Source organism: Schistocerca piceifrons, chromosome 1, assembly GCF_021461385.2.
Source record: "Schistocerca piceifrons isolate TAMUIC-IGC-003096 chromosome 1, iqSchPice1.1, whole genome shotgun sequence".
Classification (NCBI taxonomy): Eukaryota; Metazoa; Arthropoda; class Insecta; order Orthoptera; family Acrididae; genus Schistocerca; species Schistocerca piceifrons.
The window spans coordinates 574,335,070-574,479,248 of NC_060138.1; positions in this window are offsets into that span (position 1 = coordinate 574,335,070).

The window sequence follows — 144,179 nt, forward strand, 5'->3', positions numbered from 1 at the left end:
GGAAAGAGAGGGAGAGAGAGGGGGCAGAAAGAGATGGCGGGAGAGAGGGGGAAGGGGGGGGGGGGGGAGGAGATGGACATGTATTAGAAACACATGCTTTCTCTTTCCTTTATTTTCCATTTAACCAGACTGAGCCACAGCAGTGCATGTATGGGGAACAGCTAGTAATGTATAGATGTATGTTATAAAAGGGGAAATGGTGTTAGCAAAAAACTTGAAAAGATTGACTTCAAATTTTTCTACAAAACTTTGACAGTGATGGGAAGGATCTTGGGTAAGAAGTACCTAATTTCAGGGTGTGATGATAGGTAATCACAGCCCTGACAAGTTACTCCAGTTCAGAGAGTTATTGGGCGATGAAGGGGCTGTCCTTTGTAGCTGGATTTTGGGGTTGATGCAAGGACTGGCAGTGTGTGGGGAAGTGGCAGACTAGGTCTGTCGGATAATGTCTGTCTGTGAATGGCTTTGTGAGACCTACAGCTTACCAGGCAAAGGAGTTTTTGTCACTGCAGGTACACTGTCCCCAGATGGTCAGGCTGTATGGAAGGTGTAGTGTCCTGCAGTCAGCAGGAAAGAAATAACAATCAAGTTTGAACACACTTTATTTCGCTAAAGCACTTTCTTTGTATGCACTAATTTCCAACTGCAAAAACTACAAGGAACACAACAATTCTTGTGGTGACAAAAACCAGAGAAGAGTACAAGACAATGAAAAGAAATAATAACCAAAATACTACTCTACACAATTACAAAGTGGCATTACACACAACAAGATACAATATGTATTGAAGGCTATGGTGAGTGTCTACTAGGCTAGAGCCAGCGCTGTCCTTGCTGTAGGTACACACTGCTGGTCTGACTCTGCTGGCGTGCTTATAACACCAATTCAGCGGAGTGCTACATGAAGTCACATTAGTTCCAATTGGTGGATCTCTGTCACAAGGCTTTTCACAAAGCAGTGCCATGTTTATGTGGAAAGTCTGTTGATGTTTACATCCAATGGCCATGTTTTGATATGAACTCTTGAAGGGAGTTGGCATGTAACGTTCCAGACTTATGCTTACCACCCCTGCATTGTGTATTACTAGATCAATACTCTTATATCTCCAGCTATAATTAAATTCAATTACTTTTCAATAATAGGAAAAAGGCTTTTAGAAGAATAATAGCAATACCAAACAATAGTAGTTACAATATCCTTTGTACAATAAACAATCAAAATTTAAAAACAAAGATGATGTGACTTACCATACGAAAGCGCTGGCAGGTCGATAGAAACACAAACAGAACAGACACATATATACACACAAAATTCAAGCTTTCGCAACAAACTGTTGCCTCATCAGGAAAGAGGGAAGGAGAGGGAAAGACGAAAGGAAGTGGGTTTTAAGGGAGGGGGTAAGGAGTCATTCCAATCCTGGGAGTGGAAAGACTTACCTTAGGGGGAAAAAAGGACGGGTATACACTCGCACACACACACATATCCATCCACACATATACAGACACAAGCAGACATATTTAAAGACAAATAAATATGTCTGCTTGTGTCTGTATATGTGTGGATGGATATGTGTGTGTGTGTGTGTGTGTGTGTGTGTGTGTGTGTGTGTGTGCGCGCGAGTGTATACCCGTCCTTTTTTCCCCCTAAGGTAAGTCTTTTCTTTCCACTCCCGGGATTGGAATGACTCCTTACCCTCTCCCTTAAAACCCACATCCTTTTGTCTTTCCCTCTCCTTCCCTCTTTCCTGATGAGACAACAGTTTGTTGCGAAAGCTTGAATTTTGTGTGTATGTTTGTGTGTCTGTCGACCTGCCAGCACTTTCATTTGGTAAGTCACATCATCTTTGTTTTTATATATATATGCCACGACATCTTGGTAGATGATTGTTGCAGTGTGTGTGTGTGTGTGTGTTTTTATGGATTGCATTTTTTCATATGACTTGTCAAGCCAATGGCAGCACGACATCTCTTGCCACAATTGTCACAAGTGTATCTGGCTGCTGAGGCAGGAGCAGTGGTAGCATTGTGAAGCTTTTTCTGCCTTAATCTGTCTAACAAGCCTTCATCATGCTTCAACATTCCAGATGATATATCATCACGTCACTCTGGTCTCATGCTAGCCCATGCCTCCCATCTGTTTGTGTCGATTCCAAAACTCTCCATATCTCGTTTACAGGAGTCCTTGAACCTCAATACAGGATGTCCTATGGGTCCTTTGGCTATAGAGATCTCTCCAAGTATTACCTCATGTGGTAATCTGTCAGGATCCATACAGTGGATGTGTCCCAGCCAGCAGAGTCATCTCTGCTTCAAGATAGCTGAAATACCGTTGCAGTTAGTTTTAGATAGCACAGCTTCGTTGGTCACTCGGTCCTTCCATGTTACTCCAAGGATGGATCTCAGGCACTGCATGTGGAAATCATTAAGGCGACGTTCTTGTTTGGCATAGGTAGTCCATGTTTCCAATGCATACAAAAGGATGCTGAGGACGCAAGTTTGATATACAAGAATTTTGGTGGTCAAAGAGAGTTTGTTATTTTCCAAACACAAGTAGAAAGTTTGCCAAAAGTTGTCGCAGCTCTTCCAATGTGAGCATCAATTTCCTTGTCAACAGACATGTTTGATTCTATAGTAGATCCAAGATAGCAGAAGTTACCTACGACTTGCAGAGTAGTGCCATCTAGTGTGATATTCAGCTTTGTATTAGCACCCTGAACCATATTTACGGTCTTACTGCTGTTTACACTCATCGAGATAGGTGGCACGCATGACATGAGTAAATCTTGATACTAGCTCTTGCAGCTCTTCTGCGGAGGAGGGGGGGGGGGGGGGGGGGAAATTCGCAAAACCACAAACATCCATAGGAGTTGGGGCATCCTGGTCAATATCCATAGGGGCATCTGGTGTAGAGGCAGCAGCTGAGGCAGAGGCAGAAGTGGAGGTCCAATCACAGGGCAGTCGGCGTCAGGCACTGGCAGCTAACCCAGGGCATCGTGGTGCACCCAGCGCACCTGTGGATGAGAGAAGATCCACACCCAGACCTCCTGCCTGATATAGAAGGAGTGCACTGGAGTACGGGCAGGAGGGTGAGAAGTCTCAGGTACAAGGACAGATAGGGGAGAGTGGAATGGTCAACTGTGAAGTACCTCCATTGGACTTTTATCGGCTTGGGGGCAGTGTGGAATGTAGCCAAAAAAGAAGGATAGCCTCCCCCTGATTGTGATGGCATAGCAGCTTACTGAGCTCCCATTGGCAGCACAGAATTGCTTAAATTCATTTGAAGTAATTTGTGGACTGTTATCCATAACCATCATTTTGGGGAGGCCCTTGACAGCAAAGAGGTGCAGGAGAATTTTGATAGTCTCAGCAGAAGTGGTATTCATCATCCGGGATATGTAAGGGTATCACAACCCAGAGTTGATCAGGATGAGCCATTGGGAACCATGAAACGGCTCTGTGAAATCCAAGTGGAGACATTCCCATGGAGCAGCCGCATCTGGCCACAAAAAATACTGGCACAGGGGTGCTGCTTGATGTGATTGGCATGTGGTGCAGGCCAACATGAGAAAGGCAATGTCTTTATCCAATCCACGTCAATAAAGCTGTTGGTGGGCCAGCTGTCTGGTGAGGATGATTCCCCAATGGCTACCATTGAGGAGATCGAGAACATGGCACGCAATGCATGTGGGATGACTGACCCAGGGAATGTCTGAATCACTGCGCAAAAGGATGGCACCACTGCAGAAAAAGAGACTGTGCTGCGCTGTGTACTTGTCCATCAATGGAATGTGAGGCTTCTATGTCCTATCGTGATGAGACTTTGTGTCTGCATGAAGCTTGGCATCTATGCGATCTTTCTGCAAAGCCTGACACACAACACCAATACGGCCCGTTCAGGTGCAAGCCTTGAACCTTGCTTGCCAGTGGGGGCACTCTGATCATTGGTGAATCTAGAAACAGTCTGGACATGATGTAAAATGTGTGAAAGACTTCTTGACATGGATTGGACCAACAGACCAGCAAGACTCCCGCTTGTCACTAGGCAACTGGCAAGCCACAAAAACAGCCAGATTAAGACATGGCAGTTGTAGCTGGTGAGACTTAAAAAAATGTATGAATGATTAACAGACAGGTGTTGACAGACAGGTCCTGTAACTTGAAAAGATCAGCCTGAAAACCCTCATCTGGTGTGTGAAACACCACCATATCACAGATCGACAAAGAGGCATAAGACTGCCTGCAGGCAACGTTAGCGCACCAGAATTTGCAATCATGGGAGAGACCCTGGAGCATTGTAACCCATCCCAATGTTTCTGACTTGGGGACTTTCGACAAGAAAAGAATATATGACGGGGAGAGGTGACATGTATTTATGCATCAAAGTACTCAAAAAGGCAGCCCTTAATATGGGCAAACGAGGGGTCTTGAAGTGACTGCTCAGGGTTCAATTGTTGAATTAAATGATACGCATTGGACCAACTGTTGCTACAAGAAAGCCCAACTTCAATTTTTGTCATGGATCCCATGTGCCAGTAAATGTCGTTCCAATCATTCAACATAATTTGACCATGGGTCAACAGACCTATCAAAAGCCAGAAAGGTCAGTGGAGCTATGTGCAAAGTGTCAAGTTTACCCATGATGGCAACAATTCTATGAGCTACATATTGCAATGCTGGGGAATGAGAGCAATGTTCTGATTGTGTGAGCACTGCCTGAATCTGCTGTAGAGTTTATGTCAAGGGCTGAAGAATGTCCTGTAAGGAAAATGAAAATCCCATCATCACTGCCAATAACTGTAGTGTCCTGCAGTCAGCAGGAAAGAATTAATGATCACACTTTTGAACACACTTTATTTAACTAAAATGCCTTCTTGGCATGCACTAATTTCCAAAGGCAAGAACAACAAGAAACACAACAATTCTTGCGGTGACAAAAACCAGAGAAGAGTACAAGACAATGAAAAGAAATAATAACCAAAATACTACACTACACAATTACAAAGTGGCGTTATGCCCAACAAGTTACAACTTTGTACTGAAGGCTATGGTGACAGTCTACTAGGCTAGAGCCAGTGTAGGTATTGGTCGGAGCTGTCCTAGCTGTAGGTACACACTGCTGGTCTGACTACCGATGTGCTTAAAACACCAGTTTGGCAGAGTGCTACTATGAAGTCCCATTAGTTCCAATTGATGGAGCTCTGTCACATGGCTTTTCAGAAAGTAGTGCCATGTTTATGTGGAAACTCTGTTGATGTTTACATCCATTGGCAATGTTTTGATCTGAGCTCTTGAAGGGAGGTCAGCAGTCTACCTTGCTTGTCTGCTGTGCGGGCCCTCTAACTGATAAGGGGCCGCTATGACAGGATGTGAGTTTTTGGTGTGGGAGGGGTGGCAGCTGTTGAAATGTAGGTACTGTTGGTGGTTGGTGGGTTTAATACAGACAGAGATGTGGCTGAAGCCATCAAAAGGAGAAGGTCAATGTCCAGGAAGGTAGTACCCTGGGTTGAGGAGGACCAGGTGAAGCATATGGGAGAGTAAGTGTTGAGATCGTTAAAGAATGAGGATTGGGTGTCTGGTCTTGAGTCAAGATCATGAAGATGTTATCCATGAACCTGAACCAGACCAGGGGTTTCAGGTTTTGGAAGACTAGGAAGGTTTCCTTAGGCCAAAATTCTTTTAGCTGGGGCACAATTAACATCTATAATGGTACTTCTTGGATTGACAGTATGTATAAGTTGAATGTGTGAGGTTATTAAGGGTGAGAGGGAAAACTGATTAAGGGAAGAGGTTTGGACAAGGGCCTAAAACTTTGAGCAGGGTTTGAGGTTATGTTGGACTTCGGGGATGGGATCACTCTGGCATGGTCTATAGATAGAGGAGATGATTTGGACACAATAATTTAGTTTAGTTTCTGTTTATCATGTATTTTTGTGAGGAAGTATATTATACTTGTGTACTTTATGGTGTAGACTAGTGTTTACTAACTTATTCTTAAGGATTTTTTGTGTAACAGCTATGTCTGAAGAGCTATGCTACATGACTTTGTTTAAATCTTGTATTTGTGTATGACTACCAACCAGTTGTCCACTATCACGAATGACCACTGCTTAACTGTGGCCAAGAGCAAAGTGGACCACCCTGTGGCACAACATGTGCTGAACATCATATGCTTGATGTCAGTGGGTGCTTCACATGCTGGGCTATCTGGATCCTTCCCTCCATCACCAGTTCTTCTGAACCACACCGGTAAGATATACGCTTACAACACATTCTCCACTTCCACAATTCTCCTAGCTTCAACCTACAGTAACCCTGTGTACCTCCACCCTCTGCCCAACTACTTCCTCACCCTCTGTCCCATCATCTTCCCCCTATTCTTGTCCCATCACCCTCACTATGTGCCGCCATTTGCCAGTGCATATGAGTGTAAGATGTGCTGGCTTGTGTGAATGTGAGTGCATTTCTTTTCTGAAGAAGGCTTTGACTGAAAGCTAAATGTGTAACAGTCTTTTTGCTGTGCCTGTCTACAACTCAACGTGTCTTCTGTATGTTGTGTAGTAATCTATCCTTTTTCTAGAATTGGTCATAAACACAGACATAGGCTATTATTTTTTAAACAACAATGTACATCTTCTCTGTTAAAAGTATATAATTTGCTGTTTTTTCTTCCTCACAGTCAGTTCTAACAGAAAATCTGTATTTCAGGAGAGTTGCCTTATGTTCATGATCAGAATACTACAATGCAGTCTTGAATCACCCAAAACTTTATAATGGTAGCCATTCACAGATTTAAACTATGTGCAGTAATGTCATTGAAGCTACTATCCTCACAGTATCAATCCAGATGGGTATGTCTCTCTCATACCCCACATATCAATGATCCCAACCAATTTATTCATTCATTTTAAGTGACTTCAATTTCCAATCAATGTTTTGTTGGCAATAGCCAAGTTTCAAGGTAGATATTTAAATACATTGGGACTGATTCATTATTTGAGTGCTTTTTGCATGGTTAATTGTATATGTTACCTTTTCATGAATTGGTAGTTCAGAAAACCAGTTCATATTCTTACCACACCACAAAAAAGTACTGTGAAAAAGAAATTAAAGAAAAACTTAAAAGCAATAAAAATTAAAAATTAAAACAATGGAGTCTTTTTCATTTATATTCTATATAATTTTGAGGTCACACTGTGAATCTCAAATTTGCATCCTGGCACAATTTCCAGGGTTACCTCAGATTAGAATATATAGGCAAAGTCACATACATCTTAAGCAACTGTGAAGCATTGCAAAGTTCACTAGAATAGTACACAGTTAACTTTCTATGAGTTGTTTTGCATCTGTTAATGTGTACCTGGACTTTTTCTACATAACTCAGGACTCGTCCTTATTATAGGATCTGTGAACATGCTGAATGAATGGATACAGCAACTAAAAACAGGTATCATCAAAACAGGCTACAGTATTAGTTCTGCCAGATGTTTCAACCTGTTCCTTTATATTTTGCCTCATTCTGCAACACTGAAGGCTCTCAACATAATGTGATCTTCAGAATGTAATTTATGTTGTCATTAAATAGTAAAATTACATTACATACACATTCAGGAATTGTACTAACCTCTGGCATTATTTGTGAAATGATTACAATCAGACGTGTTTCAAATGTATCATCAAGAGTAATTTTGCCTCCTCTGGCAAAAAGATATATGCCACCTATTTGTTCATCAAAATATTTTTCATTTGTATTTTCCTCAGGACAGAGTCTTACATACAATTTCTTCACTCCTGTTATCTTCCTATACTTGTCCAGAGCCACTGGTAGGACTTCAGATATTAATGTCCGATCTTTTTTTCTAACCATTATTTCCACATCTATTTCCAGCATCTGTATATTGAAACTCATAAAATTCTTCCATAAATAATCATAAAAATGCATTTAAACGTAATATTTGCTAAAACATAATATCATGGAGATAAATGAGAATTGCATAGTAGTATATACATCACTGTTAGGGCCTATATGTAAATTTACAAAGCCCATGTATATATATTACGCTGAAAGTAAAATTATCTTGCTGCCCACCACAGAATCACAAAAAAACAACAAAAATTAAGACAAATACAGTAAATGAGTAAAAGGGCAAGGTAGATTTCCAGAGTGTCTAAAGCAAGCAAGAGTTCTCATTTTGCTGAAAAAAGAGAATACGTAAGATATTGGAAGTTCTTACAGATAAGCACCTATAGTGTTAACATTTAGAAATATTAAAACTGATTGTGAAAGACAGATAATATTATTTAAATATAATGCCACTGATAGTAACAAGGAGGTGAACTATTCCTGCATCAGTTATGTATTGCATGCACCCCATTTTTTAAATTTTTTATTTTTATTTATTTATTTTAGCTGTTAATAATTGTACATATTTTTAGAACTATCTGCATGGGGTTATGAATCTGCATGGGTTAGGAGAAATTGTTTTATACTTATTAGTCTGTTTTAAAAATATGTTATGTTAATAAGTTTTTTATTTAAATAATTATTTTGTGCATTCTAGTCTTGTGTGTATCAAATTTTTCCATCATTTTCAAACATTTTGATGACTTACAACAGAGAAATGTGGTAGTGTCAGGATAAATTCAGCTTCTCTTCACATGAGTCCACCGGTACATTTGTTTCTCCTATGACCTCTCATGAAAAGACATCAAAGGTAAAAATGACAGAGAAACAAGCTCACGTGGGGACTTACCACCAACTGTTCTTACCATAAAACTTTCGCAAGTGGTACAGAAAAAGTGGAAAATAGCACGGTACCCTCCACTGCATACCATACATGAAAGTGGGTTAATATTGCATTGTCATCGAGTTCTAAACTACGCTGAAAGTTCCATGTCTCTAACTCATTGGTAATGATAGTAGTGAACAACATAACCTCCACCACACAGCAGACAAGAAAATGAGTTAATACTACATTGTCATCCAGTACTGAGCTATGTTGAGAGTTTTAAGTTTATAGCTCATTGGGAAATGATAGTGGTAAACAATGTACTCTCTGCCATATTGTCACAGAAGAAGCTGAGTAGCACAGTCACTGTAATGTAGTGGTTATGATACTAGATTGTTGCATGGCACATTGCGGGTTCAAAACTCACCTGAACTGTAAAATTTTAATTTCTATATTTAGTTTGAGTACATTCTAGAAGTATCCACAAACATCAAGAATCATTGTACTGGAATGTGCTGTAACTGTATACATACCATATGTGTCCTCGCCAGAGGCAGTTCGCTCTGTGCTCTTATATGTGCAAGTGCTGAATAAACCTTCATTAACTGAAGTTAGTGTTCGTCATTCATCTGATTACACTTTCTTCTACGTGACATTATTCTGGTGGAGACACTGGGTGTTGGAACTTGTGATAGCACACATTATTGACGACACAGTGGCTCCCATCAGGCTACAACAGAGACGCTGTTTACATGGTGAGAAACCCGAGTTCGAGCCATATTCAACAGATCACAATCTATCGGAGACAGAAGAAGAGGACATTACGATGACACCAACTGTATGCCACCACATGAGACATCCTTCCGGGTTCTCTGGTGATGATGGCTATGATCCAAACAAGTGGCTGAAGGTATATGAATGTATAACCAAATTGAACAAATGGGATGACACCGTGTGTTTGGCTAATGTATTTTTCTACTTGTAGGGCCTTGCCAAGCAATGGTATGAGAACAATGAGGAGAAATTCACAAGCTGGGAAGTATTCCAGGTGGAACTACTCAAGTATTTCAATGACACACAATGACAAAAGTGAAAGGTTGAAGATAAATTTAAGTGCAGGGCACAGCTTCCAGAAGAAATGACAGCATCTTACATTCAAGATGTCTTTGAGCTGTGTAAAATAGTGGATTCTAGAAAGGAGGAGGAAGATAAGGTTGCACATCTCATGAAGTGTGTTGCTGAGGACATGTACCAAGCCCTACTCCTGAAGAACGTTTCGATAGCAGACGATTTCATAAAATGGTGCCAGTATATTGAGACAATGTATCAAAAAAAGAATTACACGCAAGAAGTTTGAACGACTTCCAAACATTGTATCGATGTCTGTGATGGAGGAAGAAACTGATTTCACAAGTGTTCTTCATCAGATAGTGAGAGAGGAATTTCAGAAGGCACTTGGATTGCACAGCGACCAAAAACTGAGACACTTCAAGAGGTCATAAGGGAGGAAGTGGAACAGACATTGAACCCAATCTCTCATCCTTCATTTCCCTTTAAAATGGTAAAAAAGCAGAGACCCAGGTGAAGCTACATTCCTACAATGCTGCATGAGGAACCTGTTTGGGCACCAAGGAAGACTGATGTCTGGAGGACCAAGGACAACTAACCAGTATGATTCCACTGTGGATGACCGGGACATGTGGTGCACTATTGTTGAGAAACACTGTGGATATATGACGATGCCCATGCCAGAAGAGAGCAGACCCATCTTAGCCGGCACCAACTATGGGATGACAAAGATGAACAAGAAGATATGGATATAGGTTGACGCAGGTCACCATCACCGCAAGCTAGCCACAGGAGAGGACACTCCCCAATATGTCGATAAAGGTGTCCATCGCTGTTTAGAAGTTCCAGTCGATCGCCTAACCATCACATCCTGGAAAACTAAAGGGTGTGATCTTCCTTGGAGGTGATGCCGCCAAAGAGAAAAATCCTCCACCGTCAATCACTACAAAAATGATAGGAAACTATGTTGATATCCTCATGGATGACCAGCCCAAGCTCTTGTGGACTCTGGAACATCATATTCAGTCATTTTGGAGGAGAAGTACCATCACCAGTAGCAGAAAACTGTATTTGTCAACAACAAAACATCTCTGCTAAGAGTGGCTAATGGGAAATATGTCAAACCTGCAGGAAGGTGTGTCATTCGTGTGGTTACTAGTGGCCATACACAGCCCTTAGAATTCATCATCTTACAAGAGTATAGTCATGATGTTATTCTCAAATGAGACTTTTTGATAGCTTCTCAGGCAATTATAGAATGTGGTAGCTCAAAGATTGTGCTAGACAGGATGAGATACTGTGGACAGGAAGATGCGTATCTGAGTGTGTGGAGACAATGTGTGCTGGATGAAGTGATCATCCTGCAGTCAGCACTAGAAAGGTAACTGTCATGTGTCATACCATGCATCAACCCATGGATCTTGTAGTGGGATGTAAGAGATGCATACCACTAAAGAATAACTTGGTCATTCCAGCCTCAGTTGTCTCGTTTAAGAATGGATTTGATGAATTGTGGACAGTTAACTGTCACCGAGAACCGCAAATCCTTCCAAGATGCACGTGTGTAGCAAATGCTGAGCCATTAATTGCAGAACAACTGAGCGTCATAGAAACCTCCCATGCTGAGTCTCTTAGTGAAATCAGTGCTATCACTATGAGACGAGGTCATCTAGCTCAACTATCACCAAATCTCACTAAGGGGCAATAGAAGAAGCTACTTGCCATTCTTCAAGAGTTCTCTCAATGCTTCAATCCACAGGTGAAGAGCAAATAGACAAATCAATGGTGAAGCACTGCATTAGCACTAGAGACCATTGTAATGGTACTTTGACTTCCGCAAAGTTATAATTTACGATCGCGCAGGCAGAAGAACGCTGCGCCAGCGACCGATTTTATAAATAATTTTGTTCTTTTTTTTTACTTTTGCGTAGGTTTTTTGTTTTTTAAGAACTGATGGATGTCTCTCTCTCTCTCTTGTCTTGATACGAAAGACGTGTATTTTTTCCGCGATGTGTTGAATGTGCTTTTGGTGAAAATTAAAATTACATTACAAAGCGATGTTGTTTCAATAGCTAATGAGGAGAAGATAAATAAAAAGGTATCACTACAATTGGCGTCCTGGTGACAGGACTTGCAATCTTCGGATTTGATACAAGTGCAGTTTGGATTTGATACAAGTGCAGTTTGAATTTGATACAAGTGCAGTTATTATAAATTTTGTACATTTTATCTAATTTTAACCACTTAATAGCATCAGAAAATGAATTTGGACTAAGTCTCATTCATTTCAATTGTAATGTTACGTGCATGAAATTTACAACAATATTGTTTTCCCTGTTATTAATTTGTGTTAATTTTCATTTTCATGCTGAGGAAATTAATTTGGTAAAAAAAAGGGAAAAGGATAACGTTCCATAAAATAATTTGCACGGACGCGAAAGAAAAATTTTGGATTGAAAGCTGTATATTTGACGCTACATTTGCAACATAAGACTGAAAAAAATTGGTGAGTACAGAAATTTATATTTTTTCCAGTTTCAAGCAGCCATCTGTACTTCCTTTATTCCGATCCATTTATTTCGAAATTATTTTTTCAAATTGTAGTTAAAATTGATTTACTACTATTATTGCAAATGGTAAGTGAAGAGCATATTCACAGTCATTTATTTGTGAGAGGGAAATTTCAGTACTAGTTTAATAATTCAATTTCTAATTAGAAATCATATAGAAATATCCATTTCCATAAGAGAAATTTCAGATTTCAACATATCAACGTATCCGATTGTTTTCATCCGCTCTTTTGATGGTATTTTCCCGATACATTGGTTAGAAGCCGATAAAATTCGATATGTTACAAATTTGTTACGTGGAAGAGCAGCTAAGTGGGGAGCAGCAATTAAAAGACGATGTTTAACATTTGAACAGTTTGAACAAGCATTTCTTGAGGAATTCTGGTCGATCACAGAACAGCAAAGTTTAAAACGAGAAGTATACAATCCAGGAATTTACAACCCGAAGAAAGAGACTTTTTACGACAATACTTTGAACGCTACCTAGACAAAACATTATATTGGACAAAACCAGCAGATTTACCAGATGTAATTAGAACACTTAAAAGCCACTTACCATTTCCTTACCGTGATAAATTAATAGGAGTGTCCGAGGACAACATAAAGAATTTTTTCAGTTATGTTGATGAGATAGATGTTGTTTACAGAGATGAGATCAGGAATTTCAATCAATTGTATCCGATCCATCCAAGCAATTCGCGTACGCACAACAGAAATGACAGAGGCTATTCGAATCCGCCTCCGACACCACAACAAAACACTCAAAGAAACAATTCACACTACACTGGGACAAATCCATTCAATATTAGGAGAAACAACTCGCAGCATTGGCAAGGAAACAGTAATTATTACTATAATGGTTATCCGAACAGTAATTACAATCAGAACAATAACAGTTATATTCAAAATAACAACAACAGAAGAAGGAACCGAAATTATAGAGATCAAAGAAGAGAGGATAACAGGTACCATCCAGGATATTTTCAGAGAAACAACATCCAACAACATCCAAACATGTATTGCAGGAATAACAGTAATGACAATACCAGTTAGTCATGGGCGAAATAATGTATGGGGAAATCACAATGGACAACCGCCACGACACATGCAATAGAGCAACCCTCAATTTGTACCTAACGGAACTCCCAATGCGACGCGGGGTAATGTCAACAACCAAACAGCTGATACTTGGGTGACGCGCGACAGAAATGTAAATATTATTGAGTTGGGCAATGAACCCAACCCGCAGCAACAACCGAATTTGCCGGAAAACGAACGACGAACGAGCTAAGCGCTCGAGTTACGGTCAATAGGGGGCAGAGCGCAACGGAACCGACGATTTGTTTTCTCCGATATGATGACAGTAAGAAAATAGAAAAAGAATTATATCAGGATGTAGATTTTAATAGTACCAGTAAAACAAATAAGATTATTCAGGCTATAACACGAGTTATGATTGGTAGTTATGAAGTGGAAGTAATGTTAGATACAGGAGCAGCAGCAAGTGTCATTTCAATGTCCTTATATAATGAACTCAAACAAATAATGAACATACAAACATTGCCAGTACAGAATTGTCACATTATAAGTGCCACTGGTAACAAATCAAAGAATGTGAAATTTCAAGTGCTAATTAACTTCACATTTTCAAATATACCATTACACCATCAACCAATAGGCCAGCAATGGAATGCCAAATAATTCACAATGAGGTAGAGAAAATGATGAAGAATGACATCATTCAGCCTTCGCAGAGCCCATGGTCATCACCAGTGGTTCTTGACAGGAAGAAGGATGGCAGTTGACGCTTTTGTGTTGATTACAGGAACCTTAATAAGATAACTAAAAAGGATGTTTACCTTCTTCCATGAATTGACGATACACTAGATTGTCTGAATGGGCTACATTTTTCTCAACCATGGACATATACTCAGGATACTGGCCAAATGAAGTAGATGAGGCTGATCATGAGAAAACTGCATTCATTACCCCTGAGGGCCTGTATGAGTTTAAGGTAATGCCATTTGGTTTGTGTAATGCACCAGCAACTTTTGAATGGATGATGGATAATCTTCTAAGTCACCTGAAGTGGACGATGTGTCTTTGTCATTTAGATGACATTACAGTGTTCTCAGAGACATTTGCTGAATACATAAAAATACTGAGGGGCCATTCTTAAGGGTCTCCAACAAGGTGGACTGAAACTTAATCCAAAAAAGTGTCTCTTTGGAGCAAAAGAAATCAAAATACTTGGACACCTTGTATCAAACAAAGGTGTGCGACCAGACCCAGAAAAGGTGAGATCTATAATGGAATTTCCAGTTCCTAAAAGTATCAGAGATGCGAGAAGCTTCCTTGGATTATGTTCTTATTACCATTGTTTTATCAAAGACTTTTGTATCAAAGCCAGGCCACTCCAAGAGTTGTTAGAAGCTGATGCTAAATTTACCTGGGGTGGTGCTCAACAAGATTCTTTTGATGTGCTGCAAAAAGCTCTGGCGACTGACCCTGTACTTGATCTGTATGATGAGAGAACACCTGCAGAACTACACACAGATGCCAGTGAGAACGGGATCGGTGCTGTTCTGGTGCAAATTTCAGACAGAAAAGAGAAGGTTATAGCTTATTCTTCTATGACACTTACAAAAACTGAGAGAAACTACTCAACTACAGAAAGAGAATGTCTGGCTGTGATCTGGGCCATGTACAAATTTCCACAGTATCTCTATGGAAGGCCATTCACAGTTGTCACAGACCATCATTCACTTTGTCGGTTGACAGGTCTTAAGGATTCTACATTACGACTCACCAGGTGGGCACTACATCTTCAAGAGTATGACATTACCATAGTGTACAAAAGTGGAAGAAAACACCAAGCTGGCGACTGTCTCTCAAGAAACCCTGTGCAAGACCATCAAGACTTTGATGAAGATAGTGACTGCCTCACTGAACTCCAGGATCTCTCTGCTGAGCAGAAGAAGGACACCAAGATATCTCAAATTATGCTTGCCTTAAATCGGTCAGAGGATGTGAAAAGACAATTTAAGGTAGTTAATGGATTGCTTTGCAAGAAAAGATTTGATCCATTTGGAAAGAGATGGCTACCAGTGATTCCAAAACACATGCACTTAGATGTTCAACAGAAATTCCATGACATACCTGAGGCCGGATCCACAAGAGATTTTTCTGGCCAGGTTCATTTAGGAGTGTCTGTCACTATGTGTCATACTGTCGAGAGTGCCAGAGGAGAAAGGCAGTTCATCAGAAACCATCCAGCTGACTCATACCAACTGCACCAGCCAAAACACCTTTCCAGCTATAATGATACAGCCTTCTCCAAAATTCATATGAAGTGACTGATACCACCTTCTTTTTATATGCATCTGAATAGTTATTGGACAATTCAGTGCTTCCCATGGCCTTGTTCACACACATGGCTCTGAGCACTATGGGACTCAACTTCTGAGGTCATTAGTCCCCTAGAACTTAGAACTAGTTAAACCTAACTAACCTAAGGACATCACACACATCCATGCCCGAGGCAGGATTCGAACCTGTGACCGTAGCAGTACTGCAGCGCCTAGAACCGCACGGCCACTTCGGCCAGCCATGGCCTTGTATGTGTGTCTTTATATATATCATTCTGTCCTATTTGATAGAAAACTTGATATTCATTGTGAAGGTGTACAGAATGTCATCATTATCAAGAGATTGTTGTCATTAACAACATTACGTACAAATGCTGGATTGAATGTATAATAAAGAAATTGAATGGATAAATATTTGGTGGAAAATATTAAAATGCTGTGGAAGTGTTGGCATAGGTGGCCAGTGCCTCTAATTACCATAATTACAATCAAGTAACAAGTTAACACAAAGAACCTCATTATCTTGAGAAACAGCTTGAAAGTTATTAGCAACTGATGTATTTTCATTTGTCATCTATTCTTATATCCTGTTCTGTAATTAATATTCTTTGTAATTACATTTCTAATTAACTCTCCAATTGTTGACATTCCAAGGTTTTCCAATTGCAGAAATTAAGGCCTTATTTGTACGTTCCACTTATTTAATCAGATAAAGCATGAGCTCTGTGTTATGGTTCAAATGGCTCTGAGCACTATGGGACTTAACATCTATGGTCATCAGTCCCCTAGAACTTAGAACTACTTAAACCTAATTAACCTAAGGACATCACACAACACCCAGTCATCACGAGGCAGAGAAAATCCCTGACCCCGCCGGGAATCGAACCCAGGAACTCGGGCGCGGGAAGCGAGAATGCTACCGCACGACCATGAGCTGCGGACAGCTCTGTACTACCATTACATGTTAGGAACCAAATCCAAACTGTAATTAATTACATAACTAAACTAATACAAGAGACATTATTGTAATTAAAGTTCAGAATGATTTTCTTATGGAAAACTAAAGATATTACTAGACAAGATTGCTATTCAAATATTGTATTTTATACCTTATTCAGCTGTAACATCAGTTTCATTATGTTTTGTAAATTTTAATTGTAACACTGAAATTATACAAAATTAATGATTGAATATTTTTGAGCAATTGTTAAAATTCTATATATCGGAAAGCAGTAAGGCTGCAAGTTTGTTGTTGAATAGTTGTGGAGTTGTTGCTGTTGAGTCTGCTTGAGAGTCTGTTTGTCAAAGAGATCAGAGATGTCTGTGAAGTGCTTTGTTTAAACATGTCAAGAATGCAGTTCTGTTGTCAATAAATAATGAGAAGTTTCAAATTTATGTTCTTTCATCAAAATGAACTCCAGGAAAAAGTTAAGTAATTTTAAGTAACAATCAAGAAGAACTGGAGCATCGTTACACAGTGTATTGAGATTGACCTCCTTGGATGATTTCCAATGTCTGCTAGTGGCAATAGATGGATTATTGTTTGCACTGATTATCGGATGTGCTATGCCATTACAAAATCTGTGAAAACAGCCGAAGCATTCGAGGTAGCCAAATTCATCATAGAAGACATTGTATTAAAACACGGTACCCCAAGGTAATTAATTATGGCTCAAGGGAAAGTTTTTCAACCGAATCTTGTGATAGAGATAAACCATCAGTGTAACATTACTCATCACATGACAACTGCCTATTTCCTGCAAACTAACGGGCTTTCTGAACGCCTTAATAAGACCTCGGCCGACATGCTATCAATGTTCGTCAATGCTGAGCAGAGCAACTGGGATGAGGTGCTACCTTTCATGACATTTTCCTACACCACCACCAAACAAGACACCCACTGGATTTACACCATTTTTTGTGGTGCCTGGGCATGAGGTGACGACGATGATGGACACTGTGTTTCTGTTACATCCTGATGATGTGGACAATGACTACATCGGCCAGGTGTTAACCAGACCTGAGGAAGCTCAGCAATTAACTTGACTCCAAATGCTGCAGGCTCAAGAAAACTATCACTGAAGCTATGACGTTAGCCACCGACCTGTTGTCTACCAGCCTGGTGACCTTGTCTGGGTCTTCACTCCTGTTCAGAAGGTTGGTCTCTCTGAGAAGGTCCTCAGGCGCTACTTTGGACCTTATAAGATTGTAAGATAGTTGTCTGATGTTACTTATGAAGTTGAAGATTTCGACCGCAACACAAGATGACAAAAGATCAGAGATACGGTCCATGTCCTTCGAATGAAGGATCCTGCAACCCAGGGTAAATTCGAAGCTCCTGCGACAGGCAACAGGCGGAAAGGTGATGAAGAGTGTAGTGGCAAGGGAAATTCTAAGATCACCACCAGGGTGAACATTAGTCATCGGGAGTCAGAGTATGCAGGAGCAATGACTCGTTCACGGACTAGGAGGACATAACACTGAAACACTGTTCTCTTAAGGAGGGAGCAATGTTGCAGAAGAAGCTGAGTAGCACAGTCACTGTAATTTAGTGGTATGATACTAGACTGTTTCATGGAGGGTCGTGAGTTCAAAACTCACCTGAACTGTAAAATTTTAATTTCTATATTCAGTTCGAGTAAATTCTAGAAGTATCCACAAGAGTCAAGAATCATTGTACTGGAATGTTCTGTAACTGTGTATATACCCTATGTGTTTTGGCTGGAGGCAGTTTGCTCTGTGCTCTTGTATGTGCAAGAGCTGAATAAAACTTCGTTAAGTGAAGTTAGTGTTTGCCATTCATCTAACTATACCTTCTTCTATGTGGCAATATACCAGACAAGGAACTAAGTTAAAATTGCATCATCATCCATTTCTGAGCTACATGAAAAGTTTCAAGTCTCTGGCTCATCATGTAGGTGGTTTAAAATCAACTGCAAAATTTGTAACAAACAATGAGACGAGCAAGTGACCCAGTAAAAATGTGTTAAAAAATAAAAAATAGTAAAGTGTCCCTACAGTACTGTTTTGAAAAGTAGTGTTGTGGAATCTTGATAACTCTTACAGTGTCACAAGCATATTTTCCTTAACTGTCCAAAACATTTTACACTCTAGAATAAAATACTTAAACAAACAATATAGAATCACAACAATAACTGGAAAAGCTAATATTTAACTAAATTCAATCTCAAGAACATTACCTGCATTTTAAGAAGTTATTTACAAACAATAATATACCTACCCAGTTCCTCATAATCCCATACATGATATCAGTTTGCATAACCTTACAAATTTGTCTTCACACCACAAAATTAGCTTATAGTCTCATATGTCGTTACAACACAAGATTTTGTATGAATCTAAGTGTTCTCACAGCATATTAATTGATCCATAAAACTACGGGATATGCCTGTAATCAAACTTTGTCTGCAGCTAATATTTTGGCTATAGACGATTCAACCACCTTCAGAGAGAGGCAATAAGACTGACAGTTAAACATGGCCATCTGCCTCATGTACCAGTTGGTGAGCCAACTGCGTGAGAGAACATCACAAATTTTAGTGAAAGGAATACCACATCCACAACAGAGATGCTACTGTGTCACCCTCTGTCAAGGATGTTGTGTGACAAGCTCTAGCCAGTGCTGGATTCCACATTTTATCAAATGTATTTCAATGACTTTGCTGAAAACTGAAGCCCAGAATAATTAAACAGATGTTAAAATATGGATTTATTTTTATCCATAGCATTGTCTGCCTGTATACTCATACAGCCAAGACAAGTTCACAAGGCTGAAACAGGCAAGTATAGCATCGAAGTTCCAAGTAACATTTTTGAACTATAGATATTTTCAGTATACAACAGACCACATTGATAGGTATCCTTCACAGAGCTAGCATGTGTGGCTATCTTTGGTGTTGGTAGAAAAATAACCTTGAAATTATATTCAGAGAAGATACAACATCCTTTTGAAGAAAGATTTCCTATGAGTGGTAGGAAGGCCATGGACTTGGAACTTTCCTCTTCAACTTCATGAAGTGGGACATTCATCTTTTGTTTGAACTGCAAAGCCTTGCAGTTCTTCTGTAGTGGGTATCCATTATCTTCAAAATATTTTTACACATATTTGGATTCTTCCTGGAGATCATACATGCTCCATGTATAAGTGTATTCAGGACACCACTGGTCTACGCAGAATGACGATAACTGTGTTCTCTCAGATACAAATCTTTATGCACTTGCTTTTGGAAGACACATGTCCCAGGGTGTCATCAGTTTTATGACTAAGATATCAAATAAAGGGATGCATTCATCCCATTTTCATGACCCATGTTAAACTAAATGTTCCTATCAATGGAATTGAGATGATCCAAAAGTTTATGAAGTTTTTACTTGCCATGAGGCCACACTACAAGAGTTTCACTCATGAGACTCAGCATTTGATTTGCTTAAAACTAGCAATTTTACTCTAAACATAAAGTCAAGGTTATTTTTCTGTCAACACCAGATACAGCCACACTCATTGGTTTGGTGAAGGATGACTTGACTCTGTAGAAGATGGGAATGTGTAAGATTACTTATTAGTGTGATTTGTTGTATATCAAAAATACTTTATGTACAGTTCAAGAATGTTAGACAGAACACTGATGCTACACCTACCTAGTACAGTTTGATAAACCTGCTGTGGCTGAGTACTGGAAACAGGCTAGTCACACTATATACTATGAAAATTTCCGGATTTTAACATCTGTTCCGTGGTTTTGGGACTCTGACTTTGTGTCCTGAAATATGTTTGAAAAATGTTTTAAATCATCAAGAGGACGGTTTTTGTCTTGACAAAATGTGGACTCTGGCACTGGCATAACTCCAGTGATACTGTCTACATGTCAACTAGAACATGTGTCACAAAGTCCTCGACAGAGTGCATCATCTCTGTCACAGGTATGGTATTTCTTCCACTATGATTAGACATGTGTTCATATACGCTTGGCTCACCCTGCTGGTACATAAGAAGGGCAGGACCACTTCATTGTCCCACTCCTCAAGAGGTGGCACTGCCTTGGATAATCTCAAGGAAGTCTCAAGTTGAAAAAGCTTCTACATCATTGCTGTATTAGTCAGCATCACTATCGCCCTGTGTTGTCTCGGTATTCGTCATTTCCACTGTTGCTGTGAACCATCACTATATTCATCACCATTGACTACACCATTGTCATGTTCCATCTTCATTATCATCACCCTTGTCCTTCACCACCATCACCTATGCCATTGTTCAGACAGCCACCTTTGTTATCCTGCCGTCAATGCCATCATCTGCATCATTGCCTGTACTGCTCTACAACTTAGTACCATCATACCATTTTTTTATCTTACTGCTGGTTACCTTCATAGTCATTGATGGATAATACTGCCACCACCACAGTAACAATCGTATATTCACACTAAACCTCACTCTTACTACTACACACTCCTTTACCCCTTATTCAGTGTCCCCCATCAGTTCTCCCCACATTTCCTGTATACTGTGACATTAGGGCATCTCCTTCAGTTTTTCCAACATCTCTTTGATTTTTAGTTTCTACAGCCCCACTCGCTGCAATAACTCAACTTCCATTACACAGGCAGCACCAGCCGGCAATAGCAACAAACTCGTCTCCACTGGCTTCAGTTATGCTATTTACATGTGATGCAATGTTAACAATTTTTTGGAAATTTGTGGTAAGTACCTATGGGACCAAACTGCTGAGGTCATAAGTCTCTAGGCTTGCACACTACTTAATCTAACTTAAACTAACTTATACCAAGGGAAGCACCCACATCCAAGTGTGAGGGAGGCCTCAAACTTCCGACGGGGCAGTCACACGAACCGTTACAAGGCACCCTAGACCACATGGCTACTCAGGCAGCAATGTTAACATTATCAGCTTCTATTAGACTCTACAAGCATTGTAATCTCACCAGCAGAACTATGATCCAGATTTAAAAAATCCCATTGTAATAAAACCCAAGCCAGCAACCAGCCAACATCCTCCAAAACCTCATACTAAAAGCTCCCCAAAAATGACACTGTACTGGTACACAACCAAATTCTGTAAAAAACAAATCATGGAATCCTTACATTCTTTTGCCATTATTTAATGTGCCCATCCATCTAATCAATACACCATTCCACCATAACAACTCCCTTCCTCCAACTCATACTACAAACAATTTAGCCATTTTGTTACTACTAGAATATTTAAGCTTTTGATTAACTCTGTATAATCTAGTCAGCATAACATATTCTCAAAACCACTCCCACTTCCTATTCTCCCATATGAATTTCCTTGTACTTTCACTGTACCTTCTGCAGCAAAATCTTTTCCAGTAACCATAGGCCTCACTACCTTCACATGTCAACTTAAACACACCACACCTACATCAAAATCAGCTCCTTATTCACACACCTACCTACCCTTTTCATAATACTCTCCTGCCACCCTCTTTACCTGGAACTAGTCATCAAACTTTCAGAAGATAGTACCACCATCAAAAATGCATCAGCACGAAGAGGATTACTCTTGAAGCCCTCATCATCACAAAACTATCACAGTTTCAGTTTTATTAACCTTCTACTATTTTTAATGTTGTATCACCACATTTTTGTGTTTAAAGCCTGTATACTGAAGAGTGGACACACTGCTGCTGCCAGCCCAATCCCAGAAGGAAGGAGAGGATGGGGGATGAAATGAGCATAACAACTAAATAAACATTAAAATTAAAAAACACTGTTTCACCACTAGTCTTCCCAGCATACTCTTAACACAGCTGAATGGTTTTCAGCCACAAATTAGCTTGATTCAAAGTTTAGTTAGGGCGAATTCCCACAATTTTAAGGAACATGTTTTTTTTTTACATGGAAAAAGACATTCTAGCATAGGCGCACAACGAGGACAAACCTACTTGTCTAAAATAAATACCACATCTTAATAATAAACAGCAGTAATATCTTATTTTGATTGAGATATTAAGATAAATATATCTATAAACCTGATAACAGCTGAGAGAGCAGTGTACTGACCCCTGGCCTGTCCACATCGCACCTGAATGCCACCAGTGCAAGGGATGAGAGAGTGTAGCTGCTGCCATGGAAATAAAGGATACCAGTCGCTGTACCAGTTGCCAGATACATAGTAATTTAGTTTACATCTACATCCACACTCCGCAACCCACCTGACAGTGTGTGGCGGAGGGTACTTTGAGTACCTCTATCGGTTCTCCTTTCTATTCCAGTCTCGTATTGTTCATGGAAAGTAAGATTGTTGGTATACCTCTGTGTGGGCTCTAATCTCTCTGATTTTATCCACATGGTCTCTTCACGAAATATATGTAAGAGGGAGCAATATACTGCTTGTCTCCTCAGTGAAGATATGTTCTCGAATCTTCAACAAAAGCCCGTACCGATCTACTGAGCATCTCTCTTGCAGAGTCTTCCACTGGAGTTTATCTAACATCTCTGTAACACTTTCACAATTTCTAAATGATCCTGTACTGAAGTGCGCTGCTCTCCATTGGATCTTCTCTATCTCTTCTATCAACCCAATCTGGTACAGATCCCACCGGTGAGCAGTATTGAAGCAGTGGGTGAACAAGCGTACTGTAACCTACTTCCTTTGTTTTCGGACTGCATTTCCGCAAGATTCTTCAAATGAATCTCAGTCTGGCATCTGCTTTACCGATGATTAATTTTATATGGTCATTCCATTTTAAATCACTCCTAATGCCTACTCCCATATAATTTATGGAATTAACTGCTTCCAGTTGCTGACCTGCTATATTGTAGCTAAATGATAAAGGATCTTTCTTTCTATGTATTCACAGCACATTACTCTTGTCTACATTGAGATTCAATTGCCATTCCCCGCACCATGCGTCAATTCGTTGCAGATCCTCCTGCATTTCAGTACAATTTTCCATTGTTACAAGCTCTCCATATACTACAGCATCATCCACGAAAAGCCTCAGTGAACTTCCAATGTTATCCACAAGGTCATTTATATATATTGTGAATAGCAACGGTCCTACGATACTCCCCTGAGGCACACCTGAAATCACTCTTACTTCGGAAGACTTCTCTCCATTGAGAATGACATGCTACGTCCTGTTATCTAGGAACTCTTCAACCCAATCACACAATTGGTCTGATAGTCCATATGCTCTTACTTTGTTCATTAAACAACTGTGGGGAACTGTATCAAACGCCTTGTGGAAGTCAAGAAACACGGCACCTACCTGTGTCTACGGCCCTCCGAGTCTCGTGGACAAATAGTGCAATTTGGGTTTCACATGATCGTCTTTTTCAACATCTGTGCTAATTTCTACAGAGTAGAGTTCTAGTCTCCAAAAAAGTCATTATACTCGAACATAATGCGTGTTCCAAAATTCAACAACTGATCGACGTTAGAGATATAGGTCTATAGTTCTGCACATCTGTTCGACGTCCCTTCTTGGAAACGGGGATGACCTGTGCCATTTCCCAATCTTTTGGGATGCTACACTCTTCTAGAGACCTACGGTACACCACTGCAAGAAGGGGGGCAAGTTCCTTCTCGTACTCTATGTAAAATCGAACTGGTATCCCATCACGTCCAGTGGCCTTTCCTCTTTTGGGCAATTTTAATTGTTTTTCTATCCCTCTGTCATCTATTTCAATACCTACCATTTTGTCATCTGTGCGAAAATCTAGAGAAGGAACTACAGTGCAGTCTCCCTCTGTGAAACAGCTTTGGAAAAAGACATTTAGTATTTCGGCCTTTAGTCTGTCATCCTCTGTTTCAGTACCATTTTGGTCACAGAGTGTCAGGACATTTTGTTTTGATCCACCTACCACTTTGACATAAGACCAAAATTTCTTAGGATTTTCTGCCGAGTCAGTACATAGAACTTTACTTTCGAATTTGTTGAACGCCTCTTGCATAGCCCTCCTCATACTACATTTTGCTTCATGTAGTTTTTGTTTGTCTGCAAGGCTTTTGGTATGTTTATGTTTGCTGTAAAGTTCCCTTTGCTTCCATAGGAATTTTCTAACTCAGTTGTTGTATCGTGGTGGCTCTTTTCCATGTCTTATGATCTTGCTTGGCACATACTCATCTATTGCATATTGTACGATGGTTTTGAACTTCGTCCATTGATCCTCAACACTATCTGCACTTGAGATAAAACTTTTGTGTTGAGCCATCAATTACTCTGAAATCTGCTTTTTGTCACTTTTGCTAAACAGAAAATCTTCCTATCTTTTTTAATATTTGTATTTACAGCTGAAATCACTAATGCTGTAACCGCTTTATGATTGCTGCTTCCCTGTTCTTTGTTACCTGTTTCAAATAGTTCAGGTCTGATTGTCACCAGAAGGTCTAATATGTTATCGCCATGGGTCAGTTCTCTGTTTAACTGCTCAAGATAGTTTTCAAATAATGCAATTTTTTAAAATTCCACTGGATTCTTTGTCCCTGCCACCTGTTATAAATGTTTGAGTCTCCCACTCTATATCTAGTAAATTAAAATCTTCACCCAAAACTCTAACATGTTTGGGAAATCTACTCAAAATATTTTCCAAATTTTCCTTCAGGTGTTCTGCCGCAACAGCTGCTGAGACAGGTAGCCTATAGAGACATCCAATTACCATGTTTGAGCTTGCTTTAACCGTGGTCTTCACCCAATTATTTCACATTTCAGATCTCCGTCAATTTCCTTTGATACTATTGCACTTTTTATCACTATAAACACGCCTCCCCCCTTCACTGTCCAGTCTCTCTCTGCAGTATACATTCCAATGTGAGTTTAGAATTTCATTACTGTTAGCATCTGGTTTCGGCCAACTTTCTGACCTAGTACTATGTGGGCATTGTGACCATTTATTAATGAGAGCAGTTCTGGGACCTTTCTATAGACGCTCCTGCAGTTTACTATTACCACATTAATATTGTCATTCCCTGTTGCATTTTGCCTACTGCTAACTTGTTGTGTCTCAGGAGGTGTCCTGTCGAGCCTAGGGAGGGAATTCTCTAACCTAAAAAATCCATAAGTACACTCCACATGTACTCCGCTACCCTTGTAGCCACTTCCTGCATGTAGTGCCAGTCTGCGCTATTCAGGGGGATGCTAAATTTCTCCACCCGATAGCAGAGGTCAAGAAATTTGCACCCCAGATCTCCGCAGAATCATCTGAGCCTCTGGTTTAAGCCTTCCACTTGGTTCCAAACCAGAGGACCACGATCGGTTCTGGGAAAGACACTACAAATAGTTAGCTCAGATTCCACCCCGAAAGTGAGGATTTACACCTTCAACAACTCCGCCAACCACCCATATGAACTGAGGATGACCTTTGAACCCAGATGGCAGGAGTCATTGGTGCCAATATGAGCAAAAATTTGCAGTCGGGTGCACCCAGTGCTCTCTATCGCCACTGGCAGGCCCTCCTCCATATCTCAGATGAGACCCCATGGCAAACAGACAGAGTGAACACTGGCCTTCTTCCCTGACCTTGCTGCTATTTCCCTAAGGGGCTCCATCACCTGCCTAACATTGGAGCTCCCAATCACTAATAAACCCCTCCCCCATGTGCCTGCTCAGACCTTGCTGAAGGAGTGGCATGACATGTCCACTCACAGGCAGAGTGGGCTATGCCACACGGCCAGCCTCCATATTGACCCTCCGCCTCGTGCGAAGCAAACACCATTGAACCTGCCACTCCCCTTGGGGAGAGGGTGGCCCAACCATGCTCATAACACGTGAAGATGTCTCGACAGTAGGGTCCATGGGTGAAGCATGTAACACCTGGGGTGTACCACTGATGCACCAGACTCCCCACTGCTGCTACACTCTGAAGCAGCAGTCTGAAGACGGCTGACCACGGCCATCAGCACGTTCGGCTGTTTGTGAACAGTGGCCAGCTCCTCTTGTGTCCGTACACAGCAGTCACACATCCTATTCATCCTAAGAAATCAACAATTTACTGTAATCAACTTTTAACTAGACTGCTAATTCACTAAATGCAGCTGATAGCTGACTAAACTGTGGTTACTAGACACTTCTTGTTGGAAACAATGAAAATAAGCACTAACTGTCTCTGGACTGTATTCAAAACAAACACAAAATGTATGGAAGACTATTACTAGTACTCGATAATTGAAGCTTCCTAAAAGCAAAAACACACAGAAAAAGAAGTGACAAGTAAGAAAAACACAGTTAATACTTAAATTTACGTAGCTTGCTGCACAGGAGAAATGAAGCAGATGGCAGGTTCTGTTTCTCATATATATCTGTACGAAAGTGAATTGTACTTGTGCATTTTATGGTGCAGATTAGTGCAAAAAGTAACTGTTGACATACCTATTTTCAGTAGAGAAATTTATTTCTGTTTTAAGAACTAGCAGATCATTCAATTTTAGTCTGTAGTGAGAACTTTGCACAGCAGATTTTTATGTTTGTTTATTCTCTCATTTATATTTTGGGTACATTCCAATCTCAGTAGCACCACAGTTGGGTAATTTTCTCTGCTGCAGGGGCCTGTTTTTACTTCCTCAGTTACTCCTTACTGCTTTGTTTGTATTTTTGAGACCCTATTCAGTTTTTTTGTACACAGTGTGGTATTGACAGGGGCTGTGCTTGCTTTGAGTTGACACAAGGAGAATTGGCTGCTTTGGCCACAGTCGACAGGCTTTTTTTCTGGCTACTGCTCGATGCAGTGGGCACATCAAGGTGCTGGTGACAGGACCTTACACATCCTTGGTGGTGTTGGAATCTCCTGGTGACCAGGTTGTCACTGCATCTTGTGATACACAACATCTGACCAGTTCGTCATCATCCGTGTCACTGGGCGGAAGATGAAAGATGGACTGGGCTACACTGCTGGCTCCTTGTGCCTTAGCAACAGGTACAAGGTCATATCCAGTGTTGATAATACTTCTGAGCCAACACAGGATGCCTCTCCTGTTGGGCCAGTGGGCAATTTTCCAGCCCAGTTTGGACGAATGCTTAGCATGGGTTTACTAATCACTGGGAGGATCAGCATTAGGCAGTTAACAGAGCCCATGAGGGAAATACTACAAAGGGCATGAAAGAGTGACTGTGAGTACTCAGTTTGTTTTCTGGGAGGTCTCATCCATGATGTGGAAGAGGCCCTCCTGGCCACTGTTGAACAGACTGGGTGCAACTGACTGCAAGTAGTGGCACATGTCAGCATGAATGACACCTGCCACTTGGATTCTGAGACCATCCTCTGTTCCTTATGGCAGATGGCTGACTTGGTGAAGACAACTAGCATTGTATGTGGTGTAGGCTAAACTATCTGCAGCGCTGTACCCAGGGTTGATTGTGGTCCTCTGGTCTGGAGCAGAGTGGAAGGTCTAAAGTAGAAGATCAAATAACTCTGTGATGGTACTGGATGTGAATTTCTTGATCTCCACTATCAGGTGCAGAATTGGGTTTGCCTTAATAGGTCAGGCTGCACAACATGCAGGAAGCAGCTATGTTTGGCATGCATATGGGCATTTTTTAGGTTAGAGACACCCCCCCCCCCCCCCCCCTCCATCACTTGGGGTCACAGACAAATTGCCTGCGCAAAATCACAGTTACTTTGGCCACAGTGTTCTCAGAGAGTGTTTATCCTTGTATGTCAGATATGGAAAATGTTATTATGTTATTAGTAAACTGCAAGAGCAACCAAGGAAAGAACCCAGACTTAGTATCAGTTATTGCAAGTTATAGTGCACAGATATTATTAGGAACAGAAACCTTGTTGAAATTGGAATTGACTTGTTGAAACTTGAAGTGAATAGCAACAAAATTGTAAGTCCAGAATGGAATATTTATCATAAGGATAGGTTAGTCAACAATGGTGCTGGCATATTTATTATAGAAAAGAATTTGATAATATCTAGATGGTTTTGTTGATAAGGAATGGGGATTAATCTCGATAAAGTTGCGGTGCCTCTGGCATGAAGCACCATGTCTTCGAACTGATGTTCTTTGACTTTACTTTTAATTCACTTTGTCTATGTCTCACTGTATGCCATGTTCAATAGCTTTTCTTGTATTTGCTTTGTTCAGTCTTAAAATAAATGTTCATTCAACTGCAAAAGTGTGTTATTATGGTTCTGCACCAAGTAATACCCACAGTGGTGACCCTGGCATCATCATGGTGTATTTGCAAATTATTTTGTGCTTCTTTTTATCATTAACAAATGTCGTGTGCCAGCCCACATTGTCCTCGGAGCAATGGATCTACCAGTGTTGTTTTGTCTCAGTGCCTTGCACCCTATTAACTGTGATTGCATTTTTACTACTGTTCCTAATGTACATTTGGTTAAAAGTGAACAATTACCTGGCTCCAGCCATGCTGGTGACCACTTAACTGTTGCTGGCCCACTATGGCCATTGTCAAATGCTACTATACAGCAGCACCTGCTGCACGGAAAGTGCACGCCGTTTAGTGACATCGTGAATGATAACCATGTGAAGGACGCTGTGTTTCATGCTTCAGCTAAACAGTCACCTTCGGTTTGGTTTGATGTATCGATGAAGTTTGAGAACTGTAATTCGAATGGTCATGCCCATGGGGTTGCACATTCTTATATGCCTGACGGCATTCCAACCCCCCACCCCAACCGCCCACGCCACCTCAGCGACACCACTTACCTCCACTGCTCCATGTTCACACCATGCTTGCCTTCCACCCGCTCTCATAACGCCACCGGCCGTTTCATCTGTGCCAATTCCAAGATCAGCCCCCTCTTGGCTGCATCCCAACCTCCTTCTGCCTGTTGTTGCAATGGCTTCGGCCGTTACTTCCGCACCATGCCCGCCTCCAGGCCTGCAGTTGGGACACATTGTGCCGCCAGTTGCACTGGCTCACTCCACATCATGTGCTGCCTGCAGCCGCTCCCCCACACAGACCTCGAGCAACGCATCGTCCACCGCTACTGCACTCCTGGCATCGGGGGGCTTCCTACCCTGCTCACACAGATCTTTGCCTCCCTGTACTGCATCAACATGTGTTACCCAACAGATTTCCTAAGCTGCCTGCATTGCAAAAGGACAGTCCTAAAACTTGATTTGCATTGGTGGATCATTTACTGGATATCCACGGGATTTTGGATGACGATACACGTTTCATCTGCCTGGTGAGCCACCTCCATGCTCATCCAGACCTCATCAGTGGTCTGCTCCTCTCACCACCCATGCCACACAAGTGTTTAATGGCAAAAACATTACTCATTGAACGCATTTCTTGCCCTCCAACAGAGGCTATCCACCACATCATCCATGATGAGCACCTTGACGACCTCACACCTTTGCAGCTTTGGCGGCGCATTCATGCATTAATTGATGACCAAGCTCTACCAGACACTGTGCTGTGGATCTTGTGGATGGTCAAGCTTGCATTGGACCTACAACTTCACCTATTGTCTCATGTAGCAGACCCTCCCTATGTTCGTCTATGCATGGCCGATCAGGCCCATGCAATCATTCGTCACCGACACTGTCTGTCAAGGATGACATTGCCTTCACTTTCACTTATCATGCCTGCGCCTTCAGTTCCACACCCTGCCAGTAGGGGTCAGTGCATGTGCCTCAGGAGCTCAGCGGCCCATCAGGAGATGCCTCCTGGCGACCTACAGGAGGTACTCCCTGCGACCTCCTGACAGCAGTCGACCTCGCCCGAGCAGCAGCCCGAACAATCTCAGGTAACAATACAGTCAGCTATGTTCCCCGCCCTCTCCACACCACCTCACTTCCAAGCTTACCAGCTATTCAGGTACCATGCAACGTACAGGGACACCACTCGCAACTGTCGCATGCTCTGTGCGCACCAAAATGACTCCAGCGGGCGCATTTAGGCGCCATATCCCCCCATGATCATCGACCCTGCCTACCTCCCAACGCCGCACCACTTACTCCAGTGGCACAACACCTCTATGTCATGGACCTGTCATCAGGCACACAGTTTCTCATCGACACTGGCGACAATGTCACTGTTATCCCAGCCAAGCTAGCGGGCAACACACTTTCTCCTGCTAACCTCTCTTTGATAGTAGCAAATCACTTTCCTATTGCAGTCCTTGGCTCCATCAAGATGTCGCTTCACCTATCACTGGTCGTGACCTTTTCTTGGTCCTTCCACATTGCTGATGTGGATCAAATGATCAGGTTGGACTTTCTATACCACTATGAACTTTTGCCAGGCCTGCAGGCTGCAACGCTCTGCCACACATCTGGTTCTACCGTTCTGTGCTCTAATGAGTTCGGTATGACTCCGCTCTCTGCCTCCTTTGCTACACTTTCCACATGTGCATCTCTGCTCAAAGATACTACTGCACATCTCTCTGACTTGGTGGTCATCCACACGCAGATCAACGGGCTCCTCACACATAACGAAGAGTTATGCACACACATTGCTGCTGCCTCAACTGCATTGATTCACACACGGAGTACTGTTCACAGTCTGTCTGCAGAGCCAGGTCTTTCAGCTTTGTCAGCCACCTCTACTGCATCTTCATTCTGCATTGCTCCTAGGTCAAGCTTACCTTCCCCTGCTGCCTGTTCCACACCATCGCAGTTGAAAATGCTCCATGGGATCCCTCGCATCGTGTGGCTGCCGCGCCACAGCCTCCATTGTTGTCTGCCTCCATTGCCCTGCCCATGTCACTCTGGCCTGGCATGGGAAAACATGTTCTCACTTTGTGGGGGCCCCCGCGTCATGTGGCTGCTGTGCCATGCCCTCAGTCGTCGTCTGCAGCCGACACCCCACCCACGCCATTCTGGCCCGGCAAGGTCAGTGAACCACCGTCACTCATGCCTCCCCTACCACCCCCTTTCCCCCCTCCTCCTCACACCTGCCTCCTTCATGGGTTTTGGCAATTAGCAATGGCACATCACAGAATCTGCACCACAGATGTCATAAGACTTGATGTCAGCTTTAGCTTGCAAAGTGCTATGAGTGAAAGAAATTGTTCAGGATTTATTGGCTTCAGGCATACTCCGACCATCAGACAGCAACTCGTCTTCACCTATCCACCTTGTACCTAAGAAGGATGGTTCACTACGCGTCTGTGGGGACTACACGTCCCTTAATGCTAGGACAATAATCGATAACTACCCCATCCCTCATATCCAGGATTTCACTCAGTTATTGCCTGGCTTGAAGTTCTTCTTGGTCTTAGACTGTTCGTAGGCATACCTCCAAATTCCCATGCTCCCACCTGATATTCTGAAGATGGCCATCATTACACCCTTCGGTCTATTTGAATAGTGTTCTATGCCTTACGGCTAGAAAAATGCTGCGCAGACATGGCAATGTTTCATTGATTCGATTTTGCTACCTCTGCCTTACACTTTTGCCTATTTGGATGACATACTTATCTTTTCCTCTTCAGCCGAGGAACACAAATTTCATCTTGACACAGTTTGTACAGCTCTCACAGCAAATGGTGTGATTATTAGCGGCGACAAATCCCAACTCTGCTTGGCATCAGTTACACTCCTTGATCATACGGTCTCAGCCGACAGCCTCTGACCTACGGATTCTCATGTTGAAACCATTCTCGCACTGTCTCTTTCTGAGGATTACATTCAACTCCAGTGCTTTCAGGTTATGGTAAACTTTTATTGATGCCATATCCCCTGTGCTGCCTCTGTCCACTTGTCTCTCCACGGGGAGGTGAAAGTTGGACTAGACTCAGCCCATACTCAATGCTTTCAACAATCTGAAATTGGCCATCATGAAAGCAGTCATACTCGCTCACCCTGACCTTGAGGCCTGTATTTCTATCACTACCAATGCTAGCGAGTCAGCTGTGGGTGCTGTCTTGCAACAGCTCACCTCGGACTCCACGCAGCCACTCTGTTTCTTTTTGAAAAAACTAACCAGGAGTCAGTGTACATGGTCAGCCTTCTCGTGGTTTATGAGGCAGTCAAATACTTCAGGAGTGACATGGAGGGGCGTCCTTTCACTATCTACCGCACCACTTCTGACACATGGGCTTCAGTTGGAAAAATTCCTCAGACGTCTGTTACATCTGTGGTGCAGAAAATGTTGTAGCTGACTATCTGTCTCATTTCTTGGTGATCACCACAGCCTTGAACTTAGATGAACTGGCACACTTTCATACTGAGGACACCCAGCAACTGGTTTTGGATGATGAGTCGTCACTCACCATCAAACCTCTTACCCTGCACAGGTCATTGACCCCTGTCCTCTGTGACATCTCTACTGGTTCACCCCACCCCTTGATGCTGTCTGCTCTCTGGTGCAGGATCTTCGATGCTTTACACAATCTGGCCCAATCCGGGACATGGGCAATGACAAGACTAGTGACTGACCATTTCGTCTGGCCAGACGTGTGACGTGATTGCCATTCCTGGACACGCACGTGTATCCCTTGTCAACATAGTAAAGTTGGCAGACATGTGCAACCTCCTTTAGGACAGCTTGACCTCCCCAAGGGCCACCTGCGGCATATACACATTGATGTGGTTGGTCCTCTTCCCCCTTCCGAGGGGTACAAATTCACTTTGTCTGTGAATGACCACGTAACCCATTGGGTTGAAGTGGTTCCTCTGGCTGACATTATCGCAGAGACTATAGCTCGTGCTTTCTTATCGGCATGGGTGGCAAAATTTGGCTGCCCCCTTTCACTTACTATGGACCAGGGATGACAATTTGAGTCCTTGCTTTTCACTCGTCTGTGTGAGCTGTGTGGAGTAGCAATATTTCACATGAGGACCTATCATCTGGAGGCGAATAGCTTGGTGTAGCGATGGCACAGAACTCTTAAAGCTGCACTCATAGCTTTGGTCCGAGGCTCTTATTCAGCATCCATTCTGCCCACAAGGAAGGCCTGAATGCTTCACTGATGGAAGTTTTATATGGAGAATTTCTCATCCTGCCAGCTGAATTCATTGAGGACACACCCCCAAGCAACATAATCAACCTTCTGGCCCTGGTAGAATGAGTGTGTGTGCATGTCGTGTATTGGTACATAGGAAAAACTGTAAGCGCCCGCAAAAGATGTATTTTGCTACGCTGGAAGGCGAGAACAAACTATAAAAAAATTCCATTTTTTTTTTTTTTTTTTTTTTTTTTTTTTTTTTTTTTTTTTTTTTTTTTTTAAAAATAGAGAGATTCTGTTTTTAGTTCTTGAGTGAAGAAGACGTATTTTTGTAAGATGTGTGTGAGAATACCTACGGCTGAAGAAGATGAATATAACCAAGGACACCTGAAGTATGCCAAGAGTATACAAGCTATGAAACCAGTTGTGTAAATTATTCAAGATGTTATGACATTGTATGAGATTTTTTTTTGCATGTACTAATTATTTTCAAATTTTCATGTGCAACATCATGACTGGAAGCAAAATACACCAGAACCAAAAATTCTTGTGGAAAAAACCAATTCAAAAAGAAGCAAAAAGAAACCTGAATTTGTGAAAATTTTGGAAATCCACTGCTTGTTTCATCACAGCAAAGGTAGGACTGCTACACAACCGCTTGCTTAGCTATGCTTGGTAGCGTCTCCTGCATAATAATTAGAAATACCTTTCCTTAATTTCCTTTCCTAAATGCATTATAGTGAATTTTTCAGAAATTTTACGTAATGAGTAGCGAGTGAAAAGTTTGAAGTTTTTGTGTCATAACATTTCGTGCATCAGAAAAGAAGCTATTTAACGCTTGACAACACATAAATTGTATGTTTAAATTCACAAAAATAATATATTTCAGTATTCTATTTTCCAAAATTTTAATTTTAATATTCAAGCAAAATTGCACAAAAATCAGTTTTCATTATTGCTGACAATGGCGAAAACGTAATGAGCCAAAATGGCGTAAAATTGCAGGGTAGAACATCTGAAGTATCAATGCCATGTCTTCCACACTCAGAAGTATTAAGTAGTTCAGATATGAACATAACCAAAGTTACAAGTGCTGGTTAACTGTCACAGAGTTCTAACTTTGATGATACATAGATGATATTAGATGAAACTACATCATGTATCTCCGCCAGCAACATTCTGTTTGCACAGGAAAACATACAAAGTGCAGATAACATGATTTTTGATGACGCTTTGCCATCACCCATCATACGAAATTCAAATGTTGATTTGCAGAGTACAGTTGTCAACAACCAAAGTACATTAGATAGCAACCAAAACAGCATACTTTCTGCTATACTTCAAAAGCTCAATAGCTTGAGCACAGAAATAAAAATACAAACACCAATTACACCAGTTTGCAAGCAGACATATAAAATACAAACACCAGTTTGTGTGCAGAAATAAAAAATATAAACACCAATTTGCGAATGGACATAAATACAAAATTTGACAGTTTAATAGAAGGAAACATTCCACGTGGGAAAAATTATATATAAAAACAAAGATGAGGTGACTTACCGAACGAAAGCGCTGGCAGGTCGATAGACACACAAACAAACACAAACATACACACAAAATTCAAGCTTTCGCAACAAACTGTTGACTCATCAGGAAAGAGGGAAGGAGAGGGGAAGACGAAAGGAAGTGGGTTTTAAGGGAGAGGGTAAGGAGTCATTCCAATCCCGGGAGCGGAAAGACTTACCTTAGGGGGAAAAAAGGACAGGTATACACTCGCACACACGCACATATCCATCCCACATGTGTTTGTGTGTCTATCGACCTGCCAGCGCTTTCGTTCGGTAAGTCACCTCATCTTTGTTTTTATATATAAATTTGACAGTTTGTCGCAAAACCTTACCATAGTAACACAAGACATAAACCTCATAAAACAAGAGCAAAAACAAGTTTTAAGAGATTTTCAGGATACAGCCATACAGCAGATCAGTGATTTGACAAAGAATTTTCGCGAGGAGATGAATGTAAAATTTAAAGACATGGAAAAACAGCTAAAACAAGATTTACTTTCCAAAGTTAACAATGACATTATGGGTATAAAACAGAAATTAGGCACTCTTAACGAGCAGAATGATACAGTAGAGCAGCAAATAAATGCGATGAAAGACACACAAATGAACCTGGAAGCTACACCAACACAATTAACTCCCGCAGTAAAGAACATCTCTACCATAGTAAACAAACTGCACAAAAATTACAAAAATATACCAGCAGCTATTGATGAACTCACTTTAAAAGTAGCATCACTTGAAATCGAATCAGTCTGTGCAATAAAAGAAAGAGATAAAATTAATAAAAATTTATCCGACGTAATTTCACAAGCTGAAGTAGGTAATTCAGACAAAACCAGTACCACAGTGGAAAAGGTAGTGAAGGAATGAAAATTAATCAATGATGTAGTTGAAAGGGTTATTCAACAAAAGGAAAATGACATTATTGACAAAGTGAACACCAATTTGCAGGCTACAGAGCACAGGATACGCAACTACTTAGGTGAAACTGATACAGAGACACAAGTTGTACATATAAACAACGTGCCAGCCACAACAAACCAAAGTAATGTATGCACACAGATTGTTGCAAACCCTACAAGCAATGCCAATAATAATAACAGACCACAAAGTGTAAGTTTACATGGCATGACACGAGAACCAGTAACTACGAGAAATGTAATTAATTATGACAGCTATGTAAACACAGCACAAAATGAAAACAGCTTGTCCACAATATTTGCTGACGAAGGTCTGTTAAGATACTGTCAATTTCCCACATTTACGAGTGAAGGTAAGAAAATGAATCCTGTTGTATTTATTAATGCTTTTCGACATGTGTTTCCTAGAAATTGGACGCAAGCACAAAAGATCAGGTTTGTTGTTGGGTACACGCAAAGTGATGTTCTTTTGTGGGTGACCGAGATAGCTGAGCGTTGTACCACATATTTACAATTTGAATGGGCATTTCCTGACAAATATTGTTCAGAAGCCGTACAGGAGAGAGGTTCTTAACCCCGCCCCTTTTAAGAGCAAATATGGTAGCTTGCGAAGATATTTTGAGAAGTATCTCAACAAAACATGCTATTGGACGAATGCTATTTCTCATGTGGATGTTTTAAAAATTTTAAAAAGTCATTTGCCATCACACATTTGTGAAAAATTAATTACTACACCTGAGCATGACTCAGAATATTTTCTATCCATTTTATATTCAATTAACCTAATATATGAAGAGAAAGTAGTAACAAATATGGCATCAGACAACCAAACATCACAACAACATAACTTGAATGGTCAATACAAAAAGCCAGACACAAACACACAGCAAAGCTGGTACGTGTAACCACAAGGATACAGTAACTGTTTTAATGGATACGAAATGGAAATTGAAGTAACAAAAGATTTAAACAATACTTTCCATATAACAGGAATGATTACCATCCACAAGCTAATTTAATCGCTCCTCTCAAAATTATGCACCGCATGTAAATGAAAACAGTCAGCCGCATCGCTGGCTGGTGAGCGGCATCAACAATAACATACAAAACGCCAAACTGCAGACAACCTTTGTGTAGCAAAACCACAATATAGCAACATTTCACAACAGCCATATGAACACACGAGAAAACATGTTGCGAACTGGAAACGATACACACTGGAGAAACAATCACATTGTACAACTGACAGAAGTTGTCCCGTGTACCGAAGTAGATCAGACTACACCACAGGAAAACCTGAATCGGCTTTATTTGAGCCCCATACTATAGACCTTATAAGTGATGGGGGCAAACCACATTTGCAAACATGTTTCATAAGATTTGATGAACAAGGAGACATAAAAGACGATCTATACCAACATGAACTAAAATCGGTGAAAAATACACTGGAAGAACAAGTGCAAGCAGTAATCAGAGTGAAAATTTTTGGTATAGACACACAGTTAGTACTTGATTCAGGGTCCATGATTAATTTAATGTCTGAAGCATTTTTCACTGAATTAAAATGACGGAATAAATTTCCTGTTCCGCCAGTGAAAAACTGCAAAGAACAAATTACTACAGGCGGCAAAACCAAATTAGTAAAACACCAAGCTCTTATCACCATGAACATTGAACAATTCTCTGTGCAGTTTAATTTTTTAATAGTAGACAAACTTATAGTCAACTGCTTGATATGTATGCACACATTTAGAACCTATAAAATTCAAGTAGACATAGGTAATAGTAAATGCCATTCTGTGTGAAGGACCAAAGATTTTCTATCAGCCTAATTACCACACGGGAGAGATATGACAAAGTAAACCCAGAAACCCATGTCACTGTACAGTATTCACATCCCACCATGTATTTTGTGAACAAATGTGATAATGAACACGAGAACGACACTGAAGTTAACCAGGAATTAGTAGAACAAAAATTGAATGAATCAAATATTCTAGATGCTACACAATGACAAGAGCTTTTTGACTTACTTTTTAAATATGCAAATGTTTTTAATAAGAATCCAGGAGTAAGTTTTGGTCCTGAGACATTCAGTCCATGGCTGACTTTCAGATGACGAACCTGTGTTGGTTAGAACAACAACAATGCATCAACTTAACAGTGAAATAAGTGTTACACCAATAGGCCATGTGTTAATGCAATGACAGTGACTGTTCAGTTTATTTGAAAGACTGTGTACAGTATGGTTAGGCTTTTACTGCTCGTAGATGTACAACAGTTTGCCTACAAACTGTTAATGAGACATGGAAAGTTAAACAATAGTGCATTGGCCATATTAAATGCTTATATGGGGGGTTGTGAAAAGTGAAAGTAAACATCTGTGAAACATAACTGTGCACCTGTTGGCCTCATTATTTACCATAGTCAGTGTCCAAATTACAAACCCCATTTTTCAGCCAGTGTAGCAATGCAATATGTCGACACCGAGGACAACAAATGAAGAAAATGAAACAGGCAAACCACTACATTATTCCAGCAGCAGTATATTGTAGATTGCTGGAGCAGTAACAAGTATGTAATGACTGTAAAAAAGCGTAAAAAAGTATAAGTCATTCCTGTTGTCAAGAAGGGTAGTAGGACAGATGCAGAGAATAGTAGGTCTACATCACTGACATCAATCTGTTATAGAATTATGGAATATGTTATATGCTCAAGAATTATGATGTTTTTGGAGAACAAAATTCTTCTCCATAAAAAATCAACATGGATTCCATAAACAGAGATCTTAGAAAACTCAGCTCACTCCATTCCTCTATGAGGTTCATTGCACTGTAGAAAATGGCACTCATATTGATGCTGTGTTCCTTGACTCTGGAAAGCATTTGACACTGTCCTGCATAGCCATTTAGTGAAAAAAACACAGGCTTACTGAGTATTAGTCCAAATTTGCAACTGGATTTAAAGATTTTGTTAACAGAACAAGATCAACAGATGCAGATATAATTTCCAGAGTACCTGAAGGAAGTGTGATAGGACCATTCCTGCTTACAGTGTACATAAGTGATCTAGTAGAACACATTGGAATTACTTTTAAGACTCTTTGCAGATGATGTGGCTGTCTATAAGAATGTAGCAATGCCAGAACACAGTATCAGTTTGCAGAATGATCTGCAGAGGATTGATGAATGGTGCAAGTTTGGCAACTGATCCTAAATGGAAATGAATGTAACATATTGTGCATTCATAGCATAAGAAATCCACTATTACACAACTACACTACTTATGACATCTGCTGGATACAGTATCTACCTTAAAATATCTGGGAGTAACTATACAGAGCAGTCTTAACCCTTTCACTGCTCTAAATGTATATCTATGCTAACCATTTCAGTGCTCCAGGCGTATATGACTTGCTATGAAAAATATTTAAAGCAGTTCCCAGCTAGAATCAAATACATGCGTATATTGCCTATTAGTCAGCCAGTGAGTCAGTGATGATTATTGTAAAAGTATGTGGTCTAATTGTTAGAATACTGGGAATTATGCAATTGACTTACTGAATGTTAAATTCTCTTTAGAGGTCATTGGTATTGTAGCATTACCTAGTTTATGTGCTGTGCTTTCTACGATATTAAACAAAATGGATCTTCTAAATCAAAATGATGATGAGGAATTCCACTAGACCCATCCAGCTGATTATAATTGGACAGATACTGATGCTGATGGGCCTGTAGGCGAATCCATTACCACAGGTATTCAAAATATTAATGAACCAGCAAACACTGAACAAGTACATGCAGATCCAGATTTTGATCTTACCATCACTTCTTCCTCCGATTTCAAAGAAGAGCCTGAGCACATGACTGACAAATCTATTAAAAGACACAAAACAGATAATTGTAGATGGAATGAGACTGATTTGGACCCCAAACTGTATAATTTCGGTAACAGTCCTTCCAGTTCCAAAATCGCCACTTTTAATGAATAATCTGCTGTATATGACTGCTTCCAAGATTTTTTAAACCAAGATATTGTAAACTACATAATTGAGCAATATCATTTATATTATGAGCATCTTTGCAATGACAACAGCGAAAAATTAAGACTGCAGCATTGGAAAAACTCAAATAGTGATGAAATTTGTTGTTTCCTTGCATTAAACTTTCTGATGGCTCATTTGATAAAAAATGAAATAAACAGCTATTGGACCAACAATCTGTTATGTCTACTCCAGTATTTGTGCAAATCATGGCAAGAGATAGGTGCCCTCTGTTACTAAGAATGTTACACTTCTTTGATAACAGTGAGGAGCCTGAAGATGTCAAAATCTGGAAAACTTGGGGAACTGACGATGACCTAAGAAAAGCATTTCCAAATGCTTTCCATACTTTTAAAAATTTGTTCATTGATAAAAGTTGAGTTACCTACAATGGTCATGTCTTCCTCAAACAGTACATACCATCCAAATGCCATAGGCTTGGCATAAAGTTTTTTTGTGTTGTGTGATTACAAAACTGGATATATTGTTGACTTTATTATTTAAGTGGGTGCAGCAAAGGACACAAAAAAATAAACTGATTTTGGTGTAAATTCTGGAATACATAGAAGCATTGTTCTTACTTTATTAGAACACCACCCTGGTAAAGATCATACAATGTATGTTGACAGCTGGTATATTAGCTCAGTGTTATTTTCTTATCCCTATGTCAGTGTGACTAATGCTTGTGAAACTATACAGAAAAATTATAAAGCTATGCCTGCTTTAACAATAAGCTTAAAACAGATGAGCACATGTTTATGTCAATAGATAAACTTCTTGATCTCAAGTGGCAAGACAAGTGTGAAGTCAGGATACTTTTAACACTCCATAAAAATGAATTACAGCAACTGACAAAACTGACAAAAGCACAACTGAAGTAAAAAAGAAAACCGGTTTTCATCATAAGCTACACTGAAAATACCAGGACTGTTGACAGGAGCAACATAATGTAAGTTTAGTAGAATGTGTTTGAAAAACTGTGAAATGGCATTAAAAAATATTTTGTCATTGTGTGGATCTGTCTCTGCTGAGGGTGCATGCATTATATAAAACTCAAACAGGAAGAAATATCCCAATATCCAATTTTCAGGAGACACTCATCCCGGAGATTCTAGACTATCTCCATCAATAGTAAACAGAGCACCACCATCGAAGGAGATCAGCTGATGATGATAATCCCTTACCCATGACCAAGCATCAATTTACCTCACTAACCCCAAGAACATTAAGGATGAAGACTGCCCAGAGAAGGTGTAGTGTGTGTGCAAAACATGACAAATAAAGTAACTTCTGTATAAAATGTAATACAACTTTATGTTTCATATTTTGATTCAAAAGATACCACACTTTGAATTTTTACTAATGTAATAATTCATGTACTTTTTTTCTCCTAATAAATACCTTCCTTTTTTTTAAAAAAAAGAAGTATTTTTCTATAAAGTTTAAAAAAATTTACATGATAATAATTCATTTTACATCTTAAATTTTTCTAAATAATAAAAATAGACTGCTAAGGTCATATACATACATGCACCACTTGAAAATTACACACACATAGCAGGAGATTGTTCAGACTAAATACACAGTAAAAGGGTTAAGTGGAATGACCACATAAAGCAGACAGTAAGAAAAGCATATGCCAAACTGAGATTCATGGGAAGAATCTTAAGGAAATGTAAATCCACAAAGAAGTGGCTTAGGCACTCGTTTGACTAATTGGTGAGTATTGTTCCTTATCCAATTCTCCTTAGAAGAGCTAGAGAATATCCAACAAAGAGTGGTATGTTTCATCATGGGATCATTTAGCCAGCCTGAGAGGATTATAGAGATGCTCAACAAACTACAGCAGCAGATGTTACAAGTGAGGTGCTGTGCACTAAGGTGAGGCTTACTACTGTAATTTCAAGAGAGAACTGTCCAGGATAAGTCAGACACCATATTACTTCCTCCCACACATATCTCGCAAACGGATCAAGATGAGAAAATTTGAGAAATTAGAGCTAATGCAGGAGCTTACCTGCAACCATTCTTCCCATGTGCCATTCACAAGTGGAACAGGGAAATGGGATGCAGGAATCAGTTAGTGGTAACAGAAGTACCCTCTGCTACACTTCATTAGGTGGCTTGCTTAGAATGATGTAGATGTAGGTGTAGTACCAGATGGCTCATCAGTGCCATCATCCATGGCTGAGTATTATCCATAGAAGAGACCATGATATACAGCCTGTAAAAGGTGCGAAAGGCCTTGGGGGTAGTACGTCCCAACTACATTGCAAGCCACTGTCCACCATACTGCACAGACCTGTCAAGAATCACCTTGGTAAAAATAAGTCTGTCAAATGGTTTGGATGTCTAAGCAAAATTGTTGTAATTCTATGTGAGTTCAATGAATTTGGTTTATTGTTCAAGTTATGTTGTCAGTTTCAGAACGTTCACATACTTGTAACTCAGAATGCCACATTTATGCTGTCAGAACAATAAATCTACTTCATAGACAATACTCATGTCAATTTGTTCTTTAAATATTTTGTTGAATAGCTTATTTTTAGTGGAAACATTTTGTGTAGACAGCAAACATAAAGAAAAAATTTTGCATCATCCCGGTTCCCATAACTCGTGAAGATAGACGTTGACTGTGGATACTGTATCATAGACACAGTCCCTTTGACTGTTCAGAGATGTCACTAAACCCACCAAAAGATGTAAACAACCATGCATGAAAAGCTCCTATTACACAGAGGGGGTCCAACAGCCAATCAGTTCCAGTTATTCCACCAGGAGGGAAGTACATGGCTCGTGTTGTTTGTAGTTCAACCATGCCTAGACAATCAATACCATTGTTCGATTGCATCCACATTGTTACTTTGTGCCAGGAAGGGCTCTCAACAAGGGAAGTGTCCAGGCATCTCGGAGTGAACCAAAGCAATGTTGTTTGGACATGGAGGAGATGCAGAGAGACAGGAACTATTGATCACATGCCTCACTCAGGCCACCCAAGGGCTACTGATGCAATGGATGATCACTACCTATGGATTACGACTCGGAGGAACCCTGACAGCACTATGTGGAATAATGCTTTTTGTGCAGCCACAGGACGTCATGTTATGACTCAAACTGTGCGCAATAGGCTGCATGATGTGCAACTTCACTCCCGATGTCCATGGCAAGGTCCATCTTTGCCACCACAACACTGTGCAGTGTGGTACAGATGGGCCCAACAACATGCTGAATGGACCACTAAGCACTGGCATCAAGTTCTCTTCACCAATGAGTGTTGCATAAGCCTTCAACCAGACAATCGTTGGAGACTTGTTTGGAGGTAACCCGGTCAGGCTGAATGCCTTAGACATGCTGTCCAGTGAGTGCAGCAAGGTGGAGGTTCCCTGCTGTTTTGGGGTGGCATTATGTGGGGCCGATGTATGCTGCTGGTTGTCATGGAAGGTACCATAATGGCTGTATGATAGGTGAATGCCATCCTCCAACTGATAGTGCAACCATATGGGTAACATACTGGCAAGGCATTAATCTTCACGAGTGACAAATCATGCCCCCATCATTCCCATCTTGTGAATGATTTTCTTCAGAATAACATCGTTCAATTAGAGTGGGCAACATGTTCTCCAGACATGAACCCTATTTAATATGCCTGGGATAGACTGAAAAGGGCTGTTTATGGATGACATGATCCACCAACCACTATGAGGGATCTACACCGAATCATCATTGTGGAGTGGGACAATCTGAACCGACAGTGCCTTGATGAATTTGTGGATAGTATGCCACAAGGAATACAGGCATGCATTGATGCAAGAGGACATGCTACTGAGCATTAGAGGTACCAGTGTGTACAGCAATTTGGACCACCACATTTGAAGGTCTCACTGTATGGCAGTACAACCTGTAATGTGTGATTTTAATGAGCAATGAAAATGGTGGAAATTATGTTTATGTTGATCTCTATTCCAATTTTCTGTACAGGTTCCAGAACTCTCAGAACCGAGGTTATGCAAAACTTTTTTTGATTTATGTATTTAGACAGGAGTAGACAAGAACAGAAAATGGGAAAACTTCTGAGGTAAGGAGATGAAACAAAATTACACACTATGGATATGAGTACTAACAATCATGCTCAAACTAGAAGAAAAAAAAGAAAGCTTGTTTGGGATGAAGAATATTTCTCAAGCTGTAAAAGGAAGTTTTCAGGTGAATATGTCACATTTATGAATCTGATCTCAATTTGTGAAACACTAACTGAGGTATCCATCTTTTCTCAGGAGTTGATATGAGATTGTGTGGTAGTTAGAATAAAAGGATAGACTTTAAAGTATAAGAGGTAAAAAAAATTATTGAAAACATATTCTATTTACAGGAGTGAGACAGGGTTGTAGCCTCTCCCCAATGTTATTCAATCTGTATATTGAGCAAGCAGTAAAGGAAACAAAAGAAAAATTCGGAGTAGGTATTAAATCCATGGAGAAGAAATAAAAACTTTGAGGTTCGCCGATGACATTGTAACTCTGTCAGAGACAGCAAAGGACTTGGAAGAGCAGTTGAATGGAATGTACATTGTCTTGAAAGGAGGATATAAGGTGAACATCAACAAAAGCAAAACGAGGATAATGGAATGCAGTCAAATTAAGTCAGGTGATGCTGAGGGAATTAGATTAGGAAATGAGACACTTAAAGTAGTAAAGGAGTTTTGCTATTTGGGGAGCAAAATAACTGATGATGGTCAAAGTAGAGAGGATATAAAATGTAGACTGGCAATGGGAAGGAAAGCATTTCTGAAGAAGAGAAATTTGTTAACATCGAGTATAGAGTTAAGTGTCAGGAAGTCGTTTCTGAAAATATTTGTTTGGAGTGTAGCCATGTATGGAAGTGAAACATGGATGATAAATAGTTTGGACAGGAAGAGAATAGAAGCTTTCAAAATGTGGTGCTACAGAAGAATGCTGAAGATTAGATGGGTGGATCACATAACTAATGAGGAGGTATTGAATAGAATTGGGGAGAAGAGGAATTTGTGGCACAACTTGACGAGAAGAAGGGACCAGTTGGTAGGACATGTTCTGAGGCATCAAGGGATCACAAATTTAGCATTGGATTGCAGCGTGGAGGGTAAAAATCGTAGAGGGAGACCAAGAGATGAATACACTAAGCAGATTCAGAAGGATGTAGGTTGCAGTAGGTACTGGGAGATGAAGAAACTTGCACAGGATAGGGTAGCATGGAGAGCTGCATCAAACCAGTCTCAGGACTGAAGACCACAACAACAACAACATTCTATTTACAATAATTATTAAAGTACAAGAGGTAAATTTTTTTATTGAAAACATATTCTAACTATTTACAATACTTATTTATAAACAACATTTTTCATTTTATTATCTGATGTATATATGTACAAATTTTTTGGAATTCCTACATTAGAGCAAGAGATAGGTGCCCTCTGTTACTAAGAATGTTACACTTCTTTGATAACAGTGAGGAGCCTGAAGATAGTTGACTCTGAGAAATGAGTGTTGAGTTCAATGAAGCTTGTCATAAGGTCAGTACAATATGATCTTTCACCTATTTGTAAAAGCTGAGCAAAAACGTGCTGATATTTCATCTTTTGACAGTTCAACTCTCATTTTTTTGTTAGTCACGGTATTTGTATGTGTTATCATAGATGTGATTATTTAACCATGCATTGCTCTCATCTGCTGGTGTTGACTTGGAGATAACTAGAAATGTCTGTCAAAAATCTCCTGAGAGTTTGAGTAGAGTTACCCCCATCACTTCAAAGTTTCCTTGCAAGTCTTGTAATGTTCTGTCCATGGCTGCAAGTAATTTTTTATGTGCCACTGTGCATTCATCCCAGACAGTAATTTTAGTTTGCTTTAGAAGTTCATCCTGTCCAGATGCTCTTGAGATTTTACATACTGGGTATTATTCTTCAGCTGTATTCTACAGTAGTTGTAGGGCATAACGGGCAGTTCCATAAGTGTGGCTGCAATGCCAGATGACACTAGAGCATATGTGATGTATTGCTTAGTATGTATTTCAATCAGCCACAGATTAATTAGAAATGTTTTGCTGGAGCCAGGTGGTACATCCAAGTAAATAATTCCTTCCGTGTTGTTGTTGATCCAATCCATGATAACGTTGTTAATTTTCTTTTTATTGTCACTGAGGAGTGGTTTGTTGTGAGCAATGTACTGAAGTAGTTTGTTGTGTTGTAACTTTTGTCTTCAGCAATTTTGAAGTTTAGCACACTGAGAGCATCTTTTCATGGCGCCTGCAACCCAATATGTACTGAGGTCTGGTTGTTTATTGCTAAATATTTATCTTCTAGGCAAATGTGTGTTTCATTGAAGATGCTGTCGTTGAATTTCATGGTCAGTTCAAGATGACATTGTCAAATCTGATACAGAATGTCATCACTCATACTCTCTATATTGGAGTCCCTTAGCTGTTCTGCATTTGATGGGTTACATGTTGTTAGAATTATGGCAAATAGTCTCTCATTTGTTCATCTGAGGCTCTGAGTGATGCTTCTTGTAGTATTAACTCCCACTGGCTGTCATTTTCCAGCAGTCCTGAGCGTTGGCATGCTTCTCTGTATGCCTGGCATAGGTAACCGCCAACAGTCTTGAGATCTGTGAAACTTGTTGGTCCTTGTATTTTGTGTAGCAACATCTGGAGACAGAAACAGTTGAAATTGTTTGGATGCATGCTACACACTTGACCTACTGCACCAGTTATCTTGATTTTTGGATCATCTTCTACTGGAATTCCATGTTTCTGTCATTGAAAGATTTTTCTTGTGTCCCCAGTGTATAATAGGTTGGGCCGTTGACATACGCTAATGTTTTCATGAACGGATCCATTTGCACAATTGGTAAAAAGGTAAAAAGCTGTTAATGTTGTGTTCTGAGGTGGTTTGCTTGCAGTTTTTCTGCCGGTGTCTTTTCTGAGTTAAACTATCTATTCATTCTACAAATGTTCTGCTGGATGTTGCACAGTTAGTTTGCATTTGTATATGGGAAAACTGAAAATCTGCCATGCTGCTTTGTTACTGTTGATGCATCTAACCATTTGGTACATGAGGATCTCATCATTTCAGTTTTGTTGTTCACTGTCTTTGGCTATTTGAAATACTGCCATGTCATTGCCTTTGTTCACATACTTATAGACTTATTTGATTGATTTCACTGAACTGCAGTATTCTACATTTATGTGTACTTGGACGTTTTGGAAAGTTATGTTTTTGGGTATTTTTTTTATTTTTTTATTTTTTATTTATTTATTTATTTATTTATTTTTTGCACATTTCCCATCAACATATGTAAGGAATTATGGTTTAATGACCTGCATGGTTCATGAATTACAGTTCTGGATCTTCTTGCGGTTTGAGAAATTCAGCTTGGATGATTTTGTCAGTATCCATAGGATGAATTCTGTCATGCAGCCATATGAGATTGTGTGAGTGATGCCATCCTCGTTTTTACCATTGATTGCATACCCACAGCATCTAACCATTCCAAAGATGTGGTATTTTGTGATGACTTAAATAAATCTCATTTGTTTTTGTTAGAAATTTGAGCTATTGTGTTGTGTCAATCATGGGGGCTTATCCATATCTCAGCTGGTCTTTGATTTCTGGCCACGAGAAGTTGTAAGTGAATGTTATGAAGATGTCAGATCATCCATATTCCCTTATAGTGGTCATCACATCTTGAGTGTATTTGTGCATGTGTTTTGGACTTCCTATGTATTATGAGGGTAAGGTTATTGTTGTTCCAATGTTGTCAACATTTCCGTCATTTATGACTGTGTCTTGAAGGTGGATGTATTCTTCCATTCATAGTTTCTTCTGATTCAGTCTTATGCAAAGCATCTGTTCCACTTCTATTTTTGCAAGCATACCTACCAGGAACTGTTGGGAAAAAAACAATGAGAAATATTCAGAATGTGAGTGTATGTTTCACTGTCTCTCATCATTAAGTGATAACCAGAGAACTTCCCTGATGTGACTTTTTTGTTTGTTTCTACACCTGTCTCAGGTTGTATATGTTTCACACTAAAATATCGGTCCTCTCCATGTAGAAATATTAATGAATATTGGAGGGCATCATATGAACAGTGTGTCTCTGGAATGCATTGTAGTCCTTCTCTTCTTTGTTGTACAGTTATGTCATGGCTCGTGTTTTCACTGTCACGAATTATGATGGTGACTTTGTCTATCTGTGGTGTATTAAATCAACATTTGTGCTCTCTGTGTTGTCTTTGTCTATTCGAATTATAACTTTATAGTCATTAGAATTGTGTTAGATTTGTCCTTGGATGGAAAAACATAATTGGTTTCCTCTCTGTTAGTGTATGTTTCACTGTCTCTCATCATTAAGTGATAAGCAGAGAACTTCCCTGAGGTGACTTTTTTGTTTGTTTCTACACCTGTCTCAGGTTGGATATGTTTCACACTAAAATATCGGTCCTCTCCATGTAGAAATATTAATGAATATTGGAGGGCATCATATGAATGGTGTGTCTCTGGAATGCATTGTAGTCCTTCTCTTCTTTGTTGTACAGTTATGTCATGGCTCGTGTTTTCACTGTCACGAATTATGATGGTGACTTTGTCTATCTGTGGTGTATTAAATCAACATTTGTGCTCTCTGTGTTGTCTTTGTCTATTCGAATTATAACTTTATAGTCATTAGAATTGTGTTAGATTTGTCCTTGGATGGAAAAACATAATTGGTTTCCTCTCTGTTAGTGTATGTTTCACTGTCTCTCATCATTAAGTGATAAGCAGAGAACTTCCCTGAGGTGACTTTTTTGTTTGTTTCTACACCTGCTTTCAAATGACTTCTTTCAGTGTCACTTTGGTCAGCACTTTCAGAAAGTGTTTTGATTGTGGAGTTTCTCTGCTCACGTAACGTAAAAATTTCTGCAGAGGTGATTCCAAAAGTGGTAATCGAATTTTTCTATTCATACATCAGAATCCTGGTATTTCTCTACCGAATTTCTTCATGTTGCAAAATTGGTAGATCTTATCCATTATTCCAATTACAATGTGTTTTTGTTTGTTATGTTTGTTTGTCAGGTCATAGTGGAATGCTTAGTTTGTTTGGTTGTACTGTTTACTTGTCCTCGTCCACACTTCTCAAAGGGTGATATTGTCATGGGTGGTTTGAGTTTTCAGTCTTTTATTGTAAGACTGTGCTGCAAATCTTGATTCTTCAATCCATTCATTTCTTTGTTCTTTGGTCTCTCTGCTTCTCACTGGGTTTGTTGCCAGACATCCAGTCATTGGCAACTTAAATGTGCTTTGTGCTCTTCATCTGGTTCTTTTTTTTACCATTTTGCTTCAGAACTGCAAGATCTCCTCTTCTTTTGTGTTTGGGCATGGTCTAAAACATTAATCAAATCAACTTCTTACTAACAAATATACTATAGTATACGTTACACACTTTCATAGTTTATTTTCGATTTATTTCAGTAACTGTATCACTTTAATTACTCACACTTCACTATTTGTTTTTATTCATTCACTGCATGACTTTTTTCATCCCTCCCTTCGTCAGTGATAAAAAACTGATGTATGAACCCACAATGGATCTTGCTTTATATACTTCTACCAGTGGGTAGCCACACCAATGGCGAATTCCAGAACATACCAAAAAGGCTTCTAATGGTCCACAATGTTCCAGAACATTCCACAACATTTGAGAGTGTTCTGGAATGTTCCTCAATCGGATGATCCAGGTTGTTCCTGAACATTCTGGAATCTTCCTGAATGTTCCAGACTATTCTCAAACATTCCAGTAAATCCCATACCATTTTGGAACATTCCAAAACATTCTGAATATTACTCTCGAATGGTCTGAATTGTCCTTGAATACTCTCAATTGCTCTGGAATGTTCTAGAAATTTCTAGAGGGTGAAACTTCCAAGCCCTTATATCTTGAAAAGTGTGCCCTTTAGGCAAAAATGGGAACTTCTTCATGGATGAGGGATAAAGGGCTACCACATCATATAACTTCCTTGCTTGTGCCAAGACTCTTTCCTGAGTTTTAGTGGCATGCACAACATACATTTATTTTACAATATACACACATCAAAAAAAGTTTTGCATCACCTCGGTTGTGAGAGTTCCAGATCCTGTACAGGAAATTGGAATAGAGATCAACATAAACATCATTTCTGCTCATATTGCTCATTACAACCACACATTGTATGTTTACCACCATACAAAGAGGTGGTGGTCCACATTGCTGCACACACTGGTACCTCTAATACCTAGTAGCATGTCCTCATGCAGTGATGCATGCCTGTATTCTTCATGTCATACTATCCACAAGTTCATCAAGACACCGTTGGTCCACATTATCATACTCCTCAATGGCGATTTGGCATAGATCCCTCAGAGTCATTGGTAGGTCACGTCATCCATGAACAGCCCTTTTCAATCCATCCCAGGCATATTAAATAGGGTTCATGTCTGGAGAACATGCTGGCCACTCTAGTCAAGCAATCTTATCCTGAAGGAAGTCATTCACAAGATGAGCATGATGGGGTCACGAATTGTCATCCATGAAGACGAATGCCTCGCCAATATGCTGCCGATATGGTTGCACTATCAGTTGGAGGATGGCATTCACATATCGTACAGCCATTGTGGTGCCTCCATGACCACCAGTGGTGTACGTCAGCCCCACATAATGCCACCTCAAAACAGCAGGGAACCTCAACCTTGCTGCACTCGCTGGACAGTGGATCTAAGGTGATCAGCCTGATCAGGTTGCCTCAAAACATGTCTCCAATGATTGTCTCGTTGAAGGCATATGCAACACTCATTGGTAAAGAGAATGTGATGCCAATCTTGAGCGGTCCATTTGGCATGTTGTTGGGTCAATCTGTACCACACTGCACAGTGTCATGTTTGCAAACATGGATCTCTCCATGGACATAGGGAGTGAAGTTGCACACCATACATCCTATTGCACACAGTTTGAGTCATAACATGATGTCCTGTGGCTGCACAAAAAGCATTATTCAACATGGTGGCATTGCTGTCAGGGTTCCTCTGAGCCATAATCTGTAGGTAGCATTGATCCACTGCAATAGCAGCACGTGGGCTGCCTAAGCGAGGCATATCATTGACAGTTCCTGTCTCTCTGTATCTCCTCCATGTCAGAGCAACATCACTTTTGTTCAGTCCAAGATGCCTGGACACTTCCCTTGTTGAGAGCCCTTCCTGGTGCAAAGTAACTATGCAGATGCTATCGATCTGCAGAACTGACCATTTAGGCATGGTTGAATTACAGACAGCATAAGCCATGTACCTCCTTCCTGGTGGAATGACTGGAACTGATCGGCTGTTGGACCCCCTCCATGTAATAGGCGTTGCTCATGCAGGGTTGTTTACATCTTTGGGTGGGTTTAGTGACATCTCTGAACAGTCAAAGGGAGTGAGTGTGTGATACAATAATCTACAGCCAACATCTATCTTCAGGAGTTCGGGGAAACAGGGTGATGCAAAACTTTTTTTGATGTGTGTATATTGATTATATTACAGGTGGGTATAGGACACTGCAGAATTATAGTAGCTCACCAATTAATGTTACATACTCCTGATTACATCTTCATTTAACTCTAAAACATGATTTAGAGTGAGCACAGAGATCAAACTATGGTTCCTTGCAGTTTAAAACCATTTGCACACTAACCTGAGACCAAGGTGAACATAATTATATAACAATGGAGATATACCACTTTCATCATAGTTTATGAACATTTTACTTGCATTTAACAGAATTTCTATGTGTGTCTGAACAATTTTTTTAAAAATTTGGTTTTAGATAAAAATTTGTTCCACACTGTTGTACTGAAACATGCCTTTGTAGCAGACTATCTGTATAACAATCTGCCATTCTAGCAACCTATCATTACAGCAACACTTGTTTAAAGCAAGATTTCTTCTTCTGCCAAGTGTAACAGTTGATGGCTTGGAAATCAATGGTAAGGTCTTCGTTGCTATCCTTTTGTACATTATGGGTGGTGTATTGCTGCAGGTACTGTCACATCATTCTGTATTTTGTTGTTGGCCATTTCTTGATTTTTCGTTACTTATAGCACACTGTACCAAAAGAATTGGTCAGTTTAATTCATAGTGGTGCATTCTTAAGAGTGTAGTTCACATTTACAACTCTTGATTATTCCAGGTACCACTGAAGATCCAGCATATCTGCAGGCAAAACTATTGTTCTCATTAATTTTTCTTCCAATTGGCCATTTTTGTTCTAACCTCCTTCACATACTGCCAAACCATCTCTCATTACTACCACTAAATCATGTTTATTTGCAAGTACATTAGAACCCACTGCTTCACTCTCATAAATGTAGCCTGCATGGATTTCTTTTGTTTTAAAAATTGTCACCTCCTTTTTCATCCCCTAAGGGGTTGAACTTCCAAGAACAATGAAACACATATTCTTTGTAATTCTAACAGAGAAGCCAAACACAAATTTTCATGGATTTAGCTTTGAAAATTTTTCATAATGAAATAATTTCATAAAACTTTGCATCTCTTATTCCACTCCCTTAGGAGACGGATTTCCAAAAACACTGAAACATGTATTTTTTTATTTCTAATCAAGAAGCCAAATACAAATTTGCATAGATTTAGCTCTAAAAATGCGTTCATATTGAAATATTTCATAAAACATTTAATCAGCTATATCACCCTCTTAGGGGAGGAATTTCGAAAAATCCCTTCTTAAATGATGCCTGTAGTATAAGATCAACTCCCTCTCCAAATTTTAAGTCTCCTATCCTTAGCAATTTTGGCTGGACTGCATCAGTGAGTGATTGGGTGAATGAGTCAGTCAGTCAGGACACTGCCTTCTATATATGGAGATAATAACTTTTAAATAAACATCTTCACCATTGATAGTCCAATTCACAGCCTCTCCCTTAAATGCAATTTCTGTCTGCTAGCCATCATACAGTATCTTCATATTATACACCTGAAAATCACTTCTAACTCTATTTGCATTCAACTAATCCATGACAGCACTAAATTTACAAATACATGTGTGTCAATGCTGATGGTTTTTTCCCCTTCAAATTCTACACATTGCAATGAAACTTGAACATCATGTATTCATTTATAGATCTACTTTAAACATTAACAGAATATGCTATCTGGTGGCAAAATTGTGATAAAATGGCTAATATTTCATTGCCATTTACAATGGAGATGTTGATCTTTAATCCAGTCATTTCAGGTATCAGGAAAATATTCTTGTGTTCTCGTGGTGAAGACTGACCAGATGTGACCCATTCTAAGGCATATCTTACTTAAATCCTCATTGTCTCTTAACTGCCCACACATACATAACATCATTACTGCTGTAATGTGTGAGCCTATCGGTCTCCTGTTTATTGGCACCATACATTTCTCTTCCTCTCATTTACTACTTCTCCTTCATCCATATTTCAGACTATGTTGGCAGTGAGATTGTCATGTATCCATGACTCCAAAATCTAAAATCTTGTTCCCAGTCAATTAATTTAAGACTTTTTCTTTAATGATCAGTCAATTCAGTTTTATCTAACATTAAATAAGAGACCCTATAGTCTTTATGTGCAATCATTATCAGATTTTCTCAGATTGCTAAAGATAATCATATAACTAAAATCTCAGTAGTCTCTTCCTCCTTCACTGATCCCCAAGTGTACATGATTGTCCCAATGTCATTTTATATATTTCTTCAAAGTGTCACTGTGAGACACACTTCTCTCTAATTTTGAAGAAACAATCAGAAAAATAAAAATCAAAGCAAGTGCACTTTTTAGTATACTAAGCATGCTTAGCATGCTAAGTGCAGCTCATAGTTAGGAAAGATGAAAAAGCACTAAATAACAGGTCCTTGCTGCTCCTTGATGACTTTATTGCTTGTCAAGTATTGCAGCATGCTGAAAATAGCGATGCTCATCTCTAATCGGTATGATTAGGCTGAACTTTATAATTTGGACACTGTTTCTATAAGTTTCCTCACCAACTCTTTTATTTTCTGTTTTTCATATATATTTTGACAAGACTGCACAAATTATATTTCCATTGCAATACAAACATTAAGAAAATCTTTTCCAGCCATAACCACACAAGTTCACAATCCAACAACTCATGCCATAACTCAACAACTTCCAGCTCTTTATTCCGTAACTGACTGACTGCATTGTTGACAATTACAAAGATCAGTTCTCAGTAACAAAGCAGATCTTCATTTTTCAGTCTAAAAACTCAGGAAGGGTCTCAAAAACTGGTTTTATAAAAGCTATTTTCATTTACATACATACTGTGCAACCTACTGTGAAGTGCATGGCAGAGAATACTTAGCAGAATACCAAATGTTAGAATTTCTACCTGTTCCAATTGTGAATGTAAGACAAATAGAATCAGTACTTAAATGCATATGTGTGTGCTATAAGTAGTCCAATCTAGTCATCACAGTCTTTAAGGGAGGGATACACAAAAGGCTGAAGAATATCTCTAGACTCTTTGCTTAATACTGGTTATTGCAATTATGTAAACAGGCCTTCACAGGAATAATTGCATCCATTTTTTGAAGTCTACCAATTCATGTTGGAGCATTTCTGTGACACACTTCCATTGTAATACAGACCTGTGACCATTCAGCCACCTGTCTTCCTCCAGAGCTTTCCCAAGAGCCTCCCATCATAAATCCTTTAAGAAACCTGGCATAATTACTGCAGCTTCCCAATATAGTTGTTCTATTATGAGCTTCATGGCTGACAGTTCCATGGCTGACATCGATTGTTATTTCAAAAATCTAATTTGAGCACAGGAAGTTGTGTAGTATACCAATATTAAAATATTTAGTTTACTGCCAAATTACATCAAATGCCTATGTAGTAATAGTGCAGTATTTAAAAACAAAATAAATACATTTTTAACAGAAATGTATGTATTTTTATGATTTGTTATCTATTTTAAAACACTTGCCAATCCTTAGATGATGTCTTTTTACACTTTGCTTTCATTTTGTTCTAGTTTATATTTTTATTGTCCTTGAACTGTTTCTGTAAATTGAACATTCTATGTTACGTGTATTCTAAATGGATCTATGGAATACACATACAAAATAAAATTTAAAAAAATTGTATGTTTAATTTCCTCTATTTGGGATGGGTTCCATACACTTGAGCAATATTCTAAAATGGAATATATAAGTCATTTGTAAACAGTCTCCACTGTAGGCTGATGGCATTTTTCCAGTATGAATCAATGTCTGCCACTTGACTTTGTGATAACTCAGTTTTAATTCCCAAAAGTGTTACATTCAGATATGAGTTGACTGATTCTAACTGCAAATAATTGACTGTAGTCATAGGACACTGCAGCTTTTTTTTCATTTTGTTAAGTGCCCAATTTTACATTTTTGAAATTTAAAGCAAAATGCCAATCTTTGTAACACTTTATGATCAAGCAAGCTGGGATATTTTGCTTCTCCTCTTGTTTTGCCATCTGCCTCCATAAATTCATTTTTTTTTTTCACTTTTAACTTATTTCCATTAACATACGTCAGTATAATATGCATTTTCATAAAAGAGAAAGGTTGAATCTCTGTTTTAAAAAATATAACATCAGATCTAATTTTGTGCTTAGTTTTATGTATGTAATTGATTTTCTAATTTATTTTGAGTATTCCTAGTTAGTACCTTTGTTATATGGTGAAATGAGTAATTGTTTCATAACTTACATTCTATTGTTGATGTATAAACAAATATAAACCCTGTACTAATTATAAACATTTGGAGAACAAATAATTGTATTCTTAAGTGATCTATTAGGCTCTATTTGAAAACATGTTAGCAAAACCACCCCTTAATTAACTCCAAAGCAATTAACAGTTTTGTCGAAAGTATTGTTTTCATAATTATATATGTTAATTTCATGATTTAAACAAATAGTTCAGCTTAACTCTTGTACTAGGAGAAACTGTCAAAAAGAATGAAGTTTTTGATGTATTCAGTTAATTTAATGAGTTAAATTTTAATTGTAATTTATGTAAATTTAACTTCAAACAATGTGTAGTTTCAGTACCTATTATTATGAGGATATATAAGGGCCCAATGTTTGGTCCCAAGACAGTCAGCCATGGCCAAGTTTCAGAAAAGGAACCTGTATTGGTTCGATCAACAATAATGCATCTGTGAAATAAGTTTAACACAATTAGGCCATGAGTTAAAACAATGACATTGACTGTTCCATACATACCTTGTTACTCTTCAAGAATTGTGTGGTTAGGTTTTTATTGCTCATAGATGTTCAATAGTAAACTATTGTAGCAATATGTGGACGAATGTCTGGGAAACTATTAATGATGCTTATACAAAGTTAAACAATAGTGCACTGGCCATATTAAATGTGTAAATGGGAGGTTGGGAACAGTGAAAGTAAACAACTGTGAAATGCAAATGTGCACCTGTCAGCCACATCATTTGAAGTAGTCCATGTACGACTTCCACCCCTATTTTTCAGCCAGTATAGCAACGCGGTATGTCAACACCGAGGACAACAAACGAAAAAATAAAGCAGGCGGACATCACATTTGGTGCCCCGAGTGAGGACTATCGCATGTGGGCACAGTAAAGCAGGGCAAATGAATTTTGACAGTTAAGTGTAAACTCAGTTTGCGGTACAGTTCTAAATGGAGGAGATGCCTCAGCCAATCGGTGCTGGGGTTTCATGGCCACAGTAGGACAGCAGCCAATCAGCAAGCGGGTTGTATGGAAGCAGCCATTGAGTACAGGAGCAGCCAAACAGCATGCAGATGGAAACAGCTGACCGAGATAAACAAGACACCTCGCCGAGAGAATTACAACTTGCAGCAGATGACAAATCGAAATGACAACTGCAGCAGCAGCAGCAGCAGCAAGCAGCAGACAAGTGATTAAAAAACAAGGTATTTTCTTAGCAACAGCTGTTTCATATGAAGTGATTCATAATGAATGGCCTTAATGAACAAGACAGTGGTGACTGGAGACAAGACACAACAGGGGCCTGGATCAGTAGATGATAGTGCTTATAAATCAGACATGAATGTGACTTTGAATGATGGGGAGAAAGGTCTATTGTAGATGAAATGATAAAAGCATCATCTACAGCATATGGTGAGGTGACCAAATTGGATGAAAACATTACTGAAGTGCCTGAGATTTTGAATGTTAAGGAGGAGGAACCTAGTAGTGAAAATCAGCAGGGCAAAAAGTTTATGGCAGACGGAAAAGTGGAAGCAATGTTAATGCAAATTATGAGTAGTTTGTGTAATATGAGTACATAAGAAGACATCAGTAGTATAAAAGAAGACATTAATAGTACGAAAAAAGATATTAATAGGGTGGAAAAGAAAACTGATAGCATTAGAACTGACATAGTTAACTTAAAGGATGAACTGAAGAAAGAAATTAAAAAGAGATTAAGGTAGTCAGCCCTAATATTTTAGAATTAAATGAGAAGGTTGAAGCAGTAGCTAAAGATTGTGATGAAAAGATAAAGACAGTATTACATAACTCTAATAAGAAATTAACATTGATGAGTAGTAAATGTGTAGAAGTGAGAAAGAAGTTTGTGATGACTATAGTGGAGGGTGGAGGCTTCTGAAAAACAGTGTAGAGATGAAGTCAAAGCAGCCATGAAATTTTGTGCTGAATATAGGGTTAAACTTGAGAACCAAATTGATGAGATTAAATATGATTTAGAAACAGAGGTAGAAACCAAGTGTGCAGTACTGGTAGAGGAAAAACTGGTAAAAGTAAATAAAAATGTAGATTCCAAATTGGCTGAAATGGAGAAAAAGGTGAAGGAAGTACAAAATCTAAAGCATAGAGGAAGTGACAGTGGGTCTGTTAATCATTTTGGTAAGCAGGATGATAGTTTTCACAGAGAAAAGATTAATGAGGATTTGTTGTATGAAGAAGTTCACATGGTAAGTAAAAAGTATGTGTGGCACCCTGTAATAACAGCAAGTGTACAAGGGATACATGTTAAGTGTTTACTAGACAGTGGCAGTGATTTGAATGGAATTTCACAGGCACTTTTTGAATCTATTAGGAACACAGAGGGTATAGTAGTGATGCATGTTTCTGGAATAAAAATTATTGGCGCTACTGGTAAGCTGTCAAAGAGTGTGAAACAGAGGAACTGTGGAATTGACAGTGCAGCTGTTGGAGAGCAATCTCTTGGTAATTCAAAATATCAGCACTGATGTAACATTTGGGACTAATTTCTTGTGCAGTTAGCAAGTTGGGGGTTCAACATTCTTATAAGTGATGGAATCACAAGAGGATGGAAGAAAGTAAATTGGTACCATGGTTAAAGAACTTATGTCAAACATAGAGGTAAGGTGAACTGAAAATGAAAGGTGTCAGCATATGTACAGGATAATTAACATCTAAAGTAATCAGCTCATTGGTGCTGCAGCACAGGCAATATGCAGTAAAAATCATCTCGAATACTAGATCTTAATATTAATAGTGGTACAATAGAAGTGTTTGTGTTCAGTGCAATCAGTATACGTGAGATAACTATCTATCTGTGTCATGGTACAGCCTTTCTAACATTAAGGAATTCCAACTTTAGATGTAGCTGACTGGAGTAATGTGTGTGGAAAGGTTTGCATTTGATGGAATACAGGGGAGTAATAATTTTTTAATGCAAAGTGAGCAGAGCTTAACTTATGAGAGAGATACAGGATGTGGGATTTCCAGTCTAAATTTTCGTCTATATGTACACCTAAGAATTTTGTGGTAGCAACTCTCACAATTTCTTCACTTTGTATTCTCAGATCCAGATCGGAGTGTGACTTTTTTTTCCTGTAATGGATATAATTAGTTTTAGAGATATTTGTGGTTAATTTGTTCATTTCAAACCAATTTTGCAAATATTGTATAACTCTGGTTGCAGATGTTGGCAATACCCAGTATATGACAGTTACTACAATGTTTATATATAAAAACAAAGATGAGGTGACTTACCGAACCAAAGCTTTGGCAGGTCGATAGACACACAAACAAACACAAACATACACACAAAATTCAAGCTTTCGCAACAAACTGTTGCCTCATCAGGAAAGAGGGAAGGAGAGGGGAAGACGAAAGGAAGTGGGTTTTAAGGGAGAGGGTAAGGAGTCATTCCAATCCCGGGAGCGGAAAGACTTACCTTAGGGGGAAAAAAGGACAGGTATACACTCGCACACACGCACATATCCATCCACACATACAGACACAAGCAGACATATTTTGTTTGTGTCATCTGCAAACAGGCTTATGTGAGTACCATTTACTGGAATCTTGATATCATTTATGTAAAGAAGAAATAGGGGAGGTCCTAAACACTACCCTGTGGTAACCCAATTGGCTCAGTCTGAAAATGTACTCTGTAAACAATACTTTGGTTTCTACTGTTTGTTGTGGCAATTTCTACTACCTGTTACCTATTATGGAGATATGACTGAAACCACTTTTTTGCCACTCCTCATATACCAACATATTCTAATTTGTCTAGCAGGATATCATGTTGGACAGTATCAAATTACTTTGATAAGTCCAAGTTTATTCCTATTGTACTGTTGTTCCTATCTAGCCCCGTTACAATATTTTCAATGAATTGGGCGATGGCTGACTCTGTACTCATTCCTTTGCAAAAGCCGTGTTGGTTTATAGACAATAGATTGAATTCCCCAAGGTAATTTGTAATTCTGTTTTTCATAACTGTCTCTATACTTTTGAAAATACCGATAATAAAGCTATTAGTCTATAGTTTCCCACACCATGTATATTTCCCTTTTTATACAATGGTTTTATTTTTGCATTTTTAATCATTGTGGAAAGACTTCTTCTGACAATGGTATGTTTATGATGTGTGAGAGTGGTTCTGATATGACACTAGCACATCTCATCATAACTGAAGAAGGTACCTCATCAATCCCTGTGGACATTTTATTCGTCATTGTTTTTATTATTCGATTAACTTCCAATTTGTTCATGGGAGGTAGCAATATTGAATTAACACTTTGTTCTCCTGGGATTGATGTTCTACTAATCCTAGAACAATTTTTACTCAGTTTGATTGGACTATTTATGAAGTAGTCATTAACATAATTTGCTAAAGTAAGATTTCTGACTAGCACACCTTGATCATCTTTTAAAACAAAGTAATCTAGATATCTAACATTTTTCCTTGGGCCTATTTCTTTTTTTACTACATTCCATATAGCTTTCGATTTGTTTGCTGACCCAGCAATTACACAGTCACTGTGCATTGTCTTGGCTTTTTTGATCACCTTCCTGTAAATTTTCTTATATGTCTTAACAAAATCTGTGAAGTGTTCATCTTTGTTGTCTTTTTTTACTTGACTGATATGTTTTAGTGTTTGACTAGATGCTTTAATAGCAGGTATTCACTTTTTCTGTATAGAAGTGCCTTTCGTATTCCCACTTATATTTTACTGCCTTGGGTACAGAAAAATTTATGTATGCTAATAGTGTATTGTGATCTGAAAGACCAAAGTTTACGTTTAGTGCCTCAGTGATACCATTATCCATACTTGTGAAAATATTATCTAAAAGAGAAAATGGCAGTTCTGTTATTCTGGTGGCATCTGTAAAGAGTGGTTTCATGTGAAAGCTGCTTAGTATACTCAAAAGCTGTCTGTTTTCATCACTTTCAATTAACAGGTTAATATTAAAATTCCCACATAACAATAATTTCACTTCATTACTATAAAAAGTGTTTAATGCTGCTTCTATTTTTTTGAAGGATATGTTTTTGGCACCCAGTGGTGATCTATATATTGTTATAACAACTAGTTTTTCACTCTTCTCCTCAGTTTTTAACTCACTGGCACATGATTCAAAATGTTTTTCTGTATTTAGATGGTCGAATTCTGTTTTCAGTTTGAGCTGCTGTCCTACTCTATACATACCCCACCATTTTTAAAAACACTTCGGCAATAATGTGATGCTAAATTAAAGTTGCTTAACTTTATGAGACTTAATTCACTAGCCTTGCACCAGTGTTCAGATAGACAGATACAAGAGGCATTAGCAAGATTGTTTAAAGCTACTTCTAGATGTAGCACTTTGTTTTTGAAGCACTGAATATTTTGACACATTATCCTGACTGGATTGCAAGTATTTTTTCTTTTGTCATTACCAGGTAATGTGCTGCTTTTTCCATAGTAGTTGTGACTTATCTGCAAATTTTCTTGCTGGTTTGTCACAATCTTTTCTTCTCTTTGTTTGAAGCCATAATGAATCCTTATTTAATGATGTAGATGTTCGTTGACTTTGACTCCTCCTTAAGCAGTGTTGTGTTGCTGCAACTGTAGTTGATGGTTTAGTTTCTGCTGTAACTGTTGTTGTTGGTTTAGTTTCTGCTGTTTCTGTAATTGTTGGTTCTGTTGCTACTGTTACTGTTGTTGTTGGTTCTGTTGCTGCTGCTGTTGTTGTTGCTGCTGCTGCTGCTGCTGCTGCTGCTGCTTCTGCGGCTGGAGGTGGTGGTGGTAGTGGTTGTGGTGGTGGTACTGACAGGATTCTTCATCCAGTTGCTGCCTTTGTTTCTTTTATTGAAACTATTTCTGTTGATGGTGGATCTGTTGTTGTAGTATCCGTTGGTTTTGATGTTGTTTCTGCCAATGGTTTTGTTGCTGTTACTGATGGTGGTTTGACAATTTGTGATAATCTTACTGCTGCTACTGGTGATAATTTTGATGTTGCTGTTGCTTCTGTCGTTGTTGCTACTTGTTATGAACCTGCTTTTATTGATTTTTGTGATGTTACTGTTCCTATTGTTGATGGTGCTGTAGATGTTTGCTGGTGCCTTTTTATTTCATCCAATACTTTTTGTGCTACAATTTTCTTCCCTAGGCCACTTAAATCAAGGCCATGAGAAGTGTGGAATCTCCAACCAATGCCACTAATATCAACACAAACATTTTCAAATTGACTGCATATACTGCAAAAACTATCATTAGCAGTACTAATCTCTTTGTTCACACAAGACTAGGGTGACAGATCATAGCGATGTGGAATGTTGACAAAGAGAACGTTTATATGTGACAAATGAGCCAGATGCTTTTTCAATTCTGAGCACACTGTAGAGGTTCCATTTTTATATACATCGTTAGAGCCACCAAACAAAGCTACAAAGTCTTTTGAAGTGAACTTGATCATTTCATCAGTGTAAACATCCTTAGTTACCTCTGAAAGGGAAGCCCCAGGCTTGAAATAATTCATGGACTTCACAACAGATGCCTCATTAACAAGAGAGGCTATTCTACATCCATGGCTATCAGCTAAAATGTGCAGTTTTCCCATGTGATTATGTATTTTTTGCTGTGACCTAGGCATATGTTAACATGGATCTGTTACTGTGGAGTACGTGATGAAGCAAGCTGGGATAATTTTAATTCCACTCTTGTTTTGCCATATGCCTCCTTAAAATGGTTTTTTCAGTTTTAACTGTGCTCCCTGCCGCCGTTGGATAAGCAGCTGCCAGCAGCAAGTCGTATACTCTTAGCTCACTTATTTGTTACATAGTTTACTTCTTAATTTCTCTGAGTGTTTTTGGGTACTTGCATAATTTAATTCATAAATTTTTGGGGTATTATAGTATTTGAGAGTTGTAGCATTGCGCTTTAGTACCGGAATAGTGTAAATTCGCGTAGCCGTCTGTCTTCTGTTTTTGTTTTGAACGACCAGTGTTGGTTGGTCACAGCCAGTGTGTGTACAATCGTGTAGTCTCCTTCTGCCACTGAGCAGTGTGTCAACAGTGTGAAAGTAGCAGCATTACTGCATTTACTAGGCAATCTTGTATTTTAATTACCGTTTAAATTTTGTGTCGAATTGTTTGTGCTCTCAGTCGATTATTTCAGACGTTCTTTGCATAACAGTATTTAGCATGGATAGGGAATGCAACTGCTGCATTCGGATGCGGGCTGAGTTGGCATCCCTTCGCTCCCAGCATCAGGCAGTGTTGGCTTCGGTCACACATCTTGAGGCTGTTGCCAATGGGCATCACTGTGGGGGTCCAGACGGGGGTTTGTCGGGGACAGCCAGCTCGTCCCACACGTCCCCCGATCGGACTTCGGCTATGGCTACCCGGGATACTGCTCACATTGAGGCTGACCACTCACCCGTGGCAGAGTGGGAGGTCATCTCGAGGTGTGGCAGGAGGCGAAAGACATTCTGGAAGGCTGAACAGAAGGTCTCTCCAGTTTGTCTGACAAACCGGTTTCAGGCTCTGTCTCCGGCTGATACTGATTTTTGGCCGGACACGGCTGCTTGTCCTGTTCCAGAGGGTGCCCCTCAGTTTGCAAGATCTGGGCAGTCGCAGAGGGTGAGCTTACTGGTAGTTGGGAGCTCCAACGTCAGCCGCATAATGGGGAGGACCCTTAGGGATATGGGAGTAAGGGAGGGGAAGAAAACCAATATGCACTCCATGTGCATACTGGGGGGAGTCATTCCAGATGTGGAAGGGATCCATCCGGATGCCATGAAGGGTAAAGGGTGCACCCATCTGCAGGTGGTCGCTCATGTCGGCGCCAATGATGTGTGTCGCTATGGATCGGAGGAAATCCTCTCTGGCTTCCGGCGGCTATCTGATTTGGTGAAGACTGCCAGTCTCACTAGTGGGATGAAAGCAGAGCTCACCATCTGCAGCATCGTCAATAGGACTGACTGCAGACCTTTGGTACAGAGCTGAGTGGAGGGTCTGAATCAGAGGCTGAGATGGTTCTGCAACCATGTGGGCTGCAGATTCCTCAACTTGCGCCATAGGGCAGTGGGGTTTCAGGTTCCACTGGATAGGTCAGGAGTCCACTACACCCAACAGGCGGCTACATGGGTAGCAGGGGTTGTGTGGCGTGGACTGGGCAGTTTTTTAGGTTAGATGGCCTCGGGCAAGTACAGAAAGGGCAACAGCCTCAAAGGGTGTGGGGCAAAGTCAGGTCATGCGGGGGACCAAGCAGCAGTCGGTATGGTAATTGTAAACTGTTGAAGCTGCGTTGGTAAAGTACCGGAATTTCAAGCGCTGACAGAAAGCACCAAAGCTGAAATTGTTATAGGTACGGAAAGCTGGCTGAAGCCAGGGATATAAATTCTGCCGAAATTTTTACAAAGGCACAGACAGTGCTTAGAAAGGACAGATTGCACGCAACCAGTGGAGACGTGTTTGTCGCTGTTAGTAGTAGTTTATCCTGTAGTGAAATAGAAGTGGATAGTTCCTGTGAATTATTATGGGTGGAGGTTATACTCAACAACCGAGCTGGGTTAATTATTGGCTCCTTTTACCGACCTCCTGACTCAGCAGCATTAGTGGCAGAACAACAGAGAAAATCTGGAATACATTTAACATAAATTTCCTCAGCATGTTATAGTCTTAGGTGGAGATTTCAATTTACCAGATGTAGATTGGGACACTCACATGTTTAGGATGGGTGGTAGGGACAGAGCATTGAGTGACATTATACTAAGTGCGCAATCCAAAAATTACCTCGAGCAATTAAACAGAGAACTGACTCATGGAGATAACATCTTGGGCCTACTGATAACAAACAGACCCGAACTTTTCGACTCTGTAAGCAAAGAACAGGGAAACAGTGATCATAAGGCCATTGCAGCATCCCTGAATATGGAAGTAAATAGGATTATAAAAAAAAGGGAGGAAGGTTTATCTGTTTAGGAAGAGTAATAGGAGGCAGATTTCAGACTACCTAACAGATCAAAATGAAAATTTCTGTTCCAACACTGACAATGTTGAGTGTTTATGGAAAAAGTTCAAGGCAATCGTAAAATGCGTTTTAGACAGGTACGTGCCGAGTAAAACTGTGAGGGACGGCAAAAGCCCACCGTGGTTCAAAAACAAAGTTAGGAAACTACTGCAAAAGCAAAGAGAGCTTCACTGCAAGTTTAAACACAGCCAAAACCTCTCAGACAAACAGAAGCTAAACAATGGCAAAGTTAGTGTAAGGAGGGCTATGCGTGAAGCGTTCAGTGAATTCAAAAGTAAAATTCTATGTACCGACTTGACAGAAAATCCTAGGAAGTTGTGGGCTTATGTTAAATCAGTGATCGAAACAGCATATCCAGACACTCTGGGATGATGATGATGATGGCATTGAAACAGAGGATGACACACGTAAAGCTGAAATACTAAACACCTTTTTCCAAACTGTTTCACAGAGGAAGACCGCACTGCAGTTCCTTCTCTAAATCACTGCACGAACGAAAAAAGGGCTGACATTGAAATAAGTGTTCAAGGAATAGAAAAGCAACTGAAATCACTCAACAGAGGAAAGTCCACTGGATCTGATGGGATACCAATTCGATTCTACACAGAGTATGTGAAAGAACTTGCCCCCCTTCTAACAGCCGTGTATCGCAAGTCTCTAGAGGTACCAAAGGTTCCAAATGATTGGAAAAGAGCACAGGTAGTCCCAGTTTTCAAGAAGGGTCGTCGAGCAGATGCACAAAACTATAGGCCTATATCTCTGACATGGATCTGTTGTAGAATTTTAGAACATGTTTTTTGCTCACGTATCATGACATTTCTGGAAACCCAGAATCTACTCTGTAGGAATCAACATGGATTCCAGAAACAGCGATCATGTGAGGCCCAACTCACTTTATTTATTCATGAGACCCAGAAAATATATGAGATACAGGCTCCCAGGTTGATGCCATTTTCCTTGACTTCTGGAAGGCGCTCGATACAGTTCCGCACTGTCGCCTGATAAACAAAGTAAGAGCCTACGAAATATCAGACCAGCTGTGTGACTGGATTGAAGAGTTTTTAGCAAACAGAACACAGTGTGTTGTTCTCAATGGATAGACATCTACAGAGGTTAAAGTAACCTCTGGCGTGCCACAGAGTGTTATGGGACCATTGCTTTTTACAATATATATAAATGACCTAATACATAGTGTTGGAAGTTCCATGCAGCTTTTTGCGGATGATGCTGTAGTATACAGAGCAGTTGCAGCATTAGAAAATTGTAGTGAAATGCAGGAAGATCTGCAGTGGATAGGCACTTGGTGCAGGGAGTGGCAACTGACACTTAACATAGACAAATGTAATGTATTGCAAATACGTAGAAAGAAGGATCCTTTATTGTATGATTATATGATAGCGGAACAAACTCTGGTAGCAGTTACTTCTGTAAAATATCTAGGAGTATGTGTACGGAACGATTTGAAGTGGAATGATCATATAAAATTAATTGTTGGTAAGGTTGGTGCCAGGTTGAGATTCATTGGGAGAGTCCTTAGAAAATGTAGTCCATCAACAAAGGAGGTGGCTTACAAAACACTCGTTCGACCTATACTTGAGTATTGTTCATCAGTGTGGGATCCGTACCAGGTCGGGTTGACGGAGGAGATAGAGAAGATCCAAAGAAGAGTGGTGTGCTTCGTCACAGGGTTATCTGGTAAGCGTGATAGCATTACGGAGATGTTTAGCAAACTCAAGAGGCAGACTCTGCAAGAGAGGCGCTCAGTTTTGAGAGGGTGCATTTCTGGATGAGGTATTGAATATATTGCTTCCCCCTACTTATACCTCCTGAGAAGATCTCGAATGTAAAATTAGAGAGATTCGAGTGTGCGTGGAGGGTTTCTGGCAGTCGTTCTTCCCGCAAACCATACGCGACTGGAACAGGAAAGGGAGGTAATGACAGTGGCACATAAAGTGCCCTCCGCCACACACCATTGGGTGGCTTGCAGAGTATAAATATAGATGTAGATGTATCATTAACGTATGTGAATATAATCTGCATTTCCATAAAAGAGCTAGACTGGCTCTCAGTTTTAAAGTAAATAACACCAGATCTAATTTTGTGCTTAGTTATATGTATGTAAGTCCGCCCCTCGTGGTCTTGCGGTAGCGTTCTCGCTTCCCGAGCACGGGGTCCCGGGTTCGATTCCCGGTGGGGTCAGGAACTTTTCGTTTCTCGAGATGACTGGGTGTTGTTGTGTTGTCTTCATCATCATCATTCATTCCCATTACAGTCGGAGGAAGGCAACGGCAAACCACCTCCATTAAGGACCTTGCCTAGTAAGACGGTGCGGGTCTCCCGCATCGTGGGACTTCATTTCCATTTCATTTCATACGTATGTAATTGATTTTCTAATTTATTTTGACAATTCCTAGTTAGTATCCTTTGTTATAGGGTGAAATCAGTGATTGTTTCATAACTTAAATTCTATTGTTGGCATATAAACAAGTATAAATTCTGTAATAATTGTAAACATTTGGAAGACAAAGTACTTGTAATCTTAAAGTATCTATTTAGCTCTATTGAAAAACATGTTAGCAATACTTGCACTTCATTAATTCCACAGTAATTAACAGTTTTGTCAAAAGTATTGTTTGCATAACTATATTTGTTAATTTCATGATTTAAACAAATAATTTGGCTTAAACCTTGTAGTAGAAGCAACTGCTAAAAAGAACCAAGTTTTCAAGGTATTCAGTTAATTGAGTGAGTTAAGTTTTAATTTTAATTTCTGTAAATTTCACTTCAAACAACGTGTAGTTTCAGCACCTATTATTGTGATGATATATGAGGGCCTGATTTTTGGTCATGAGACAGTCAGTCCACGGCCAAGATTTTCACGAGTAACCTGTGCTGGTTAGAACAAAAATGCTTCAGATTAAATGTGGAATAAGCGTTAAACAATTATACTGTATGTTAAAACAGTGACACTGTCTGCTCCATATGTACCTGATTATTCTACAAGATCTATGAACTTTGTGGTTAGGTTTTACTGCTCGTAGAAGTTCAGCAGTAAACTGTTGTACCAGGATGCATAGTTTTGCCTGCAAACTAATAATGAGGTTCTCTGGCCATATAACTGTGTAATGTGGGGGTTATGCAAAGTGAAAATTAAACTACTGTGAAACACAACAGTGCACCTGTCGGCTACACGATTTACATAGTCAGTGTCAGAATCCACAACCCATTTTTTCAGTCAGTGTAGCAATGCAGTAAGTCAAAAATGAGGACAACTAACAATAAATAAAGAATAAAAAGCTGGTGGAACTGCCTCAAGTGTTTTTCAGTAGAATCAATTTTTCATTGGATAAGCAGGGCAGGTGTTAAGTAATAAGATAACAAAACAATAATGAAATAATAAAATAATGAATAATGTTAGGGTCTTAATGGTTAGGGAACCTGTCCCTGCAGTAGGGATATTGTTTGAGAATGCAGTCCACTAGCTAACGAGTTAAGAAAGGTAAGTAAAATAATGGAGCTGACAGACATGATTAATGAAAAAGATGACTGTATACAAACAAATGTGGTGTAATTGAATTGATGATCTACACTACTGGCCATTAAAATTGCTACACCGTGAAGATGACGTGCTACAGATGTGAAATTTAACCGACAGGAAGAAGAAGCTATGCTATGCAAATGATTAGCTTTTCAGCACATTCACACAAGGTTGGCGCTGGTGGCGACACCTACAATGTGCTGACATGAGGAACGTTTCCAAGCGATTTCTCATACACAAACAGCAGTTGACTGGCTCTGCCTGGTGAAACGATGTTGTGATGCCTCGTGTAACGAGGAGAAATGCGTACCATCATGTTTCCGACTTTGATAAAGGTCAAATTGTAGCCTATTGCGATTGCAGTTCATAGTATCACAACACTGCTGCTTGCGTTTGTGGAGATCCAATGACTGTTAGCGGAATATGGAATCGGTCGGTTCAGGAGGGTAATACGGAACACCGTGCTGGATCCCAATGGCCTCGTATCACTAGCAGTTGAGATGACAGGCATCTTATCCACATGGCTGTAACAGATTGTGCACCCACATCTTGATCCCTGAGTCAACAGATGGGGATATTTTCAAGACAACAACCATCTGCATAAACAGTTTGACAATGTTTGCAGCAGCATGGACTATCAGCTCGGAGACCATGGATGCGGTTACCCTTGATGCTACATCACAGACAGGAACGCCTGCGATGGTGTACTCAACGACGAACCTGGGTGCATGAATGGCAAAACATCACTTTTTCGGATGAATCCAGGTTAAGTTTACAGCATCATGATGGTCGCATCCATGTTTGGCGACTTCACAGTGAACACACATTAGAAGTGTGTATTTGTCATCGCCATACTGGCGTATCACCCCGCGTGATGGTATGGGGTGCCATTCGTTACTCGTCTTGGTCACCTCTTGTTAATATGGATGGCACTTTGAACAGTGGATATTACATTTCAGATGTGTTATGACCCGTAATCTACCCTTCATTCGATCCCTGCTAAACCCTACATTCCAGCAGGATATTGCACAACCGCATGTTGCAGGTCCTGTATTGGCCTTTCTGGATACAGAAAATGTTCAACTGCTGCTCTGGCCAGCACATTCTCCAGAGCTCTCACCAATTGAAAATATCTGGTCAATGTTGGCCGAGCAACTGGTTCATCACAATACGCCAGTCACTACTCTTGACGAACTGTGGTATCATGTTGAAGCTGCATGGGCAGCTGTACCTGTACACACCATCCAAGCTCTGTTTAACTCAATGTTCAGGTGTATCAAGGCAGTTATTACGGCCAGAGGTGGTTGTTCTGGGTACTGATTTCTCAGGATCTATGCACCCAAATTGTGTGAAAATGTAACCACATGTCAGTTCTAGTATAATATATTTGTCCAATGAATACCCATTTATCATCTGCATTTCTTCTTGGTGTAGCAATTTTAATGGCCAGTAGTGTAATTTTGAACTAGGCAACACTGGGTACTGTGCATATTGTGCAACTCAAGACACTGCAGCTGGGAATGGGAGTTTAATGGAAAGACCAAAATTTTAGTGAGGTACAAGTCATATAATGCTGCATTATTGAATCTATGGGTAATCTTTCAACTTCTGTTCTTGTTCTCTTAGGAGTTATGAGCTTAAAGTGGTAATACTGGAATGAAGTTAATAAGTTTGCTGATTAACTGATAATGGCAGTGCTAGAGTGATGTGAATATTCTGATGTGTTAACTATTTGGTTACATTTTGCGATATTGTAAGGCTTTAATTTTTTGGCTGAAGGAGAGCATTACAAAGAGTTGATTAGACAAGGGGGGTGATGATTTGGTACAACTTCCATCCCAGTAATTTTGATTTGAATAACAATTAAGTTATGTGATGGTGACTTTTTTTTTCATAATGTACTTACTGATTAGTAAATCTGTGCTACTGCACAACTTGAGTTTTTGCTATTTTGCAAATGGGAAGCAAACAAAAGTCTTTCAAGTTTAACTAGTTTCAGACACTTATGATTTAAGAGTAATGTTTTGTAGTGTAATGTGCACATGATTTTAAATTTATGCTTGTCATCATCTTTTGTACTATAACCAAATTTTAGTGCTAATTGTAGTGATATTATGAGACTATGTGAAGGCCTAATTTCATTAGTGGTAAAAGTTGATTTTTGTTCATTGTGAGATACAGAGTCCTAAAGTTAAATGAGTGCTGAAAAATCTGCAGTTGAGATACCAGAAATATCCAAGCATATGGATTCATGCTAGAGATGAAACTTTCTTTCTGTTTGTTTGGATCATTAATTGCAGAAGCATTTTAAGCAGAAAATTGGAGGTAATGGCATGTACCACTATTGAAATAAGCCCTTCATGTAATGTATGTATTTATGAAGTAATGACTATCAATTTTAGAGTGAAACATTTTTTTCTTAGACTTAAATAGAAGTAAAACTAAGTGAACTAAAGCAGTTCGTCTAATTTTTTTCATGTACTGTGGCAGAGGTGAACCACCTCCAAGGGAACTGATAGCAGTGCATTTCCTTACTACCTGCCACTTGGACCTGTTGAAGGCATGGACAACTTGGTGAGAAAATGTGTAAAAGCTCCTTAAATGTGTGAAAGTGCTTGTGAAAAATTCTAAACATTGAACGAGTGAAATTTTCTGTCTAAAAAAGTGAACTGCAATGCACAGTGTAATTTAACTTTTTGCAACCCATGGGGATTTATTCTTTTAAGCAAGACAGGACTTGTATAATATGATATGTATCTTTGAATGTAATCCTTGTTTACCCAAAAAGGATATCACTTATGGTGAAGATGCATAATTTTTGTTAAAAGTATAGCTTGTGGATATTTTGTGTGATTGTACAATACACTATATGTAAATATTTTATATGAGGATTTATATATGGCTAAGTATAAATTTGAAGAAACATGTACTGTAGTTCTGATAAGATTTCATATGTAATATTTTTTTGTTTGTAGAATTTTATCCCACTGTCTGGGGTCACTTGTGGTCATTGAATTGCTCAGTTAGCTATTTGCAATATCTATCGTGTCAATTCAATGAGGAGGTGATGAGACAAAGCAAGCTGGAATATTTTTACTTCTCCTCTTGTTTTGCCATCTGCCTCCCTCAATTCAATTTTTTCACTTTAAATTAATTACAAATAACATACGTGTGTATAATCTGCTTTTTCATGAAAGAGAAAGCCTGGCCCTCAGTTTTAATGAATATAACATCATATCTAATTTTGTGATTAGTTTTATGTATGTAATTGATTTTCCAATTTATTCTGACTATTCCTAGTAAGTACCTTATGTTATATGGTGAAATCAGTATCGTTTCGTTACTTAAATTCTATTGTTGATGTATAAACAAATATAAACTCTGTACTAATTATAAACATTTGGAGGAGCAAATAATTGTATTCTTAAAGGAACTTGGCTCTATTTGAAAACATGTTAGCAAAGCTACCCCTTTGGTTAATTGCAAAGTAATTAACAGTTTTGTCAAAAGTATTGTCTGCATTACTGTCTATGTTCATTTCCTAATTTAAACAAATAATTCAGGTTAACTCTTGTACTAGGAGAAACTGTTAAAAAGAAGGAAGTTTTCTATGTATTCAGTTAATTTAATGAGTTAAGTTTTAATTGTAATTTGTGTAAATTGAACTTCGAACAGTGTATAGTTTCAGTACCTATTATTGTGAGTATATATAAGGCCCCATTTTTGGTCCTGAGACAGTCAGTCCATGGCCGAGTTTCAGATGAGGAACCTGTATTGGTTAGATCAACAACAATACAATCGTGAAATAAGTTTAACACAATTAGGCCATTTGTTAAAACAATGACAGTGTCTGTTTCATATGTATATTGTTATTCTTCAAGAATTGTGTGGTTAGGTTTTTACTGCTCATAGATGTTCAATAGTAAACTATTGCAGCAGTATGTGGATGTTCACCTGCAAACTTTTAATGAGGCTTATCAGAAGTTAAACAATAGTGCACTGACCATATAAACCGTGTATACGGGGGGGGGGGGGGGGGGGGGGGGGTTGGGAACAGTGAAAGTAAGCAACTGTGAAACACAAATGTGCACCTGTCAGCTTCATCTTTTGAAGTAGTCCATGTTTGCCTTCCACCCTCCATTTTTCAGCCAGTATAGCAACACAGTATGTCGACACTGAGGACAACAAATGAAGAAATAAAGCACACGAATGTCACAACTCTGAAATCTTATCAGGTTATGACCAAATATTTTTGCAGCTTCTTTCTGACAATAGTTTGTAATACACATCAAACAATAGAAAATCCAGGATGGAATGTAACAATATTAGATAAGGAAAGTTGCTACTCGCCATATATGGAGATGCTGAGGCACAACAAAAAGATTCACAAAATTATAGCTTTAGCAATATATATATATATATATATATACACACACACACACACACACACACACACACACACACAACTTGCACACACGTCTGCAGTCTCAGACAACTGAAACCACAAAGGCCTTAATGGCTGAAAGCTATAATTGTGTATATCTTTTTGTTGTGCCTATCGTGACTCAGCATCTCTGCTATATGGTTAATAGCAACTTTCCTTCTGTAATACTGTTTGTTATACAGAACTGCAGCACCTGCAAAATGTCTGAGGTTACTGTTAATATCATCCGCAAGGTCATTAATATACAACATGAACAGCAAGGGTACCAACAAACTACTCTGGGGCACACCCAAAGTTACTTCTACAACAGATAATGACTCTCCATCCAAGATAATATGTTGCATCCTCCCTACCAAAACGTTCCAAATCCAGTCACAAATTTCATACCCTATATGATCATACTTTTGACAATAAGCAAAAGTATGTTACTGAGTTAAATGCCTTTCAGAAATCAAGAAATACTGCTCTACCTGACTGCCTTGATACAAAGCTTTCATTGTCTCATGTGAGAAAACTAACAGTTTGGTTTCACATTATGGATGTTACAAGAACTCATGCAAGTTGAGATGGAGGGGGTCATTCTGTTTGAGATACCTCTTTCTCTTTGAGCTCAGTATATGTTCTAAGATTCTACAACAAATCGACATCAAGGATATGGGACAATAGTTTTGTGGATCACTTCTACTACCCTTCTTGTAGACAAATGTGACTTGTACTATTTTCCAAGAACTGGGCACAATTTTTTGTTTGAGAGATTTAAAACAGATTATAGTTAAAAGAGGGGCTAACTCAGCTGCAAATTCAGTAAAGAATCTGACAGGGATTCCATCAGGTTCTGTAGCTTTGTTCTATTTTAATGATGTCATCTGTTTCTTATCATCACTAATACTTATTTCACTCATCTTTGTACTTACGTAACCATTGTTGCCACATCCATGTCATGGTCACTGATACCAGTTTCGAAGTGGACATTCTCAATGAGGTCAGGTGCATTTGTTACCATTTTATCCAATATATTTCCATCATGAGTGGGGTTCCTAGCCAACTGTTCTAGTCGGTTTCCAGAGAAGGCAGTTAGTAATGTTCCACATGATGTCTTATCATGCTTACCACAAAACTGTAATTTTCCCAACTGATTGTTGGCTGATTAAAGTCTCCATTGATGATAACAGTATGATTGCAGGAGGGAGGACTTATGTATAAGTAAACTGAGTCTTTCTCTAAAGTTTTCAGTTACATCAGATGAGGAATCTGATGGGTGATAGAAGGATCCAATTATTATATCTTGTTGGATTTGAGTTTTTTGTCTACTGTGATAAATTACATTGTTCATTAAGAAAATTAACTACTCTAAATGAGTTTTTCTTGGCACTAAAATCTGTTTCACAAATAGGACATGAAACAGTAGCAAAGTCTATCAAGTACTGTAAGTACTAATATGACATAAGCAGTGCAGATATAGGCTTAAGTAGTTATGGCAATGAACTATAGCTCACTGACATATACTATATTCAAAGCAATACAATATGTATTTATTTATTTATATTATATTTATTTAGGTTTTTTGTGTCAAGCCACCAATATGAAGGCTTCTGCAAACGTCAAGTACAGTTACAAACATAAACTGCATTTAGATCTTAGCCTTACAGGTAGTAATCAAACAGTAAATTGATGCTTGTCAAAATACATCTTACACATATTAATACAGCCAATTATTTTTTATACATTATTTCACAGCTCTTAAACTTAACCATTTAAAATTCACTGAGTGAATTTAACTTTTCTGTTAAGAATTCTTTTAGTTTTGATTTGAATTGCTTTTTATTACTGTTTTTCATGTACTCTGGCAATTTATTACACCAAATCAGTCCATTAGTATATGGACTCTGGTCCGTCATTTTTAATCTTGTTCTCCTTCGGTAGTAATTCTCTTTGAACCTAGTGTTGTGGTCATGTATATCACTACATTTAGTTATTCCAGTTTTCTATGAGACAAAAAGTAATTAATTTATAAAGATACAAAGAGTATATGGTGAAGTAGTTGTGTTGTCTGAAAACATCATGGCAAGAGTCTTTATAGCCTAGTCCACGTATAGTCCTTAACCATCTTTTTTGTAACAATAGTACCCTGCTAAGGTGAATGTCTGCAGCACAACCCCATATTTCTATACAGTACCTCAGATTGGGATATCTATGCTGCATACCTCATTTATGCATGAGTGATGTGAGCTGCCAGTTGTAAATATTAGCATCTGGGATTTATTTACATTGACCTTTAATCCTTGTGCATGAAAATATGAACTTAATTCTAGTATCCCATTACTTGCTGAAAATTTCAGTTCCTTGTAATCTTCACCATGAAATAAAACTGAGGTGTCATCAGCATAATTTACAGTGTGTGAGTTAACGGGGTGTACAACATCATTAATATATGTTAAAAATAGGAAAGGTCCAAGAATTGAGCCTTGAGGGAGTCCCTGTGTCAGTGTTCCACTTGTGGATTTAAAAGTTAAGATCTTATTGTAAGTTTGATGTATAGGTTTGGTACACTGTTTCTGATTCACCAGATTGGTGGATAGAAGTTTCATTGATGCATCACTGATATTGTATACCTGCAGTTTTTTTAAGAGAAGCTCGTGGTTTACTGAGTCAAAAGCTTTGATCAGGTCAAGGAATATTCCAGCTATGTGCATACCCCATTCAATATTGCTATATACTTCATGGGAGAAACTGGTAACAGCAGTGACCATACTTAGGCCTTTCCTAAACCCATGCTGCGTATAAATTCGAATTCCACCAAACATAGCTGTTAGTTTCCATAGCATTGTAATTGAGATTGTGATGCCCTTTGTAAGCCAATCACGGCTCATATCACATGATCTTGCCAGCTGATGACTGCACATATTCGGAACATAGGACAGGTGACGTTGTCAACCAATAGTGATATCATTTAAGTAGAGCAAACACACAAATAGGAAAAGTTAACCATTTAAATTCATGTACATATTGTAGCTACAAGAAAAGCTAAGCTTTTACATATAATATTTATCTCAAAGATTAATAAGCTGCAATGAAAGCTAAGCTGTCACACATAATATTGGTGTTTTTTTGAGTGTGTTACACTTTAAGATATATCACACAATTGTGCCAGCAAAATTTAATATAATGACATAAATGTCTAGTCTTCTGGGCTCGAAACTCTTATAAGTGACTGTTCCTCTCTGTTATTTAAGAAATTCATTGCACATTCTCACATGTAACATAATTCATCTTGGGTAAAAGGAAATTTACTTTTGAAGTACTTAATGTTTTTCAAATCACCATTCACAATATTTTCCCAACACCTGTTAGAAATAGGTTCATTTTGGTAGCCGCCACAGAGCACCAGAAAATAGGCATTAGTGGCATGTGCAGCTACGATGGCATAGAAAGCCTGTATGTTCATATGTATTAAGCATCAAGAGATCTTACATTACTTCATAAAAGAAACAGGACATCAGAGGATATTCAAAGAGCATCGGAATTTCATAAACCATATTAAAATGTATAATTTGGTTTGTAGTGCACATTTGTATGTCCAAATTCACAATGAAACAGGCCCCAACCTCATGTTAAGCTTTACAGGGTGGTTTCCAGGATGCAAATTTCTTAAGAGTACCATAACTGTACTAGCTCACGTTGCATCTAGCTTCAAGTTGCCAGAAGCAGGAGAAGGTACTGCTCACATGCAACTGAACTGTGCATGCACATGAGCCTGCTGGCAACTGCTCAAACTAAACTAATGTAAACGGTTGTGACATTATGATCATTGGAAGTAGTTCATTGTTATGAAGTATTGCATAGTCTTTGTCCTAAGACCTTTGACGCATTTTGCTGTTGGCAGATGCTTGAATGTGCACAGTGTTTCATTGTTGTAAAGGGTGCATTTCCTTTGCAACTAAAGCTATATTTTGTTTTTGCTTCCTCTCATTTATGTTTTATTGTAGCAGTATTATTTTGCAGCAGCATGATACTGTAATATTATTTGTTAGAGTCCCAGTTTTTACCAGTCAAAATTACAGAAATTTAACTGAAAACTAAAACAACAAAAAATTCCCGGAATTCCAAAAAATTCGAGGGTTTTTCCTGGTTTTCTCCCAAATGAAAAAATTTCTGGGTTTTTACTGGATTTCCTGGTTGTCCCAGGGTGTACACACCCTGAAGAATGAATCTATGTAATCAACAAAATGATTAAATTAAGGTGCTTGTTGTTCACATCTGAATCAAATTGATGCTTCATGCAAATAAATACAATACTAAACTTTTACTTGAGCTGAAGACGAAGGCTCTGGTTAACTTCTGTGGCTATAGGCAGCATACATACTCTTGAAGTATAAGTGCTCTGAAAATTACCTTCTTGGTGCCAGATTTCTTACAATTCAGAGCCAACCAATAAATGTCATGAATCCAGTCAACTTCCACATCTGAGGAATTATCTGTCAATCTAGCTGCTTCCCTTGCTTCCTTCAGAATATGTGATTTGAACAGTTTGAATGCTAACCACCGCCTTTCTATGCCACAAAGACTCCTCATTGTTTTGCCTTCAAATCCGCTTTTCTATTCCCACCTACCGTTTTTTGTAGGAGAGAGACATCCCACAATGTTTTTAAATTTGTACAAACCTATTTGCCCTATGCTTGATACAGTTCTACAAATACTATTTTGACATATAACCATTTTAACAGAGTACAGCTTTGAAAAATATATGCACAGATTAATTCTTGTCAGATAACTATACAGGAAATATGAACAAATATTTACATATGAGCTAAACCAAAGAACATAGTGACACAGATATCACATTTTGCATAAGAACACAGAAGTTACATGAAACAGGTACAGCTGACATTGAACATAAGTGTTACAAAGAGGTCAACAGTATGATGGGTTGAAATGGAAGCTAACTCAACCATAAACTCTATGTGCAACTTGACAGGGATCCCATTGGCCCTGAAGTCTTGTTTAGTTTCAGCAGTTTGTCAATGTCACATCATCACACATATCTGATGTGGCATGAGAAATAAACTGGGTTAATGTGTCCATATCTTCTGATTCTGTATCTTCTGATTCCATCACACGGTAATTTGACATGAAACATACTTCAACATTTAGCACTGAAGAGTAAACACACACAAAAATATATATCTATTCAGGAATAGTTGTCCTGGAAGAATTGTAAAAGTGAAAAACTGGAATGAGATGAAAGGTCAGAGACAGACAAGGAGATGGAAAGTGCTTATTAAGTGCATTATCTATCAAGTGATACTCAGAATGAATTTATTTCTAGTTGTTCCCATCATGTCAGGAGTCCACCTTGCTGTGGCCACTCACTTCATACATTGAAGTGCCTAATACATTGGCATCCACACTTCACGTTGTAATATACCTAATATACAAAGACTTAATGAAAACTTTGATTCCCTGGCATCGTGTAGTACAATACCTCACTTTAAAATGATTGGTATTGTAGTGATTCGTGAATTTCATAAAAATTACGCTAAATTGAAGACTAATTAGCAGACACTATTACAAAATAAAACAAACGACGATGTGTTTTACAAACTGCGGCATTCATTGTAGTAATGGGAAAGACTGGAATTAGTGAAAATGGTAGGAATAAAATATATGGTATTAAACACCAACTGTAATTATTCAAATAATTGGACTTTTATGAATGTAGTTTACTCATTCAAGAAGTTACTCTGTCACTTGCAAATGAAGGCACATAATGTAAGACATAAATTTAGGATGAAAGCTGTAAAGACCATTCCGTCTTAATGACTTTATTAATTAAACTCGTATTGTTGTAACCAGATATATGCCTAATTATAAAATTCTAGGCATCTGTTACAAATTCTGTCAATCAAAACCTGTTTCATTTTACCCTCTTAGCTTCAATTATTGTTAGGAATGTGAGTCGTTGTATAATTAGTGTGTATTAATTAATTTTGTGAAGTTCACTATTGTACTCATATTTAGATGGAATTTTCACATTTAAAAATATTTTTACATTATAAATTTCACATATTATTCAATTCTGTAATTTTAGACGTATTATTCTGTGAAATCAGAACATCTTAGCTTTGGAAATTTTAATTGTAAATATGATTAAAAATATGTTGTAATTATTAAGTAATAATGGTCCAAGTGACCATCCAATATTTAGAATATATAAATAGGGAATCAGCAAGGCTGCTGTGATGGCCAGTTTGAGCTGATATCTTGAAGTGTAATCTGTGTTAGTTACTTGAATATTATTTCACTAAGATTTAATGTTGTGAAAAAGCATGTTTCTTGATTTGTGAACCAGCCAGTTGTTTTACGAAGATATACTGTACAACTCGGCCTCTTTGCAATGTGTCATGATGGATTTGATCAGCTGTTACAAATGGAAGAATAAATGTTTAAAAACTGGAACGAATCACTTTCACTGTAAACCACACACTTCATGAAGATCCAGGCAATGTATGAATACTTCACTTATGTGTAGAAAAATTTTGTTTTAACCTTCTACTTATGATTCTAGATAACATCAGATGACATGCACTTTTGATAAGTCAGTGCATCTGTCTTCAAAGTTTTGAGGATTATCTTACCAACAAATAGATAATAATTAAGTAGAAGTGTTAAAACATCCAACCAACATGGGATGCCTGCATCACAGTGCATATATTCACCAGGCAAACCTACATCACCTCTGTTGTCAACATAAATATTTACAGTGGCCACAACACAGCACAACACCAGGTCTCCATCAACAGCTGCCAGGGACTGCTTTCTGTTCATGGAGCCTGCAGAACAGCTTCACCTGAAGTCACAGCAAGCCCTGGAACTACTTTGATACACCAGGCACGTGATCACAAATAGTTCCAGCAGACACATCTGCCAAATGGGCTTTATAGGGTGGCATTTTGCCAGCAAAGGGCAGTTCAAAGCACCACATGGAAGTATACAGAGCTGCCACCCCAGAAGCCATGGCTAGACCCCTCTTCTAGCTGACCGATCTCTTGCAGATGGAACTGGTATAGTCGACAAACATCTTGTCATTGTAGAATTGTTGTATTGTGATCTCTCCTCGTGAAGAGTAAGATATTTTCTATTATTATTTGTTATTTTATATTTGTGATGATCCACAGTTGGGATCAAGTCTGTTGTTCTTTTGAAGATTGTATTATTGTTTTGTTTCGGCGAATCCAATAAATTGTTTTCAGACTTATGTTTTCTGCATTTGAACTTTGCTAGTGCAGATACTTCACACCTTGTAACAGAGAGAAAACAATTAGTATTATTCAGTTATTTTTGATGCAAAATCCTGATTCAAATCAAGTTAAAGAGATAACATTCATCTTGCATTATGTTTACTTCAATATGGAAATTAATAATTTCTTTAGCAGAATCAAAATATGCAAAATTATCTCTGCATGCTTGTCACAGCCTTGTGTGGAGTATATGTAGCTGAGAGTTGTCATGAAGTAGATACTTTTTTTTGGGAGTGATTCAGCTTCATTACAACATGTTCAGTTGCATCCACAAGTGGAAATTCTGAAAGGGTGTATCAGCAGTTCTTTACATTCCATGTCTAAAACTCACTGGGTTGCTCAGGCTGACACTATAAGGCCAATTGCAGCTCACATGGAAAAGATTACCATTGCCATAAAACCTCTCAGTAAGTTAAAATTGCTGACTGAAACATGTTTTATGGTTTGGAACATTTTGGATTATATGAGAACTGTCAAGAATTTAATCATGGCATCAATTTGATGAAAATTGTTGGTACCAATTGACTACAGAAGAAAATTACTACAAACTCGAAATACTACTACTGATGTTGAGGTAAGACACTTTAAATAAAATATCTTCACATAAATTGGGAGACCGTTCTTCCAGAATCTAAAGTTGCTGCTAGTGCAATTAATATCAATCCTGAATTTCCAGAGGTGCATACTAAATATTTATGAAATTTCATAACAAAACCAGGAATGAAGTGACATATTCAGGCCATTTATTCAAGATAAATATTTGTTGTCTCACTTGAAAGCCTTATATGAAACAGTGAAGATTGTAGATGAAAGATTTTATGGAAATACTCAAAAATGACTTACGATCAGATCACTGAGGCATGCAAGTTGTTTATTAATGAATACCATAATGATACCACAACAGATTTAGAGGAGGAAATTAAATATTTTAAAACAATTTAAACTTCATATTTTGTACACATTACTTTGGAAACATTAGACCTACTGAATAAGATGCACAAGCTTAAAATTTAAAGATTATATCTTTATGTATGTGTAGCTTCACATATTTTTTACACTCTTCTAGTAATTGTAGCTGAAGCCAAGAGGTCATTAAGCATTCTGACATGTGTTAAAAACCATCTCATACCAACTATATATCAACACAGTCCCACAGACTTGATGTCCTTGGCAACTGAATGTAATTTGGTAAGGCAACTAGACTTTGAAGCTGTGATTCAAACATTTGCTGAACAAAACATTTGCAAAGCACTATTGATGGTGCTATAAGCAAACAGGTTATAATATGCTATCCCCTGCATGACTGATTGTGGTTAAAATGCAAGCATGCTGATGTCGGGTTAATGAAAAGTATGGGAAAGCCAGGCACCGAGTAGGGACAGAACGCTCCATATCATACCATTACTGTCACCATGACTTTCATCAATGTACAAATCAGTACAATATTTATCTGTTGGTTAAAAGTGAAGTGAAAATAAATTACATCAATTTAAAAAATAAAATTAAATGGAGCATATGTCCCTTTTATAACAGTTCGTTATTGAGTGGATCTGAAGTCAAAATTATAAGTTTGTCGCCCATTTCAGTTTTCTCTCTTGTTGTGTAGGTCTTGGACGAGCTAGCAATCAGTTCCTTAACTATCATGGTCTTGGGTTCCTGAAAATGTCTCCATCACTACTTTACAAACCAATATTTATTACTCTTCATTCATAGAGCAGATATGATGAGTCACCGATAGGCACAGACAAAAAACACTACCAGAAAAAAAGCTTTTGGCCAACAAGGCTTTCATCAGAAATAGGCAAAAAAAACACACACACACACACACACACACACACACACATGACTACAGCCTTTGGATGCAGACTGAAAGCAGCAGTGCATGATGGGCTAGATTGGTAAAGACAATGACTAATTAAGGCTGAGCCCAGGAGGGTCACCATAACATAGAAAATAATGCACAAAGAGTTCCCAGCTGTGAATTCAGAAAAGGTGGTGTTGGTGGGAAGACTGTGAAGCAGTCACTGAAATGAAGAACATTGTGTTGGATGGTGTATTCATCAACAGGATGGTCCAGCTGTTTCTTGGTCAGTTTTTTGGTGGCCATTCATGTGGACAGACAACTTGTTGGTTCTCATGCCCACAGAGAATGCTGCACAGTGGTTGAAGCTTAGCTTGTAGATCACATGACTGGATTCACAGGTTGCCCTGCCTTTGATTGGATAGATGATGCTTGTGACCAAACTGGAGTACGTGATGGTGGGAGGATGTATAAGACAGGGCTTTAATCTAGGTCTGTTACAGGGATATGAGCCATGAAACAAGGTGTTGGGGACATGAGGTATGTAGGGATACACAAGCATATTGTCTACATTCAGTCATTTCGTTCAGGAGAATGAGAGCATGTCAAGTCCAACATAGTTAAATTTGGGAGCAGCACTGAAGGTGAGGACTCTGGATAGGACTGAAACTTCCGTGGTGCTGCAGATTTTTGTAGAAAGGTTAACAATGGTGTTCCAGTATTGTTTCAGCACTGGATTTAGTGGAGTGTTGGCAGAGAGTTTCAGGGAATACTGCAAGTTGGAAAGATCAGATAGCCATGGTCAGGGTGCTATAGGGGTTGACAAGGAGGAACAATGTGGGTAGCATAGGGGTTGGATAGTGATGCCCCAAGGCAGCAGTAGGATGTCAGCAGCTCGTATAACTTACGGAGATGGTATCTGAAATGCCCTCCAGGTGCTGGAGAGCAAGGAATTCAGTTTCAGAGATGTGACGTATGTAGCAGGGATGGCACAATTGGAGTACCTTGCAGGGGGAGCAAAAGTATTTCTAGGATGCCTGTGCCATGGAGATGTGTTTTTGCAATACAAGGTTTGTGAGACAGGGACTGGCAGAATCTGAAAATGTGAAGATCATTGTGAAAGGCAGTTGAGATCCAGAGAAAGGAATTTTTATGGTTGGACTCTTGAGTGGGTTTGGGTAGGGATTACATTGTTTGATCTAAACTTGTAAATACTTTGACATGCCCTCTATCCTTGTAAAAAGAGATCTATGGATGAATAAAGCTACTACTACAACTACTAGGCAGCATTTAAAGGACAGGATGTAGGAATGGGTTTTATCCAAGGGAAGGGACACTTTTCTGAACTGATCAGAAAGACGGAGCAGGGGTCCATTACAGCAGAGATGGTGATGGAGAAATTGTAAATGAGATAGGAAATGGGTGCATGAAGGCATCAGATAGTTGTGAAGTGAGCTGGATAACAGAAAAAGATGCATAAAAAAGCATACAAACATGCAAAAATAAGTAAAATACGTACAAAATGTAAATAAATGCAAAAAATTTGCACAAATATGAGAAAATATATAAAAAAATGCACAAATACATAAAAAATACAAAAATGTGGGAAAAATGGACAGAATGAATGAGGTATGGGAATATGCATGTGTTGGCTACCTGCTTTACCACAACAGAGTCTATGTGATTGTTCCACTTCAAGTCCCTACTAAGTGTTATGTCCAAGTATTTAAATGAGTTTACAGATTCCAACTGTGACTCACTGATATTGTATTCTTAGGCTACTACATTGATTTCATTTTGTGAAGTGCACAATTTTACATTTTTGAACATTTAAAGCAAGTTGCCAAACACTGCACCACTTTGAAATTTTATCAAGTTCTGACTGAATATTTGCACTGCTTCATTCAGGCAGTACTTCACTGTAGGTAACTGCTTCATCTTTGAAAAGTTTGAGGTTACCATTAATATTGTCCAAAAGATCATTAATGTGTAACATGAACATCAAGGGACCTAACATATTTGCCTGGGATACATCCAAAATTACGTGGGGATATTGAGACAAAGAGAATCACTGACCAGAGTTGTGGAGTAGGGGTGTGGAGCTTCTGCACCCTGGACACCAGGTCATACCAGGTGACATTAGATGGTGGACACTTTCTATATTGATTGTATAATAAAATTTTCCTCAAGACATCTGAGTATCATCTTGATATATGACAATAATGAAATCTGAAGAAATGAATTAAAATTTGTGCCACGGCTTGGACTTGAACCCAGGTTCAAGTCCCAGCTGTGGCATAAATTTTAATTTATTTCTTCAGAGTCCATCACTTCCTGTATTGTTGTGAAGTTTAATAAATGTTTATGTAGACCTATTGGTGTTTGCATGTTACTTACATGTCACCTACTATGATATTACATGTCACCTACTACGATACTGAGCTATAACTCAACATTGGTGACCCCAACAACAGTGGATCCCACATTATTCCTGAAATATTATTGTGTGCAATGCTATTGCACATTAACAATGGACATGAAATTTGCTCCATTCACTGTTCCTTGCACCTCTACAGCTACAAATTTACTGACACAGACTGCATTGCAGTGCTCCCATTGCCTTCATCAACATACTGTGTGGGATATGGAGCGACAAGTATGCACAACTGTTGACTCACAAAATAGAGTTACTGTGACTCAACAATGACCACCATCAGAGGCTTTATTAGCTTTGTTAGTGAATTTGCATTCCAACCCCATGCCAACTTGTTTGTGTTTGGTTTTTGCACAATCAGATATTACCTTGTGTCCACCGCACCTGATTTGCTGACACTCAATTCGATCACCTCGTATGCACAACTTTTGTGCAATGTCAATGCCATGTTCCCAACTCCAACCATGCCATGATCAACAGACCCAGCAATGGTCAAGCCTTTCCATTCAGCTCAGACAATGCAACCATTATTGGTATTCATAAGATAGTGTAGACCTGACCACAACCAAACTCTCATCTTTCTCACCTGACCATTCAAAGTTTGTAATATTAATCTGTGATCTCACAGAATGTGCAGAACTACTTACTGCTACTCAGTAAGTATGGCTCAGCAAAAAGAGTATTACTGCAATTGCTCACACTCCTGAACAACAGGTACGGCAAGTCATTTAGGATGAGCAGCTCACCAAGGGAACCCCTTCAAAATTATGGTGTCATCTATATTCACTAGTGGACCTCACACTAATGCCAGACGCAATCCTTTGGACATTATGGATTTTCAAACTCCTGTGTCAGCTACAGCTTGCAATGACTGCCCACAAGGTGGAACCTCTATATAGGAAGTTGGGTCTAGCAGATAGATTATATCCAGTGGTTCAACACAGGCAGAACATCAGTTTGGGTACCTCTGCCTCCTCCACTCGATCAGCCAGCACACACTCAAAATAACTGTGAAATTATCTGACCTCGTGTGAATTTGACCAAAGCAAACCACTGACTGAACATGGCACTGCAATGACTGCCATGAACACTGCTCCAGCTAATATTGTTTCCTCTCACCCACAACACTGCTGGTATCATGTACAATACAGCACATTAGGACACAATTTCTGCCAGCATTGTTCATACCCAAATAACAACTGTGGCTGCATTAGGCACACCGTCCCACACCACAACTCTCCTGGTTCGCAGGAGAGCTTCTGTAAAGTTTGGAAGGTAGGAGACGAGATACTGGCAGAAGTAAAGCTGTGAGTACTGGGCGTGAGTCGTGCTTCGGTAGCTCAGTTGGTAGAGCATTTGCCCGCGAAAGGCAAAGGTCCTGAGTTCGAGTCTCGGTCGAGCACACAGTTTTAATCTGCCAGGAAGTTTCATATCAGCGCACAATCCGCTGCAGAGTGAAAATCTCATTCTGGAAACATCCCCCAGGCTGTGGCTAAGCCATGTCTCCGCAATATCCTTTCTTTCAGGAGTGCTAGTTCTGCAAGGTTCGCAGGAGAGCTTCTGTAAAGTTTGGAAGGTAGGAGACGAGATACTGGCAGAAGTAAAGCTGTGAGTACCGGGCGTGAGTCGTGCTTCAGTAGCTCAGTTGGTAGAGCACTTGCCCGTGAAAGGCAAAGGTCCCGAGTTCGAGTCTCGGTCGGGCACACAGTTTTAATCTGCCAAGAAGTTTCATATCAGCGCACACTCCGCTGCAGAGTGAAAATCTCTTTCTATTTGGTTATATAATTGCATATAATTACGGTACACGACTTTGCGCCTAAGTAAATAATGTAGGGTGTGCTTGTAATGAGTCCTTGGATTTGCTGGATACCTAATCATTGAAATAGAAATCATGTGAAAATGAGCTCTTCCAAGTAGTTTGTAATTTAAATTTAAAGCACAGCAGCAGAAATAATATGTTGGGCTGGTGTACTTCAATCAAAATGTTTCATAGCAGAATTAAGTTATAAAGATGTTTAGAACAACTGCAAAGTAAGTCATTATTTTATTATGAAGACACCATTCAGTTTTGATCTTTGTAGTGCCAGACAAGTATTTGTATGTCTTATATTTCATGCAACGACCTCATTAAATGAAGGGAGAGAGTGAAACTGTGCCAAAACATGGAGTTATTCCTAATTATGTAAATCTGATGGCATGTCAGAAATTAGTTCTGATTTTAATTTTTCATGCTTATGAATAAGATTATGTATTAAATGCAGGGTGAAAACAGTGTAATGCAAAATGAACATGAAAATACTTGTTTTGTGTTTTGATGAGCATTGTAGTTCCATTGCATAGCGTTTTCTTTTTCTTTTTTATTGCAACAAATTTTCAAATTATGTGGTGATAAATGTGTGTAAAATTATATAATGTATTTAGGTTTAAGTATTTAAATCTTACAAAAATTGTAAACGAATTGTGGCCATGTTTAGGAATTATTTTGATTAATGTATTGTCACGTGACCTGACTCAGGACTGGGGATGTTGTTGTTGTTGTTGTGGTCTTCAGTCCTGAGACTGGTTTGATGCAGCTCTCCATGCTACTCTATCCTGTGCAAGCTTCTTCATCTCCCAGTACCTACTGCAACCTACATCCTTCTGAATCTGCTTAGTGTATTCATCTCTTGGTCTCCCTCTACGATTTTTACCCTCCACGCTGCCCTCCAATGCTAAATTTGTGATCCCTTGATGCCTCAAAACATGTCCTACCAACCGATCCCTTCTTCTAGTCAAGTTGTGCCACAAACTTCTCTTCTCCCCAATCCTATTCAATACCTCCTCATTAGTTACGTGATCTACCCACCTTATCTTCAGCATTCTTCTGTAGCACCACATTTCGAAAGCTTCTATTCTCTTCTTGTCCATACTAGTTATCGTCCATGTTTCACTTCCATACATAGCTACACTCCATACAAATACTTTCAGAAACGACTTCCTGACACTTAAATCTATACTCGATGTTAACAAATTTCTCTTCTTCAGAAACGCTTTCCTTGCCATTGCCAGTCTATATTTTATATCCTCTCTACTTCGACCATCATCAGTTATTTTGCTCCCCAAATAGCAAAACTCCTTTACTACTTTAAGTGTCTCATTTCCTAATCTAATTCCTTCAGCACCACCCGATTTAATTTGACTACATTCCATTATCCTCGTTTTGCTTTTGTTGATGTTCATCTTATATCCTCCTTTCAAGACACTGTCCATTCCGTTCAACTGCTCTTCCAAGTCCTTTGCTGTCTCTGACAGAATTACAATGTCATCGGCGAACCTCAAAGTTTTTACTTCTTCTCCATGAATTTTAATACCTACTCCAAATTTTTCTATTGTTTCCTTTACTGCTTGCTCAATATACAGATTGAATAACATTGGGGAGAGGCTACAACCCTGTCTCACTCCTTTCCCAACCACTGCTTCCCTTTCATGCCCCTCAACTCTTATAACTGCCATCTGGTTTCTGTACAAATTGTAAATAGCCTTTCGCTCCCTGTATTTTACCCCTGCCACCTTTAGAATTTGAAAGAGAGTATTCCAGTCAACATTGTCAAAAGCTTTCTCTAAGTCTACAAATGCTAGAAACGTAGGTTTGCCTTTTTTTAATCTTTCTTCTAAGATAAGTCGTAAGGTTAGTATTGCCTCACGTGTTCCAACATTTCTACGGAATCCAAACTGATCTTCCCTGAGGTATGCTTCTACCAGTTTTTCCATTCGTCTGTAAAGAATTCACGTTAGTATTTTGCAGCTGTGACTTATTAAACTGATAGTTCGGTAATTTTCACATCTGTCAACACCTGCTTTCTTTGGGATTGGAATTATTATATTCTTCTTGAAGTCTGAGGGTATTTCACCTGTCTCATACATCTTGCTCACCAGATGGTAGAGTTTTGTCAGGACTGGCTCTCCCAAGGCCGTCAGTAGTTCTAATGGAATGTTGTCTACTCCCGGGGCCTTGTTTCGACTCAGGTCTTTCAGTGCTCTGTCAAACTCTTCACGCAGTATCGTATCTCCCATTTCATCTTCATCTACATCCTCTTCCATTTCCATAATATTGTCCTCAAGTACATCGCCCTTGTATAAACCCTCTATATACTCCTTCCACCTTTCTGCCTTCCCTTCTTTGCTAAGAACTGTGTTGCCATCTGAGCTCTTGATATTCATACGAGTGGTTCTCTTCTCTCCAAAGGTCTCTTTAATTTTCCTGTAGGCAGCATCTATCTTACCCCTAGTGAGACAAGCCTCTACATCCTTACATTTGTCCTCTAGCCATCCCTGCTTAGCCATTTTGCACTTCCTGTCGATCTCATTTTTGAGATGTTTGTATTCCTTTTTGCCTGCTTCATTTACTGCATTTTTATATTTTCTCCTTTCATCAATTAAATTCAATATTTCTTCTGTTACCCAAGGATTTCTATTAGCCTTCGTCTTTTTACCTACTTGATCGTCTGCTGCTTTCACTACTTCATCCCTCAAAGCTACCCATTCTTCTTCTACTGGGGATATGAGCGGGAAAATGGGGTCTTTGGTCATTGTCCGTTGTGGTGGTAAGTTCGGAGTGGCAAAGTGCCGTGAGTGTAAGCATGGACACCAGTGATTGTGAATAAACTGTGAAGGAACAACATGAAAATGTGTAGGTGTTAGACAATAAACCATGTATATGATTATTATTTATCCAGATCGGATTTATTTGTGAACTTTAATATGGATGGCCACAAAGTCAGAAGTGCTATTTTTTTAAATAAATGTTTGAATCTGATCTTGTATAGTGTACCTCATTTTGTGCAAGGTTGTGGTATAGACAATTGTGTATTCAATTCACTGCTGTTCAAAGGCTAGCCAATATATGTCTCAGTATCAGGGGCAAAAATGCAACTGTTCACTACCAACCCCCTTTGCAGATTAGAGACGAGTAAAATAGGTAGTGAATGAGCCCGAGTACAGTTACATCTGAAGAGCCACGCCATAGCTCATGGCCCATAATACAAGCAATCAACACAGTTCAAGAATTGTACACATGTTGAATCACAATAATTCTCTGACAACAATGACCTGCACCAGTGCATATATGAAAGGTCTCTTGTAATCATGTGACCAAATCCAATGTCTGTTACACAACAATGTGGCAGCAGCGCATGTGGACACAACTCTGCAAAAACATGACCAAGGTGATTGCTTCCAGCTCCTTTGTGTCATTCATGTGCTGATGACAGTGGATTTTGTATTGGTGTCATCACTACTCACATTCACAGATGAACAAACAATCAATCTTCCCACTAACAGCATGACCAACTTGTCAGTCACAAATATGCACTCCAACCACACCCTGGCCACTGATAATTCAGTTCTGCTGTCAACAGTGGAACAGCCACCACCAGCCACTCCCACACCCCACTATGGACAGCCACATTGCCTTCCTCGACAGATTGCACCATACTTGATGTACATCATCACAGCAAACACCACCGATCAACACCTCATGTGCCTCACAGATGATGGCTTTCCACCAACCACATTCTGGGTGGTTGGAGGGGGAAGGGGGGGAGGGGGGAAGTGAGACAAAGAATCCCTGACCAGCCCTTCAGACTGGCTGTGTGGAGCCTCTGCACAATGCATGTCTGTTCACGCCAATCTATGTTACTTGGTGGATATCTGCAGTATTGCCATAACTTTAATAAATATTGATTTAGATCTATCGATGTTTGCACTTTACTTATGTGTCACCTATTTTATTGTATGGAGGCACACTGATCAGCCAGAACATTATGACCACCTACGTAATACATGGTATGTCCACCTTTGCCACAGATAACAACAGCGACACAAGACATGGAAGCAATGAGGCTTGGTAGACCACTGGAGAGAGTTGGCACCACATCTGCACACATGTCACCTAATTCCCATAAAATCTGGGGAGGGGGCATGACCTTTGATGTCACATTCAATCACATCCAAGATCTGTTCGATTGGATTCAGATCTGGCAAGTTAGAGGCCAGCTCATAAACTGAAAGTCGCCACTGTGTTCCTTGAACCAGTCCATCACACTCCAGGTCTTGTGGCACATTTTCTTGCTGAAAAATCTCACTGCCGTCATTAAACATGATTGTCATGAAAGGGTGTACTCGGTCTGTAACCAGTGTAAAATAGTCCTTGGCCATCATGGTGCCTTACATGAGTTCCACTGAATACAATGGATTCATGTCCTCCCATCAGCATGATGAAGATGGTATCATGATTCATCAGACCATGTAATGCTCTGCCACTGTGCCAACATCCAATGCCGATGGTCATGTGCACATTTCAGTCATAGTTGCTGATGTAATTTTAACATTGACATATGCATGGGTTGTTGGCTACAGAGTACCATTTTTAGGATTATTTGGTGCACTGTGTGTTCAGACACACTTTTACCTTGCCCAGCATTCAAGTCTGTTGTTAGTATCACTACAGTTCATTACCTGTCCTGTTTTACCTATATGCCCAGCCTATGATGTCCGATATCTGTAATGAGAGGTGGCCACCCAATCACACTAAGTCTGGTCTAGTGTCACCTTGGTTTCACCACGTGTTGAAGACACTCACCACAGCACTGCTTGAACATCTGACAAGTTGTGCAGTTTCCGAAATGCTTGTGCCAAGCCTCCGGGCCATCACAAATTGCCCTCTGTCAAATTCATATCGTACATCTTCCCAATTCTACACATGGGCAGCATGCTCAGTGATACTACAGGCACTGTGCTTGTGTCTGACTAGTAGACATTCCTCACCAGGTGATGCTGCTATTGACTGCATAGGTTTATATCAATAGTAGGTCAGTGGTCATAATGTTCTGGCTGATCAGTGTGGTTACTTCTGCATCTGTCAATGATTCTCCATCCAAGAGAACATGCTGCATTCTCTGCTCAAAGAAATCCTCAATCCAACCATAAATTTTTCCTGATACCCCATATGATCATACTTTTGATAACAAACATAGATGTAGTACTGAGTCAAATAATTTCCAGAAATCAAGAACTAAGGCATCTATCTGACTGCCTTTATCTATGGAGTTTCAGGATGTGATGTGAGAAAAGTGTGAGTTGGGTTTCACATGGAGAGGTCTCCATCTATAAATCTATAAACTCAGCCAGAGTAATCCCATCCCAGAAATCCAACAGAACCCCCAATCCCTGATTAAAGCCTCTCTCTTCAATCCATTTCCCTCCTCGCTCCTATGACACCCCACACATCCATCCCACATAATCCAAACTCCACAAACACAATAATCCTGGTTAATGCGCCCCAACAGAAAGAATTGCAGCCTCATTGACCAAAACCTTCAACAAATTGTCTGAAATGTAGCTTGCTATGTGAAAGATACAACACTTTCCTTTACTGACTCTTCACCACCCCACCCTTCATCTCATGGATCCCTACTTATCACTCTTGACAGCCCAACCTTATACACCAACATCCTTCATGCTATTTAACACTACCTCTCCCAACAACATCCTTCAGATTCAAAACCCACTTCCCCACCCCAGCCTCAGGGCCTTACAGCTCTTTCCTGAGTCCATGCATGTCACAGGTGGGACCCAGTGCTACTGCGGCCCTTTCTTCCTTTCCAGGCAGCAGTCCCTTCCCCATGCCCCCCTCCTTGGCCTTGTTCCTTTCCTTTGCCTGTCTCTTCCCCTCTCTGAGTGTCTTTGCATATTTTTACCCAGCTATATTCTTGATTTCTGCAACCTTATACTGTTTTGCTCCTTTTGCTTTTTGTTTTCCACCTTTCCTTTCTGGTGACTTCTGCTCCCCTTTGGGTATTGATCTCCTCTTCTAAATTTTGTCTCTGTAGTGTCACTCAGCTGGGGAAGAACACCTTACTTAGCTTCTTTGGCCTTTGGTCTTACTCCCTCTTTTATCTTTTCCTAAATGCTGTTGTCCTTTAATGCTATGTAGCCAGCATGGTAGCCAGTATGTGTGATGGGGTCTTTATGTACCCTTTTTGCTGAGCCCCCTGACAACACATGGATCACACTTTTGATACTTGAGCTGGCTGGTCCCCATGTATGCCTAGGCATGGTTGCCTGCCATTCTGGAGCATTGGAACTCATGGAAATGGGTGCCATGTGAGACAGCCCTTGCTGTGGCTGGGTGGCACCCACAGGGAGAGTCCCCGATGGAAGAGGGTGGAATCAAGGCAGACCTTTGAGTATGAAATGTATTAAGCTCCAAAAACCTGGGCATTCTTCTATGACTCTCTTTAATTGGGAATGGAACCTTTAATTCTGCTTATGACCCTGTAGCCTTCCCTTCCCTGGCTACCCCCTGAGAGGAAGGCCAGGCTTGCTGGCTTAAGGTGAAACCCTCTTCCCATGACCTGGTCTGCATCAGGACTGACAGGGACACTTTCACCACCAACAAGCCTTTATTTTCCATGGAATCTATTGAAGGCAAATTTAATGAAGCAGGCTTTGTTGGATATCGTCAGTTTCACTATTGATCAAAACTTCTTCTTCCATCTAATCAGTGGCTCTTTGTGCCTGTGACCATCTTGGTGACATCCTAGTGTCCTTTACTCCTGACCAGTCTTTGAATCTGGTTCTGGGTGTCTTTTTTCATAAAGACATCATTCTTCAAGCCGATGAGGAACTTTGGGTCAGTCTTGAATGGCAAGGTGTTAATCTTGTTCAGCACATTCAGAAAAGATGTAAGGAGAGTTGCATCAATATCAGTACCTTTATTCTGACATCTGTGAAGATACCCTCCCAGAGAAGGTCAATGCTTTGGTTTCAGTGTGATTTTAAGCCGTATGACCTGCCATCAAAGAGGTGTTTTCAATGTTTGCTTTTTGGTCTTATGTTTTTGCACTGTACAGTGGACCCTCCATGCGGTGAATGTGGACACCCACTCCACAAGGGAAGATCCTATGTTTCAACACCTATGTGCACTAACTGTCATGACCATCATTTTCCACGCTTGCCAGAGCGCCTGGTTTATAAGCAGGAAAAGAAGGTACAGGAATATACATCTTCTGATTGTTTATCCTACAATGAGACTCATCAAAAATATGACCATCTTCACCCTGTGTCTTTGACGTCAAACTTTACCTCTGTTATGTCCTTTCCCCTCCTTCCTATCCCATCCCCATCCAATTTTCCTCTCCCTCTCCCATGAGGTTCCCACACTCTCCCCTTTGGGTGCTGCTCCCCCTATCTGGCTGGAGAAGCATACCCCTTCTTTGGCAACTGCCAGTGATGGGGCTCTTCACCTGGACTTCTCAAACCTGGCATCACCCAGAGTGGAAGCTTGCTGACACATGTCAGCCATGGGACCCACAGTCCACGCACCCTCAGTTTTAGATCTCACTGCAGCCTGTTCTCTCTCTCTCTCTCTCTCTCTCTCTCTCTCTCTCTCCACATCCTGCCCTCCCTGACCAACAAAGAGAAGAAGAAGAAAGAAACGTCCCCGGTGCCAAGTGCCACTTTGCAAACTGAGTCTGACCTCCCATTTACGAATGTTGCTCCATCCGTGTTGGCGACAGATGGTGATAGAGCAGTGTGACATGCTTCAGTCCATTCACCATCCATTTGCATCTTGTTCTGTGCTAATTCAATGGAATTGTAGCAGATACTCTCATCACCTTTCTGAGTTGTGATTCCTCATTTCCTTTTTCTTTGTAGCCTGTGTTGTTCTACAGGAATGAGACTGCACTGATGGCCATCACCGACTCTTTGTGGATTCCATGCTATCAGAATTGGGTCGGCCCTTTGAGGGCTTTCAGTGTCAACTTAAAACTGGTCTGTACAGACATTGTTAGTACACGGATCCCCCTTCTTACTGCATTGGACGCAGTTGCCAGCTGTGTTCACTTAGACTCTAAAATCACAGTTTGGAAGCTCTATCTCCCTAGCTGCCTCCTAAATGACCACTTAGGCCTGCTGCCCCTGCTGCCCCAGCTGCCTCCCCTCCCCCTTCCTCCATGTGGATTGCAATGTCCATCACCCCTTGTGGGGCAGTGATTTTTTGTCTAGTTAGGGTCTCCTCATACATCAGTTTCTTGTGGATCATGACTTGTGCCGTCTTAATGATGGTGCTCCTACGCATTTTAGTGCTACTTATGGCATTTTCTTTGCCACAGATCTTTTCCTCACTTACCTTCCACTTCTCCCTTCATTACACTGGTCACCACATAATGATATCTGCAAGAGAGAGCACTTCCTGTTGATTCTCCTATTCCCTTTCTGCCCCGAGGTGGCCAAGCCACTCTGCTGGGCTTTCATCTCACTAATTGGCTTCTATACACCTCTCAGGTCGTCTTTATCTCCTCTTTGTCAGGTTATGTTGATGAACTTACCCATGACGTGTCCATTACGATTATTCACTTGACAAATCACTTTTGCTGCTGGCTGGTCCTGCAGTGGAGCACAACCATCGTCATCACCATCCGTGATCACCGTAGTGCCTTGCAATACCTTAATTGGCACCTGTTCTCTATCGGCCTTTTTACCTTTAACTGCTTAAGAACCAAAGCCTGTCACTTAATGAAACAAAGCAAGTAGATGTGTTGGGAATGCATTGTCCCCACCCTAGGTTCTTCTGTCCATTTGCAACAGGTGTGGACTATGTTACACATCCCCAAGGTTACCAGTGTCCATATTCCACGCTGGGCCTTGCCCTTGTGAGGAAGCAAGCTGGGATATTTTTACGTCCCCTCTTGTTTTGCCATCTTCCTCCTTAAGATTCATTTTTTCATGTCTAACTAATTAAATTTTAATGTTAAAACAGTGTCTGTTCCATACATACCTTGTTATTCTTCAAGAACTGTGTGGTTAGGTTTTTTGTGATCATAGATGTTCAATAGTCAACTATTGAAGCAGTATATGGATGTTCACCTGCAAACTGTTAAGGAGGCTTATTGAAAGTTAAACAATGGTGCACTGGCCATGTTTAACATGTATATGGGCGGGGGGGGGGGGGTGAACAGTGAAAGTAAACAACTGTGAGAAGCAAATGTGCACCTGTCCTGCTGCCCTTATCCTCCAGAAACAGTGGGCTGAAACTTCCCACTTTCAGTTTACACCTTGTCAGGTGGAATTTTACAATGAATATTTTATTGAATGGGAACTACTTCTGGCCCTTCCCATGATTCATTTCCTGGTCCCAGTTCAATTCATAACCTATGGCTCCGAAACCTCAATCCTCCACATTAACAATATCTCCTCTGGGTGTTTAATCAAAGCATTTCCCCCTCTCAATGGTAGGATAGTATTGTGGTTCTGTAAGGAACCATTGTTCCTCAATTTACTGGCTGATCTGTCTGACCAATGCCCCCCAAGTTACTCAATGTATGGCAGCTCATCAGCTCTGTTGGGTCCTTCAGTCTCAGGACCTTTTGTCTCATTGCTAGTGCAGCTTTTCAGAGAGACAGTCTCTGACTGATCATCTCTTTCAGTCGGAAACTGCTGTTCAGCAGGTCTTCTCCCAGCACTGCCATCTTGTCCCCATTTTCTTTGATCTTCATAAGGCATACAACATGGCTTTGTGCCATCATTTCTTACTTACACTCCATGAGTTGAGTCTTTAGGGTCCCTCTCAATTTTTATTCAACAGTTCCTGTCCCACCAGCTGTTCCAAGTTCTGGTTGGCATCATTCTCAGCTCTTTGTGGGTTTAGGAGAACAGTATTCCATAGGGTTTTATATTAGAAAGACTACCAACCACCTGTCCACCAAGATGAATGGCCATTGCCAAATTGTGGCTCAGAGCAAAGTGGACCACTTTGTGGTACAACATTCAGTTGAACATAGCATGCTTCATTTCAATGGCTGCTTCATAAGCTGAGCAACCTGGATCCTGCCCTCCACTGCCAGCTTTTCTGAACTGCAAAGATAGGAGTTATCTTTAAAACACATTCTCCACTCCTAAAATTATCTCAGCCTAATCCTATGGTATACACCCCCCCCCCCCCCCCCCCCACTCCCGCATCACAATGCTGCACCTGGCAGTTGTGTGCACATGAGGTGTGATTGCTTTTGTGAACCTGTGTGTGTTTTCTTTCCTGAAGAAAGCATTGACTAAAAACTCAATGTATAACAGTCTTTTCGCTGTGTCTGTCTGCAACACCATGTGTCATCTTACAGCAAGTACAAATCTATCCTTTTCATAATATTGTCATCATTAAAATCTGGACTTTCCACTGTTTTATTTTTGCCTAACAGCTTTTCTTCCACCACAAAGCCTAGTGAAGTTTTTCTTTGTTACTATTCTCTAAAGCATTACCCTGATCAGTGCTCATTCTCTCTCTTCTTTCCTGTGTTTTTCATCATCTCCCAAACCACAAACACTCTGACTTCTAAGTCACACTGTACCAACAGTCTCAGCCGTGTACAACACATACCTATGCAACCACATGGATTGTCAGGGCAGCATCTCAGGCCCCAAATTCTTTCTGTTGATGATTATAATTATAGCTATTGATCAGATTTTTTCCCACATTTGTGTGTATTTTTGCATGTTATTTTCCACATCTACCTGTGCCACATGAACTTGTGAATGTGAACCTAACCAACCCCCTCCTTCCCCTCTCTCTCTTATCTTATCCCAATAAGTACATATTCCCATACCTCATCCAATCCATAGTTTTTTTCCATGTTTTTCTGCATTTTCTACATGTTTTGACATCTTTGTGTGCATTTTTATGTATTCTTGTGCACTTTGATGTCCTTGTGTACATTCATATTTTTGGGTGTCTGTATGTATTTTTTTCTGTTATCCAGTTTCCCTCACCACCACCTAATGCCTTCATTTTCTCATTTCCTTCATCACTTCCCATTTCCTTAACACCATTCCCACCAGAACAGACCCTGTCCATCATACTGTGTCAGTTCAGCAAATTGTCACTTTCCCTGGCTAAATCCCTGTACCACACCCTGTTCCTAAAATGCTGCCTAAACCATGGGATCCTCCCAAAATAACATAACCACAAAAATTCCTTTGTCTGGATCCCATGCCTCCTTTTACAGTTACCTACACATTTTCAGCTTCCACCAGTCAATGTTCCTCACAAACCTGGTACTCTAAAAATACATCTCGATGGCACAGGCACCCCAGAACCACCTCTGCTCCCTCTATAAGATACTGCTACTGTGTAGTCCCTACTACATACATCACATCTCTGAAATTGAATCCCCTTCTCTCCAGCACATGGAAGAGAATTCCAGACACCATCTCCATAAGTTACACAATCTGCTGACAACCTACTGCTGTGTTAAAACACCACTATCCAACTCCTATCCTATACACATTGTTCCTCCATGTCAAACCCTCACAGTACCCTGATTCTGCCTAGCTGATCTTTTCAGCTTGCATCGCCCAAAAATCCCTACAAACACCCCTCTAAATCCAGAGCCAAAACAATAGCAGAACACTGTTGTTAACCCTTCCACCAAAATCCTCAGCTCCACAGAAGTTTCAATCCTATCCAAAGTCCTCAGCTTCAGCCCTATAACCAAATTTTCCCATGTTGGACTTGTCAAAGACCTATTCTATCCCTGTAATGGAAACAAAGCCAACCTAATCCCCACAATGAACCCTGCCTCTTCCAGTTCCTGCCACCATAGATCTATGACCCTCCCCCTCCCTCCCACTTAACAACCCTCTTGCCCCTTTCTAGAAATTCTTTATTCTCCAATTTGACCTCACATCCTCCCTCAGGTCTCTTCTTAAGAAGAAAGAACAGCCATACATGGTCTCCAAACAGATCCTAACCTAATAATCCTACTTGGACACAAAGGTATCACCAGTGTTATTATGAATCACAATGCCTACCTGGTGGAAGACTGCTGCCAGTTGTCTGACTCCTCCACCTATACACCTTGTCACTGAAAGAATTTCGGCCTTCACTGGCCAACACCTCTAACCTACTGCCTGAAATTTAGGCTCCTACATCAAAGTTACAAACCATTTCATACACCATCTCTCCACTGATCCACCTCTTTACCTTCTGTATCCCTAGTCATCACTGTTGATGCCCCTTCCCTACACAATAGATCCCTCAAGCCCATTGTCTTGCCACTACCTATCCCAATGTCCTTCAGACTCCAAACCCGCTAACTCCTTCCTCATACACCCCACTTACTTCATCCTAGCACACAACTACTCCTCCTCTGAAGGTAAAATATACAAACAAATTCACAGCACAACCACGGGGACCTGCATGGCACCCTGCATGCCAGCCTGTTTATGGGACATCTAGAGGAAAACTTCATAGTGTCCCATAACCCCAAAACCATGGTCTGGTTCTTGATCACTGATGATATCTTCATGATCTGGAGTCAGTGCCACGACACCTGCCCTCATTCCAACACAATCTTAACCCTCTGTCTCCCATCCACTTCACCTGGTCCTCCTGAACCCAGTGTGTCACCTTCCTGGACATTGACCTGCTCCTCTCTGATGGGTCCATTCACACCTCTGTCCACATTAAATCCACCAACAGTACCTGCATTTTGACAGCTACCATCCCTTAGACATCAAAAATCCCTCTCATACAACCTGGTCACCCATGAATGATGTATCTGCATTGACAAGAACTCCCTTGCTTAGTATACTGAGGGTCTTACAAAGTTACAACACTACAACCATACAACTAAAAAACTTTGTCAGTGACAGCCAACACAGTGTTTACTGTTGCTCTTAATATCCAGTGATTTATCTATGATGAACAAAAGATTTTTGAATCAAGTAATTGTAAATGTATAGCGCTCTCATTTTCTCAAAATATGTACTCACCCTGACAAGACCCTGCACAATCAGCTTTTCCAGCAATGGAACATATCGATGGGGCTTCTTGTTGCACATTTTTCTCATTTTGTAGCGACATCCATTGATAACATCCCAGACACACTCTTCTCTAGCCTTTAGATATTCTAAGCGCCATTTAGCTTTAGTAACCGCCTGAAAACTGTTAAGTATTCATAAGTCAGGATACATAAACAGTACAATTCCACAGGAAACTGTCAGATTTTAGAGACAGGTGTGACTGACTCTATATCACAATCAACTGAAAGGTGTGCCTGAAAAAATACATATGTATGTTGAAACTACTTGAGACATATTAAGTCCATGTCTTCTTTATTCCTTATTACCTTGCATTCCTTCTTTAGAGAGAACAGTTCTGCACATTCAAAGCATTCCATTCTCCTTCTTATTATATTACTATTTGTCCCTAGCACACAAATAGTTACATCTGTTTTCAACATAAAAGCACAACAGCGCATTTACAGATTTCCTAAAAGGATTTGAGTCAGGACCCCATCTATGCTTTTTTGAAATTTGTGACTGCATTGAGGACTTTTTGGTAGAGAGGATGCAGCATGTTGTCTAGGATGGAGAGTCACCATCAGATGTAGAAGCAACTTTGTATCTGCTCCAGGGAAGAATGTTGGGACCACTGCTGTTCATGTTGCATATTAATGACCTTGCGGACAATATTAATAGTACCCTCAGAATTTTTTCAGATGAATATAGTTATCCATAATGAAGTACTGTTTGAGAGAATCTGTATAAATATTCGGTTAGATCTTGTAAAAATTTCTACATCTACATCTATACTCTGTGAACCACCATGAACTGCAAGGTGGAGGGTATATCCCATTGTACTAGTTATTAGGGTTTTTTTCCCATTCCATTCACATATGCAGCATGGGAAGAATGACTGTTTGATTGACTGTGCATGCTGTAATTTTTGTAATCTTATCCTCAAATCCTTGTTTGAGCCACAAGGAAGGGACTGTAGAATGTTCCTAGAGTCATCATTTAAAACCAGTTCTTGTAATTTTGTTAAGAGACTTTCTTGAGGTAGTTTATATCTATCTTCAAGAGTCTTCCACTTTGGTTCCTTCAATATCTGTGTCACTCTCCTATGGATTAAACAAACCTGTGACCATTCATGCTGCCTTTCTCTGCATATGTTCAACATTCCCTGTCAGTCGTATCTGGAATGGGTCCCACATTCTAGGGCAATATCTAGAACCATTCTCACAAGTCATTTGTAAACAATCTCCTTTGTAGACTGGTTGCACTTCTCCAGTATTCTACTAATAAACCAAAGTCTACCAACTACTTTACCAACAAATGACCCTATATTATCATTCCGTTTCATATCCCAAGAAAGTATTACACTCAAGTATTTGTTTGAGATGTCTGATTCCAGCAGTGCCTCATTGATATTAGACTCAAAGAATATTACATTTTTTGGTTTTGTGAAGTGCAAAATTTTACATTTCTGAACATTTAGAGCAAGTTGTCAATCTCTGTACACCTTGGAAATCTTATCAATATCTGACTGAATATTTATGCACCTTCTTTTGGATAGTACTTCATTATATATAAATGCCTCATCACCAAAAATCGTGATGTTACTATTAACATTGTCTGCAACATCATTAATTTACAATATGAAATGCAAGGATCCAAACACACTTCCCCAGGCACACCTGAAGTTGCTTCTACATCTGATGATGACTCTCCTACCAAGACAACTTGCTGCATCCTCCCTACCAAAAAGGCCTCAGTCCAGTCACAAATTTTACTTGATGCCCCATATGACCATACTTTTCACAAGTAGTGTAGGTGTGGTACTAAGTAAAATGATTTTCAGAAATCAAAAAATACTGCATCTATCTCACTGCCTTGATCCAAAGCTTTCAGTATGTAATGTCAGAAAAGTGAGAGTTAGGTTTCACATTATGTGCCTTTTTCCTAGAACTGGACTCAGGATCTACCATAGATTACATTTAGAAGAGGGGTTAACTCAGCCACAAATTCAGTATAGATTCTGACAGGAATTCCATCGGGCCATGGATCTTGGTTCAATTTTATTAATTTCAGATGTTTCTCAGCATCACTGACACTAATACTTATGTCACTTATCTTTTCAGTGGTACAAGGATCAAACTGTGGCAATTCTCCTAGATTTTCCTTTGTAAAGGAACATTAAAAATCAGAGTTAAGCATTTCAGTTTTTGCTTTGCTACCCTCAATCTCAGTTCCTGTCTCATTTGCTAGGGACTGGGCACTACTTTGGTGCCACTAACAGCCTTTACATATGACCAGAATTTCTTTGGGTTTTGTGAAATATCATTTGACAATATTCTGCTATGATAGTCATGGAACACTTAACACACTGCTCTCCTGAGAGCCAACTGCATTTCATTCAGCATCACTCTGTCTATAGCCCTACCCTTTGTTCTACACCTATTATGTGGTGACCTCTGTTTCTGTAGAAGTCTCTTTACAGTGACTGTATACCATGGAGGGTCCCTCTCATTATAAACTGTTCTACTGAGTACATATCTAATCCAGTGCATGGCACTCATTTTTTTATCTAGTTTATTAAACGTATATATCTTTCTGGTTGTTTTAGTTGTCCCTTGTACTTTGGTAACAATTGTTGCCACATCCACGCCATGGTCACTGATACCAGTTTTGATGTGGACATCTTCAAGGAACCCAGGTCTATTTGTTACCATTATCTTCAATATATTTTCATCATGAGTGGAGTTCCTAACTATTTGTTCTAGGTAGTTTTCAGAGAAGACTTTAAGCAATTAATTGTTGGATGATTTAAGTCTCCACTGATGATTATAGTATGACTGAGAGACTTTTAAGTGAGCTGAGGTTGTCTCTAAAATTTTTGGTTTCATCAGGAGATTAATCTGGTGGGTGACAGAAGGATCCAATTTTCATATTATGCCCACCCCTTATACTGTGTCTTGCCCAAAATATCTCACATGCAGCTTCTATTTTTATCTCAGTGGTTTTGAGTTTCTTGTCCACTGTGACAAATGCACCACCTCCATTTTCCATTTGACTATCCTTTCAGTATACATTTAAATTTTCCCCAAAAATCACAATGCTATCAGTTTCAGGTTTCAACCACTTTTTGGTACCTCGTGTTATGTGAAATTCACTGCTTTTCAAGAGAATTTGAAAACTACCTAGAACAAATAGTTAGGAACTCCACTCATGATGAAAATATATTGAAGATACACTTTGTTGTAGATGATTTGCCAGTTAACCATTAGGATTTTAATACACCCACCTGTGGGAAGCATTTCTTTTGATCTTACGCTGCTACTTCTTGGTTTTCTACATCTATCATTCCGGGTCATCTAATCTAGAAAACCCTGTGTTCACCCCACACTCTATCATCTACTTGAGTAGCAGCCTCTGATATGTAGTGCTCACCTGACCCATTTAGAGGGACCCTTCAGTCCTCAACCCTATGGCGCAATCCAGGAAGTCGTAGCCTAGCTTTGTCACAGAACCTTCAAAGTCTGTGATTCAATCCTTCCGTTCAACTTGTAACCAAAGGGTCATAATCAGTTACCGGGGTCAATGCAGCAAATTGTGAGTATCATTGAAACTCGAAGCACAAGGCTGGTCTTCTTAATCTTCTCTGCCTATCGCTGGAAAGACCATAGTATGACATCGGAGTCTATATGACAGGCACCATTTCTTCCAACTTTTGCCACAATCTGCAGCTGGTTGCTTTCTGTTTCCTCAGTGGCTGCTGGAATAACCTCTTCACTGTGTTGAATGAAGTTCCCAGGCATACACACTGAATGGGCCACGTGTCCTTTTCTGCCCCTTACTACCATTTCCCTAAGGGGTACCATCATTCACTGCACATTTGAACTATTAATGATTAATAGACCCCTAGCCTTTTGTGTTTGCCTCCTCCTGAGACTGAACAAAACAGATTTCTCCAAAACATGTGAAGTGTCCTACTGGCTCAGTTTCAGGTTCAGCGAAAGATAGCCTATCAAACTTGGTGGTTAGGGGAATTGTTACAACACCCTGAATCCTTCCTGGTCCCCATCTGCCCTGTACGGAATGCCTAGATCTACCACTGACATGTCACTCACAGTCAAGTGGACAGGTAATGACAGATCCTGTACTTTCTGCAGAGGGGACAGAATTCACAGGTAAGGATAATACTTGAGGTACTGCTCGTACCAGTATCATAGGTACACAATTCTCGGGACCTCTTCCAACATACCAATTTGCAGCAGCTGCCAATCATTTGACTTTAGTCAGGGCAATTTCCAGCTGCTTATGAATGTCAACCAACTCATCCTGTATTCAAGAACAGCATTCAGAGTGGGGCTGCATTTTAGTCAGTGCAATGTATTACAGGGCAGTGAACAAATAACTTTAAATTAAGCCCGATGGTTATCTTTTAATCATATATATAAGACAAGAAATAAAATAATTTTATGCTACCCACCCATCAGTTGAAATTATATGTACAGACTCCATAGTATATGAGAATAACAATATACAACAAATTAATGTGCAAAAACATATTTAAGCCAAAGCCAGAAATTTTAAAAATGATGCTACCAGAGATTCTGTGGGAGAAATGCTCCCATTCAATCGCAGAATTCATAGTGGATGAAATGATCTTTTGAGCAAGGAGTAATTAAGTATTAGATTTTATTGTAAGTCTGTATAACAAAACTGTATTATTATTATGATGCTGTCTATTACCATCAGCTGCTCTTTATTTATGGCGAAATTTACCACAGTTTGACATGTCTCCTGTACCTGAATCAAATGATTTAGATTATGTAAATGATGAGACAAATAAACCACAATTCACAAAGTTCTTGAAACTTTATGAGTAGGCTTTTGCATTGTATCAGTGGTGTTGTAAGCACTCTCCTTTGCAGACTGATTGCATTTCCCCATTATTCTACCAATAAACCAAAGTATGCCTACATGCTTTACACTATCCCATGTGGACACCAACAAACCATGATCCATTCCAGAATTCAACACCAAGATTCAGCTTGTAATTTCAGAAATAGAGGGGCAAGTACATAAAAAAGTTGAATAGAGTTTAATCAAAAGAATGAGAGTACACCTGCAGAGTAATGGAGGGCATTTGAGTAATATGTCTCATACATAATCACAGAGAACATACACTGCAACAATATGTAAATTACTTAATTTGTTCAATATCTTTGTATGTCATTATGCACTCAAAAACCTGCATTTTGTATGGAAAACAATTGGCAGTTTCAATACTTTTCAAAAAATGGATTTCTGAGACTTAGCAATGACTTGTTGTTGATTTTTTAGATGTCCTTTTTTTAAATAAGTCAGGCTCAAAGCTCATCAGAGACACGCAATTCACTCTTGTTGGACCCATAATTGCCCTTACTTGGTTCCTAATTACTTTTAATCTTGAAAAAGGCATTTGACACAGCATTTTGCAACCACAATAGTGAAAAAAATTCAGCACATCTTCCCATGGAAAAATAAGATCCAAATGAATTATCAACTACTGTAACTACAATTCACAAATGTTATGATGACATTTGGAAATTGTTTCAGTTAAATCTATTTTCAAGTATTAATGGAGTAGATCAGCTCCTCTTTAAAATTATTTTTAACATCTTTGGGGTAACTATTAATCACTTGATAACAATGGAAACAATAAATTATTAATAAAATTATTTAATTGTATAGATAAAAAATCTACTCACCTAGCAGTGAGTGCACTCACCTTTTATGTGTGTGTTCTGCTTGCCAAGTTTTCAGAGCTGGTGGCTCCTTCTTCAGGCAGAAGGGGTTCAAGGGGCAGGAAGAAGGGTGAAGGAAAAGGACTGGAGAGGTCAAGGAAAATGGGTGGATTTTGAGAAAGTCACCCAGAACTGCAGGTCAAGGATGAGAAGGAAAGACTGATTGTTGGGGACTGCATCGGACGAGATTGAAAACCTGAGAGCTTAAACATGGAAGACAGGGTAATATGCAAGACAGAGATTACTACTAAAACATTGTGCACAAGTTAATAAGAGTGAAAAGCTAGGTGCATTGTGTGTAACAGAGGTGGGAGCGTGTGGTGAAAAATAGATGGGAAAGACAATGAAAGATGTAGAAAACTAAAACAGAGTGAAGCAAAGAGCAGTTAAGTGAAGAAATGCTGACACAGAAGAAATTAACATAAACAAATGCCAGATGGGTGGCGAGAACCAAGGACATGTTATAGTGTTAGTTTCCACCTGCAGAGTTCTGAGAAACTGGTGTCTGAGGGAAGAATCCAGATGGCACATGTGGAGAAACAGGCACTGAGGTCACGAATGTGATGTTGTAGAGCATGCTCTGCAACAGGATATTGTGAGTTGCCAGTATACACCCTCTGCCTATGCCCATTGATCCTAACTGATAATTTGGTGGTAGTCATGCCGATGTTGAAGGCTGAACAGTCTTTACGTAATAAGTGGTATATGACGTGTCATTTCGCAGGTGGCTCTCCCTTTGATAGTATATGTTTTGCCAGTTATAAGGCTATTATAGGTGGTGGTAGGAGAGTCCATAGGGAAAGTCTTGCAGTGGGGAGAGTCACATGGGTAGGAGCCATAGGGTAGGGAGATGGATGCAGAAGGAGCATATGGTATGACAAGAATATTGCAGAGATTGGGAGGATGATGGAAAGCTATACTAGGAGTGGTGGACAAAATTTCAGACATAATGTATCTCCTTTCAGGGCATGATTTTAGGAAGTCATGGCCCTGTTGAAATAGTTGATTAACACATTCCAGACCAGGATAATACTGAGTCACCAATGGTGTGCTCCAAAGCAGTTTTGCGGAGGGATCACCAGTACCAGGATTGAATGTTATGGCAAGGAAATCTGCTTTTTGACTAGGCTGGTGGGCTAACTATGTGCAGTGAAGGCTGAGGTGAGATTAATGGTATATTGCTGTAATGAGTCTGCATCCGAACAAATACATTTGCCTCGGATGCCAAGGCTGTATGGGAGGGAATGTTTGACATGGAAAGGATGGCAACTGTCAAAGTGTAAGTACCGTTGTTTATTGGTAAGTTTAATGTGGATGGAAGTGTGTAGCTCCTACCCCTATGCACTCTCCTCCCACCACCTATAATAGCCCAGTAACTGGAAAAACATATACTATCAAAGGGAGAGCCACCTGCGAAACGACACGTCATGTGCCAGCTATTCTGTAAAGACTGTTCAGCCTTCTACATCGGCATGACTACCACCAAATTATCAATTAGAATCAATAGGCACAGGCAGAGGGTGTATACTTGCTACTCACAATATCCTGTCGCAGAGAATGCTCTACAGCATGACATTCGTGACCACAGTGCCTGCCTCACCACATGCACCATCTGGATTCTTCCCCCAGACACCAGTTTCTCACAACTCCACAGGTGGGAACTAGTGCTACAACACGTCCTTGGTTCTCACCACCAACCTGACATGAATTTATGTTAATTTCTTGCATCTCAGCTTTTCTTCAATGTAACTACTGTTTACTTCACTCGTTTTAGTTTTCTACATCTTTCATTGTCTTTTCCGTTTTTTTTCACTGTCCCCTCCCACCTCTGTTAAGTACAATGCACTTAGATTTTCACTCTTATTAACACGAGCAAGATGTTTTAGTAGTAATCTCTGTCTTGCATATTACCCTGTCTTCCACGTTTAAGCTCTCAGGTTTTCAAATCTTGTCCGATGCAGCCCCCAACAATCAGTCTTTCTTTCTCATCCCATACGGTAAGTCTCCCCGCTCCCCTGACCTGTAATTCTGGGTGACTTAATCAAAATCTACCCCTTTTACTAGACCTCTCCAGTCCTTTTGCTTCGCCCTTCTTCCTTCCCCTTCAACCCTTCTGCCTGAAGGAGCCACTGGCTCCAAAAGCCTGCCAATCACAACAGTCTTTTATGTGTGTGTTCTGCCGCTGCTTGGTGAGTAGATCTTTTATCTATTAATCAATTTAGATGTATCAATTCTGGCTTTGATGTCTTTTTCATTGGCTGATGTAAGTGGTAGTGGATTTTAAAGAAATTCAAAAGCACACTTCAGTTTTGTGTATACTATGTGTCTTCTTGCTGAAGGAGAAATGTGACTGTCAATAATTACATGAAAATTTTTAACTTTTAATTTTTCAGGTGGCCTCATACATACAGCGGCACTATTATTTTCACCCTTTCGTGGTTTTTACTCATTTTTTACAATTTAATAAGATACCTCAGCTGTTACAGAGTCTTATTTGGGTCAGAATTACAAATATGGCTTTGAATAATTTTTGACTTGAATCATTTTCTCAACAACAAAAAAGTGGGACCCATACGTCCCACTGATCATTTCTGGAACTGATTTTCCTCACAATGAAGTTACTACAAATTAGTGTAAAATTTATGAACAAGGCTTATTTGCAGCAGTATTTAACATTAATGTATTGGAAACTAAATGTAACTCATTTTTGCCAATATACAAACATATGGTATCCTTTATTATTTCCAACAAAAAATACATTTTGCTACTTAGTGAATATTACTTACATTGCATGAAATTTTGGAAAGCAAGGTGAAATACAAAGTGGCACATTACAGGATGAACAAACATATTTTGTTCGTTTTTCAGTGTCTTTTGTGCTGCAAAACCTACACCGCCTCCTGGTCTTTTGCTCCTTGGGAAAATGAGACCTGACATTCATAAGCCTTACTTCCTGTGGCCCTGCAGTGACACCTCTTTTGCTAGAACAGACAGCAGGTGATGGGCCCTTCTTCATTTTTGATGAAAATCCATTTATCAATTGCCTTGCTAGTCTCATTCGAAATGACAGCTGGTTTGCATTTCGTCTTGACAGTTGAAATAGTACATAAGAGTTGACGATGGCTAAGTCAACAAAAAAAAAATAAAATAGTCAGTGCCACCATTTTACTGATCGCCTGCCAACCATATACCTTTCTCGTAGCTGGTCAAAATGATCTACTCCACCCATAGTACTATTATAAACATGTACTACTTCAGGACATGAAATCCTGATTGTGGATCCATCTTTCAATTTTCTTTAGATGAATACAACATCTTTAGGATTATGTGCAGTGGAAAGGAGACAGACTGCTTTGCTATCTTGCCACTTAACAGCAGCAACACCAGATTTGACAGCAAATGTAAACTCTCCACGGTTTAGACTTTGTAATTTACTTGCCAAAAATTGAGGTAGGCCTTTTCTGTTTCCTCTGACGGTACCACAGCTATAAAGCCCCCGTTTTCTCCGTTGCTTCATTAGTCTAAATGTTGAAAATAAATTATCAAAAACCACAGTTCTATTAGAATTAAAAAATGGTTTACAGAGTTCCAGCACTACTCTTTCACACATTTGGCAATCTTTGAATTCCCCTCTACTGGCAGCAGATTTACCTGTGTAGACATCAAAATTTGAAATAAAACCTGTGTTTACATCAGAAAGGCACCAAATTTTATAACCTCTTTTTACAGGTTTCATGGGCATGTACTGTTTCAGGCTTGTTCTTCCTTTGAATGCAACCATTGACTCATCAACTGCAAGTGAAGTAGAAGGGTGATATACTTTCAAACAGTTTTTGTTTAGGGCTGAGATAAGTGGTCTGATTTTGTACAACTTGTCATAACCAGGATCATTTGTTGCTGGCTGAAACAAATTATCATTGCAGTGAAGGTTCTCTATTATTTTCTTATAGCGAGCAAGTGTCATAACATTCGATACCGCATTTACATTTAGATATGGGTCTGAGCTCCAGTAAATGGCTGCTTCAGGTAACTGATGAATACCCATTACTATGATCATACCCAGAAAAGCTTTTAGTTCCTGAACTGTGAGTTCCCTCCACTGTGCGCTGTTCTTCAGTTTGGCATACAAATTTGTTTGAAAGCAGATCTGTTGCATCATCGAATCGTCAAATAATTTTTCAAAATACACAAGTTCATTGGCCACCAAAGCAAAGTTTACTGTTGGTTTTGGGTCGAACACTGAGGGTAAATTTAATTCTTCAAAGTGAGTTACATCATCATCCCAGTGACAATCTGTAAATTCACCAGTTTCATCATCTTGCTCAAAATTCACTCCACTTTCACTCGCAACACTGATATCTTCATCTATCAACGAATCTAGTTGCACATTGTTGTTGGCAATCTGTTCCATATAACTGTGTGTCCATATTTCTAATGGTGTGCTTGGAGTAGACAAATGATCATGAGATGAAAAAACCTCCTCTAGATCATCATCATCAGCTTCAATGTCCGATTCTTCTGGATTATCTGGCAGTGAAAATAAAAAATCCAGGATCTCGTTGTCTCGCAGCTTCTGCAGAAAGTAACAATAATATGTCTTAGTTCTAGACCACATACCGTACTTTTACTAGCACAAAATGTTACATAAAAGAGCTGTTTCTCTGAAATATAAGTCCTACAACATCCTAACATTAAGGAACTATAGGGTCACACAATGGTTACTGGGACACGTGTTCCACTAATTGTAACTACACTAAAAAATATTTTAGAAGTAAAATACGTTTTAGAAAGTGTAGTTGTCATTTGTAAATATCTAAGAAATTGAAAATAGCAAAAATACTTCCTTCGGACATTTTTAGTAGTCAGAATACGCTGAAAACTGTCTCGAGATACAAAAAATTGAAGTTTTGGCACGCTAACTCACGCGACAACACACTGCAACAGTCACAGCCTTCTATACACCGAGAATTTCAGTGCCTCGATTTTTTTCCGAGTTCAGAAGAGCTGCCAACAGATGGCAGGACTGAGCAGAAATATGCAACTCACTTCCCAGTGTTTTAAATAAGGCCCAAAATTAGTGGGACATATGCGTCCCAGCAACCACGAAAGAGTTAAGTAATCTCTTGAAAAATCCTATAAATTTTGATTTCATTACGTTTGCCATGAAATCCACTCAAAACTGTAATGGCATTCAACATTGTCTTTCACTTTATTCTCAAATTAGCACACCTGGTCTCTTAGCTATGATGTATCAATGCAAACATTCATACAGTGCACATGCAGGTTTTGCATCTTGGTTGGATGACTGGCCTGGAACATTTGTTATACCACAGCACCAACATAATTTCCATTCCCAGTTCTTTCATAGCATACAAGAATCCTGTAACATGTTGTCTAGTCTCTGGCTAAAACTAGTATCGATTGAAATTTATTTTAAAATGTCCATTATGTGATGATATCCCTACTTGTATTGTATTGTAGCGTATTTTTATTGATCCAGGCAACCATAGTATTGTACAGCTGTACATATGATATTGGATAGGTCAAGAGAGCTATTTACAAGTAATTTTTACAAATTGATTTTTACATTATTTTGTAGCAACGAAATTATCTATCTTAAACAAAACAGTTAATACAAATCATAGAATTGTACGGTTGTACATACGATATTGGACAGGTCAAGGGAACGTATTTGCAAGTAATATTTAATAAATTGATTTTACATTATTTTGCAATGAGGAAGTTAGCTATCTTTAACAAAACAGTAAATACGAATGTTGTATGGTAAAATACAAACAACCAATACAAATGTAATAGTAAAGTAGTCCAGCGTATTTCATAGACATGCACAGTATATAATAATCCAGTATATTTCATAGACATGCACAGTATATAATTTTCAGACCTAATTGAACATTTATCATATTGTTTACATTTTTAACCCCTTTCAAAAAAATGATCAACTGCATAAAAACAATGGTCCAAGAATATTTTTTTAACTTATGTGAGAAGGCTCTTGGGTTCTTTGTTGCTTTGATTTCATTGGGTAAATTATTATACATTTGTATCCCAACATTTAAAACACTTTTTTGGTAGCAGGTAGTTCTGGACTGAATCATATGTAGGTCAGATTGCTGCCTAGTTGCATAGTTATGAATATCTCCATTGAATTTTGGTGTGCAGTCATTGTTTAACAAATATGACTTGACAAATGAGTCGATATTATAAATGTAAGCAGAGGGCAGTGTCATAACGCCATTTGTTTTGAAATGTTGTCTGCATGATTCGTTATGTCTTAGATTACATATTATGCATATTGCCTGTTTTTGCATTTTGGAAATATATCTACCTCCAGGTGAGTTCCCCCAAAATATGATCCCATACTGTAATGTAGAATGGAAGTAAGCGTAATATACATGTATGAGAACAGATTTTGTGACTGATTTTTTGAGTATCCTTAAAATGAAACACACATTTGAGAGCTTTTTTGAGATATAATTTATGTGAGTCTCCCACTTAAGATTTCCTTCAAGCCATATGACAAGAAACTTGACAGAGTCCACACACATAAGCTCTTGGTTATTTAGAATCACATCAGGCATTTCTTGTTTTTGGGATGAGAGTCTGAAGTTGATGTACGTTGTTTTCTGTATGTTTATAACCAGTTTGTTCTCGTTGAACCATTTGCTGAGTGACGACATAAGCGGTTTAATTTTTTGGTTGTGGTCCTCTGTATCAGTACACGTTATTAGTATACTTGTGTCATCGGCAAATAGTGTGGTATGTCCTGTAGCAAGCTTCGTGCTTATATCATCAATGTATAGCAGAAACAGTATGGGTCCCAGGATTGAGCATTGTGGCACACCATATCTAATGGGCATTGTGTCAGAGGAGTGGACAGTAGATCGATGGGTGGTTGTATTCTTTTTTTCAAAATTAATTTCAACTTTTTGAAATCTGTTTGACAGGTAAGATTCTAACCATTTGTTTGCAATTCCTCTTATACCTTTATTTGCTAACTTCTTAAGGAGTATGGTATGGTCAATTACATCAAAGGCTTTGGATAAATCTAAAAAGATACCAGTAGTGATTTCCTTATTATCCAGTGCTTTTTAAGGTTTTGTTGAGATACTCATAAATAACTGTGGTAGTTGTCTTTCGCTTTCTAAAACCATGCTGGTGTTTTGTCAATAAGGATAGTTTATTAGCAAAGTCTTCCAATCTGGTGTAAAATAATTTTTCAAATATTTTTGAGAATGAGCTGAGTTGTGCTATGGGCCTGTAATTGGCTACATCATTTTTAGAGCCCTTTTTGTGAAGTGGGGTAATTTTTGAAGTCTTTAGTAGGTCAGGGAAAACTCCATTTGTAAAGGATGCATTTATTATGTGGGTTAGGGGTTCTACAATGGATTCTCCACATTTCTTTACAATTAAATCAGGAATGTTGTCACTACCATTGGAGTACTCAATTCAATTATTCTTTAGACCTTTTATAGCTGTAAGTACTTCAGTACTGGAGACTTTGTGAAGAAACATTGATGCCTGTACTGGTATGGTTTCTATTAGTGTTTGGTGTTGAGTATTTGGTCTGTGGCAGTTGTTCTTTATCAGGTTTTCTGCTATTTCGCTAAAATAGTCATTAAAACCATTTACTATTTTTTGGGGATCTGATGTGACTTCATCATTTAGGTTTAGTTTTAATGTTTTGTTTATAACCTGCTGCTTACTGTTTGTTTCATTTTTTACAACTGTCCACAAGCCTTTCATTTTATTGTTAGATTCCTTTATAAATTTATCATTGTGTAATTTTTTTGCTTGTTGGATAACTTTTCTGAAGATTGCTAAATAGGTCTTACAATATGACCTAAACTGATCATCGACGTCATGGTGTTTCATGTGATTTTTTAAGTCACGCTTTTTTTGGCTGGAAATCCTTATCCCTTTTGTTACCCATGAGTTTGTGTGTTTGTTTCCGATTTTCCTGGATTTCAGTGGAAACGCAGTATTGAAGTGGTGGAGAAATGTTTCATTGAAGGAATTAAATATGTAGTTTACATAATTTTCTTTATAGACCTCTGCCCAGTTTTCAGCCGTTAACAGATAGTTAAGAAGCCTTATATTATCATCATTAAATTTCCTTTGCATTTTGGTTATTGTGGGATATTGTCCTATGTCATTTAAATTCGCTGTTAGTATTTGGGATTCATGGTCACTGTAACCTGTGCTGATGACTTAGATTGAGTGGTGTAGTTTGTCTGCGTTTATGAAAATCTGATCTAGAGCTGTTTTTCAATTTTTTTTTATCCTGATTGGTGTGTTTTCAGTTGGGGATAGGTTGAATGAATTTGTAATATTCAACAATTCATCTTTGTTTTTTCCAGGTGTGAGGAAGTCAATATTAAAGTCTCCACTTATTAATAGATTTTTGTTTAGTGAGTGAATTTTTGTGAGTAGTGCTTCGAGGGAGTGTTTGAAGGTTTGGATGTTCCCATCAGGGGCTCTATATACATTCAGTATTAATAGGTTATAGTCTGTTAAGATAATTAAGGAGAATTCAAAGTCTGTTTCTATTTGCATATTATTGTACTTTGTGAGGCTTTTGTATCTTAAATATTTTTTGATATAGATTGCTGCACCACCTCCCTTACTTTTGTTCCGACAAGAATAACCAGCTAGAGTAAATTCGCCAAGTGGCGTTTTATTAATTTTGTCTTCTGTTAACCAGTGTTCAGTAATACAGAGAACATCTAAGTGTGGCTTTGTTTTTAGGAAGAGATCTATTTCTAGTAACTTATTAAACACTGACTGCACATTATGGTGTAATATTTTAAAGGATAACAGTGACTGTTTCCCAATGGAATGGTTTTTTGACACCACTCACCGGGTTTTCTTGTAGTTTTGGTTCATGAAGATTTTGCTCTGCACCTGTTTTCCTTTGGTTTGCTTCTAGCAAGGAGCTACTGGTGTTCTTGAGCATAAAAAATCCTGGTTGTCGGCTGGAGGTCTGCGTTTTCGTGTTTAATATCTTGTCACAGTTTCCAGTGGTACTGATTTGGAGTGTGGCTGCACATTTTTTGCTGTTTCCAGTTGGATGTCGTGGGCTGACTGATTTGTGGCACTTGACGAGATATTTGCATAGGATGTTGGTGGTGACTTAGTGCTGACTGTGGATACCTTCTTGTTTTCTAAAACTGTTTCTGGTGTTTTCCTTGATGACCCTGACTGCATATTCACTTTTGTTGTTGTTACTGATGGCTCTTTAGCTCCTGGTGTTGCTGTTGGTTCAGCTGCAGTATTGCTCATTCTTCTGAGATTGTCCACCAAATTAGCTTCATTGGACCACAAATATGTTTGACGTCCTGGTGTAACACGTTTTATGGCACTTCTTGTTACCAGTGGGCTTTTGATGGCATTCAGCAGATTAACACACAGTTTCTTTTTCCCATTTTTATGTAAGTGAAACTCATTCCTGGTGAAGTCTTTTCACTGGAGGAAGCTATTTACATCTAAAACTCTGATGTGTTCACTGTAAGATGCCTTCTGCATCAAGTAACTGTTCATTTGGTAGATTTTGCAGTTTTCATTTGGCATGTCATATCTATACGGTATTGTACATAGAATTAGTTGTGTGTGCCTAGTTTTTGCGATCGTTTCATCTAGTGATGTCATAAAACCACGTTTCGATCCATTAATATCGTTTGCACCAGCTAAGACGACAACAAAATCTTTTTGTCCTAGACTAGACTTTTGTTTTGTATATTGCATGTTGTTTCTTTGAATATAGCATTTTGCTTCATCAAAGATGTAAATTTATAGCTGGTTGTTGAAATTTCGTTCAGTACTTTTGCACAGTTCCTACCGTGACTATCTGAAAGTAACAGTAGCTGTTTTTTGTTATTCGTAAGCTGACTCATGTTCGTGTTTGTTTTCAACTTACTGCAGTCATTTTTCTTAACCATTTTTAAATTACACAAGAAGTGTTCAGAAGCACTTTGTAGGTTACCTGTATTTACTGTTTCACATTTTTCATGTTCACTCTTACCTTTGTTTACTGTTTGTTTGTGGCCTGAAGATGCTTTCAAACTAGTGCTCCATCTACAGTGAGGCAAAAAGGAAGGCAATTTTCACAATTTTGCAGTTTGTTTGCCAGAAGTCTTTACAATAGGCTGAAATACATAAGAATATATAAAATATTTCAACTAAGATAAAAAAGACTGAATTTTAACAACATTCAACAGTGTACTTTCCTATCAGGTTCAAAGATTGTAGGGTACAGTCTTTCACATAAAACGTGAATGCTGACCAGCCACTGCTGTTTGTTCACTTAAAAGTGCCAATAAAACTGTCCACCTATCAGAATAACTAAACCAGCCATATGCATGATATGGTAACACTGTGTGATGCAGAAGTTTGTGAAAGAAGTGTTGTCTCCTGCTAGCACTGTTGTAGTGCTAAATTTGTCTAGTGGTAAACATTAATCAGTGGATACATGAAGTCACATGTTTGAGTCCACTCCTTCCTTTATTTTCTAAACTACACTTTATCTATCTGCTAAGAGTATCAGTCTTATGAATCATCAAAGATAATATGCTTCACTTTCCGAGATATAAGTAATAGCAACACCCTCCAGAAATATTTCTGCAAAAGAGCTCATAGCTGCATCAAGATCAGAACGATTTGTGGTTGAGAGTTTCCTTGCCAAACAGAAGCCATTGACCACTGGCTACCTGCTGCATGAAAAAGTTAGTAAATGTCTTTAACAACATATAATGTGTGTTTTATAATGGGGTGTTTATTCATAGAGTTGGTGGCAGCAATTGACAAAACATGTGCTCTACAGTGAATGTATGGCAGCTTAAGGCCCTTCCTCTCTGACAACCGAGTGCGGACTCCTGAGATAGAACCACTAGAATTAGCAGCACGGTCGAAAGAACAAGATAATAATCTGTCGTAAGAAAGATTTCTTTTCTTTAATTCAGTATCAATTGCTGTAAATATGGATTCAGCTGAAGTGCTTTACAACTCAATGAGACATTAAAACCTTTCCTTCACTTCAAACGATGGAGACGGTGCAACAAATCTAACTAGTAACTACTAAAAACAGTTCACTTTTGTTGGAAACATTTGTAGATTTGTCTGCCATTAATGAAAAATATTTGTCATTGAGAAGTGTGTCATCTTGAAAGCCTGAAGACTCTCCCAAACAAGTCAACAATTCTGATGCAGTATACTTACTAAGATATGTGGCCCTTTCACTCTGAAATTTTAACCACTTTTCAAGATTAATGTCACTTTTCAGTACTACCTTACAAATTACAGGTTCATATTTTGTTGTGTGGGGTATTTCTTCCTTACTAAGGAAGGGAGTGAGACAGGGTTGTAGCCTCTCCCTGATGTTATTCAATCTGTATATTGAGCAAGCAGTAAAGGAAACAAAAGAAAAATTCGGAGTAGGTATTAAAATCCATGGAGAAGAAATAAAAACTTTGAGGTTCACCGATGACATTGTAATTCTGTCAGAGACAGCAAAGGACCTGGAAGAGCAGTTGAGTGGAATGGATAGTGTCTTGAAAGGAGAGTATAAGATGAACATCAACAAAAGCAAAACGAGGATAATAGAATGTAGTCGAATTAAGTCGGGTGATGCTGAGGGAAATAGATTAGGAAATGAGACACTTAAAGTGGTAAAGGAATTTTGCTATTTGGGGAGCAAAATAACTGATGATGGTCGAAGTAGAGAGGATATAAAATGTAGACTGGCAATGGCAAGGAAAGCGTTTCTGAAGAAGAGAAATTTGTTAACATCGAGTATAGATTTAAGTGTCAGGAAGTCGTTTCTGAAAGTATTTGTATGGAGTGTAGCCATGTATGGAAGTGAAACATGGACGATAAATAGTTTGGACAAGAAGAGAATAGAAGCTTTCGAAATGTGGTGCTACAGAAGAATGCTGAAGATTAGATGGGTAGATCACATAACTAATGAGGAAGTATTGAATAGGATTGGGGAGAAGAGAAGTTTATGGCACAACTTGACTAGAAGAAGGGATCGGTTGGTAGGACATGTGTTGAGGCATCAAAGGATCACCAATTTAGTATTTGAGGGCAGCGTGGAGTGTAAAAATCGTAGAGGGAGACGAAGAGATGAATACACTAAGCAGATTCAGAAGGATGTAGGTTGCAGTAGGTACTGGGAGATGAAGAAGCTTGCACAGGATAGAGTAGCATGGAGAGCTGCATCAAACCAGTCTCAGCACTGAAGACCACAACAACAACAACAACAACAAGGAAATAAAGACTTCGAATTAACGATAGCAATGCTTGGCGGTTTAAAGCTTTTTGATTTTCATTTTGTTTAAATACCTGTGTATGAACTGGAGCGTTTAATCCCTGTACTCTACTATTTTCAAGTGCAACGGCTCTTGTATGTTTTTCTGAGTTGGCGTGCTTTTCTAAATATGGTAAATGGTACAGAAATAAACACTCCTGTTTTCTGTAGAGCTTTGATATCGTTTTTTAAATGCATTTCATACAATTTGCAGAAATCCCCACCCGACTCATGTTAAAGTACAACCAATTGTACGTACACTTCCATTTTTGTTGATACTTAATCTCGCATTCAATACTTTGTTTAGATATGCAATTTACGGATGGGCCAGAAATAGTGCATTTATCGTTTGAAAACCGTGGAAGGGAAACTGAAGATTTGGTAGACCTACGCAATTCATTGTCACAATCACTAGCGCCTCTTTCAGTAGACTTACACACGTCTTTGTCTTTTGCAATACACCGTCTTTTATTAGAAAAGAAAAAGTTAAAGTTTGTTGTTTCGACATTATAATTGGCACTAACACCTCTTTTTATGTTATAAACGCACGAAGACTGCACGTAGTACACTAAATAATCACACCGCACTTCCATAGTAACCTGTCGACTGACTGTTACAACCTTACAACAGTTTCAACAATACATCGAGTTTTTATACAACAATGAAAGCTTAAATTATACTCGTAGTGCAGCGTTGCCACACGTCCCACCTATGGTGGAATGTACCGCTTCTTTAGGCAAAAATTGTGTATCCCCACTGCCTCTGCGAAAATCATTGTCAATTCTACGCAAATATTTGGTTTGAGCTTTGGACTCATCGATTAGGAAAAATCTATATGGCCATTAAATCTTGGAAATATTCCCAGTAATGCAATAAAAAAATTAAAGCAATCTTTTATAATGTCAGATGCTACTTCCAATTCCCTAGCAATACCCAGGGATGTGTTTTCCTACATCAGGTTTATTCTAAGGGCAAATAAAGTATAGATACGAGTGGCGGATAAGTTCACAGCGAGGGTGGGCTTTGTAGCTAAGGGATTAGCTTACACGTTAGACCGATTGGAGGTGCGGTGAGGGAAGACATGAGAGCGGAAAGGCTGACTTATTCCACAATCGGCGTTGCCAACGCACCTTGCAACGCTTAGCTTTACCGCACACTTACTATACAGCAATTGCTAATTTGTTGGTGTTGGCAATAATAATAATAATAATAATAATAATAATAACAGAACACTCGACGCTAAGTGCTCCAAACCGAACCGGTAAGTAACGAAACCAAACTATAGGGACCCAGCCGCCACCTATTGTGTTACACATTCATTTTGCTTGTAAAAACTGCATGTCATCACAACTTCTCCACAGTTGACTCCAAACTTCGTTAGCAACAGCAACTGGCGTAGTTTAAATTTTGTCACAACGGTACAAGTTAATAGATCAGGTGATAATTTTTATGTTTCACCTCAACTATAGATATGAATTATTCAGGGGGAATTTCCAATTTCCAGGGGGGAGGGACTTCCCCCACCCCCCCACTCCACCCCCGGGCCACCCCCTGAATTCATCATTGTATGTGGTAACTCTGGAGCTACTAATACTTCTAACTGTTCTAATTTACTGGATGCATACTATACATTCTGTTGCAAGATTCTTATATTATTAATATTTGCGTTGATGTTTTGATTTTCTATGACACCTTTCTTTTTACTTGCTGGTACAAAAAATCCTGCTCCTTGAGATGCTTTTGGTTCTTTGTTCTCGCCTGCAGGATCTCTGTCACAGTTTCTTCTTGTGCAGGTGACAACACAGCTTCTTCTGCTGATGATGACACTGCTTTTCCCTCCTTTTCAGTGCAGAGTGTAGTTTCCTCTTCTGTTCTTTCATCTTGTGGTTGTTTCGAGTCTGATACTGGATACAGTGTTGTATCATGTATTTCTTCGTTCATTGACAGTGGTATATGTACCTGTTCATGTGTTCTGCCAATTTTTTCTAATATTTCTTTGCACAGAATTTCTTTACCATAGTTGTATCTGTGCAGGCCATGTTTTGTGAAGTGTTCTCTGATGAAGCTTGTGGCTTCAATGAATGTAACGTAACAGAAATAGCTACATATCTTCCTGAATTTTCTGTTTGTTCTGGCGAATTCTCTGTTTACACATGAAGCTTCAATCAGGTCATGCCTGTGTGGAATGCTTACGACATATACATAGGAATGTATAAGTTTTCCTAACGATTCACTTAGAGCCCTGGTTGCATTTACACTTTCGTTCTTATATACATCGTTTCCTCCCCCAATAATAACACATTTGGAACCATATATCACCGTTGTTTCACAATCTTTTAGAAATTCATTTAGAAGTGCACCTGGATGGGCAAAATCAGTTACTTTTAGTTTAGTTTGCATAGTGGCCATAATACCTGATATGCCTTTTCTGTGGCTAGTTGAAAATATGTAAACTTCACTTTTCTTATCTTTCTCACTTGGCGCACGATTTCCCGAATCTTTAGTATTTTCTTGCTTCTTCCAGGTACTTTCTTGGAGATGTGAAATCATTTTTATTTCCCTGGATGAATGTATCTTCATTTTTATTATGCGGATCATATTTGTTCGTTGTTCTCAGTTCGAAAAGTTTTTCGTTTTGTTTCATACGCCAGTTTTTTTAGGCCTAAAAATGGCTCATTTTTCACTTTTTGTTCTTGTTTGAGTTCATTTTTCGCTGTTTCCAGATTACTTACATATTGAAACTTCCTGGCAGATTAAAAGTGTGTGCCGGACCGAGACTCGAACTTGGGACCTTTGACTTTCGCAGACAAGTGCTCTACCATCTGAGCTACCCAAACATGACTCACGCCCAAACCTCACAGTTTTACATCCGCCAGTACCTCGTCACCTACTTCTCAAACTTCACAGAAGCTCTCCTGCGAACCATGCAGAACCAGCACTCCTAGAAGAAAGGATATTGCGGAGACATGGCTTAGCCTTTGCAACTTAAGTTTTATTTTGCTTTGTTTTTACCTTTCGTTTATGTTTTATTGCTGCAGTATTATTTTTCAGTAGCAGGCTAAAGTGAAGTTCTTTGTTAGAGTATCATTTCTTACCAGTCAGAACCACAAAAATTTTAATGAAAACTAAAACAATTGAAAGTCCCGGGTTTCTAAAAAATTCCCGAATTTCCCGGTAGTCCTCGGGTGTATGCACGCTGTAACAAAGAATTTATAAGGTGAGGAAGAGTTGTATAAACCAACACTATGGGGGACTGCCAATAAAATGATGGTTCCACTATGTTTGTTATTGTCAGTTATTGCCCACCATGTTATGTCTATTATTCTACAGATATCGTGTGAGTTTTCTTTTAAAAAATACACGAGTACTTAGTGTACAAACAGCCAGTGACATCCACAATTTTCTTCTTCTTATCGTACGTAGTTTATAATATATAAACGATTTCTGAAGTGCCAAAATGTACTAGAATAAATTAAATGTCTATCAAATGCCGCACTCAGGGTGTACACTTGGACAAGACAAAAAATCCCGGATTCCAAGTTAAAATTACATTTTCTCCTGGGTGAAAATACAGTTTTTCTGTGTTAAGTGACACTAAACCAAATTCAGTAAAAAAAAACACGTTTTGGAAAGATCTTTGATATGTGGCAACAAGTATTCTGCATATTTTCGTATTACGAAAGTATCAATTTGAATTCCACCAACCACCGCATGTTACTTTCTGAAGCATTGATATCAAGATTGCGATGCACTTTTGTAAGCCAGCCATAGCTCATGTCATGCGATCTGATGAAGCGGATATTCAGAGCATAGTAGTAGTAGTAGTAGTAGTAGTAGTAGTAGTAGTAGCAGCAGTAGTTTATTCATCCAGTGACAATATACATTGTATGGATTTTGTCAAAGAATATAGTATAACAAAAATAAGATGAGGGTGTACAGTTTCCTACATAATACAATTCACAGTATTTTTGGGCAGTGAAACTTTGATTACTGTAATACATAAAATACATTACAAGTAAATAATTGATTTAACACTTTTGTTCTGAAAAATTAACACTGAGGCTGTGGCAAGCATTTGATTTATGGTACTATTAACATATGGTAAATGAATGTAGTTACTTGCTACAGGATTATTGTAGATGTTCATTTACACTATAATAGCAGTTGGTCATTAAGAATTTAAATATTGCTTCCTTGAATGTAGACAATGTTATTATTTCTTTTAGCTGAGTTGGAAGTTTGTTGTACAAAACAGTACCCTGAATGTTGATTTGTTTTTGGGTTAAAACCTTTTTTACTCTTTTTATGTGGATGTCATTGCACATCATTGTGTTGTAAAAATGAAGATCTGACTTGGTTTTGTAATTATCAATGTGCGTTTTTACATTAACAACACTTTTTTATGTAGAGGCATGGTTATAGTAGAATATTTAGGTGTTAAAATAACAGTTTAGAAGATATTAGCCTTGTACTATTTGAAATTATTCCAACAGCTCGTTTTTGTAAGGTGAAGATGGTTGCATGTTTGCCTTATTATGACACCAGAGGGCTAGGTCATAAGTGATAGCAGAATGGATGTAAGCAAAGTAGACAGTTCTGCTACAGTCTCTACTACACACAGTACTAATTATGCGTAATACAAAGCAAGCAGAGCGCAACTTGTTAGTTACAAAGAGAATGTGGGCTTCCCAGTCTAAATTTTCATCAATTTGCACACCTAAGAATTTTGTGGCAGCTACCATTTCAGTTCGTTTATTTTGAATTTTGATGAAACTTAGTTTTCCTGTAATGTATAAAATTAGTTTTTGACATATTTAAGGTTAGCCTGTTCAGTTAAAACCAGTTTTGTATGTATTCCAAAACTCTGGTTGCAGATGTTGTCAATACCCTATTTATGTCTGTTACAACTATATTTGTGTCATCAGGCAAACAAAGTTATGTGCATATGTACTACTGCTTGGCATCTTGATATCATTAATATATATATAAGAAATAAGAGAGGTCCTGGAACGCTGCCCTGAGGTACTCTGATTGGTACAGTCTGCATGTCCGATCTGCACACAATGTTTTGGTTTTTATTGTTTGCTGAGTTAATTTCTACTACCTGTTTTCTGTTGTCGGGATGTGACTGAAACCATTTTAATGCAACTCCTCTCCTAGTTTGTGTAGCAAGATATCATGATCAACACAATCGAATGCCTTCGATAAGTCCAAGTTTATTCCTACTGTACTGTTATTTCTGTCAAGGCCTATTACAATGTTTTCAATGATTTGGGTAATTGCTGTTTCTGTACTCATGCCTTTGTGAAAACTATGTTGGTTTACAGACAAAATTTGTAATTATATTTTTCATGGCAGTCTCTGTTATTTTAGAAAATACAAATACCAAACCTACTGGTCTATAATATCCCACTTCATATATATTACCCTTTTTATACAATGGTTTTAGTTTTTAAATGTTTAATCTTTGTGAGAATGCCCCTTCTGTTAATGATATGTTTATGATATGTGAGAGTGGTTCTGCTATGACACTAGCACATTTAATTATGACTGAACCTGTTACCTCGTTAATTCCAAAGGACTTTTATTCTTCACTGTTTTTATTATCTTGAGAACTTCTAATTTATTTGTGCTACACAGCAATATTGAATTACCACTTTGCTCTCTTTCAAACGTGCTATTACTATTACTAGCAAAATTTTTCCTCAGATTGACTGGAGTGTTGTAATTTGCTAGAGTACCATTTCTGAGCAAGACACGACGATTATCTTTTAATACAACGTCATCTTGCTTTTTAACACTTTTGTTTGTTTCCTTTTTACTACATTCCATATTGCTTTCGACTTGTTTGCTGCCCCTATGATTACTTTGTCATTGTGCATTGTCTTGGCTGCTTTAATTACTTTCTTATAAATTTTCTTATATGTCTTAACATATTCTGCAAAGTGTTCATCTTGGTTGTCTTTCCTCAGTTGATTGAGAAGTTGGCTGGATACTCTGATAGAAGTTGTTGTCCACTGACTGCTGTTTCTTGGCACGACATTAATATAGGTGATATAGTCAGCCAATAGCAATATCACTGTTAAGTAGCACGTATACCAAATTGGAAAAGTTAATGGTTTAAATTAATATACATATCGTTGCTGCAAGAAAAGCAAAGCTTTCACATATAATACTGATCTTTGTTGCACGTCTTACACTTTAAGATACATCACCCAAATGTGCCAGTAAAATTTTTAACAATGACATAAACGTCTGATCTTCAGGGCTCGAAATTTTTCTAAATGGTCGTCCTCAAAGAGTTGATTTTCAAATGAGAGTCAAACGCTCTGTGGTTTAACACATTCATCGCACATTCTTACACATAGTTCAGCTTGCATAAAAGGAAATTTTCTTTGAAAGTAACGCTTTTCAAACACCATTCACAACATTTTCCAGCGACCTATTAGAAATACGTTCGTTTCAGCAGTTGCCAGAGAGCGCCAGATAACATGCCTCACTGCGTTTTGGCAGCTACGTTGACGCAGGAAGTCTGTATGTTCGTATGTTTAAAACTTTAAAAGATCTTACATTATGTCATAAAAGAAACAAGACATCAGAGGATACTCCAAGAGCATCGGAATTTCGTGAACCATGCTAAAACGCATAATTCGACTTACAGTCCACATTCGTATGTCCAGATTCGGATGAAAATTTTCTTGGTGTGCCAGTATTGTATTATCTCATGTTTGGTTCTTTAATATGGCATAATGCCATATGTGCTAAAAGATGAAAAGATGCACTTTTGAAATGCAGTGAACAGTTGAAACTAGGCAACAGTGTGGAATTAAACACTTCGTTTCAAATAAATTGACTGCCTCGGTGGGAAAGACTAATAAAAGCCAAATTTCTTTAGCAAACCAACAAACTAGCTTTATTGTTCTGCAAGGTGAGTAATGCTTGATTGTCAGAAAGGAGGAAATAAAATAAAATCTGAAACTGGTAACATATTTTCTCCTTCCATAATTATGATAATGTATTTTAATTCACTTGATAGCTCCCAGCTATAGAAATGCGTTTTGTCTTCATTTGAGATGAGAGCAATAAACGAAGAGGAAACAGCAAAATCACTAAACATAAACATGGATCATGTGGAGACTACCCACGTCCCCACAACAACTCAGACTGCTCTGTGCATCAGCCTCGGATCAATGGTATTTCCGAAACGCGGAAATACTAGATAGTTGGTGCCCCCCTTCCTCCTGCGAGCGTTTGAGGTAGAACGCCAAAAATTTAAAAAAAAAATCTATTTTTCAAGAATATGTTCATTTTATAGCGCACATCTTTCTGATCAGTTGGATACGTAAAACATGTGCTCAAGGTAATGTAAGACATTTTATTTGGTCTTAAGTGTGCCAAAGTGCAGTGCCACGCCTCTTTACACAGCATTCTTCTATCGCACGTCATTATATTTCACTTTGTAGAATTCAAACTATAGTCAGGACAGTGGAAATTAAAATGTCCTGTGGTGCCTCTCCTGCTCCCAGTAGGCCAGTTTGACATCCAGCCCCTCCTTTATATATATATATATATATATATATATATATATATATATATATATATATATATATATATATATATATGTGTGTGTGTGTGTGTGTGTGTGTATATGTATATAAGATCTCGCAATTAATATTGGATGGGATTATTTGTAACCAGGAGAACAAGAACTCCTCGGAAAATTTGCACTCTTTATTGCCTATTAGCTAATAACTTGCTTTTTTGTGTAACATAAAATTAAACATAGGAAACATTAAACCAATAAAGACAAGTGTCAAGCAAGACAGCACACGTTTCTTCAATCCTTCAGTCATAGCGTTTTTTTCTCTCTAATCTTTCTACAACTTTACATGGCGTGCTTTCCTTTCTGTGAAAGAATCTATTACCTCATCAAACGTTTTGCTACATGAAAAAACGAAATGTCGTTGTCTAATACTGTAAAAGCTGTTAATACAAATAGTACCCAAGACTGGTGCGGTTTCCCAATCCGATTGCGTGTATTTTGTCACTGTTTGCTAGATAAAACGAAGCAAATCTGTCTAATATTGTAGCAGTTGTAAGACACACCAAATAAACGAGACTGTTTTGGCACAAACTGTCACTTCATTTATAACATGGCAGAATATAATTCATGAAGTACCAATATCAAATGCCTATTAGGCCTACTACAAGCAAAAAGCTTTATGTTCGGAAATAGTTTCACATTTCATCCATAAGCTCCAGCTTCTCAAGCATGAAATCGAAAAGCAGTAGTATGAAATTTTTATACAAATTTGGAATCGTCATATTCTTCCATAATTCGAGTGATGTCCCCGTTTCTTCTCCAAACAATCTTGTCATCACTAATTCAGTAACTATTCCTGCAGGTTTCAGAACTTATTCTCCAGTAAACTTCACTAACCCTGTCACAATCAACGGCTTATTTATCCCGTGTTTATTCCCCAGTTAGGCGTTACTACGCGTTCGTACAATGCGTTTTCTGCGCTATTTCCAGAATAGAACTTAGGCAGTTGCTACCGAGGGCTGTACAACTGGCCGTTACTAGTGTAGTGGTCTGGCCAAAAATTTTCTATCAAAATTTCTTTTCCTTGGATACACCGAGAAGATAATACGTAATCTTTCTTACCTGTTGTTCCTTTTAGTTGTTTATTTCCACTCCGTTAGTCTGAATCTATGGATTTCGTTAGTAATTATAACGACACTGATCATTCGGAAACCCAGTCAACCACATAAACAAACAGCGATTGGCACTCACCCGTTCGGCTTTATTCCACTCAGCTCTTACAGCCCCGTCCCCTTCTGTCTGCAGGAAAGTTTACTTCTAGATGCACGGGGACTCCCGTGGGAGAGACGCTACGTACACTATGCACGCATTCAAAAATCAACTTATGATTCATTCAGAAATAAACTTAGAATTTGTTCAAAAATGGTCAAAAACCAGCAGGGATGCGTTTCAAAATCAAATGAGTAATCGATAGATCAACGTGCGCTGGATACTAGACGCTTTGGAAAACAAGGATTTTTTCCTCAAGAATATGAATTTGGCGCCCTCCGCGCCCTCCTGGCATTGCCACCTGGGACAGATTCCCCGGTTTGCTCCCCAGTGAATTTGGCAGCTTGCGTGTGCCAGTAAAATTTTTCCGGGTAACATCTTGCTACTTGCTGTTACTGCTTATATAGCTAACAGCCACACTTCTGTAGCCAGAAACGGGCGAGTCAACTGTGCATGAGCAAGAGCCCGCTCGCAACTGCTCAAATGAATCTAATGCAAATAGTTATGACGTCATGCTCACCGGAGGCAATTTGTTGATATGTAGCATTGCACAGTCTTCCTAAGGCCTTTGACACATTGTGCCGTTGGCAGACGATTGTATGAGCACTGTGTTTTGTTGTTGTATATGACACATTTCCTTTGCAACTCAAGTTTTACTTTTGTTTTCTTTCTCTCGTTCATGTTTTATTGATGCAATATTATTCTGCAGTAGCGGGATACAGCAATACCCTTTGTTAGAGTATTGTTTCTTACCAGTCAAAATTATAAAAATTTAACTTAAAACTGAAACAAAAAAAATTCCTGAAAAACTTCCGGGGTTTTTCCTGGTTTTCTCTTGGATGAAAAATTCCAGAGTTTTTTCCGGATCTCGTTTGATCAGTGAGACTAGGTCTGAGAAGCAGGGTCTGCACATTACAGGGAAATTATGGGCTTCAGATCGGCAGGCCCAAACAGTTAGGGATACTCACAGAAATGGCCTGCAGTTTTGCCCCGCCATGTAAGTCTACTTATTTGGCCAGCTATTCATGTGTCACAGACACCATGCTGATGAAGTGAGACTGCGGTGATCATCAACACAACAGATAACCTGCGCAAATAATCAATGCTAATGAGGACAGGTAACAACTCACTGTCAAGATAATCACTGACCCACAGACAGGCACATAGAAAAGACAATCACACTCTCGCAACTAAAGTTTTGGCCATAGCCTTTTTCACAAAACGAGAGTGCACACACATTCACACAACCACTAAGACACAACTCATGCACACATGACCACTGTTTCTGGGAGCTGCATCAACAAACTCTGAGAATCAGATCCAAACAAACCCCTCCTCACACCTCCCTGCCTCTCATCAGCAGCTGCTAGGCTAGCAGCAGGTATTGGTGGCAGCACTGACTGCAAGCTGCAGGAAGGGTTGGGAAGGGGAGAAGCAGTAAGAAAGAGAGAGTAGGGAAGCGCTGAACGTACTCAGCTGCGCCCAGCCAGCGACGAAGCGTGACATCTCAGTAAACAAACAATTTCATGCTGCTGAAACTAAAACGAGATTTTTCCAGTGTTTTTTCAAATTTCCGTGATATTTCCCTGATCATTTGAAATTCCCTGATTTCCAGAACTTGTGGTAACCCTGCAAGTGGTGGTCGTAAACTACTAGACTACTGCCTTCGACATTATTGAACAGAGACTACAAAATCTTTACACATATACTTTGTGTTCGCCTTCAAGCGGCGATAAAGGACAAACTACATTTAGATCAAATGTGTCCAGGTGAAAAGAGGAATATACACACAGCACTAGGGGCATACAGAGATGTCAAAGCATCAGCATGTAGATTATGAGGCGCCCTAATGGCACTGGATTTCAATCACACTTGCGACTGACTGGACCATGTGTCCCTATGAAGGGTCATGGAACGGATGGGAATCCCCCTGACGTTTGTGGACACGATCTTGAGACTTATTCATGGCACGCAATCAAGAGTCTTGGTGAACGGTGCTAGCTCAGAACCTATCACGATCCAGCACTCAGTATAGCAAGGTTGTTGCCCCGTTTTGGCCATCTTATTTGCAGTCGCTTTTGAACTTGCACTACACTGCCTCCAGCGATGCGTTGAAGGCCTCCAACTATGGACTGCATCTTTCCAAAGCAGCACACATGCCAACGATAAAAATGGCTCTGAGCACCATGGGACTCTACATCTGAGGTCATCAGTCCCCTAGAACTTAGAACTACTTAAACCTAACTAACCTAAGGACATCACACACATCCATGCCCGAGGTAGGATTCGTACCTGCGACCGTAGAGGTCGTGCGGTTCCAGACTGAAGCGCCTAGAAACGCTCGGCCACACCGGCTGGCATGCCAACGATATCGTTCTTTTGGTAAAGCCAGGAGATGAAATCCAGGTGATGCTGAAATGGCTTCAGTAGTTTGGAGCGGTGGGGGTAGTGTCATCAAGATATGAAAGATCTGAAGTATGGAAGTGGGCGGAGGGCTGCCACCAAAGACAGCAGTGCCCATCACCAAGGTCCCCACTCTCAAGTGTTTGGGAGTGGTATTCCATGGAAACATACAACTTACAGGAGCGGATAATTGTCGATGGCTGCTGTGACAGATTCGCGCATTAGTACGATAACATGCACTGTGCGCTACAGGCATGTTCCAGCACACACATTTGGCACCAAAAATAAGTCGCTTGGCACACATACTACCGTTGCCAACCACGATCGCGTCAAAACTATAGCCGGCTTCCAGGTATTTCGTAATTCCCGAACTCCTCTTCAGAATCTGCTACAATACCTCGATGCTGCCACCGAAAGGAGGAGGAATCACACTTGCAAACGTAAGGAACACTGTACATGTGTTATTTCTTAGTACGATGCAATGCTATTGGAGAACCAAGAACGTCACCTTAATGGGAGCTATGATCAACAAAGTGGCCACCCATTCGTTCTGTCCACCAGTCAATGTTGGCCGCATCACGGCACCGCTCGCACACTTTCGGGACTTCGTTGATTACAGTTACGTTCAGTTATATAAATAATATGCCTTCTAGTATTACAGGTGATTCAAAAATATTTCTGTTTGCTGATGACACCAGCTTGGTAGTGAAGGATCTTGTGTGTAATATTGAAACAGTATCAAATAATGTAGTTCATGAAATAAGTTCATGGCTTGTGGAAAATAATTTGATGTTAAATCACAGTAAGACTCAGTTTATACAGTTTCTAACTCACAATTCAACAAGAACTGATATTTTGATCAGACAGAATGGGCATATTATAAGCGACACGGAACAGTTCAAGTTCCTAGGCGTTCGGATAGATAGTAAGCTGTTGTGGAAAGCCCATGTCCAGGATCTTGTTCAGAAACTAAATGCTGCTTTATTTACCATTAGAACAGTATCTGAAATAAGTGACCGTTCAACACGAAAAGTAGTCTACTTCGCATATTTTCATTCGCTTATGTTGTATGGTATTATTTCTTGGGGTAATTCTTCTGATTCAAAAAGGGTATTTTTGGCTCAAAAACGGGCTGTTCGAGCTATATGTGCTGTAAGTTCGAGAACCTCTTGTCGACCCCTGTTCAATAGTCTGGGAATTCTGACATTGCCCTCACAGTATATATTTTCTTTAATGTCGTTTGTTGTTAGCCTATTCCCAAGAGTTAGCAGCTTTCACTCAGTTAATACTAGGCAGAAATCAAATCTGCATGTTCAATGCACTTCCTTGACTCTTGTGCAGAAAGGAGTGCAGTATTCTGCTGCATCCATTTTCAATAAGCTACCACAAGAACTTAAAAATCTTAGCAGTAGCCCAAACTCTTTTAAGTCTAAACTGAAGAGTTTCCTCATGGCTCACTTCTTCTATTCTGTCGAGGAGCAATTCTGTCGAATTAAGCAAATTCCAGTGTTACATTGTTGATTTTCTTTATTTAAACTTACGACTTGTCGCCTGAATATGTTTTTTATATTTCATTTTATCTGTTTCTACTATCGTGTTATAATTTCATGTATTGACTCGTTCCATGACCATGGAGACTTCTCCTTAATTTGGTCACACGGAACAATAAATAAATAAATAAGGACAGTTTGCTGGAGACCAGGCTGCCCACAACAAAAGACGTACACTCTTTGACATAAAACATGACCGGCGGCCGGCCGCTTCAGAGCCTAAGTCCGCGCCGATCGCGACATGGGACAATAAAACTGGCCAACTCGCTAATTCTCTAAGTCCGGTTATCTGCACAATCTGGCAACACTGCAGACTGCGGCACTTCCTGGAGGAAAACTTGTCCCATGATAGAGAAACACTAGGCTGATTACGCCTGTGGTCTAGCGGTAGCGTGCGTTGTTTCTGTTCGTAATGTCAGTGGATCGAGAGCAGCTGGCATAAAATATTTTTATAGCCTCTTCTGTCTGAATGCTGAAGACGTGAATGTAATGGTAGCGCAGATTCAATCTATTTCGCTTTCTGACACACCGATATCAAAATTTTATCCAGTAACGATTTCGCGGCAGATTTCCTGCAGACTGTCCTCCTCTGGACGCCGTATACGGCAAAGCTCCGGGATCCATTTGCTGGCTACCGGCAGCGGCCGTGGCGACAGCAGCGGCGCTGCACTCCCCCGTTCTTTATCGAAAGCGCCTGCTCCCGCTCATCGCTTTTGATGATTTAAAACGCTTTATTATTAAATGTTGCTCCACAGAAAATTTCTACGATTTCCATTCACGCTCAAAAGCAACGGAGACAGACGCCCTGATTAGTAGGCGGGTATTATATTACATTAATCGGCAAGAGCTGAGTATGGCCCGAAATTAATTTTATAGGCTGGGACGAAATTAAACCACCTCGCTACATTCGATGAATTTATAAATGCTTCATACCTCGTTTCTTTCCCTTTCAAACTCAATTATTTGTGCAACTTTTGGTCAATGTTCGGATGTTTTCGTCAAGCCGGGGTGAGCGTCTGTGGTGTAAAGTGTACTACAGTTCTTGTTTCATTCCTGATGGTAACTCTATGCGATAAACTGTGTGAATACCTTGCAATGCATGCTCTGTAGCAGTGCAGGAACACTGCACATTTGGAGTTCCATGTATGGGTTCATGAAGTATTTAATGTTGATAGGAAGTGATAGTTAAGGTCATCAGATTTAGACCAGAAAAATTTGTCGTTTTGGAGGTTTCAGAGAACGGAAAGGAATTGCTAACGCCGGTGTTAGAAAACGTATACAGTTAAATGCTATTGCAAAAATTTAGAAGAGGGGAACTATATTAATCAACATGTGGACTTCATAAACAACCTTCTGACATGTTAGACCTATATGACGAACAAAACTCAAATTTATATCGTTGACAGTCGCTTTGAATCTTTTCAGGATTTATTTTACAGTGAAGCACCTTGGCATTTGCAAAGCAGACATCCATGATATTAACTTAATTTACTAAGTCGAATCGGACGAAGATTGATGTTTAAAGGCATTCTTCAGATTTCGTATAAAGAATTTTTACTAGCCGTTTGCAACTCCATTAATTAAAATGGAAAATAAAACGTTGTAGTCAGCGGCTTTCACCGAGATTGGAACTGCTGTGATACAGTACGACCACCGCAACGCACAAGGGAACCTCTTTTTTTTAATTTTGCTTTTTTTCTTTTACTTTTTTTGACGATTACCCCTTTTATTCTCTCTTATTTTAAAGCCCCTTAGGAAAACGGCAATAAAAAAAGACACTAAGTGCCACCGCCACTTTTCATCCTATAACAAATAAAAAGAAATCTGGTCCACTTCAGGCGTTGGCTCCTGACTAAACCTACCCCAAGAGCTGCCTATATACCAGGGGAAATGTGGGAATTCAAGATTAGGGCTATCATTACAAACAAAACAATATCTTCCTTTTTCTGAATTTTATTTTTATTTTGATTTTTGTTTTGTTTATTTTTGTTGTGTAATTGATCAGACGCCTTCTGCACCCCGCTGGTAATATGTTGAGTCACGTCTTCTCGAAATTGGTGTGTTCCGTTCAGTAGTTCAGAAATGTTCATTGGTTCAAACTGGAAACCTTCTTCACTCTTGGCTTAACACATTCCAGCTGCGAGGCGGGTCGTGGAAAGCACTCCCAAGGAAGTTCGAGAAAAATTGTCTGTATTTTGGGTGGCAGACGACATAATGACGGTCGTTGAGGTATGTCCAAAAATCGAGTACAGAGTCTACAGTTTGTCCAACTAGGTAATGAATGGCATGTCCGCGAATCCAATTCACAGCATTGGTCTTTGTCTGAGGAAAATAGTCACGTCCCGGAACTAATAATGAAAGGGGAGTATTCCGATTCAGAATGTCCCGCGTTAGAAAAGCCACAATATGACGAATAACCTCTGAGCTAACGACACACTGGCGACCACAGACGGACTATAGTCACTGCGATGTTGCCTGAGCCTCAAAACGCAACCTTAAAACACACAAACAGGTGTTACTTATGTGGAGAACGCCGTTCTTGGAGTCCAGAAATTAATTATACTTTCTAAGTGTCTCATCTTACAGTGGATTCTATCGTCGTATGAGTCTTCGATGTGCAAAACGAATGTCAAGTGAATTTAGCGAGGTAACGCCGGCCTACACCCGGAAGTAAATGCACTATCAGAGTGTTGACAAATACTTGCTACGACGCTGCCATTTCTCGGTTCTCTTACGAGGCAGCTCTTCAGCGAAATGCTTGCCGTGATTCTCCGATACGGTCCTTCAGAGTGGAGACGCGCGCGCACGTTTGGTTTTTATGCGGCGTTCTCCCCTGATGGTTTCTGACGTTGCCTTGTGGGCTGTGTCTACATTTGAAACATTCAATTATCATTAATCCAGAATGATGCAATTTTCAGCTTCCGGCGTGGAAGAGGGCTGTTGACGCCGACATTATATCATTTCAACGCAGGGAAAGCAAAACGGGTCATTCAATGTTTCTCATTCAACATAAAGCATGTGAGATAATTTTCCGTAACGTTCATAATCATCTAAAAATACAAACGAAGTAAAAATACATCTGAAGCTTATTCGAATTGAATATAATGTAAGATACCAAACGCTTTGCACCTCGATGTCGAATTTGTCCACGTGCAATCTTTTGCAGCATACAAAAAGAATGTCATGATTACCACGAGAATGAAGAAATATGTTGGTACGGATGGAAGCAAGGAGAGATGCAGTCAACAAATATTCGATTCCTCATGGCATTCATTTCATTTGAGACGTAAGAAGAGTTAAAGCGGGATATCACTTTCGTTAACACGAAAGATATGCCGCACATATTGATAACGAGGAAGTCTGCGTCTTCATACGTTTCCTCCTTGAAATCTGTATGCTCTCTTATATACTAAGTAGCCTGATCACTGTTTCAGTAATGTTACCCTCTTGTTTGACCCCGTAACGATGAACAGATTCCAAATGCATGTCTCTGCATGAAAGTAGCTGTTCGAACCCTTCCTGGGTTGCTTTTTGTGTTTTATTGCTTGGAATTCCTGAAGCAGACCACTGTGCCTTCTCCCCTTGTGGGTTAGGTCTCAAAACTAAACCGCTTTTTATCCAATGGCATAATTTATTCAGACAGCATCAGCACAACACTGTCAAACAAAGCCTTCCATTTACAGTTGCAATACTCTAACCAGCACTGACCGAAGTGTAATCCACGGTCATGGTCCGAAATTAGCGCTGTCTGCTACTGTGGCAAAGTCCGTACTACACTTTCGATTCCGCAGCACCATTTTATCCTGGTAACACTGTGTAGTTGCAGAGTTGTGCCAGCATGTTTGTCCTCACACTGTCAACTTTATGTATCTCACTTCTCCTGCAGCGTTGATCACGAGGAGCAGAAGTAAATGAGTGTATTCTGCATGACGTAACATTCAGTATTCCCTTCTTTCATAGCCACTCTTCATGTGCATCGATACCAAATAGGAATGTGAAAACTCTTGCGAGTGAGAGAATGACAATAACAATCGTAACAAGAACAATCAAATAATGAATGATGTTTATTCCAACGCAGAACGAGATTGGCTTTAAATATAAAAATCTATATCTATATCCATATCTATTGATCTTTGAGTTAGCACAATGCAAATATATTCTTAGCATTTAGTTACTGAGTTTAGTTCGGGATGTTTGCAGAGAGAAGGAAAAGTCGGTACTTCTCGCTAGTGTAATATAATGTGAACCAGCAACTACCCTTTCCTTAGAACACGACTCAAGCAGGTCCCCAAGTAGGTACCAAGGCACTGCTGCATTCTGTTCCCTGACATTGCTCTGATGACGGTTAATGCAGATAGTTCCGATTATGAAATACAAAACGTATTGCAGGTTAGTTCCTAGGATAGTAACATTAAATTTGCGTTGTAGACGGCACATGAACGTGACGACTATCCATATTACTCATCAATATAAAAAGACAATATTATGGGAATTTAGCAGGATTACTCAACATGAAGTCTGAAATTGGTTGACTGACCGCACAGGTGCTAAACGTCGTCAAGAGTATACGATGTCCTAATAGCATTAGGAATATGAAGATCGTCTTCGACAGCTCGCAACTTCCACATTGCTATCTCCACCCTACTCCAGACAGCCCTCGGTGGAGTTGCACTAAGTTGGCGATGCAATGTAAGGCCTTCGAACCGACAACAGACCACATATTGAAAAATACAAGCGAGTTCTCTTGCAGCGTAAGCTTATTGTAACTAATCTAAAAATTATTGGACAAGAACATTGTCCTATTCAAAAAAAGCTGTCCAGCAGGTCCTCTAATCGCTCCTTGGTACAGTCGTTTGACTACTGAAAATGGTTCCAACAAGTCACCACTAGAAAACACTGCTCTGTACCGCAATAACTCAAGATGTAAAGTAATACCACGATACTACAAATATCAGGGAACACCTTATCACAGATAAGACTGTCCTTAAGGCTTGTAAGCTCACATTTATTACAATAAATGACATACCTGAAATGTTACCACTCTCATTATTACGTCAGATTGGTAATGCACGTAGTAAGTTCGTCGTATTCATGATTTCCTCTTCAAAGTAACATACCGTACTTATTATTTAACACAAAATGACATTAAAAGTTTAAGTTATTCACGAGCTGCTAGTTGAGAATATGTATGAACTTCAAATGACACGACGAACCGTCTTGTTCCGCATATGGATTCAAACCCAGCTCATGCAGACTAAGCAAAGATTTCGTTACTGACGGAAACTAACAGTCATTCCTGATTAAGCATACAGAGAGTGATATACCTCGATTTTAGACAGTATCACTTAGCAAATATCAACTTTAAATTGCATAACGCAAACATGTTTAACAGACGCGAATTCCTACCCATCATCTATTGTCCCTGTTAACGAACTACGAGAGATGTTAAATATTGCTCCTTCACAAGTAACTTACTTGAAATGCCGTGAGGTAAAGCTTTGTGTTGGACACGGATTCGAACCCAGAACCTAATCGGATTGCTATCGAAGCACAGTCAAATGTGACATATCGGATTTTCGCGGCAGTAGCCAAATGTTTAAACTGAAATGACGAGACGAAACATTAATTTTTTCCTTCCCAGGACTCCTACCCGGCACCTATCGCTGTTATATTCTAGAGAAAACGAACGTTAAATATGGGTTTGTTGCGCCAGCAGTGATATGTGAGCATGTTTGAACTAGAAATAATATGACGAAGAGTTCAGCGCTCACTGGGAATAGAGCCCCACATATATCGTTGTTGACTACACACAAAGAGACGTCAGCTACCGAATTTTTCTCCACCAGCTGCTCAGAATAACATCTTGAACTTACAGTCATCTCGCAAATAGTTCTGTGTCTCACTGGGAGTTAAAAACGTCAGATATCGTTAGTGTTGACAACGAATGAAAATACATTAAAAATCAAAATTCTTATCCACCAGCAGATAGGTGTTCTCATGCTAGAGCTTGATAATACATAATTAAATCTTTAGTGCCGGGCCAGGATTCGATCCCATTCACGCGTAATATGTGGAGATGTTGAGGAATCTGCAGTTTTGAACAAACAACAAATTGTAGCCGAGCTGTATTGTCACGAAGGGATCAAATTTCGCGTTAAGGGCGGTCTGAGTTGCATTCCCAGTTCAGAACCAATCTTATCGACATACAGAAGCTCAGATAAAAGATGGAATAAGTGTCCTGTGACCATACATAGCGTTTGTTTCGTCACTTGAAATAAATAACTAGTATAAGAACGGTTACTGGTGATAGAGTTTCTACATGTCGCCACTCCAGACTTTATGGTGGTTCAACCTACCGTCTACTTGGTAGAGAAGGAAAATCATCTTTAATGTGAATTTTCAGACCACACTGCCATTACACCTTCTTCACTTGGTCTAGCCAGGAGAGAATGGACTCTGTCTCTCCCTATCTACAATCATTGACAGAAGTGGGAATCCAACCCAGACCATAGGTATAACAACCTACCATCCGTCCAACAGACCACGAAATCCTCTTCTCTCATTTTTCTATCGTAACGCCGTTGCGCCACACTGGATGAGAATTCTGACACACAGGCGTCCTGTAGTAATTTGCACCATGTTCAGTAAATTCATTTACTTGGTTGACCGAATCACCATGAACTAGCTGCCTCGGCTACCCACTGCATACATTCCACTCTATATTTTGTAATCACCGAAATAAAATCACGTAACTGCCACCTACACAGAACTGCCAACAGTGTAGGATGCAGAAGTTTAAATAGGAAGTGTTCCTTTCCACTTGAGCTATTCTATTGCGCTATCTGTTTGTAGAAAACGTCGTTCAGTAAAAAAAAAAGAAAAGCTGTAACTGGCCATATGCATAATCTCACAGTGCTGTGGAATCAAAAAGTTCTGGAGGAATAGTTGTCGAGCTCTGGAGCTGTTGTAGCTACGTGTCAGCTAGTAGTGAGGATAAGATGTCGCGAGTTCGAATACATTCAGTGCTACATTTTTTAAAACGCAATTCTGCTGTCTGCTGAAGTTGTCAATCTAATGGAACTTTGAACATGCTTCCCTTCACTTCTCAACCCAAAGTAGTTGCATGTGGAAAAAGGGCTAACTACTGTGACATTTTGTTCTGTTTGGGTTTAATAGACAGCAGGCAGCAGATGCATCTCGAAGATGTGTAGGGAGAGCGCATCATGCCATAATATGTCAGAAAAGTATTTTCTACATTAGCTGTCGTGTGGTAGTGAGATTTTATTCTTCTTCAAACTTTGTTTGACAGCTTTAACTCAGAACAAGTTTTCTACATGCATGTAATCAATAAACTGCACGTGCATTGTCATACTGTCATAAATAACATCAGAGAATTCGCATATATCGTTGATGATTAATTTCTCTCTCATGTTTACTGTTGTTTTAACAACACTAAAGGAAACCTTACGAAAATTGTGCACTGTATTATAAGAAATGAAATAAAACTAACCACGATAACCTTACGACAAAAGTATGTTTTAATAAAACCGAGTATCTGTACACAAATGTGCCTCTATTGACACGAATTATTAAAATACTACTCACTTAGATTTTGATTGGGTCTGTGTTTCATTGGTATGCTGTGTTGTACTCAAGAGGTATGCAAATGTGGCATTTCATAAATATAGTTACGTATTCCTAGAAACCCAAAATTCGCTTGTCAGCAGCGGAAAGAGGCGTTGCCTGTTGTGCAGCATTGTAAGTTTTTCAACATTGCGCTATGAGCCGAAAGTATTTTCTTGCGATTTCCTTATTGATGTTTGATCCGACTCCTTGTAGCTCTTTCACAGAAGGGATAAAAACGTTGCAGTCAGTGAGACTGGAACTGCAAACCATAACAGACGCTTTTCTACAGGTCAGCACGTTACCACAGAGCTGGCGAAGAGGTATGGGTCTGAGCGTCCTCTTACGACGGCAATAGTGCCTAGAACTCGTAAACCGCTATTTAAAGGTCGAGATTAGTTGCGATTTCCACCTGCAACGACTTTCCTGGGCTGAAAACCGTAAATTTACAATCTTTTGTTACCCTTCAAGCGATAATAACTCAGATTATTCAATGGAAATGACAGGTAAAATCAAGTGAACTTTGAGGCTTAATTCCGTGCACACCAGGAAGTAACTCGTCGATCACAGAGTTGCCAAACATACGTTGCCTTGTTGCCAAATCTCAGTTACAGTACCAGCAGGAAGAAGACGAACCGATGTGATCCTACAGCGGGCTGGGAAGTGACCATAGCTGGTGTCTCCAAGTCGCGGCTGCTACGGCCTGGAATACGTAATGCGTCTGACTCGCTTACTGTAACTAGGTTTAGGGACTGGAGCGTAGTTACTAATAATACTCAGAACTGACTGCAAACTAAGCATCATAAATCAGTAACTCTCATTGTTGTTTTTATATTTATTTAGTAAGTGTACTCAAAACTAAGAAACTCATTCACAGGCGTTTTCGTGCCTCGCCGATAGTCGAGCACAACAAACAAATAAAAATAAAAAAGAATGTTCATATGTGTGTGTGTCTGTGTGTGTGTGTGTGTGTGTGTGTGTGTGTGTGTGTGTGTGTGTGTGTGAGAGAGAGAGAGAGAGAGAGAGAGAGAGAGATAAAAAAGAATGAGAGTGTAAAAATTGTTGTAAAGAAATTGAATCATGGTATTTAAAGAAATCTTTCATTGTAATGACACGTTCCACATCATTACGAAATGTCGTATTCATGATCTATGGAACAAGAAGTAATCTAATGTAATGTAATCTAATCTAATCACATCATATTGATGACTAGCCATAAAGAGTCATGAATTACCGAAATTTTTGCCAATACCAGTAACCAAATCTAAACTTGAAAATAAAAGACGACAAGTTTTGTAATAAACCGTAGCTCCTATCAAGACCCTTTCGTCCCTGTTATCTAACCACGAAAGATGTCTGATATACCTCCATTCTGAAGTAATAAAGTGTTCATGCATTTAAAGATGAAGTGCATGATGTGAAGTTCTGTGATGGAGATACAAACCCAACACGTAATCGGATTGTTAACTAAGAAAAATCAAATGTTACGTATCGGTTTTTCTTACGAGCCGCTAGGTGTCTGAATCTAAGAGCCCTGTCCCTTTAAATGGCTATCGGTTCATCAAATAAAATAAAATTTTCTAATGTAAGTAAGCTTACTGGCGACTGTATTTCTGTTTACAATGACTTTCGCTATGTCATTTCCCAACGTAAACTGGCTCTGCCCAGTTGGTAATGAAAGAACGTGATGCTTAATGCTGATTCTGGATTATAACGTCTTTCTCTTGAGGTTACCAGAGGTAAAATAAATCTGTTTGTGCCTCTTAAAAGCAAATGCCTGAACCCACGCATTGCACCTGTGAGAGTTCGTTCCACCAGACCATTGTGGCCACATTTCCCAGCCCCTGGAGTGTGCTGTAACGGATGATGTGCTTAGCTTACAAAATTAATCACGGTGGAAAAAAATGCGAGTCTATTAAATCGTTAAGTAGAAGCATGCTTCTGACGCAGAGATTATGCTATTCTCATGTCAGCAAGATGTAAAGACTCTTCTAGGCATCATAGGCTGGATGTGAAGCCATTTTGATTTTTCACAAATTCAGCAAATTTCTTAGTTCGAGAAAATCCAGTGTGAAGTGTGAAGTTGCCGGATAATTCGATTATTACTGTTATTATTACTATCATTTAATTCATACCGCTGCTGGAACACGACCGTAGTCTTGTGGTAAAACGCGAGACCAGCTAATATGACGTCTGGCGACCGAAAGCACATATCGACAAAATTTTTATCGCCCCTTTCCTCTCGGTGCTGAAGCTATGAGTGTAATTCAAGCGAATCTACTATATAATATTATCTGGTCTCGCGTTTTACCTCAAGACTACGGTCGTAGTGAAGAGTAATGTACTAAGACTGGAGTCAAGACTTCCTCTGGGAAGTGCCACAGTCTACATGTTGCCAGATCGAGCATGTTGCCAGACATAGAATTCTGAGAGGAGCACGACTGTATTGTCCACCTTACGTGAACGACTCGGCGGTCAATTTTTTGCTCTAAGACTGTATCTACAACATATATTGCACGCTGAAGACCCAGAAAAATTAAAAAAACAAAAGTAGTTTATGAGAGCAACGTTAACCATAGCGTTCGAAGTATTCATAGTATTGTATACGTGTGTGTAAACGGCTTCCAATGACCACTCAAGGAAGACAAGGATACACAGTCTAGCTTCCATATTATAAATACGCCTCAGTTTGTGGATGAACTCAGACTTAGGTTGATAATAATTTTGAATATTTAGCAGCACTGTACCAATTGGTGTTAAACTCGTTTTCAACCAATGATTCCCATAGCTACAGGAACACTACTTGTGATACCTCTTAGACAAAATACTTAAGCAGTGTTATCAGACGAAAAGATCAACCTGACACAAACTGTGGGAAGTTTGTTTCACAACCTTCGTACCTGGATAATGAGCTTTTTCCTATTTGAACTCTCACAGGTGCAATTCGTGGGTTCAGGCATTTGCTTTTAAGAGGCACAAACAGATTTATTTTACCTCTGGTAACCTCAAGAGAAAGACGTTATAATCCAGAATCAGCATTAAGCATCACGTTCCTTCATTACCATCTGGGCAGAGCCAGTTTACGTTGGGAAATGACATAGCGGAAGTCATTGTAAACAGAAATACAGTCGCCAGTAAGCATACTTACATTAGCAAATCTTATTTCATTTGATGAACCGATAGCCATTTAAAGAGACAGGGCTCTTAGTTTACTTGTACTTGATTGAACTAGAGACGTTGAAAAATTTGGTGCTGGACTGTGATTCGCATTCGTATCTCCTCTTTCGAGGATCTGAATCTCTCGGAACAGTATAGTTCAATCATTTCGTTCCTTTTCCCAAGACTGCAGTCTTCTCTAGGTCTCCTCCAAAGGTAAATATGTGGGTCCGAATCCTGATCCAGTACAAAAATATTTATAATTTCATTTCCAGCTCTATCAAGTGCACACCCACCTGCTAGTGAAAATTAACGCGCATTTTTAATGTCTGTTCATGTGTTGCCAACAATCGCAATAGGTGTCGTTATTTCTGGTCAAACACGCACACATATTACTGTTCGTGAGTAAGAAACTGATACTTAAGCTACGTTCATGGATGCATGGTAGGTGTGCAGTTCGATTATCTCTTAGGCACAAAAGTTTGTGTCCTTATTTTAGATTCAGACACCTAGCGGCTCGTAAGAAAAACCGATGCATAACATTTGATTTTTCTTAGTTAACAATCCGATTACGTGTTGGGTTTGTATCTCCGTCACAGAACTTCACATCATGCACTTCATCTTTAAATGCATGCACACTTTGTTACTTCAGAATGGAGGTATATCAGACATCTTTCGTGGTTAGATAACAGGGACGAAAGGGTCTTGATAGGAGCTACGGTTTATTACAAAACTTGTCGTCTTTTATTTTCAAGTTTAGATTTGGTTACTGGTATTGGCAAAAATTTCGGTAATTCATGACTCTTTATGGCTAGTCATCAATATGATGTGATTAGATTAGATTACATTACATTAGATTACTTCTTGTTCCATAGATCATGAATACGACATTTCGTAATGATGTGGAACGTGTCATTACAATGAAAGATTTCTTTAAATACCATGATTCAATTTCTTTACAACAATTTTTACACTCTCATTCTTTTTTATCTCTCTCTCTCTCTCTCTCTCTCTCTCTCTCACACACACACACACACACACACACACACACACACACACACACACACAGACACACACACATATGAACATTCTTTTTTATTTTTATTTGTTTGTTGTGCTCGACTATCGGCGAGGCACGAAAACGCCTGTGAATGAGTTTCTTAGTTTTGAGTACACTTACTAAATAAATATAAAAACAACAATGAGAGTTACTGATTTATGATGCTTAGTTTGCAGTCAGTTCTGAGTATTATTAGTAACTACGCTCCAGTCCCTAAACCTAGTTACAGTAAGCGAGTCAGACGCATTACGTATTCCAGGCCGTAGCAGCCGCGACTTGGAGACACCAGCTATGGTCACTTCCCAGCCCGCTGTAGGATCACATCGGTTCGTCTTCTTCCTGCTGGTACTGTAACTGAGATTTGGCAACAAGGCAACGTATGTTTGGCAACTCTGTGATCGACGAGTTACTTCCTGGTGTGCACGGAATTAAGCCTCAAAGTTCACTTGATTTTACCTGTCATTTCCATTGAATAATCTGAGTTATTATCGCTTGAAGGGTAACAAAAGATTATAAATTTACGGTTTTCAGCCCAGGAAAGTCGTTGCAGGTGGAAATCGCAACTAATCTCGACCTTTAAATAGCGGTTTACGAGTTCTAGGCACTATTGCCGTCGTAAGAGGACGCTCAGACCCATACCTCTTCGCCAGCTCTGTGGTAACGTGCTGACCTGTAGAAAAGCGTCTGTTATGGTTTGCAGTTCCAGTCTCACTGACTGCAACGTTTTTATCCCTTCTGTGAAAGAGCTACAAGGAGTCGGATCAAACATCAATAAGGAAATCGCAAGAAAATACTTTCGGCTCATAGCGCAATGTTGAAAAACTTACAATGCTGCACAACAGGCAACGCCTCTTTCCGCTGCTGACAAGCGAATTTTGGGTTTCTAGGAATACGTAACTATATTTATGAAATGCCACATTTGCATACCTCTTGAGTACAACACAGCATACCAATGAAACACAGACCCAATCAAAATCTAAGTGAGTAGTATTTTAATAATTCGTGTCAATAGAGGCACATTTGTGTACAGATACTCGGTTTTATTAAAACATACTTTTGTCGTAAGGTTATCGTGGTTAGTTTTATTTCATTTCTTATAATACAGTGCACAATTTTCGTAAGGTTTCCTTTAGTGTTGTTAAAACAACAGTAAACATGAGAGAGAAATTAATCATCAACGATATATGCGAATTCTCTGATGTTATTTATGACAGTATGACAATGCACGTGCAGTTTATTGATTACATGCATGTAGAAAACTTGTTCTGAGTTAAAGCTGTCAAACAAAGTTTGAAGAAGAATAAAATCTCACTACCACACGACAGCTAATGTAGAAAATACTTTTCTGACATATTATGGCATGATGCGCTCTCCCTACACATCTTCGAGATGCATCTGCTGCCTGCTGTCTATTAAACCCAAACAGAACAAAATGTCACAGTAGTTAGCCCTTTTTCCACATGCAACTACTTTGGGTTGAGAAGTGAAGGGAAGCTTGTTCAAAGTTTCATTAGATTGACAACTTCAGCAGACAGCAGAATTGCATTTTAAAAAATGTAGCACTGAATGTATTCGAACTCGCGACATCTTATCCTCACTACTAGCTGACACGTAGCTACAACAGCTCCAGAGCTCGACAACTATTCCTCCAGAACTTTTTGATTCCACAGCACTGTGAGATTATGCATATGGCCAGTTACAGCTTTTCTTTTTTTTTTACTGAACGACGTTTTCTACAAACAGATAGCGCAATAGAATAGCTCAAGTGGAAAGGAACACTTCCTATTTAAACTTCTGCATCCTACACTGTTGGCAGTTCTGTGTAGGTGGCAGTTACGTGATTTTATTTCGGTGATTACAAAATATAGAGTGGAATGTATGCAGTGGGTAGCCGAGGCAGCTAGTTCATGGTGATTCGGTCAACCAAGTAAATGAATTTACTGAACATGGTGCAAATTACTACAGGACGCCTGTGTGTCAGAATTCTCATCCAGTGTGGCGCAACGGCGTTACGATAGAAAAATGAGAGAAGAGGATTTCGTGGTCTGTTGGACGGATGGTAGGTTGTTATACCTATGGTCTGGGTTGGATTCCCACTTCTGTCAATGATTGTAGATAGGGAGAGACAGAGTCCATTCTCTCCTGGCTAGACCAAGTGAAGAAGGTGTAATGGCAGTGTGGTCTGAAA